Genomic DNA, 124,774 nt, shown 5'->3' with positions numbered 1-124,774 from the left:
ACATAATTAAACTGCGATTAAAGCATACAAGTCCCAGAATAATAGACACACCAAGCTAACTACTAGATACTCCTAGATTACTAGTAGAAATTAATTTAGAATTGATTCTCACCGGCGACGTACGGGCACTGCAGCTAGCTAGCTGGTTCCATGACGACGACGACGTCTGAGGCGAGAAACGACGACGGCGCCGCCGTCGGTTGCTGCCCCACCGCCACGGCGACCCTCGCGAGTTCTTCTTCTTCCCCGGCGCAGCTGCTAGTACTACCAGCAGAGATCCGTTGGTGGTGGCAGCTGGCGTGCTCCGTCGCCTCGGCGACGTCGGCGGCTCACCTGGACCGGATCTTTCACGCCTACTTCGGCGGCGCTCGCCGTCGTCGGCGAACGTATATATACACGTCGACGGAGCCAGAGATCGAGATATAGCTAGGGTTATATATATCGTCGTTGAGTCGATCGATCGATCGCCCCTCCGGCAGCTACAAGCCGTCATGCCCTTTGCCCTATAGCTAGAAGAAGAGAGATGTTACATTTTATGCAAGTTGTTGTACAACCACAATATGTAAGATAAGATGTAAAACATTTCTATTATTTAAAAAAACTTTGAGTAGTATTTTTATTTTTTTTTTATTTTTTGACTCATTAATTTTGTGTCTATTGGTAGATATATACCAAAGATATAAACCATTTTCATTATTAGAAAACACATCAAGTCTTTAATATTTGTTGAATATATAGGTCAGAAAAGCCAAACTACATGCTCCTTGCAGGCCTAGTAGTTCCCGGCCCATCCCAGGGCCTCAATCTTTCTATTAGGCCTAATATGTACTAGTACTTCGCAACTTACACCTTACACAGACCTCTAGTTATCGTTAGGAATAAGTTCACTGGCCGTCCTTTTACCCGAGTCTGTTGAGGTCCTATAACCGTAATACCATAAATGTATACCACTAAACTATATATAACCGTTCAAAAAAATCCCGATACAGTATAGATGCCTGGTTTCGCTGATGTAGCATCCTAATCAGCAAAATAATTAAAATCAATATGCGAGCCCCACATGTATGTGAGAGAAAATGGTATGGGCCCCACATTTCTCCTTTCTTTTCTTTTTCTCTTCTCTTCTCTCCTGATTCTCTCGATCTGGTGCAGCAGCAGAGGGGAAGAGAGGCGGCCGGTGGCGGAGCGGGGACGGCGGTGGTGGGAGAGGGAGAGAGGTGGCGGCCGGCGCGACTAATCTAGACTCTAGACTCGTGTAAAACTTGTCTGCATACGAGGTGCATGTATGATAAAGAATAAAATTTGCTAAGAAAAAGAGGCCAAAATGAAATTTTATTAACAGTGAAGGGGCTAATTGCATAAGTGTCCATAATAAACCCTTAATCTCTCTCCAAAACCCTCTCTCCCGCTAGCCAAAAAAAAAAAGAAGAAAAAGAAAATTCCTCTCCGATGGCCGGCGTTCCCCCGCCGCCGCGGCAGCTCGACGTGCGGCGCTTCGCGGCGGCTCGAGCCGGCGAGCTCCGTTCCCTCCACGAATCCGTATCCGCCCGCCTCGCCGGCCGCTTCACGCAGCCCCGCTCCGCGCGCCGCCGCACCACGGGCCACCTCCCCTCCAACAAGCGCCGCCGCCTCCGAAGCCGGGATGCCGAGGCGGCCGACGGTACGGAGGAGGAGGAGGGAAGGCCCTCGAGGAGGGTGAGGCGGCGGCGGGAGCTCGCGGGCAACCCCGCGGAGGGGTTCTCCGCCGCCGGCGACGGCGCGCGGCGGCTGCGCACGCACCTGTGGCACGCCAAGAGGTTCTCCATGGAGAGGCGGTGGGGATTCGTCTTGCCCATCGGTGCCCATGGGAGGTACGCCTCGAATCCTCAGTTTATCATTACAAGATCCTTGATAGTAGATGATAATCTGACCTGACTTTCATACGGAGAGGGGAAATAGTACAGCGTTACTGAATTTTCTGTGTTAAATTAACTTTACTGAATTTCTGTGTTAGATTGTATTTGATCTGAGTGTACTACAAGCTTGAAATGAGCTCACTGGGTTGTAATCATTGCATTGGCGGGGCTCATTTATACTAGAAGAAGTTCCCATCATTCCACTTCCTTCCCATTTTGTAATTTTTTTGGTGAGTTTGTATTCCACTAGCTCATCTCTAGTGAGAAAGGATTAAAGGCAAGAGTTATATGCTCGTTCTGGTTGTTCATAGTCCAACATGGGCACCACTGTTTAGGCAGTTCTAGAATTCTAGCAGAGCAAGTTAAACCGATTTGAAGGGCAATCAAATTATGAAAGCATTAAGCTAGTGTTCTTCATACCAACATTCGTCTTGTAAGTGCAATAAATTCTTAATCAGTTTCATCACCTTGAGGAGAGTGCAATAAATTCTTGTACAAAATGTAGAGGTTGATGTCTTACATGTAGTTTATCTTACGCTATCTTCATGACCTTCATGCTAAGGTTTATCATATATGTAAATTCAAATGAGTAATGCAGTTCACATTCTATCATGCAGAGGAAGGGGTTCAAGAACTGTTCTGAAGTGGCTCAAAAATGGAACAGTTGTTCATGATGCTAGCTACTTCACTCCAGTTGAGCTAGATGGTCCAGAGGTACAAGTTTCTCTATGTTCCTTTTTAGCCTTGCTTATCTCCTATTTCTTTTATACTTAAAGAAACTAATTATGTTGCTGGCTAACTGACGTAGGACTCCCTGTTATCCATTGTCAGAATGGTTCTGCATCCATCTCCTCAAGATAAAACTCCTGGCTTGAAGCATCTGCATGGTCAAGTTATGCGAGGTGTTTGCTATGAGAATGCTATGGTAGTTATACATTTACCACAGAAAGCATAGGTAGAGGATTGTTTGGAATGACAAATGTGACTTAATTGTATTTTCCAGCTTTGCCGTGTTGGGTGTCCTCACCTCGAAATTGTTGGGCCGGTGACATACATGTGGCGTCCATTTTTAAGGGAGGGTGGTGAATTGGAGACTGAAGATGTAGATTTGTCCAATTCTCAAATTATATCTGATGAAAGAAATTCTTTACGGCGCCAATTATGGATATGGATCCACCCTTCTGCTCTCAGTGAAGGGCTTGAAACATTAAGAGCCGCTTGTCATCAACAGGTTAGTCCTCTTTGTATTTTTTTTCTGCTACATGTAGCTTCCAGCTTTTGAGCTTTGAGATAAACATTTGTTTAGAAATATTGCTTCATTTGTTCGTCTATGTGCAGTAATGTCATTCTTACATTGCAGATGCAAGAATCTGGTGACACAATCAGTTGTTGCTCACTGGAGGGGAAAATGGCAAGATTAGAAGTCATGGGAAGCAATGCTATGCAATCTCTTAAGAGTATATTGAAGCCAGTTAGCAAGTAAGTTCATCTTTCCCTGAGAAAATTATAGTGGTCACTCCTGGCTGGAGAAAAAGATGATGTCGAGCTGTGCTAATTTATGTTTTTTCAATGAATGCAGTCCAAGTATATCCACCAAGCTAGTTAATAAAAATAATGTGACTACATCAACTGATCCTCTGTATTGCTCTACTGGCTCTCATCTTTTGAAAAGATCTGTTTTTGATAATGCTGACATTCTTCAGTCTGGTGCTATACTATCCATGATAGTCCATGACCCCAGAGATAATTCAGTCGAGGGAACAGATTCTTCTAAAACAGTTTCCCTGGACCAGAATAACCAACTCATGGAGGAATACCAAGTTCCAAATGCTGATGAGACACCATCAGGGATTGGGAATATTTTGTCATCGATATGGCTGAACCCAGGAAATCACGATTTGGCCCTTTCAGACTGTAGAGAATTGTGGGATTCCAGCCTTAAGATAAATCCTCCTGTGGATGAGAAAATTCTTTGTATGGAGAAACACCACAGACGTATGAAGTTTTTCTGCCTTGATTCTGGAAATGATCAAGGACAAACAAGTCAAGAGAAGGATTCCATTGGTCGATCCTGTCCTGTTATTCTTCTGAAACATGCAAAAGGCAGTCTGCTCTCTGTAGGGTAAGGCCCATTTTCTCAATCATGTTACATTTGCTGTCCTGCTCTTTTATGTTAGCTCTTATATGGTCCCATAATAGAAGTGCAACCATCATAAGTCTTAACATGAGAACTAGACCTACCTCAGTGTATCATGCTCATATTGGTTGAAGTTATTTTAGCTTTGGCTTCTTATAAAAAGTTTATTCAATATCTGTTATCACTAATTTTGCTTGATTATTTGTTGAACATTGGCTAACAATGATCTGTTTTCTTTCTGGTGCATTTGTGAATAATTTTTTACTGGCAATGATTTGTTTGAGAGGTTTGTGTGATAATATTCCTAAAAGCTAGGATTCTCTACATGCTATCGTTATGTCATCATCCTGATGTGCAGCTATCTTGTTTCATTTTTGTTGACTTCACAGGTGGTCTGTTATTCTACCTTTGAGTTGGGTAAAACCTTTCTGGTTTTATCTTGTATCTCATGGTGCACATGCTATTGGCTTAAGAGAGAGACGGTGGATAGCCTCAAAGGTATTGTTATTGATAAAAAGATAGAATGCGCCAGAAAACAAGCTAATGATGTAATCTTAGATCCTTGCAAATTTATTATGTTATTACTATTGGTGATTGGCCTCCTGGTGCAGTAGTATGTTTAACATTGCCATCTGTATTCATTCAATAGTATGAAATAGTTGATATAGTTAAAGTAACAGTAAGATTACAGCCTTGGGGAAGCTGAGGATTGTGCAGCTTTGATTTATGTTTTATTGTTAATTGTGAGAAGTTTGTTCTATAGCAATACACTGATCCCTCTATTTGCAGCTCAAGATGCCATGCTTCCCTTATGATTATCCAGACAGCAAAGCCTATTCATTATTTATGGCTGAAGAGGCTGCTGTTCTCGATAAAGCTACCAACTGCCGCCCTTCTTCCATGAGACCTCCAAGGGTTCCTGTACCACCTTTATGGCATTGTGTCATTGCTAATTTTCGTAAAGGAGATGGCATACTGAGCAATCTTGAAGATGACTTAAAGAGCGTCGCTACAGTATTATCTGAAAGTATCCCGGTAAATTCCAACTCTGGTGATGCAGAATCATCACCAACAAGTGCTCCTACATCCTTCCAACTACTTGTGCCAAGAACCATTCAAGTGTTGAGACAGTATGTGAAAAAAATTGATGAGAAGTATTTGAATTCATCTGACATGGAAGCAGTTACTGGCAAGTCCAGTCTAGTTTCTGGTGATAATGTGAAAACAGGATGCTCTATAAACAGATTATGTCTTGTAAGGGTGCTGATTAGAGCATTTAAGGAAGGTTCTTTTGAAGAGGGTGCTGTTGTTTGTGCCCCACTCCCATCAGACCTTTCAGCCTGGAACCGGAAGACCAGGTCAGTACTCACAATTTATTTCTTCAGCACCTCATGATGAGGGTATATTATTCATGTAGCTGTAAATTTTTTAGTTCACATGCAACTGAAGTGATACTTTACAACATTGGATCAATGTTGCTGTCCGATTGATTGTCATCTGATTTCTTAAGTTGATTCTGGCTTGAATCATTTTAGTTTTGTATCCCACTGCATTCTTCTGTATGAGATGAGTGCTGGGAAATATCAATTCAAGAAGCTCATCCCTGTTCACGCATCTAACAGATCAGAAGAGGAGGAAGAAGAATGTCTAGAAAAATGGGAACTCCAGCTCCCTCAATCCCATGTAAGTTCTTATTTCTCTTGGCTGGATCCTAGCACCAGCAATCTCCAGCTGCCAAACGGCGATTCTACACGAAAGGCATTCAGATGGCCGATAGGCTTCGTCACGACGGGTTTTGTCCATGGAAGGTAATCTTGCCTCACCCAGTCTCCCTCACTATATGCCAACGATGCAATACTGAGTAATAAACCTTAACTGAACAATCCGCTTTACATATTACAGTAGTGGGCAAGATGCTGTTGCAGTTGCCTTCTGCGAAGCAAAGCTTCTCGCGGTGTTGAGGCGGCAGCAATGGAGGACACATGAAAGTCTGAAGCGCAAAGACATCTGTGTCCTTGTAAGGAATGCAAGATCAGCGGCATACCGACGAGCACTCGCAACAATTGTCCTGGAGCAGCAAGAGGATGACCTTAAGTTTCTCTAGTCTGTAAACCTTAAGCTGCTTATTAGAATCTTTTACAGCTGTCTGATTCATGTTCGAGGAGTGAGAAGCAACAGGGTGGCAAACTTCCAACTCCCCAGTAAAATGTGAATCCTTTTTTATCCCTTCATAAATCAGTTGTCACATGGAGTCTGGGCCCACATGTCTGGTTGTGTCCTCTCCTTTCTTCACGGCAAATGCATGAAGGGGTGTTGGTTGCAACTTGCAAGTCACCGGCCAGCATTGCCCCCTATTTTGCCGGGAAAATTGTCTGGGAACAACCTGACCTCTCATTTCCCGCCAAATAAAGCCAGCCCTCTCCTTTCCCCTCCCTATTCAAATACATCTCCCTTACTTGCTTCCTCCCTTGCAGATTTTCAAACACCCCCCCCCCCCCTACCCAAAGATGTCTTCAAGGATCCCGACGAGGGCGAACCTCGCCCTCGCCGCCCTCCTCGTCCTCCTCACCGTCGCCGCCACCACCGTGCCCCTCGCATCAGCGAAGTGCACCGCGAAGAACAAACCCGAAGGCAAGGCGGAGAAACCCGGTGGCGCGGACGCGGGCTTGGGCTTGGCGGCGGCCCACATTTCACCAGAGAAGAATGCCGGGTTCACCAGCGGCTTAAACCACCGATGAGTTGAAGGACGCCTCCGATGAGGTCCTGTCTTCGCTCGTGGCGCCGCCGTCATCAGCCGATCGATAGGACGGCCTCCTAATTAAGCCTTGTATTCCTTCAGAAAACAAAAGCTGTTTTTTCTTTCTGTGTTTGATAAATTAGTTTTTACTAGGAAAAATGACTATGTGTTGTAACGGGTGAAGGTTATTTTAATCTTATTATTGTTATACGGTTTAGTTAACGGAATTCGCTTGGATATATATTTTTCTAGAAAATCATGAGCTACAATTAGAAGTCTGATCATCTCAAGTTAGTATGCGAGTTTTTTTAAAGAGATTTCTTATACGACTACTTTTGTATTTCCAAAAATGAACGAACTTAAAACCTGAGTCAAATACGGATCTGTATTTTTAAAAGCGAACGGACTTAAAACCGACTCATACAAGGATGACATATCAAAGTACTAGAAAAAACATCTTCAATTTTTATAATAGTAGAGATTTGGATATGCACCGTGCTGCATATCCAAAATTTATTTGTAGATGTGATACACATTTATAAAGAAATAATAAGAAGTAAATAACTCGATGGTTACTAAAATCAACTTCCATTGCTGCATAAATAATTTTTCTGGACGAGACCTTTTTAGGTTGCAGGTGCGTCATAACTGCTCTCACCTATAAAAAATTGCTCTCCAAGCATGTTAGGACCGCATGCAAAAATATCAATTTTCCTAAGCGAGCCTATTAACAAGTTCGCATGTGAAGAATAGTTTCCTAGCAAAAGATGGGAAGGATGTCGACGCAGCCGGGGCGTAGAGGAGATGGGGCGTCGCCTACAAGTTCACCATCTTCATCCGTAGTTGCGACGCTTGATCTGCGAGTGAATCATATATTTTGATGATATTGTCGGTCTTGGCCGCCGCCTCACTGCGCTTCGTGGAATCAGCGGGCGATGCCCAGTCCCGCGTCTTCCTTAGCCATCACTCTGTTTTTTCTTCTCTTCAACCTATTGCGCAACCTTGACCCCACATGGACTCCCGCCCCACCCTCGACCGCCGCCTGACCAAGCAGCGGCAGCGGAGCCTCGCCGTCGCGCGGCCGCCACCCGCCTTGACGCGATGAAGCGGGGCCGCGGCCACTGCCTCGCCAACGCGGTGAACACAAACGAGCAGGTACTAGCCTGTCGCTGCCGCCGCGAGTCTGGGCATAGAGCTCCCTTCGATCACCGCGGTCTGGCCGACTAGCCCCAGGAAGCCCTGAACTGCTATGCCCACGGTGTTCGCGCCGATCTTGGTGCACCATATATACCTGAGGAGGTAGCAGTGGAGGAGAAGCGACGGCAACCTGGCCACCGTGGTACCGTCCTCTCTCCATGTCCATGACTTCGCTAAGCTCGACCTGAGTGGGAGCGGCATGCCCACTGCCTGGTGCTGCCCCCGTAGCGGCCTCCACGAGCTTCCTCCTGCTCGGGTCGATCCCCAGCGCGGCCAAGTCCTCAATCATGAGCATCCTCCTAGTCCTCCCCACCGCGCCCCGTGGATCGAGGCTGTGCCACGCGGATGCACTCGCGGCCGCAGCCCGTGACCGGGGCGTGGAGGCGAGCACCACCACTACGAGGTGCTGCACGGCCACAAGCAGAAGAGGCCACTTTACGGCGGGAAGTGGGTCTACTGCCTGAGTAGATCGAAGCCACTTTTGGTCGCAAAATGGATGCCGCAAGACATAGTCATTAGTCATCTCCTCTTTGTTTTTTCCCTTTTTAAGGTTGCTTGTTTGTAAATCGTCATCAAACTTTCTAAAGTCTTAATATAAAAGATACACAATCCTTATGCGCAGTTGAAAAAAAGGTATGCGGGTTTCAGTCTAACTCTGAAATGCATTCAACTGTGTGATATTACCTTCCTGCAAGCGACTCTCAACAATAGAGGCAATTGACAACCTCATCGGCTCATCGCTTCCTACGATAAGTTAGTCAGGCTGCTCGTACACTGTCACTAGCAGCGACGCCACTGCCTACGTTGGTTGCCGCTGAAGTCTCAAGTTGGCAGGGATGCCTCTCGCCCACGTATCAGTTGCCTTTGACGTTGGCCATTGTATTCATTGCTGACTTTCGTGGCACCTTTGTGGCATTGTATCATTGCTAACTTTCGTAAAGGAGATGGCATAGTGAGCACTCTTGAAGTAGATGACTTAAAGAGCATCGCTACAGCATTATCTGAAAGTCTCCCAGTAAATTCCAACTCTGGTGATGCAGAATCATCGCCAATAGATGCTCCTACATCCTTCCAACTACTCGTGCCAAGAACCATCCATATGTTGAGACATCATGTGAAAGAATTTCATGAGAAGTATTTGGGTTCATCTGTCATGGAAGCAGTTACTGATAAGTCCAGTCTAGTTTCTGGTGATAATGTGAAAACAGGATGCTCTGTAAACAGATTATGTCTTGTAAGGGTGCTGATCAGAGCGTTTAAGGAAGGTTCTTTTGAAGAGGGTGCTGTTGTTTGTGCCCCACTCCCATCAGATCTTTCAGCCTGGAACCGGAAGACCAGATCAGTACTCACAATTTATTTCTTCAGCACCTCATGACGAGGGCATATTATTCATGTAGCTGTATATTTTTTGGTTCACATGCAAGTGATACTTTACAACATTGGATCAATGGTACTGTCCGATTGATTATCATCTAATTTCTTAAGTTGATTCTGGCTTTTAAGTTTTAAATATATTCATTTGCTAGATTCTGCTATTTGTTCGGATCATTTTTTTTTTCTGTATCCCACTGTATTCTTCTGTATGAGATGAGTGCTGGGAATATCAATTGACGAAGCTCATCCCTGTTTATGCATCTATCAGATCAGAAGAGTACGAAGAAGAATGTCTGGAAAAATGGGAACTCCAGCTCCCTCAATCCCATGTAACTTCCTATTTCTCTTGGCTGGATCCTAGCACCAGCAATCTTCAGCTGCCAAACGATGATTCTACACGAAAGGCGTTCAGATGGCCGATAGGCTTTGTCACGACGGGTGTTGCTGATTAATAAACCTTAATTGCAATCCGTTTTACATATTACAGTTGTGGGCAAGATGCTGTTGCAATTGCCTTGTGCGAAGCAAAGCTTCTCGCGGTGTTGAGGCGGCAGCAATGGACACATGAAAATCTGAAGCGCAAAGACATCTGTGTCCTTGTTAGGAATGCAAGATCAGCGGCATACCGACGAGCACTGGCAACAATTGTCCTGGAGCAGCAAGAGGATGACCTTAAGTTTCTCTAGTCTGTAAACCTTAAGTTGCTTAGTTTTCAATGTTGTAATCCTTTTTCTGAATCTTTTATAACTATCTGATTCATGTTTGAGGAGTGAGAAGCAACAATTGTGCATTTGCTCGAGTGGTAAAAATTCAACTTCCCAGTAAAATGTGAATCTTTTTCCCCTTTCATAAATCAGTTGTCACAGGCAGTCTGGGCCCACATGTCAATAGCACAATCAAATGGCAAAAGCAAAGATATACAAAGAGGGTGTATCTGTCTGTCTGTCTGTTCTGTTGTATCCTTTCTTCACGGCAAACGCATGATTTTTACAGAAGGGTGTTGGTTACAAGTCACTGGTCACCATTGCTCCCTATTTTGCCGGGAAAACGTCTGGGGAACAACTTGACCTCTCATTTCCCGCCAAATAAGGTCAGCCCTCTCCTTTCCCTCCCTATTCAAATACATCTCCTCACTTGCTTCCTCCCTTGCAGATTTTCAGACACCACCCTACCCCAAACATGTCTCCAAGGATCCCGACGAGGGCGAACCTCGCCCTCGCCGCCCTCCTCATCCTCCTCACCGTCGCCGCCACCACCGTGCCCCTCGCATCGGCGAAGTGCATCGCGAAGAACAAACCCGAAGGCGAGGAGGGGGAACCCGGTGGTGCGGGCGCGGGTGCGGCCCACGCTTCACCGGAGAAGAAACCCGGCTCCACCGGCGGCTTATCCACCATGTCCGTCGGTGAGAGCGTACCGGAGATCGAGAAGGACTCCTCCGATGATGGCGCCGCCGTGAATGAGAGCAAGAAGCCTAAATCCAGTGGCGGCTTGACTACCCTCTCTGTCGATGATAGTCAAGCAGAACCCGCGGACAGTATAGCAGAACCCATGGAAGATGGCACCGACGACGGCGAGGATGAGTCGGAGAAAAAGAAGAAGAAGAAGAAGAAGAAGAAATCCAAAAGCAAGAGCTCCGATGATGATGATGATGATGCCAAGAAGAAATCCAAGAAGAAATCGAAGAACTCGGACGACGATGAAGATGATAAGAAGAAATCCAAGAAGAAACCCAAGAACCCGGACGACGATGAAGATGACAAGAAGAAATCGAAAAAGAAGAGCTCCGATGAAGACAACGACGGTGCCAAGAAGAAGAAGAAGAAGAAATCCAAGGGCAAGAGCTCCGATGAGGAAGATGATGAAAAGCCCAAGAAGAAATCCAAAAGCAAGAGCAAATCCTCCTCCTCCGACGAAGAAGATGAGAAGAAATCAAAATCCGAGAGCCAAGCCGCCGCGGCGGCCAAACCACAGGAAGAAGACGAGGAAGGCGGCTCGGCATCGGCATCGACATCGGCGCCGAAGAATGAGCACCACTCGGGCACCATGTCGCTCCCGGACCCGGACATGATCGCGCAGCCGGTGATGCAGGCGCTGAACCCGGTGGTGAAGGCGCTGTGCGGCAAGACGGACCACGCCGACCTGTGCGAGTCCTCCATCGGGCAGCTGCCGCAGCAGCCGCCGGCGCAGCTGGACGACATCGGCGTCCTCAGGCTCTCCATGAACGCGCTGCGCGCCAAGGTGCAGGAGGCGATCAGCGTGGCGACGAACAGGATGGGGGCGGCCTCCGGGGACGAGGTGTCCAAGGACGCCATGGGCGACTGCCTCCAGATGTACGACGACATGAAATCCAACCTGGACTCGGCGGACGCGGCGCTCAAGAAGGGGGACAAGGACACGGCGCACACCATGCTCGACTCCGCGCGCACCGACGTCGACACCTGCGAGGACGGCTTCAGCGAGCGGGAGGGGCTCAAGCCGATCATGGGCGACCTCGACAAGATCCTCGCCGAGCTCTCCAGCAACACCATCGCCATTGCCTCCGCCATAATTGAGTGACTCATCTCATTTTCTCTCTGTCTTTCTCCCTCTGACCGTCTTGAACAAACAACTGAAGTGTATGTAGTATGTACCGAGTGTTTCAAAAGCTGAAACTGCATTATGTATCTGTACCATTATGATTGATTATTATGACTTGTGAAATTGTGAATTGTGATTATGACATCCATCCCCTTTTTTAATCTTGGGATTCTTGGTTAATCAGATTAGTTAACTTGTCAATGGGGAGGAATTTCCTATAGGCGCCAACATTAATCAGCAAACAAAGTTTCACACACACACAAAAATTTTGTTCAGAATTTGTTTCTTTCAACAGGGGAAAAAAACCCAGAATTTGCAGGGAAACTTTCGTTTGATTAATAATAAGAATGGAGAAGCTTTTTATCTGCATATTAAATTTCACATAATAAAAAAGTCGTTTTGATAAGTAAGAGTGGGGAAGCTTTATCAGCACAGGAAATTTCGCAAAAAAGAAGATTCAGAATTTTGCTGGCAAAGCTTTTATTTGATTAGTAGCAATGAGAGTGGAAAAAAAAGAAAAAAAAATAGGGGCATTCCGAGAATTGAACTCGGGACCTCTCGCACCCTAAGCGAGAATCATACCACTAGACCAAATGCCCTTGTTGATGAATTATTAATATAAACTGTACCAATTTATGTGTCCAATATATTTTGGTGTAATCAGAATTTGGAGATAGTCTCCTGTTTCTGCTTGTAATTGATTCTTCATTTCATAATCAGAAGAGGAGAGTGTGTTCTTGTTCTAAATCCCCCAGTCTGGATTTTCAAATAAGCTGCAGCATCTCAGACAATCAAAGAGGTAATTAAGTGGCTAAATGCTAATGTCATCAAGCATGGAAGAGTACTCAACTAACCCAAGTTACTGACAACATGACCTCATCTCACTGCAAACACGAACCTGGTACTGAACCTTTCGTTCAAATTCTGAATTTGGTGCGAGAATTGCGACCATAAGCAATCAAGCGATGCTACTACCGCCGATGCGCAGGCGGCAGCGCTGCATCGTCTTACTGAACTTGATGGTGTCCAAAGCCGACTTGACGGCGAGATTCCGAGCGACCATCTTGCTCCTCTTCCAGTGTCGTCCCTTGATCTTTGAGCTTCGCTCCGGTCCTTCTTTTTTACCACACGGTACTAGTACCTTGAGGTACTAAAATCCTGACCGTTGGTGATGGCAGATCTAACGGTGACGATTGCATGGTACCTCGAGGTACCAGCCTGGTCATGGGTTGGTTAGCGCAAGTGAGCCACGGTGGAAGGGTATAATCGTAATTTCGCGTATGGAGGGATGTTTGGATCGGTGCAAGGTTTGGCTGAGTTGGTGAAGCACGGCAGAGTAGCGAAACCCTAGGTGGCGGCGGCAGCATCCCGTTCGCGGTGGCAGCGGCGCATCCATAGCTGATGACGGCAGCATCCTGTTCACGGTGGCAGCGGCGCATCCATAGCTGTCGATGGCGGCATCCCGTTCGCGGCGGCGGCGGCAGCGGCGCATCCTTGGTACCTCACGATACTAGTACCACGCGGTACTAAAAGATGGACGGGAGAATTTCTTGATCTTTAGCCTTGGGGCACATTGACATGAATTCACACATGGGATGGGAATATGGGATACTACCCCATCGTCGTCTCTGGTCCGATCGGTGGATCAGCCAGCCTTCGAAAAACCTGTGAATTTTGATGGATCAGTGAATATTTTTGAGTGAAACAAGCGGGAAAAGATCGTTGTAAGTGTTACCTGCCAGCTAAACTCGTTCTTCTCATTTTTTTTAAAATTTTTTTATGACATGTAAATAACAAGGGGATGTCTCTTTAAGAGTTTAAAATCCAAAAAATTATCCAACAGAGCAACACAATTTTTTAAGGGATTTTTTTTAACAGAACAATAGAGTAGATCTGCCTTCATAAGTGCTTTTGTAACTGTTATTCCATCAATGAAAATGCAACCAACTTAACAAGTATGCATAAAATTTCAAGAGAACTTCCAATGGTCTTTCTATTGTAGTAGAGCATCAATTCAACATATATGTGAACAAAATACAAGATTATCCCCTCCTCCTTTTCCGGGCTTGGGACCGGCTATATCATTATGTTACACATAAGATGACATAGGCGGAGTTACCTACACCTACAAGGGGAAAAAAAGAAAAGAAAACCACACACACACACAATAATTCATGAATATCTTACAAGAGCTAAATAAAACACACCTTTTTTTTAACATTTTGGATCTTTTTTTCCTTTTTATAATTTTTTAATGATTTTTTGGGTTTTATTTTTTTTTGGTAATTTTCGTTTTTTTCCTATTTTTTTTAAATTTTTAAACCATCGATAGACTAGGTAAAGACAACAAAAAGCTAAGAAGTAGTGATTTGCATATTGCCCAATTCTCCAAGATTAACCACCTACAAAATAAACAAGTTGTATATATAGATAAGCAATTTGGTATTTAATAACTTAATCAGGGTAAATAATATGTAAGTGCGATCAGTTGTTCAGCAATCACATTTTTCTGGAATTGAATTTACCAGAGACTTGCATTAAAGACATTATAAGGAAAAACCGCATATGAACTACTACACATATATAGACATGTAGCCATGTAGGCAATGTCTGTTTATTTTGATAGATAGGAATATGAACAAGGATATTAATCAATTTGAACTAATACAAAGGAATTAATTGAGGTGGTTTATTTTTTTTTCACCAAATAAACCTTCTGAACCCTACCCTAGGAGAAGATATTGGGCAAACCCTTTAATGTTCAATATCATGTCCTATGCTGCAAGGAAAATCTGTAACGCGAGAGTTCACATGCAATTTAGTTGACATAACTACCATTTTTTTGAGATTTTTTCTTAACTATTTAGTTGACACGCAATAAACGAATGGACATCCACTCGAGTAACTAAAAAAGTTTTTCATACTATGAATGATGTAGTAGATATGAGTGTAAAATTTAGACCGATCAGTGTACATACCTTGTGCCATCGAATTATGTGGCTCTCGAAGCCACTCGTTGACCTCCCGCTCATCTCCATGGAGATGTCAGCATTGATCATGAAACCTTTGGACCCATAGCGGAGCCATCTTGTGCATATCCTCGTCCAACCATAGCTGCTTCAAACTGCCCAACTCCTGAACATGCCTCAGATTTGGGCAACAAGCTACATTCAGCTCTTTCACTTGGGGAAGGTTGGAGATACTCTCTAGGCCTTTGCATTTCACAACTTGAAGGGTGTTAGAGAGGAACAGGAGGCCCTCCAATGTCTTCAAGCTGTTTACTTCTTCTAAAAAGACCTTATGCAAGCTGGTGGCTTGCTGTCCAAGCTGTTGCGGCAGAGCTCTCAGCTTGGGGCAGTTCACAAGTTGCAACTGATTCAAGCAAGGCAGAAGACGCGGCGTTGGATACGGGGCTTCTTCCCTCTTTTGCTTCAAAGCAGCTCCATCCTCTTCCTCTTCCTCTTCTTCAGTAAAGGACCATTTCTCCCAGTTGGGCATTTCTTTAATGACCAACCTTTCGAGCTTGGGGAAAGCAACTACCTCTGTGGATGCAAGATTACTCACCCCACGGCCAACAAATTCAGGCCCAATCTTGGTAATACTGGTTGCTCCCATGATACTTAGATATTTCAAGCTAGGTAGTTGCCCCATTGGTGGAAGATGCACACCAATGTGGCAATCTATGAGTTTCAAGTATTCCAATGAAGACAAATGGGCAGTACCAAGCCAAGTGGGGAACCTAGAACCAAGGAAATCGAAAATACATAGTGTTAGAACCTCAATGGTTACTCTCATTGAGAAGAGGATGGCACAAGAGATGGGGCAATTTTCTGGTTTTCTCTCATTCACAAACACAAAGCCATACCTTCCCGAGGAAGGTTGGATACATATATATATAGCCATAGCTGGCTGCAAGCCTATTGCTGCACTCTTCTAGTCTAAAATTCGAAATTTGAAAGGGATGCTGTCCTAGAGGGCATCCCAACTGAATAAAGCATAAAGGGGGGCATAAAGGAGATGCTAACCGCTGCTGTCCTACTAACCGCAGCTGTCCTAGCAACTGAAAATATGCTAAAGGAGTAGATGCTGTCCTGAAAAAGGTGAAACTATCCAAAAGCAAAAGAAAGAATCACAAACAAGGACCACAAAGACTTATCCATCATTCTCCCCCTAAGTCTTGTGCGTCGTCTTGTGGGGAAGTTGGGCCATCCCAATCCTGGAGCAGAGCTCGAGGAACTTGATCCTCCCAAGAGGCTTGGTGAGCAAGTCCGCAAGCTGGTCCTTGGTGTTGATGTAGCTCGCCTTGATGCTCCCTTCCTCCAAGTAGCTTCGGATGAAGTGGTACCTCACCCGGATGTGCTTGCTCCGTTCGTGAAAAACGGGGTTCTTTGCCAGGGCCAGAGCGGACTTGCTGTCCACCCGGAGCTCTACCGCTCCAATGTCTCTGCCGAGGAGATCACCAAGCAGTCGAGCAAGCCAGAGCGCCTGGGTCGAAGCGGCGGATGCCGCCATGTACTTGGCCTCGCAGCTGGACAGGGCCACCACCTGCTGCTTGATCGACTGCCAGCTAACGAGGCACTCGCCGAGGAAGAAGAGAATCCCGCTCGTGCTCTTGCTGGTGTCGATGTCGCCGGCGTGGTCGCTGTCGCTGTACCCGACGAAGTGTGCCTTGCAAGGACACCTCGGGTAGTAGAGACCGTGGTCGAGAGTCCCCGCAACGTAGCGGATGATCCTCTTCACAGCCTGCTGGTGCTCCGTCGTCGGTCGCTGCATGAACCGACTGACGTAGCCGACGGAGAAGGCCAAGTCCGGCCGTGTGTGGGTGAGGTAGCGAAGACTCCCCACAAGACGCCGGTACTGTGTAGCATCCACCTCCTCCGTCGTGCTATCGCGGCTCAGCTTCAGTCTCTCCTCCATCGGAGTGAGAGCTGGGTTGCAATCGGTGAGCCCAGCTAGCTCAACGACGCGCTTGGCGTAGGCGGTCTGTCGAAGCGTGATCCCGGAGTCGTCCTGGTGCACTTCGATCCCCAGGTAGAAGGAGAGAGGCCCCAGATCACTCATCTGGAAGGTGGCCTTCATCTCCTCCTTGAACGCCGCCACCTCCGCATCCTTGGTGCCGGTGATCACCAAGTCATCGACGTAGACACCCACCAGCAAGGCATTTCCTCCATTGCCCCGCCGGTAGATGGCCGCCTCGTGTGGGCTTTGCTCGAAGCCCATCCCCTTGAGTGTGGAATCCAACTTGGCATTCCACGCCCTCGGTGCCTGCCGCAAGCCGTAGAGGGCCTTGTGCAGGCGTAGCACCTTGCCCTCCTTGCCGGGGAGCACGAATCCCGGAGGCTGGTGCACGTAGACCTCCTCCTTCAAGTCGCCGTTCAGAAACGCCGACTTGACATCCATGTGATGGACACCCCAGCCTTCCTGAGCAGCCAGCGCAAGGAGGAGTCGCACAGACTCCATCCGTGCCACGGGAGCGAAGGCATCGTCGTAGTCGATCCCCTCCTGCTGCACGAAACCGCGTGCCACCAAGCGAGCCTTGTGCTTGACGATGGCTCCGGCTTCATCCCTCTTCAGCTTGAACACCCACTTAAGGGTAATCGCGCGGTGACCACGAGGGAGGTCAGCAAGCTCCCAGGTGCGGTTCTCCTGAACCGCGTCCATCTCCGACTGCATCGCGGCACGCCATGCCGCGTGTTTCTCGGCCTCTGCGAAAGACCGAGGCTCACCGTCGTCGCACGCAAGGTGCAACTGCGCCTCCAGGTCGCGAGGCACCTGTCCCGGCACCGGCTGGTCGCTGAGAAGATCCTCCATCATACGGTACCGTAGCTGCTCGCCGTCGTGGTACGCGTCGATGCGCTCCCCGTCGTGGGAGAGCGGAGTAGCGAACTCCACCGGGCTGCGCTCAACACGAGCTGGCGTCGGAGTAGACGTGCCCGGAGGAGTGGCTGTTGGTGCTGGAGCGCGTGGGGTCACCGGCTGGGGCGGTGTCGGCGAAGAGCTCGTCGTAGTTGAAGTCGTGGTCCGAGGATGTGTTGGTGTCGAAGTCGGTGGAGGCTCGGGGACTGGGGTAGACACGCTCGGTGAAGAAGAGCTGCCTACTCCCCCAGCTCCCTCGAAGTGGACGTACTCGATGGTGAAGTCGTCGTACGTCGGAGTCGAACCATCGTCCACCGCCTTGTCCCATACCCACCCTCGCCCTTCGTCGAACACTACGTCGCGCGCCGTGCGCACACGCTATGTCTCTGGGTCGAGAATGCGGTAGGCCTTCGAGCCCTCCGCGTAGCCGATGAACACCCCTGGGGTGCTCCTGTCATCGAGCTTGCCGATGTGTCCAAGCTCCTTGGCGAACGCGAGGCAGCCGAAGGCCCGCAGGTGGGAGACCGCCGGCTTGCGCCCATGCCAAGCCTCGTACGGTGTCCTGCCATTGAGAGCCTTGGTAGGCGAGCGGTTGAGGATGTAGACGGCCGTCACCACCGCCTCTCCCCAGAAGATGGCCGGCATCCCCCTCTGCTTGAGGAGAGCCCGAGCCATCCCCACAACCGTCTGGTTGCGCCGCTCGACGACGCCGTTCTGCTGCGGGCTGTATGGCGCGGTGTAGTGGCGCTGAATGCCCTCATCAGCGCAGTACGACGCGAATTCAGCCGCCGTGAATTCGCCGCCGTTGTCGGTGCGCAGCACGCGCAGCTTGCGGCCACACTCCGACTCTGCAGCAGCCTGCGCGTGCCTAATGGCGTCCGCAGCCTCTCCCTTGCTGCCGAGGACCATCACCCACATGTAGCGGGAGAGGTCGTCGACGAGCAGCAGGAAGTAACGTCGTCCTCCTGGTGTGGCCGGTGTCACTGGGCCACACAAGTCCCCGTGCACGAGCTCGAGCCGTTCCTTGGCTCGGAAGCTCGTCTGCTGGGGAAAGGGGAGCCGCCGCTGCTTCGTCACCACGCAGACGTCGCAGAGCTGCTCCACGTGGTCAAGGCACGGCATGCCTCGCACCATCTCCTTGGCACTGAGCTGCTTCAGGGCCTCGAAGTGGAGGTGCCCGAAGCGCTCGTGCCACTGCCACGCCTCGTCGTCCCGACGAGCAGCGAGGCAAACTGGTTGTGCGACCTGCGCGCTGAGGATGTAGAGTCGATTAGTGCCTCTGGTTACCTTGGCAAGAAGGCGACGACGGCGATCCCAAATCCTCATGAGTCCGTCCTCGACCAACACGCGTGAGCTGTTCTCATCCAGCTGTCCCACGCTGATGATAGAATTCCTCAACGCGGGGATGTAGTAGACTCCGGTGAGCAGCCTGTGCTCACCGGACTTGGCGGTGAAGGTGACGGAGCCAACGCCCTTGATCTCCACGCCGGAGGCGTCCCCAAACTTGACAGAGCCTCGGACGCTGGAGTCGAACTCGGTGAAGAACTCCCGTCGGCCGGTCATGTGATGGGTGGCGCCGGTGTCGAGGTACCACCCATCAACCTTGTCGTTGCTGGAGCCGTTGCAGAGGGAGACGAGTACCTTCGGCTCATCGAGGTGGAGAAAAGCCGTTGCGGCCGGTGCCGCTGGAGGTAGCTCGATGCTTGCGTGAGCCAGGAGCAGAGCCGGTTCTTCCTCCTCCACCCGTGCAACGTGGGCCTGGCCGCGTCGTGGCTGGTGACAGTCTTTGGCCCAATGGCCAAGCTTGCCACAGTTGCGGCAGGCGTCGTCTCGTGCCGGCTTGTGGTTGCCGGCGGCGCCGCCTTGGGCGCCTCTGCGAGCACCACCCTCGGCGCGTCTTCGCGCCCACCGCAACTGGACACCTCCGCGCCCCTTGTGCGGCTTGCGGCCGCCTGTCGAGGGAGAAGACTCCCCCTTCCTCCCGTCGCTCTGAGAGGCCTCCCACTGTTCTCGAGTGAGATGGAGCTTCCCGCCGATGGTGATAGGCCCCGAGAGAGGCTGTGGCTCATCACCATCGACGACCTTGAGGCGACCTAACGCCTCCTCTATCGACATCGTGAAGAGGTCCAGCAGAGACTCGATCGAGCGAGCGATCTGCCTGTACTTCTCTGGGACGCAGCGAAAGAGCTTCTCGACAGCTCTCTCCTCGTCGTAGGTGTCGTCGCCGTACTGCACCATCTTCTGCAAAAGAGTGTTGAGACAGAGGGCAAAGTCATCAACATCCTCACCCGGCTTGAAGGCCAGGTTCTCCCACTCCTTGTGGAGTGCCTGCAGTGTGGACTTGCGGGCGCGGTCGCTGCCGATGCGTGCCGCAGCGATGGCGTCCCAGGCCTCCTTGGCAGTCCGCTTCTGGGAAAGCGAGAACTGCATCTCGGGCGGGACTGCAGCGATGAGGGCATCCAGTGCCCGCCGATCCTCATCGTAGTCGACGTCGCCGTACCGGACTGCCTCCCACATGTGCCGCACCTGGAGCCTCACCCTCATCACCGCGGCCTACTCGATGTAGTTGGTTTTGGTGAGGGTAGGCCACCCACCGCCGGGACCAAAGTCCCTGACCACCGTCTGGACGCCGTGGTGACCATGCCGCCGGTCAGGGGAGGGAGAGCCGCGCTGCCTACGAGGGCCGCGCGCGGGCTCCGGGCTGCCGCCGGCACGCCAGCGCCCGTCTAGGTTCCCGTCGGCGGGTGCGCGGTCCCTTGGACTGCCGCCGCCGCCGTGGGGGTGGGCTGCTGCCCACCGCTCTGCCCGCTCCCGCGCCCTTCCTCTTGCCAGCTCCTCAAGCTCCCTGTCGGCGGTGATGTCGCCGGCGATGGAGCCGTTGATGCTGCTGCGCAAGGTCTCAATCTCTACCTCCGCCGCACGTGCTGCATCTTCCGCCGCCTCTGCTTCCGCCTCCGCCCTGGCTGCTGCCAACTCCGCTGCCGCCAGTCTGGCCGCCCTCGCTGCTGCTGCAGCGGTCTGAGCCGTTGCTCGCCTGCGCTCTTCTGCTGCGGCGAGCTCGGCGTCCTGCTGACGCCGAGTGCTCGAGGCGACCGAACGCTGAGACCGAACGTCGGACATGGCGTGCCTCCGGGAGGCTGCTGCGTGGAGAGGGGGAAGGGAGAGGGGAAGGAGCAGCCGGTGCTGCTGCTGCTGCTGCTGTTGGCTGAGAGCTCAACCGAGCTTGGGAAGGGGTGGAACAGGAGATGTTTAGCCTACAGGAAAGTGTGGCTCTGATACCAAATGTTAGAACCTCAATGGTTACTCTCATTGAGAAGAGGATGGCACAAGAGATGGGGCAATTTTCTGGTTTTCTCTCATTCACAAACACAAAGCCATACCTTCCCGAGGAAGGTTGGATACATATATATATAGCCATAGCTGGCTGCAAGCCTATTGCTGCACTCTTCTAGTCTAAAATTCGAAATTTGAAAGGGATGCTGTCCTAGAGGGCATCCCAACTGAATAAAGCATAAAGGGGGGCATAAAGGAGATGCTAACCGCTGCTGTCCTACTAACCGCAGCTGTCCTAGCAACTGAAAATATGCTAAAGGAGTAGATGCTGTCCTGAAAAAGGTGAAACTATCCAAAAGCAAAAGAAAGAATCACAAACAAGGACCACAAAGACTTATCCATCACATAGTTCTTCTAAGTTATGTGGAGGCTTTAGTTGCTCAAAGATCTTCTCAGCATTGGTAACGCGTTCCTCGGAGTATGCTTCGTTAGTTGGTTCAATGAAGCTTAGATGTAGAGCTTTGAGATGCTTTTTGTCTGTTAACATAAATGAATCTGCACAGTTGCAAAGAGTACTTCTTTCTAGTTTTATCATATGAAGCCTTCTTAACTGTGAAAGATGAACCAGCTCCTCCAAGTTCCACCCATCTTGCATTTTAGCATTGTCAATTCCGCCACCAATAGGGAATCCTTCTAAATCATTGAGGAACTTCAATCCTCCTATCCCTTTTGGGACATGATTTATCGGCGTCTCATCGAGACCAAGCTGCCTTAAATTGCATAACTGAGTGGTTGCCAAAGGAAGGTGGTCTAAAGATTTACACCTTTGCAAGTTGAATATTTGAAGGTTTTGAAGGGAACCAATGGACTCCGGGAGACAAGATATGTTGGTTCCATCAAGACCAAGTAAACGTAGGTGGATTAAATTTCCAACATAATCTGGTATTGTTTGCACAAGTGAGTCGCTTAGATCCAAAACACGAAGATAACTTAATCTCATGAAAAATGTGTAATCAATTACCCGTGGCTGATAATTAGTTGTAAAAGTTCTCAACTTAATTTCCTCCTTACCCATACAAGGTATGACTACCATATCTTTCTCTGTGACAACTAACATACGCCGCAGGTTACATATAGTATTGTCTACCAAAGATTCTGGATCTCCAATATAACATTCTTCTCTTGATAAATAGCAAGCAAGTTGCCTTAACAGATCATGCATTTTGCACCTGCTCAGATCAAATCGTCCATCATCTGGTTGGAGGAGATTCCTATTTATTAGCTCATAGTAGTACTCTTCCGCTGTATCTTCTAGTAGTTGATCTTTGTGCCCTTCTACAAAACCTTTGGCAACCCACATCCTGATAAGCTCATCACGTTCAAAGACCCAGTCTTCATGAAATACAATACAATAAAGAAAACATTGCTTCAAATGCTGAGGTAAATCATCATAACTTACATATAGACCACCACATATTTCCTTAGGAAGCTTAATCATGGACCAAACATTTCTGGTTAAAATATTTCTCCATTCATTCTCTGTTTTATCTTTGCTTGCCAAAACTCCAGCAACAACCTTGATAGCAAGCGGGAGCCCACCACATTTCTGAACAATCTCAATCCCTATATCCCACAGATTTTGCACTTCTTTCTCTTCCTGAATGTTCATACTCTTCCAGAGAAGCTCCCAACCATTATCTAGTGACATCAGATTGACACGATGTGTTTGCTCAGCTCCAACTTCTCTAGTGACAGTACCATACCGAGTAGTTATCAGAATTATTCCTGAGGATGCAGCTTGTAGTGGAGTCCTTAGTAGATTGGTCCATACATCAGAATGACTTAGATCATCCAACACGAGGAAAAAACTCTTGTCTTTAATAGTTGATTCAAGCTTGCTTTGGAGCTGTTCAGCTGATTCATCTTGTGCGGAACAAACTTTCATGGCTTTAAGTAGTTGTCTCAAAAGGGAAACTGGGGAGTAGTCTTGAGAAACACAAATCCAAGCAAGTTGGTTGAACCTACCATGTAGTTTTTTGTCATTGTATACTTTCGGAGCTAGTGTTGTCTTTCCAATCCCTCCTGTTCCAACAATGGCGAGCTTGTAAGCCTTCTCTTCCTTGTGCGTAAGCACAAGGCTCACCAATTTTCCGCAAGCATGCACAATCTCCTTCCCCAAAGGTTGGTTTCAATAATGTGTGATGTTTTTTTCAGTTTTGACGTTGAACCTTTATTAGATGCCTGTGTATTCTCCAGTGTTGCAAATGTTTTATCATTTGCTATTTTCTCCAGTTTTCTGTTCAAGCTTCTGATTTTTTCACCAATCTCATGGTGAACCCGAATATTAGAAAAGCAAGAGAGTGGTGAAAATCCACAATATGTGGTTGACATTCTTGATGAACAAGAATGGTCATGTAATAGCTTGTTTCCTTCTAAACTAGCCAAATCGATAATATCATCAACATCATATATAGCATCTTTTAGTTGAGAAAGCCAATTGTGTATTGATGGGTCTTGTGTGCCCCTTCGATCAGCATCACCGAGGAAGCACCGTATTTGTTCCATTCTTTTGTGCAGTTCTATAAGTTTTTCTTTTACACCTAAAATTAGTATTGCCTCCTCAGTAATGATCTCTTGCAACTTCTTAGCACATGATCCAACCAAAGAACCCACTATGGTTGCCATAGAGAATGTAGTTGATGATGATGCACCAAAATTTCCAAGTAAATTAAATTACGCAGGAGAATAACACGTTCTGAAAACCGAGAAAAATTCAATCAATTCTGGAGTATATTTGTAACTGAGGAGCACATCTCTAGCTAGCATGTTGTTTTGCAATGTGTTTTGGGCAAGTAACTACTAGTATGCACTATTGTGTCCTTGTCATGATCCGAAATTTTATTCCTAGCCTTATGTGCTGCAAAAATTGTAATAATTGGCTATAGAAAAGGCTAGGATTCTAGGGTTTGTAATTTCGAAATTGGATTATTTGCTTGGGGGGGGGGGGACTGAAATTAATTCGGTAATTTCGGAAATTTTTGGCCAAAATTATTTGAAATTTTGACTGATTTTGAATAAAATTTGACCAAATTCACAAAAATTTGCAAAAAACCAAAAATTTCGGGCGAGATGTGAGCATGCCGGTTGGGGGCGAATTTACCGAACTTTTAAACCCTGTAGGATTCCCATGATCTAAAAACTAGTGTGCATAAAGAAGCTCAAGAACTGGAATAATTAATGGGGTTACCTTTCAATAGCCTCTTGGGTCAATGGACAATGAGGAAGAGGAAGTAACCAGCAACAAGTTGAGTGGTTTTGCACTTTTGCTCAAGTAGATGAAGAACAGCAACGGTGTCTGCTGCAGCGGAAGGTGACGACCGAGCGAGCCGGCTCAGAGTTTGCAAGGGAAGACCCACCAGACACCCCAGAGCGAGGCTCTTGGTGCGTGCAGCCACGACATCTCGGCAGCCATGAGGAAGAAGATGAGCAAGTTCAATTCCCTGGTGATTTCATGAATCGCGACGACTATAGATGGGCTGGCTAGCTCTTATGCAGTGGCAAAGAGTAGAATACTGATACTACACTAGTGATGTTGTTTGTTGGCATGTCACTAGCTTGTGTGACTTGTGTCCCATTGTGCATGTGGGAAAAGATGTGTGCTCTGTTGTCTGAATTACAAAAATATTTGGACTGAAATCCATTCTGTCATTTGTTAATCACTGTATGCTTTTATCTTTCAGAAATTATATATTGTTGGAGCACCATAGTGCTCCTATAAGAGAGTACACAAATCCCAAATGCATTTATTTATTTAAATTACAGCTCACTAGTCCTATTTTAAATGAAAGTAGAAACTCTAATGCCAATGGACCTAGCAGATTTAGTACGAATCTTTGTCTTGGCTTTTCATAGTATATCATACTCACCTATTGCCACGATTAGCTAGGGCATGACGATGTGATCAAATTACTTCAACATTCCATGATGTGAAACCTGATCGACTAGCACTTTGATATTTTTTTTAAAAAAAAAAGATGAAAAAGAAAGACGTACATAAATACACTAAAAGAGGTTTAGTCGATATGATCTTTAGTATACTCAGTGGTTCAATACGTTCTGTTAAGAGCCGTTGTTAACACGTGGACCGAAAATGCATTTTCAGGTTGCAACGAGTTTGTATGAACCTACGGGGTTGCACATTTAATTGGTTGGAACAAGATAATTAAATGGAGATCCAATAATGGTTCAATTTGAAAGAGGATCCAAGTTGGACTTCTAGGAGCACGAAGCAAGCGACGTCACACGTGGGAAACCCTAGCCACCACTCCTGATCACAAGCCAAACCCTAACCCTAGCCACGCACAGGTGCTAGCACAACCATGCATGCCATTCCTTTCCTGGATGCGCGGATACCGGTTGTCACGCCCGGAATTTCTATCCAAAATTCCAAACGCTTACATGTGCGCGAACCCTCGTCCAGGAATCAGCCGAGGCACACAATAACAAATTAATAATAGAGTACAATTATTACTCTAATTAATAAGCGAATAAAATGTCATTACAGAGGTAGATAGTTCCTCTCAATCAATAAAGATCTAAGCAGCGGAAAATAAGATAAATGGCGCAGACGATTCCACTCCACAGGCAGCTTGACCAGGGCTACACCTAATCCTCCACACCATCAGCATCACTGTAGAACTCCTCCTCTGATGAATGATTGCAAGGTGAGTATATGACATACTCAGCAAGCCACGCAGCAAATATGCAAGTGCACAGGATAACAAAGGATGGCATAATAGGGTTTCATTTGCATAAACAGCATTTAATAAACATTTCAGAATTTAGTAAAACAGTTGAGTAATAATTAAACAATATTATTCCAACGCTATACAACATACCCTGTTGCATAGGCCCAACCATTCTGAACAACCAATCCCGGCTGCACAGTTCTATCTCCAAACCAGGAATATACCATTCCAAACCAGGAGCTAATCAAATTATTACCAGTCATAGTATCTTTTATTATGATGAGAGGTATGAGACTAATCACGAAAGACATTGTTAAACCCGCCCATAACCGCGGGCACGGCTATTCGAATAGTTTTACTCTGACCAGAGGTGTACCACTGTACCCACAAGACACAGCCCCACGACATGTCACCATGCGCCTTGATACCACCACGGTACCTCAGAAAGGAGCTGTGACAGTACCCCTCGCACAACACAATCCACCACAGCGCACCGTTCCTGGATCATAATCACCCCCTTATAAACAAGGCATGGACTCCCCAGCGACCCCCGTGGGCTTATCTCCGCCACTTCTCAGTCTGGTGCCCCGCAATGAACCATGCTATACAAAAGGTAAAGCCGTTGCCCACGCTGGCTTGTGGTTGGCACGGTTAATGTTTCACAACCGAAACTCGTGAACCGGTCCTTAATTGTCATGAGCACGACCATCAAAACCATGTGCTCACAACCCACCATTAACAGGTTTTAGTAAGCAAATTAATTGATTAACCAATCATGATTAACCATCATGAGTTATCATTAAGCCATCATTGAATAATAGGGAGTCATAAGTTATCCCAATAGTGTGCTAATGTTTCTAAGCATGGCTAAGCAATCACATCTAATATCTAGCTGAACCAATATATAAAGCTCAACTAGTCAATTTATAAGAACCCAAGGTATCAAGGAATAAAGTAATCAAGAACAAAAGGGCTATAACAAACAATAGGTTAATTCCACCCAATGACATTCGAAAATAAATGCAATAGTTGAATAGAAACAATAGCTTTAAACGGGATCAACATGCTCAAAGGGGTTGTTTGGGATCTGTGTGACTTGCCTTGCTGGCCTTGGAACTCTTCAAATTCTTCTCCTACGAAAACGGACTCTCCGGAAACATCGGAATCTAAACAGAAAAGAGCAAAACACCAAAACAGCACATAAACAAGCATGAACAGTACATGTGGATATTTTTAACATGTAGATCTCAATTTTAGAAAAATTTAGAGACTTGAACCAACTAAATCCGAGCTAAGATGAATTAGTTATGAATTTTTAAAGATTAAATCGGATTAAAACACTTATATGGATTTTAATTGAATTATGACGCAATAATGAATTATTTTTGAAAAGGAAAAGAGGATTTATTGCGTCAGCGGCTAGGGTTAGCGGTGGACCGGGTGCACGGCGACGGTTCACGGGAACGGACGGCCGAGATCGATCCATCCAAAACGAACGGCCGAGATCGACCGGTCCACGGCCGGACCACGGCGGACGGCATCGATGACGTCGGCGATGACGTCATCTCCGGCGGCGACCGAACCGCGCGAGCTCGCCGGCGAACGACGGCGTGGCGGCGCGAACGGAAAGCCTCTAGGGGTAGCGGACGGCACGGCGAACTCACCGACGACCAAAGCGACGGCGGACGATGACCGGACGACGTCGGCGACGAGGAAGAAGCGGCGGCAACCTTCGGCTTGACGACGGCGACGGAGTTCCGGCGGTCGACAGCGACGACGGAGGGGCGGACGAGGACGGCGACGCGACGGCGACCACGACGGCGGCCTTCCCGAGCGACGGCGACGACTGGAGCGACGGCGGCGCACGGCTGGAGCGGCGGCGACGACGGCGGCGCGAGGACTCACGGCGCTAGGGCTCTACGGATGACGAGAGGCGAAGGCGAGGGTGGCGACGGGTAGCGGAGACACCGGGGATCCTTTTATAGGGGCAAGAACACGGCGGCGAAGGCCCACGGCGGCCGGCGACGAGAAGGAAAGTCTAGGGTTCGGAGGAGAGAGACCGATCCGATTCGAGATCGAATCCTCCGCTTTCCAAACGATTTTAGCCGAAGTTCCAAAAGGGAAAAGGTAGAGGAGATCGAGAAGATCATTTCCCCTCTATTGATTTCACCGGAAACGGAAAGGATCGGCCGGATTTGGAAAGAGACGGCGGCGGCGCGGCGCTAGGGTTTCGGGCGGCGGCGGCGCGAGGAAGACGACGAGTCTGACAGGCGGGCCCCACCTGTCAGCGGGCGGACGCGCGCGCGAGCGACGGCTGCGGCTGCGGACTGGGCCGACTTGGGCCGAGGAGGAGAGAGAGAAGGTTTTGGGCCGACTTTCGGCCCAAAGCCAAAAGAGACTTTTAAAAACCTTTTTCCATTTAAATTATTCATGAAATGCAATTCCATTTATTAAAAATACTTCCTTAGCTCAAATAAATCCCAGAAAAATCTAGGAATTATAGAATTAAGCAAAGTATTTAATAAAATTTTATCTAGCCCCATTTTATATTGGAATTTATTATTTAAAATTAGATCTTCTCTTCTAGGCTTTTAAAATCAATTCTAATAATTCCAATTAAACAACAATTTATATATTTGAAATTTTTAGGGTGTGACACCGGTGGAGGCGCTGCTGTGTTGCGGCACGGATCGGCTTGGGAACGTGAGGAGGAGATGCTCGTGCGAGGAGGAGACAATCAGGTTACTGCGGTCAACTACTTCCGCTACACCGACGTGTTCTACATTGGACCAGTCTGTTCCGACTCTTCTTCTGCTGGTCGTCACGTCGAGTGGTTACAATCCATTATCTCTTTCTTTGCATGGTTCCTGGTTTACGCGGTAGAAACTTTTGTTTTATGCCATTGTAGCCTACTCGTAACTCAATAGCTCGCATGACTCAGTAAAAATGGTTATTGACCTTATGGTTGCACGCGGAAATAAACGCGTTGTCTCATATTCAACATACTCCAGCTACATATGGCTACCATATGGGTACTATAAAAAATAAAGTGTGCAAGCGATTGCTGAAAAGAAAAGAAGGTGCACTTGAGAATGTATACTATCTAACAAACAAGTAGTTTTACCTGCCTCATCAAAAGTTAATGCACCATGATACATGAACATGTGTACTCGTTATGATATACTGTAATAAGTTAATAGCTATCTAAATTTCCATTTTAGTTATACTGATATGAGAGGCAATGGGTGGAAATATCACAAAACATGAACTCTCGATTGCTTCTTATAAACATAGCATCTATCTTTTTTTTATATAACTATATAACATCTATCCTAATCCTGAATCAATATACATATATATACTAAGCTAGGTTTCTGTTGCATAGTTGCAGGTTTTTGTTGCATTTTTTATTTGCATGTTGTTCAATGTTCATCTCGGTCAATGTACGGTATGCTACCATTTTTGTTGGTAATTTTTATGACGGAAATTAGTCATGCCTCTGCATTCCAATTTGTTGTCGTGTCATGTGTAATTGTGTGCTCATAACTTACTCTCTTTAAAAATCTGTTCAGTCTTCAAAAGAAGAAAAAGTGCTCTCTTTTCCGTGCATACGATGCTTGGCACTAGCTAACCCATCCATCTTTAGTTAATTTAAGACCTTGCATAGATTGACCCTACGACTGATCGGTCATCAAAACCTACCACCACCATTAACCTTTGCATTAACTAAGTAATTCTAAGAGCAGGTACAATAGCAGGCTATAAGCCAGCTATAAACATATTTTAAAAATGTAAAGGAAGAAAGAGAAGAGCAACGGGTTACAGATCTATAGATAGCTGCAGCACAGACTCTAAGACGTAATGTGTGTATGACATGTGAGACCAGATATTAATAGTATAGTAAGCAACTATTGTATGAATTGGCTATTACATTGGCTATAGATGATTTGGAGCTAGTAGTGGGCTATACTATTAAACTTGCTCTAATTAGGTTGCTGCTACCAAGACCTTCCCTCTCGTCTTCCTTCCATAGATCTCCACTCGGTATCCATGCGCGTTGTATCTCCTTCTTCGGTTCTTCCTCCGCGTCATCGTCGTCGTCATCTTCTTCGTCTTCCTCGCAACTATATAAGCTCGATATGGACACTGGCTGATCAAAAACCACAATTAATCAACTGATCAACAATCAACAAGCTCGTCGTACACATATACCTGAATTTCGTTCCAAAATGGCTCGACCCACCCACCCCATGGCGATGCGGCTGCTGAAGAACATCGGCCGGCGAGCTCCAGCATCCATGGCTTGTGTAAGCTCGGCCTTCTCCGCCGGTGGCTGCGGCCTGCAGATCTTGCCGGCGACGACGGCGGCGGGCGTGGCGTTCTCAGAGACCAGTAAGGGCTACTCTGAACTAAAGCAGATGTACGAAGCTTTTTGTTTCAATCCAGGGCTCTATGACAGGTATGTAATTACAACGAATAGTTGGGGCTCAGAATGTTTACAGAATCTTGGATTTTTAGCTAATGTTATGAACTGTGTGCAGTGATACTGGTTGTGATGAATATGTGAAGAGAATGCGAGCAATCGTCGAGTTAGTTTGTTGTCTTGAAAAAGAAGGGCAGGTATGTAGAGACATACTAAGTATATATTAGTATTGTTTCAGTAGTACACTGTATATATGCTAGTTATGAACAATTGGGCCTCTTGGATGAGATGAAAACAAAGACCAAAGAAATGTTTTAGTGCCTGCATTTGGCCTCTAATTTTTGTCTCACCCTAGCTAGGCCCCCAATTGTTTAGGACAGGCCCTAGTGCCGGTTGAGCTGCATTAGGGTGGTCCTCATACAATATATTGGTTTGACATGTCCTCTAGTAATCAGTTTTAAAACAATTATCATCTTAGTAGCAGAGTACAAACAATTAATTCTTAGTAATGACTTTTATCTATAATGCTCCCTGTAACAATATATCCATGGAAAACTAAGGGTTTATTTACAACATGATCATTTTCAAATAAATAAATATTTCGGAGACATTAATGATAATTCCATGTTGCCTGGTCAGGACTGTTCATCTTGCACCATTGAATGGGACAGCGAGAGGGACTTGCCGATTGTCCCGCGGTGGACACCGTCAGCCCGAGCCCGAACCATGACAGTCGGTGATCGCCATGCCCTGCTCGCCGCCGCCATTGTCGTCGCCGGCGCCGCTACCCTCGTCGCAGGCGCCGCTGTTGTTTCCCGTCAAAAATGAACATTTTTCACCTACGTACTTCAGTGAGTAAAAATGACATGGATGATGTATTCATTGATCAGTGTGTATTTAACTCTGTACTTGTATTTGTATCACCAAAGAATTAATTATTAGCGGTTCTTTTATCTGTTTGTTAAGGGTGAATTTGCATCTGCTGCCTACATGAATTTGGTACTGATGTAGCGTTCCATGGTACCTGTATAGTTTTCAACACTACGTGCAAAAGGAAAAAATGGATATGATAATTATGATAAACTGGACGTGATTCAGCATTGCTTTGCTTTGCTGCACTATTTATTTAGGGGAAGAATAACTGAACTTATTAGATGGACTTAAGAGTTATTGTTCATGAACCCAAAACAGTTCAGATGATAGTCCTGACACTATATAGAACTGAACTGAATAACTGAAGAGCACAAGAAATGAACGCAAAACTCGATTCTTACTTCAGAGTCCATGAGGGAGTTGAAGATTTGCTCATTTGAATAAACATGTAAACTACTAGATTGCAGGGTTAACAAAGTCATCAGTATTTTCCCCTCGTGATGGTGTCAAACTGGCTAGGTAAATTCATTAATTGGGACAAAATGCGGAAATGGGCCATAGGCTGTTAGGACTCAGAAATGAGGAGAGACAGAGAGTGAGATGTGCAGGCTTACATAGTTGAAGACCGCCACGTTCATCACAGGAACTGATGACAAGCATAGCAGCCAGCAACATAACAATAGGGGAACAACAAACCGAAGCAACACATAAAGTTCACAGCCTATTGTGTACCGAAGCAAGTGACACATCAGACAATGATTGTTGTAAGTTGTAACTCACATACATACTCCCTCCGTTTCTAAAACAATGTAGTTTTAGCTATCAAAGATAGATTAAGTAGGAGGCTAAAAGACCATTGTATTCTATTAATGAGGAGAAAAATCGAGAAGGAGGGAGAAAAATATAAAGTAGTATTAAAGAGATCTAGTGAACTTCACTGTAAAAATAATCTTTGTGGGATAAACTTATAGGCTAAAACTTAAAACTATTTTCTTTTAGATACGGAGGGATATGCACATTTCTTTCAGACTTGTTTTAGCATGGGGATGTTTTTATTGATTAGTAGGTATGTAACTGTACTTATATTTTGTCAATTCATTAGTTAGATCGGCCAAACCGACATAAAAATAGAACTTACCTTGATCTAGCCGTTATGATTTGATATTGTAGCAAAATTGTATCGAGTTGTTCAGGACTTCGGGCATATATGAGCTCAGAGACTCGAATGTCTCGTTGGACACCTTATCTGGGGTGCCCTGCCTCTTGTCATGTCTGGCACTGAATTTTCTTTACCTACTTGTCTATCTCAATTTGCAATGTAACTCTCAGATCTGGTGGTCTAGTCAAGCTTAGTTCAGAATCAGATGTGTCCAACAGAGCAATAAGACTGGATGAGTCTCCAGAAGTGTCTCCATAACTATTCCATCATTGAAAATGAAATTAATATGATAAAAGTACAAAAAAAAATCCCAATGATCCACTATGTAGCAGGAGAGCATCATTTCAACCAACATCTATACAACATTATACCCTCCTCCTTTTTCCGGGCTTGGGACCGGCTATATCATTTAGATAAACTTAAGATGACATAGGCGGAGTTACCTACACTCCTACAATAAAAAAAAATAAAAAGAAAAGAAACACACACATCTAAGAAAACATGACAATGTATTTTGCAAGAGCTAAAGAAAATATAACCTTTTTTTTTACATTTTTCCATTTTTCGATATTTTTGTTTTTTTAATTTTCATGTTTTTTTTTATATTTCAAAGACCAGTAGCTAGGTAAAGACAAAAATACAGATTACAGGTGACCGCAGCCTGGCCAAATCCTTCAAGATTAACCTACAACACAAATAAGCTCACACAAATTAATCATGGATGTATATACATAAGCAATTTGGTAATTAAATAACTTAATTAAGGAAAAGAAAATACAAGTGACATCCGTTTTGCAACAATCTATTTTCTGCAATTGAACTTACCAAACATCATACGTGCATTACAAAAAATATAAGGAAAAGACACATACGGACTATACATAGTCATGTCGCTCAGCAATATCCTCTGCTTATTTTCACAGATGTAATACGAACAAAAATATTAATCAATTTGAACCAATACAAAGACATTTAGGTGGATTTTGTTTTTCACCAAACAAAACTTAATTAGGAGCCCTACACTAGGAACAGATGTTGGGCACAACCCTCCATCTTCAATATCCTGCTCACAGGCTGCAAGGAATCTCTAAATCTGTAACATTGGGCCTGACCTATTTTTTGTCAAATCTAAAAAACTACTCTATAGGTCTAATGTCTTGCGAAAATTCATGTGTATTTGTGTTTTTATAAGATAGTGAATGCTAAATGTGCACATTGATATGACAAGAACACACTTGCAGACTTGAAGGCTAAATGCACGTGAGCTGGTCTTCATCATAGATAGCACATTTTTAGATAATGGATTAAATAAAACCCGGCCTCTCTGCATCCCCAAGGATGTACATAGCCAATCATAGCTAGCACATTCAAGAGCTGAATTAAGGAGTACTTATCTCTTGGTCTAACGAAGTCCATTATGTTTGGTTGTGCACTTATGTAGCTTGTATACCAAATGCTAAACCATTTATGTTGTCCCCAAGTCCTTGAATGGATATATGCATATGTGATATTACTACTGGCATATAGTGAATATAGCAATGCCATCATAGCATTGTTTGGTGACGATATAACCCATACAATTTTCTTTTGGAGTAGCAGGAATCTCTATCTCTGTCTGCAGTGCTAGGAACACTACTGCACATGATTATGCTGTAGTACATATAAGACAATACATTTATCTAGAATACACCGTATGTGCAGGATGCATGTTAATAAGATCATGAGAGGATAAAAGATATGGACAACTAACAAATTTGTCGATGTATATCCACCATTTTATGAAAATCTTGACCACGGTGAAATGGTTACATGCAGCAGTAATGAAATAAATACTAAATCATATAAGTGATTAAACAATCAGTCAATGCACACAACATGAACAACTAAGGAGACTATCAAATGCTAGAATAGATGCGTACAGCTGAAGAGCAGAGGAGCAGCATGAATGTACAACCCAAAGATTAGGAGTATATTCCAGTGAAAAATCCCAAGCAATTAGTGTGCATACCTTGCACCATCTAAATTAATTGGCTCTTAGAGCCACTCGTTGACCACCAGCTCATGCTCATCTCCATGGAGCTTGCAGCGTTGCTCCTGAAGCCCAGGGACCCACTGCTGAGAGATCTCGTGCATATCTTCATCCAGCCATAGCTGCTCCAAACCGCCCAACTCCTCAACATGCCTCAAATTCGGGCAACAATTTAAAAACAACTCTCTCACTTGGGGAAGGTTGGAGATCCTCTCCAGGTCTTCACATCTTTCAACTAAAAGTAAACCAGAGAGGAACGGGAGGTCCTCCACCGTCTTCAAGCAACTTGTGTATCTTATAAGGAGCTCCTTCAAGTTGGTCTGTCCAAGCTGTGGTGGGAGAGCCCTCAGCTTGGGGCAGTCCCAAAGATCCAACCTCCTCAAACAAGGCATCAGCCACGACGACCTTGGAGACAGGGCTACTTTCCCCTTTTGCTTCGAAGCAACAGTTCCATCCTCTCCCCCTTCCTTGGCTGCTGCAGCTGCTTCCTCCTCCTCCTGCACCTCTTCTTCTTCTTGTTGATCAACAAAGGACCACTCCTCCCAGTTGGGCATATCCTTGATGATCAACATTTCGAGCTTGGGGAAAGCAACTGCCTCTGTGGATATGAGATTACCTTCCCTGCAGCCAACGAATTCGGGTCCAATCTTGGTGATTGCACTTGCTCCAATAATTTTCAAGTAGTTCAAGTTTGGTAGCTGTCCGATTGGTGGAAGGTGCACACAGGATTTGCAATTTGCGAGGATCACGGATTTCACTGAAGGCAAATGGGTAGTACCAAGCCAGGTGGGGAATCTACAACCAAAGAAATTCCCAATAACAAGATCTCGTAAGTTGTGTGGAGGTGTTAGCATCTCGAAGATGTTCTCAACGTTGTTAGCATTTTCCTCTAAATATGCTTCATCTGTCTGTTCAGTGCACCATAGATTCAGAACTTTGAGATACTTTTTCTCTTTTAGCAGAAATGGGTCTACACCGCTGTGAGGAGTACCTCTTTCCAAGTTTATCATAATAAGCCGTCTCAACTTTGAAAGATCAGCCAACTCTTCCAAATTCCATCCATCTTGCATTTTAGCATTGTCACTTCCACCACTGACAGGGAATCCTTCTAAATCATTGAGAAATTTTAGTCTTCCTATCCCTTTTGGGACCTGATTTATTGGTGTCTCAACTATATCAAGCCGTCTTAAATTATATAACTGAGTGATTGCAGTAGGCAAACTGTGCAAAGATTTACACCTATGCAAGTGTAACATTTGGAGATTTTTTAGAGCACCAATAGACTCTGGAAGACAAGATATGCAGGTTCTATCAAGATCAAGTAAACGTAGATGAATTAAATATCCAATACAATCTGGTATTTTTTCCACAAGTAAGTCAGATAAATCCAAAACACGAAGATACATAAATCTCATAAAAATTGTGTTCTCAATTCCCACTGGATTTTGTTGGGTTCTAAAAGTTCTCAACTTAATCTCCTCCTTACCCATGCTAGGTATGACAACCATATCTTTCTCGGTGATAACTAAAATGCGTCACAGTTTACACATGTTATTATCTACCATTGATGTTGGATCTCCAATATAACATTCTTCTCTTGATATATAACAAGCAAGTTGCCTTAAGAGATCATGCATCTTGCATTGGCTCTTATCAAAAGATGTGTTAACTGGTTGGAGGAGATTCCTACTTATTAGCTCATAGTAGTATTCTTCTGCTGTATCTTCAAGTAATTGATCTTTGTGCACTTCTACAAAGCCTTCGGCAACCCACATCCTAATAAGGTAATCACGGTGAATGGTCCAGTCTTCAGGAAATACAATACAATAAAGAAAACATTGCTTTAAATGCTGTGGTAAATCATCATAGCTTAGATATAGAGCACCTCTTATTTCTTTAGGAAGTTTAGCCATGGACCAAACATTTTTATCTAAAATCCTTTTCCATTCGTTCTCTGTTTTATCTTTGCTTGCCAAAACTCTAGCAATAACCTTGATTGCAAGAGGTAGACCACCACATTTCTGAATAATCTTGATCCCTATGTCTCGCAGATTTTGCACTTCTTTTTCATCCTGAATGCTAATGCTCTTCCAGAGTAGCTCCCAACCATCAGCTGGCGACATTTGGTCAACACGATGCTGTTTCTCAACCCCAATTTCCCTAGCGACTATATCTTGCCGAGTAGTTATCAAAATTATTCCTGAGGTTGCAGCATACAGTGGAGTTCGTAGTAGATTGGTCCATACATCATGCTGCCATACATCGTCCAACACAAGGAAATAACTCTTATCTTTAATAGCCAATTCAAGCTTGCTTTGGAGCTCGCCAACTGATTCTTCCTGTCTGTGCTGAACCTCCATGGTTCTAAGTAGTTGTCTCAAAACAGAGGACGGGGAGTAGTCCTGAGAAACACAAATCCAAGCATGTTTGTTGAAGCTTCCTTTTAATTTCTGATCATTGAATAATTTCTGAGCAAGTGTTGTCTTTCCGATTCCCCCTGTTCCAACAATAGCAAGCTTGTAAGCCTTCTTTTCCTTGTGTGCAAGCACGTGGCACACCAAATTTCTAGAAACTTTTAATATCTCTTTCCCCACAAGGTTGGGTTCAACAATGTGAGATGTTTTTCTCAGTTCTGATGTTGAACCTTTATCAGCTGGTTGTGCATTCTTAACTGTTGCAAATATTTTATCCTTTTCTATTTCCGCTAATTTCCGGTTCAGGCTTCTAATTTTATCACCAATCTCATGGCGAACCTGAATATTGGAAAAGCAAGAGAGAGGTGAAAGCCCACCGCATGCAGTTGTTTTTCTTGGTGAAGAAGAATGGCCATTTAATAGCTTGCTTCCTTCAAAACTAGCCAAATCGATAATGTCATCAGCGTCATACATAGCATCTTTTAGCCAAGAAACCCAATTGTGTACTGCTGAGTCTTCCATGCCCCTTCGCTCAGCATCACTGATAAAGCACTGTATTTGTTTCATTCTTTTCTGCAGTTTTCTGAGTTCTTCTTCTACACCTAAAATTAGGATTGCCTCCTCTGTAATGATGCCTTGCAACTTGTTTACGCATGATCCAATCAAAGAACCCAATATGGTTGCCATAGAGAAACTCGTTGATGGTGATGCACCAAAATTTCTAAGTAAATTACTTATGAGAATTACACGATCTGAAAATGGACAAAAGTTCAATCAGTTTCAGAGTATCTGGAATAATGGGGTTACATTTCGGTAAGGTTTTTAATAAGTTGTTTTGCCATGAGTTTTGAGCCAGTTAGCATACTGAAGCTAAAGACCTGGAATAATGGGGTTATATTTCGGGTAAGCTTCTTGGGTTAAAGGTAAACGAGGAGAAAGAAGTAACCGGAAACAAGTTGAGGGGTTTTACTCAAGTATATTGCATGCAAATCTTACCTTATGGAGTGATAATTCAGCATGAAAAGACATAAGTCACGTAACAAGGATCAATAGTATAGTAGCATTCATCTTGCACAAGCTAGAAGTTTGCTCTGTCCCATCTACTTTAGATACTCGACAGACTCAGATTAGTGAAGATCAAAAGAAACTGAGTGGATACGCCAAGTGTAGAAAGGATTTCAGAACATTATGTGCCAGTCATCAAGAGAGAACCACTGATTGTGCTGCTACAACTGCAAAAAGGGGAGAGATGAAAATAAGAGGTGAAGTGTAGAACTTGAATGATTCAGAAGGTTAACTAGAAGGATCAATGGGATAATACCAAAAATACAAGTGGATATGTTGACATCCACCGACGGGAGAGTGTGTGCTACAAGGAGATATCAGTATATATGTGTTTATTCAGATGAAGCAGATTTTCCTTCCTAGCAGACCTCGTTTCAATCGATCACAGTGCAGACAGAAATAGACGCGACTGATCAAACACCGTGCCTGCAATCAAAACGAGCATTTACAGATTATCTCAAGGAAACAAAGGAAGTAAATTCAGCTATATGTCTTGAGCTTACCCACAGCTGGTAGAAATGCAGTACAAGAATGCCACACACACAACAGTGGAACAAAGCAACAGTACTGCAGGAGGGAGTGGTAAGACCTTGCATATATTGCATAGCTAGCTGAACATTCAGACTAGACAAGTGCTGAACCACTCTTTTCTTTTATCTTTCCCACGTTAATACCGCTGACCCAATTTTGAGTTATTGTCCACTTGTCTATGCTCCACAACCCAACGTTTTTGTGCATGTCCACTTGTCTAGTCGATGTGATTAGTTCACAGTTTACTTCCATGTGATTGATCTACAGTTTACTTCTACTCCCTCCGTCCAAAAAAAAGGCAAACCCTGGGTTTGCGTGTCCAACTTTGACTGTCCATCTTATATGAAATTTTTTTATAATTCGTATTTTCATTGTTGTAGATGATAAAACATGATTAATATTTTATGCGTGACTTGTCTTTTTAATTTTATTCATAATTTTTTCAAATAAGACAGACGGTCAAACGTTGGGCACGGAAACCAGGGTTTGTCTTTTTTTTTTTTGGACGGAGGGAGTATGTGATTACTTTACTGTTGGCTTCAAGATTCCATGATGTGGAACTAGTCAACTAGCTGCGCCCTTGAATTAGAAAAAAAAAACAGATAGAGAAGGAAGGACACACATGCTTCAGTTTTGTTTCCTCTCTGTCATGGGATTATGGCATCTCATACTCTTGTTGACAAAGTAAACATATACCAATTCATTTTTTTTATAATGGAATAAACATCCCGGCCTTTGCTCATCAGAGCTACAGCCAATTATTACAAAGTCTCACTCAAACAAAGAGCGTAGTACAAATAGAAATAAACACACCCAACAAAATAAAAAGAGCAAACCAAGATAAGGAGTACACATTTATTTAAGTCTGTTTGTGAATCTCCATCCATAGTTTGCAAAGAGTTGCATAATCGTTGTCTCAAGTTTACGACATGCAACCTTCATAAGCTCTCCATCATCTTCACACTTTTGCCCAAAACTGGAGCCAATATGTTGTCTTGAATATTACCTGCATATATGAGATAGATGGTGATTTATCAAAAACCATATCATTCCTACTCAAGCACAGAGCCCAACATATAGCAGATGCTCCTACAAGTATGAGTTTCCTCGTCTTCTTGTCTAACCCCCAAAAGCCAACCATCAAACATATTAGATACTTCATCCGTTTCACAATGTAAGTCATTCTAGCATTTACCATATTCATATTGATGTTAATAATTTTAGACATATATATCTATCTAGATTCATGAACATCAATATGAATATGGGAAATACTAAAATGACTTACATTGTGAAACGGAGGGAGTATATAATATGGCGGAGCTCCGGCGAGCGGCTGCCATGGCGGCCGGAAGCGACGTAGGCCCGTATTATATGGGCCATCAAGGGATTCCAGTTAATTTATGGGCCGGGACGATACTACGGGGACATGCGGCCCGTCAGCACAGGGCAGGAGCAAAGTGAGGCCCAAAGTGTATGGGCTGTCAAAGGGGGCGATATTTGGACTTTGGACCCTTTCACAGCCCATCGTGCCGCAAGTGAACTATTTTATGGGCCATCAAGGGGTTTGCGATTAACGTGTGGGCTCTAATTAATGGGCCGGGATATCTGAAGGACGCCTAAGCATTGGAGGATCATTTTTGAATAAGCCCTCGGATTATCTCGTATTGTCGTTGGAAAAAGGGCGCGTGGGTCGCTGACGGCGACGGCGGCGCTCCGGCGAGTGGCGAGGTTGATGGTGGAGAATGGAGCTGCCGTTGCTGCGGGCGAGCTCTCCGATGAGTCAGCGAGTGAGGTACATCGTGGAGCACCTGGTACGGCCGTCCAACCCCCCACCTCGGCGATGGCGCCGGGGAGCGGAGGCGGAGATGGAGAGCGGCGATGGCGCCTGATATGCCGACGGAGGAGAAGTTGGAGCGCTCCATGGGCCCCTTGGCCGCCACGGCGCCCGGGGTCAACGGCGCGGCCTCTTCCTCTTCCTCGAGTTCAACCCAGGTACGTGACGCCTCCCTCCCTTCCTCTCTTCTCGTCGCTGGATAGATGAATTTCGCCACAGCTTTGATTGCGTTGCGATGCATTTGTGATTCAGTTCAGGGGAAGGATAATTTCTACTTCAGTTGTTAATTACTTGGAACAGTTGAGATGAAACTAGAGCACTGAACTGAAATAACTGAACACAAAACTCGATTCTGATTTCAGAGTCCATAAGAGGGTTGATGATTTGGGAGTGAACTCTAAAGCATAGAAGAGTTTTCACCTCCACCAGCAACTCAATCTGCTGTTAATCGCAGTTGGCATTTGAAATTTTGCATTTACAATTTTAGCCATATTTATGTGTACAGAAACCATTTTGTGGCAAGAACTCGAGTTCTGAATCCTGTACAGGAGATGTAGCAGACAAGCCATTGCTATTAGAGCAGATTGCAATGGGAAAAATTAGGAAAACAGCTTACATGGAACATTAGGAAGGTTGAAGTATCCAAAAGGGATACTGGTCAGCATCCCCCTGCATAACACATGAATGCATCAAAACTACAGTTAATTCAACAATATGGAATAACAAGGGAAAAAGCTTGGGTATTGGTCATAATATCTCTCCTGATGACAGAGTAACAAGCTGTTCTGTTCAGTGTTTAAATGGAAAAGGATGGACCCGATAAAAAACGATGTTGGATAATGGAAGGACTGATTTTCTTTTCTGTTCATCAAGATATACATGGATTTTGTGGTCCTTAAGCATCATCTGGTGGAGGAAAAAGGGCCTTGCACGCAATCATTGCTGATGTGAAATTCAGTTAAGGTAGGCTGTAACCATCAGGGAGACTAAATTTGCTGAATATACACACAGTCAGTCTGGTACTCCTACCATCTACCCATTGATCCATTCATTGATTCCTGCTCAATATAAGGTTGATGTGCTGATAATGAGCTGCATGGAAGTTGCAGAACCTAATAGAAGATTACCGGAACAAACTAAAAGTACAGTTATGTAGTTCTTATACTGCCATTTCTTTGGGATTATTGTCATATCTGTAATATCCGATATTACAAAGTACTAGATCCTTTCATCCTCAAGACCGAGATCTAGTAAAGCAAAAGATATATATCTATGTACACAATAGCATGCCAAAAAATGGGCGCAATCTGAATCCAGAGTATATAAAATCACATACCTTGCATCAAACAACCGAAGTGTCCAAATAATTTTGGCATCCATACATTATCACTATGTCCAATTGTAGACATCAAGATCCTCTCCATGACATTGCCGGCACTGCTGTTGAAGCCCTTGCACCCACAATGTAGAGACCTCATGCATATCCTCATAAAGCCACAACTGCTCCAAAGTGCCCAACTCCTCAACAAGTCTCAAGTTTGGACAATCTTGCACGCGCAGCTCTCGCACTTGAGGAAGGTTAGAGACTTTCTCCAGGGCTTGACATGTCGCAATCAAAAGCGTCTCAGAGAGGAGGGGGAAGTTCTCCACCACCTTCAGGCTGCTTACCCATCTTAGCTCTATCTCCTTCAGACTGTTAATCTGTGCAAGCTGCCGTGGAAGAGCCTTCAGCTTTGGGCAGCCAGAAAGTTCCAACCTCCTCAAACGTGACAGTATCTGCATCCTTGGAGGTAAGGTTTTCTCTTTTGGCATTGCAGAATCTCCATCATCAACCCTTTCCTTAGCAGTTGACGTTGCTTCATCAATAAAGAACCACTCTTCCCAGTTGGGCATATCTCGTATGAGCAACTCTTCAAGCTTGGGGAAAGCAACTGTTCGTCCAAGATTACTCACCCTGCGGCCAGCAAATTCGGGTCCAATAATGGTAACTGCAGCTGCTCCCTCAATTTTTAGATATTTCAAATTGGGTAGCTGCCCAACTGGTGGAAGATGCATACAGAATTTGCACTTGAAGAGGTGCAAGGATTTTACATAAGCCAAATGGGTAGAATCTATCCAGAAGGGATACTGGCGACCGAAGAATTTAACAATAGCAAGATCTTCCTGGTTGCATGGCGGAATTAGCTGCTCAAAGATCTTCTCAATATTGCCGAAATCTTTTTCTGTGTATGGTTCATCTGTACGTTCAGTACACCATAGATACAAAAATTTCAGAAACCCTTTGTCTGTTAGCAGTGGGTAAGTAGTACTGTAAGCTGCTCTTTCCAATTTAATCATATGAAGCCGCCTTAGCTGGTAAAGATGAGCCAACTCTTCCAAGTTCCATCCATCTTGCATTTTAGTATTACTACTGCCACCATAGACTGGAAACCCTTCTACATCATTGAGAAATTCCAATTTGCCAATCCCTTTCGGAACTTGATCTAGCGGTGAATAATTGAGGCCAAGGCGCCTTAAATTGCACAGTTGGGTGATCGCTGAAGGAAGACTGTTCAATATTTGAAGATTTTTTAGGTTGCCAATAGACTCTGGAAGACAAGATACATTGGTACCATCAAGATCAAGCAAACGTAGATGGATCAAATTCCCGATGCAACGTGGGATGCTTGGTACAAATGAATCAGTCAAATCTAAGACGCGAAGATAAGGAAATCTCTTGAAAAATGAGTTATCAACTCTGAGTGTTTTCTCATAAGAAGTTCTCCAAGTCCTTACTTTACATTGCACCTTGTCCATGCTAGGTAACATTGCCATGTTCTTATCTGTGACGACTGAAACACGTCGAAGTTTAGACACAGTGTTACCTACCAATGATTCTGGGTTTCCAACAAAACTTTCTTCCCTTGACAAATAACAAGCAAGCTGCCTTAAAAGATCATGCATTTTGCAGCTGCTGTGGTCATAATATAAACCATCGGGTTGAAGAAGGTTCCGGTGGATCAGCTCATAGTAATACTCGTCTGCTGTTTCTTCTAGTAGTTGACCTCCGTGGTCCTCTATAAAGCCTTCAGCGATCCACATCCTTGTAAGATCATCACGGTAAATGTTTGCATCTTCAGGATATACACTACAATAAAGAAAGCATTGCTTCAAATGACGTGGTAACTCATCGTAACTCAGATATAAAGCACCTCTCAAATCATTAGGAAGGTTGTTCATGAACCAAGCATTTTTGCTCAATATTTTTTTCCATTCGTTCTCTGTTTGTTCTTTACTCGCTAACACTCTAGCAATAACCTTGATTGCAAGAGGAAGGCAACCACATTTGCGAACGATCTCAATCCCAACATCCTGCAGAGTTTGCAATTCTATGCTTTCACTGATATTCATGCTCTTCCAAAGTAGCTCCCATCCTACATCGGTTGACATCAAATCAACTCGATAAGTATGGTCCACTCCAATTTCTAAGGCAACAATATTATTTCTAGTTGTTATGAGAATTGTTCCCGTTTCGGCAGCATGCAATGGAATTCTTAATAAATTTTCCCATGCGTCAGATTGCCACATGTCATCCAACACAAGTAAAAAATTTGTCTCCTTAATTGCTATTTCAAGCTTGCTCTGGAGCTCTCCAATTGATTCATCTTGATCATGATGAACTTCCATAATTCGAAGAAGTTCTCTCAAAAGAGAAGCTTCAGAGTACACTTTGGAAACACAAACCCAGGCTTTTTTGTTGAAACTTCCTTTTATTTTTCTATCATTGTATATTTTCTGAGCTAATGTTGTCTTACCAACTCCCCCAGTCCCAACAATTGCAAGCTTATAAAGTTTTCTCCCCTTATGTTCAAGCACTAAATCTACCATTTTTCTGCAGGCATGTATGATCTCCTTGCCAACAATGTTGGGCTCAAGTAGGTGGGAACTTTTTCTCACTCTCAATACCGAACTGCTTCCAGTAGGAACCGTACTCTTGAGTGTCAAAAATACTCTGTCCTTCGAAATGTTTTCTATCTTCCTGTTGAGACTTCTAATCTTCACAGCAACCTCATGACTTGCTTGAACATTAGAAAAGCAAGTGGAAATTGACAGGCCAGTGCAAGCAATTGACTTCCTTGATGACGATGAAGGATGATCAGTTAGTAGAATGCTTCCCTTAAATCTAGCCAAGTCAATAATATCATCAACATCATATAGAACTTCTCTTAGCTGACCAAGCCAATTGTCAACTGCTGACTCTTCCATCCTCCTTGCCTCAGCATCACTAATACAACAATGTATGAGTTCAGTCTTCCGCTGCAACTCTGCGAGCTCTTCTTGTATCCCTAGAATAAGTATCACCTCTTCAGTAATAATCTCTTTCAACTTATTGGCACATGATCCAACCAAAGAATCTAATATGGTTGCCATAGGAAAAATCAGCAAGGGAGATCCACTTTTAACGTTTCAGAAAGTGACAGCATTGTAGGTTGGCAAGGAATGCACGATATCTGTTAGCATAATCTGAAAAATATATAATGTTCACTAAAACTTTTGTATTGATAAAATAGACATCCATGGGTATAACTACTGAATTGCCATTTATATTAATACAATAATTAGCTTATCATACTTAAACTAAAGTTCTAGGGACAAATCATGCACAGTATGAGGTACATAACCAACACTAAAAAGTATTACATTCTTATCATGTGAGGTATTCATAGAAGTATGTTTTTTTTTCTGTGTAGTGTAGTGTATCTACTCTTAAAATGGGACTACAACTAAAGAATGGTTTATCTTTTACAATTACATAATTGTATATAGGACTGGTGAGAATAAGACTAACTAATTAACAGCAAACAATACACAGTCTAACATACTAAAATGAACGGAAGAAGGCAATTATTTCATAAAATCATATTCGATACTAACCGCTGTAAATTTCATATAGTGCAGTGATCCCTCTACCCCTATTCGGTTGGTGTGCAAAGTTCCAATTCATCTTGGATGATGATATCATGGTGACTTGGCGAGGGCATCATGTGGATGGTAAAATCAGGGTCACTTGTCGAGGGCACTGGTGTCTATATCTGGACTGGCGAGGAACTCAAATTTTTCATTCATTTTACAGGTGAGAAATTATCAAGTGCCAGCAAAGGGGAGAAAGAAAAAAGGAGCTGGTCACCTGTTCACTGCAGTTTGGCATAGAACAGGTAGCAGAAACAAAGCAACAATTGAGTGTAAGAATTAGAAGCAGAACAAATTCCATGAGACTGAAGGTGGTGGAGACGCTGGCCTGAGTACAGCGAGCATCGCCACCTTAGTTGCAGTTGCTTCTGCCGACAAGCCCGCCATGGATGGATCAGGGCAAAGCTAGCACTGAGACCAGTGGTAAATTGAGGGAAGCCGATGGAGAACTTACGGAAACAAAAATTACACAACACTGAGAAGTAAAGTAGCAATACCAGACAAAGGGAGCAACTTATTATACCTTGTATGAAGCCATGAATTGAGCTTGCAGCAGCGATGCTCCTTCTCTATTCAATGAAATTGGCAGCTCGCCGGTTTGTTCAAAAAAAAAAAAAAGCTTGCAGCAGCGATGAGTTTCTGCTGCTACTATAGTACCATGTGCCTCGATCCTCTTGTTTCTTTTCTAGCATAAGAATATAAGTATGCTTATGTTACTTTCTGGTTGTGACGAGACAATGGCTTATTGTCCTCACACGATAGCTGCAGATATAGAAAATTAAGGTAGACTCGTATACGTCACTATTGCATCCTTGTCCCTAGACTGATTATTGGAATCTTGTGTGCTGCTTCAGAAGTTGGCCGTTCACTAACATCGGCCAGAAACCACATGACGATTTCCTTTCTAAGATTTCAGTTAAAGTTTGACTTTTCCTAAAAAAACGAGTTACAGGTCGACTATAGAACATTCTGAAAACTGAATCATTTTTAAACTGAATATAACCTTATATACCCGTTCTGAAGAGGTCAAATCAAGTTTAGAGCTACAAACTTTACAAGGGGCGGCACCACAGCTCCTCATGTTCTGGCTGTCCGGCTGTACCACTCCTTGAGCTGCTGGGCAGTGATCTCCATTTCGGGATATACAAAGAGAAAATTTTATTGATCAGTGTAGACGGTTTCTTCGAAATTTTGTTCTCATAAACCATGTTAATCCTTTTTTCCGTAGCATCCTGCATTCAGTACTCCCTCCGTCCTATTTTAAGTGCAGTTGTGAATTTATGTGTCCGTCATATTTGAATTTTTTTTATGATTAGTGTTTTTTTTATTAGATGATAACACATGAATAGTACTTTATGCGTGACTTATTTTTAAAATTTTTTTTATAAATTTTCCAAATAAGACTGATGTTCAAACGTTGTACATAGAAATCCGCAACTGCACTTAAAATGGGACGGAGCGAGTATAAAACTGAATTCTGTCATCTGAATAAATAAGTTGTGTGCAGAACAGCATAGCTTACAGAACATCGGCAAGCGTCTGACATGGGATCGTCAAGTTCAGTAAAGCATATTTGTAGAGTGCTTCTCAATCCCCAAATAGTGCTAGCCCAATCCATTGCAAAGGAGAACTAATCTGAATTTTAGTACATTTGTATATTTTAAGTCAAGGTCAGGACATAATCTGAATTTTTGAATTCTACAGACAAACAAACAAGAACAAACTGAACATTTAACAACTCAGTCTTCTTGGAAACCTTTCTTCCAGTTTGGACTTTACAATCCCTCTGCAAATTTCTCAGGTTTGCACCAGGTACTGTGGTACCTTGATGATATTATCTGATCTGAATCTGTGAATGCTACAGACAAACAAATTGGAACAGACTGACGAACTCATCCTCTATCGATTGGGATGCCTCTGCAAATTCGCACTTGGTACCCGCTGAACTTGTTCGATCTGAAAGAGGAGATGGAAAGACCCTAAGCCTGCAGAAGACTCGAAGAACCTACCCCAAGTCGTCGCCGTTCCTTTCCCTTCTCGTCGCTCAGGTTAGATGAAACGCCAAACACCGTTGATTGTTTTGTGCGTCACTCATGCATGGGAAGAATAATTTGTACCCGAAAATCGAAATGGTTGAGATGAAACTAGAGCACTGAACTAGTGAACTGAAATACTGAATAAGTGAAGAGTACAAGAATGAACACTAAGCTAGATTCCAATTTAATAGTCCATGAGAGGTTGAAGATTTGGGGAGTGAAGTTTTAAGCGTCAGAATTGAACGTCTATGAACATACTGTAGTGATCAAATGCCATCAGGTGAAACGTTGATAAGAGATAAGTGTGTGAAACTGGAAGTGCAATTAGAACTTCTGACAAGCCACACTGCTCTTCAGATACAATACAAGAGCCATATTACACCTCCATCAGCTACTCTCAACTGCTATTAATCTCTGATGGCCCTTATAATTTTACCTAGAATTATGTGTACACTGTACAGAAATCAGTTTGAGACAACATCTCGAGCTATGAATCAGGGAAGGCATTGCCAGTAGAACAGAATACAGTGTGAAAAATTAGGAAGGTTCAAGTATCGAAGAAGAGCACTGGTTAACATCCCCTGCAGACCATATGAAGGCATCAAAATTACGGTTAATTTGAAGAATTTAGTGGGACAGCTATGAGGAAAGCTAAGGCACTGGTCATCACATCTGTCCTGAACCAATTCTGATGACTCACAAGTTGTTCTGTTCAGTGTTTAAATGTAGAATGATGAATTCAATAAAAAAACAAAGGTGGATAACGGAGGGAAAGATTTTGTTTTCTGTTTCTGAAGATATACATGCATTTCGCAGCATGGTGGGGGAAAAAGAGCCTTGCAGACAATCATTACAGATGCAAAATTCAGTCAAGATGTGCTGTATCCAATCAGAGAGACTCAATATAGTCCATGACTCAATTTGCCTAACAGATACACTGTCAGTCTGGTACTCCTATCATCCCTCCATTCATTCCTGCTCCCATTACTTCACCAACTGTTTGAGCATATACAGTATCCTGTTCTACATGCAGTCAGTACCACATGTTGTGCAGTGTAGCCTCAGCTTCAAACCTACATCTACAGCTGCTGAATTCCATGAGCTGAAGCCATCCAGTTTGGTTCCACTTGAGTGGTGCATGCTTGCAAGTGGCCTTTTTGTGCTTATGGCCATGGACAGAAGTAATGCAGAACGGTGGATTCATACATGATGACATGAGGCAACACACTGCTACTAGGAACCTTGGGAAGTGGAATTGTGGAATCATCTCCATGTTTTCTGCAGTTTGGGTGCAAAATTTACAGTATTGAAGCATAAAATTATTTTTTTCGCCGGGAAGGCTGAAGGAGGCCAACCGAGTATATTAAGAAGGAGTAAAAGTTACAAGAAAAAACATCAAAATGCACCAAGGTGCATTGCCACACACCATGCGCTACCACCCAAGCACAAACCGCTGAGGGTGAAGCCTAGCACCAAACGACCCCCGCTAAGCGTGGCCGAACGCCGCTAGGCCTACGGCAACACCACACAGATGAGGCTCCGAAAACGATGACACCACGGTGGTCACGACATCCAAGGATGCCGCCTTCGCCCATCTAAAAAAGATGTGGTTTTCACCCAGAGAAGCTCGTCGAGCAAGGGAGAGGGTAACCCTTGACAACGCCCCAAGGAGGTTACGACGTCCGAAGGCGTAGCCGCTGCCGGCCCGGTGAACCACTGGACTAGGCTTTCGCCTGATACCCTACACCCTTGACTGCAGATCGCCGTCCACCAACTCAGAACCCCCACACAGACAGATGGCAGCACGCAGCATCCACCACACCGCACCGACGCCCCTCCGTCGGCTGACTTCATCGAACCACCACCCCTGAGAGCTGGCCTAGGACGCCTCCGTTCCACCACCTGCCGGCCGCCTCGCCAGTTTTGGCCGAAGGAGAACCCAGGACTAGGTGGCATTGCTTCGGCAGCCTGAGCTTCCCCCGATGACAAGTTGCCGCCTCAATCCAACCTAGAAACTCCCCACAAAGAAGGGGAGGAGCTCCAAAAAGGGCGAGGGTGCCGACCGGCAACGAGGAAGACGACCCACTGCCGCCAGCTCCCATTACACTGCCATCTGGGCTTGCACCGACGCCGGTGACGCTACTGCTACTCCGGCTCCGGCGCAACCCGTCGACGCCTCCGTCGTCCGGCTGCCGCGCCCTGCCGCCCACCTGGTCGCGAAGGGCACCGCGGTGGTACCCCGGAAGCGAGGCCTTGTCGGGCCGCCATGGGGGCATGCGGCCGCCCTGGGCTGCCGTGCTGCCGCCGCTCGGGCTGCCGCGCTGAGCCGCGGGCTGCCCCGAGCCGTCGCCGAGCTGCCGCTGCCGCTCCCAGCCATCGAGCCATGGCCGCCACGCCTGGGCTGCCACTCCGTCGCCGCTCCCAGCCGCCGCCGTCGTCGAGCCGCCGCCGCCGCCCCCCAGCCGCCGCGCTAGATCAGTGCGCGGGGTGGCCAGATCCAGCTTTGGCGGCCGCCTCCCCACACCATCCCGTCGTGACACCTCTGGCCGCGGTGAGGGTCTTTGTCGGCTGCACCCCGTCCACGTCGCGCCTGGGTGGGATACGCCAAGAAGAGGGAGAGCCTCGCCGCCGCCTTCCCTGCCTACCACCGGCTTTGCCGCCGGCGAGCTCCGGCGACGGCGAGGCAGCGGAGAGGGAGTGGAGGTGCGGGCGGTTAGGGTTTTTTCACCCCCCCGAGCCGCCTGCGCGAGAGCGACGCGGGGGAATCGGTCTTAAGCATAAAATTATTAACTTACATTGACATAGGACAACACTACCCAAGTACCTACCTTGCTTCTTTCGCTGTTGCAGACAAATAGTTGTTCAGCATTTTCAGTAGGAAGATCATATACTGATTTACAGAAGTGGCACCCTAGTAGTTTTCTTGCTTTGACATTACAACACTGCTCCATAAATACATAGTACCACTTGTAGTTTTCTTGGAGCTAACTTCTGTCCTTACTAGTGGATGGTGCCATAGTGGCATAGGAGAAGGGACCATTTACACGAACCAAGAATTGAAGTGAAACGGTACATGTAACATGTCCCAATAGCATCTGGGCTATGCTTTTGAAAGCCACTAAGTGAAAAGTGAAAGTAGAAGGAATTAGTTCACCATCAGTTGGTCACACATCATGAAAGTGAAAAAATAAAGAATAAGGAGTACTAATAGACATATCATCTTTCTGCCTGTGATTGTAATGAGGTTGCACAGTGCAGTAGAAATCACTAATGAAAATATCTCAGTATCTCAATTCTCAACTCTCAAACAGGGGACTGGGAGGAGAATGAATTGGTGCATGTGTTCAATTGCTTTTACTTGAAAACTGGATTGTAATGAGGTTGAGCTAAAATAGTTTAGAATCAAATTTGTCCAATAGAGCAGGCGAGCAGCAGAGTGGATGTGCCTCTAATAATTGAATATACAAATAACTTGACAAGAATGCAGCAAATTTCAAGAAAATTTTCAATGATCCACCTAGCAGCACAGCATCGTTTCACTAGACAAGTATATATACAAGATTATCCCCTCCTCCTTTTCCGGGCTTGGGACCGGCTATGTCATTAAAATCACACCTCAAGTGACATAGGCGGAGTTACCTACACAGCTACAAGAAGAAGAAGAAGAAGAAACACACACAAATCATAAAAAAAAAACATGAAATACATTTCATGAGGTAAAGCAAATGCCCCTGTTTTTTTTCTTTTTTTTTTGCTTTGTTTTACCTTTTTTTGGATTTTTCTTTTTCTTTCTTTTTTTTGGATTTCTTAAATCTTCCATAGATCGGTAACTAGGTAAAGATAACAAATAAATAAGAAAGTGCCTGCACTGCCCAAATCTTCGAGATTAGCAACCTACAAAATAAACAAGCACACACAAATTAAGCATCGCTATATATAAGCAATTTGGTACTTCAATAACTTAGTTAAGGAAAATAAAATACAAGTGTGATCAGTTTTTGCAACAATCATGTTTTCTGGAGTTAAACCTACCAGACATCAAGAAAAAAATAGTCTAAGAAAAAGCCACATATGAACTACACATAAGCATGTAGGCAGGGCAATGTACCCTGCTTATTTTTTTTTAGGGATATAACTAAAATATTAATCAATTGGAACAAATACAAAGGCATTTAGGCAGCTTTTATTTTTCAAACAAACCTTAGTGGCCTAGGAGCAGATGTTGGGTGCTGCCCCTTTTGTGTTCAATGTCCTGCTGCCAACAGGCTGCAGGCCAAAAATCTGTAGAATTGGGCGTTGTATCGCTTGCAAGTCTAAAATGACCGTTGTATAGGTCTAATATATTGCACAGTTGAAATATTTCATGAAAAATTGACATCTCTACTTGTTTTTACAAGATAATATGTGCTCCCTTCAATGTCTCCTATATACATGCATGATCTCGATACAAAACACATTTGGGTCATTGAGGGCTAAATGCAAGTAAACTGTTCTGCATCTGAACTAAATGATATTTATTTCTTGGCCCATATGTCTCCTTTACTTATGCAGTTTGTGTACCAAAGGTGAAAAAATGATTCTTCCTAACTACCTCAAGTCCTTCGATGGATATCCACCATTTTATGAAAACTAGGAAGGTAGCCCGCGCATTTGCGCAGGCATGTAAAGTAGGTTACGCTTGAGTAACTTGTAATGTGGAATATCAATCGGATGACACTTGCTATGCTTAAAAAGTACTATTTCTTTATAAATTTTCTTCATCGACATTGGTTAGATAATTTTTTACAAGATATTTGTAAGGTTTGAACTATATAATATTTAATTCATTACTATAAGCAACTATCAATGATCCTCTTTATTTTCTTGAAAGAGTGAGTCAATAAATACATAGGAGACATATATATTGTGCGCCTCGTTTCCCTATTATATATGTTATTTATGGTATTCTTTTAAAAAATACCTAGTCAACTTGAGTTCTAAATTTAAAGTTGGTAGTAGCATATAGAGTATATAACTTTTTAAGCAACTAAGTACTTCTATGTCCTGCTGCCTTAGTATGTCTTATATATACAATAATATATGAGAAACTTATAATTCCATGGTATAGGATAGATGGAAGGCCATTAATATCTAAGTACTTAAACATGGTTATGGCAATGGAACGTACAATGGCTGTTCCAATTTTCTATTTTTTACAAATTTATTAGATTCTCTCTAATTGATTTAATTCAATCCCTATTGACATTTTTTCTACTTTTCTATTTTATTTTAGACAAGTCTTATTTTAGGTTAAAAATATTGGCATTGTCATGAATTGTTGGTTTAATTATTTAATAGAGCAACAATTAGATAAGAGAGTAGGAAGGGGGAGGAATAGAGAGCGGAAACCGTGATCCAAGGTTGAAGGGGACGGGCAGTGTTGTGTGCATGTGCCGGGGAGGACAAGATTCGGGGTACTTTATTTTTCTATTTTTTTCTAAATAATTTAAGTAAACCGATGATCATATGTTTTTTTCTTATAGTTTGTAAGATTTTTTTGTAATTTTGATGATCGTTAAAATCATATATGAATGTCCCCTTTAATGGGTGAAGCCGACCATATCCGTCGAGGCTTTATTTATCCACTGCGTTTAAACATTGGTCCTGAGTCGACATAGTCTGACTCAAGAATGGTATTAACCAGTAATGCTTATTTTTTTATTGTGTAGATACAATATTCTCTTTTGAAAATAAGTGAGGTTGATAAAAAAATATAGCTAAACAGACAATCTTGGAGTACCATATCATTCTTTATATTTTGACTAAGATATATAGTTTAATATCCGGTTTGTTTTCATTCGTAATTACATGCGACATCTTTACCATATATGACGCATGTTTAATGCACATAATTGTTCATTTGTCACCAAACCAATTTCGCAAAGAAAAACCATATATGACGCCATAATTATCGTGATGGATTAAGGGGTTGTATTATAGCAAGGTCATTGCCTGGAAATTCCAAACAAATAGTTCTATTTTTTTTTTAAAAAAAAGAGAATCTTAATCTCACATAAATTAAAATTAAATCAAATCAAATTGTAAACACAATGTTGTTTCACTTTTTGTACATGTAGATTTGAATTAGTATTATATATTTGTCAAGCGAATTTAACACCAAGTTGATCCTTTTATCATGTGAAATTATTTTAAAAATATCATGATATTAATTATTATATGTTAGCTAAATTATTTGAAAAATAATTATGACATTACGTATTATATGTCGGCACCATGTCTCGCAATGAATTTAACAGTCCCATATACTATTATAAGTGATTTATTATAAGTGATTAGTATTTTATTTAATTAAGGAAATACAAAGGATTATAAGTTAGATATATATTTGAAAAACAATTTAAAAGATGAACATTTAAAGACAATTGAATTGATAATTTATATTAATCTAGTTTAACCATGTATATTTGTGGAGTAATAAATTTTATTTTATAATATAGGAAATCCTATTTTAAAGACCGTATTGTTCTTATAGTGTATATATGGTTTTTTTGGCTTTTTTTTTATCTTCTACGTATGTCCGTTTTTTCTTTCGAAGAGAACAGTACGTGAGGTTTATATCCGGTATGCACGTTAATTTTTCTGGTAAATAATCTCGATGAAGCTGCGACTTTTTTAATAGATCTAATCTAATGGTCTAAAATAACGGGTCCACCAATTTAAGTGAAAATCAACGGTTAGATTTAAAAGTGCCACGTGGCGAATTAGGAGCGTTTGTAGGAGTGCCACATGGCGGCTTATGAGTGTTTGTAGGAAGTTTCATGGAATTTTAGTATATAATAATAATAGATCCTGACCACAGTGAAATTGTTACATGCAACACTAATGAAAAAAAAACAAAATCATATAGGTCATTAAACAATCAGTCAATGCACACAACATGAACAACTAAGGAAACTATCAAACACTAGATTAGCTGCATACAACTGAAGAGCAGAGGGGCAGCATGAATGTACAACCCAATGATTAGTTTATTCCAGTGAAAAATACCAAGCAATTAGTGTACATACCTTGTGCCATCTAAATTAATTGGCTCTCAAAGCCACTCGTTGACCTCCAGCTCATGCTCATCTCCATGGAGCTGGCGGTGTTGCTGTTGAAGCCTTGGGACCCACAGCTGAGAGATCTCCTGCATATCCTTGTCCAGCCATAGCTGCTCCAAACTGCCCAACATCTCAACATGCCACAAATTCGGGCAACCACCTACAAGCAGCTCTCTCACTTGGGGAAGGTTGGAGACCCTCTCCAGGCCCTCACATCCACCAATTGAAAGGAAAGAGAGGAATGGGAGGTCCTCCACCGTCTTCAAGCAGCTTGCATGTCTTATAACGAGCCCCTTCAAGTTGGTGGCCTGCTGTCCAAGCAGTCGTGGGAGAGCCATCAGCTTGGGGCAGTCGTCAAGTTCCAACCTTGTCAAACAAGGCAGCAGCCACAATGACCTTGGAGTTGGAGATAGGGCTCCTTCCTCCTTCGAAGCACAAGTTCCATTCTCTCCCGCTTCCTTGGCTGCTGCAGATGCGTCCTCCTCCTGTGCCTCTTCTTCTTCTTCTTCTTCTTCTTCTTCTTCTTCTTCTTCTTCTTCTTCTTCTTCAACAAAGGACCACTCCTCCAAGTTGGGCATATCCTCAATGACCAACAATTCGAGCTTGGGGAAAGCAACTGCCTCTGTGGATCTGAGATTACCCTCCCAGCAGCCAACAAATTCGGGTCCAATATTGCTGATTGCACTTGCTCCTTCAATTCTCAAGTATTTCAAGTTTGGTAGCTGTCCGATTGATGGAAGATGCACACAAGATTTGCAATCTACGAGGATCACAGATTTCACTAAAGGCAAATGGGCAGTACCAAGCCAGGTGGGGAATCTACAACCAAAGAAATTCACAATAACAAGCTTTTCTAAGTTGTGCGGAGGTGTTAGCTTCTCAAAGATCTGCTCAATGTTGCTAACATTTTCCACTGAATATGATTCATCTGTTTGTTCAGTGCACTGTAGTTCCAGAACTTTGAGATGCTTTTTCTCTGCTAGCAGAAAAGGATCTGGACTGCTGCGTGGAGTACCTCTTTCCAATTTTATCATACCAAGCTTCCTCAACTGTGGAAGATAAGCCAACTCTTCCAAATTCCAGCCATCTTGCATTTTTGTATTGTCACTTCCACCACCGATAGGAAATCCTTCTAAATCATTGAGAAATTTCAGTCTTCCTATCCCTTTTGGGACTTGGTTTATTGGTGTATCAGTAAGACCAAGCCGCCTCAAATTGTACAGTTGAGTTGTTGCCAAAGGAAGGACGTGCAGATATTTACACCACTGCAAGTTCAATATGAGAAGGTTTTGAAGGGAACCAATGGACTCTGGGAGACAAGATATGTTGGTTCCATCAAGATTAAACATACGTAAATGGATTAAACTTCCAATATAATCTGGTATTGTTTGCACAAGTGAGTAACTTAGATCCAAAACACGAAGATGAGTTAATCTCATGAAAAATGTGTTATCAACTCCCTGTAGCTGATGATCAGTTGTAAAAGTTCTCAACTTAATTTCCTCCTTACCAGTGAAAGGTATGACCACCGTGTCTTTCTCTCCGACAACTAACATGCGTCGTATTTTACATATAGTATTGTCTACTAATGGTTTTAGATCTCCAATATAACATTCTTCCCTTGATAGATAACAAGCAAGTTGCCTTAAGAGATCATGCATTTTGCATCTGCTCTGATCAAAATATGTGTAAACTGGTTGCAGGAGATTCCTACTTATTAGTTCATAGTAGTATTCTTCTGCTGTATCTTCTAGTAATTGATCTTTGTGCACTTCTACAAAGCCTTCAGCAACCCACATCAAGATAAGCTCATCACGGTCCAAGGTCCAGTCTTCAGGAAATACAATACAATAAAGAAAACATTGCTTCAAATGCTGTGGTAAATCATCATAACTTAGATATAGTGCACCACTTATTTCCTTAGGGAGTTTAGCCATGGACCAAACGTTTTTAGCTAAAATCCTTTTCCATTCGTTCTCTGTTTTATCTTTGCTTGCCAATACTCGAGCAGTAACCTTGATTGCAAGGGGTAGCCCACCACATTTCTGAACAATCTCAATCCCTATGTCTCGCAGATTTTGCACTTCTTTCTCGTCCTGAATGTTCATGCTCTTCCAGAGTAGCTCCCAACCAACAGCTGGTGACATTAGGTCAACACGATGTGCTTCCTCAACCCCTATTTCCCTAGCGACAATATCTTGCCGAGTAGTTATCAAAATTATTCCTGAGGTTGCAGCATGCAATGGAGTTCGTAGTAGATTGGTCCATACATCGGAATGCCATAGATCATCCAACACAAGAAAAAAACTCTTGTCTTTAATAGCTAATTCAAGCTTGCTTTGGAGCTCTCCAGCTGATTCTTCTTGTGCATGTTGAACCTCCATTGTTCTAAGTAGTTGTTTCAAAACAGAGACTGGGGTGTAGTCCTGAGAAACACAAATCCAAGCATGTTTGTTGAAGGTTCCTTTTAATTTCTGATCATTGAATACTTTCTGAGCTAGTGTTGTCTTTCCAATTCCCCCTGTTCCAACAATAGCGAGCTTGTAGGCCTTGTCTTCCTTGTGTGCAACCACCAGGCTCACCAACTTTCTACAAGCATGCACTATTTCTTTCCCCACAAGGTTGGGTTCAACAATGTGAGATGTTTTTCTCAGTTCTGATGTTGAACCTTTATCAGCTGGTTGTGTATTCTCAAGTGTTGCAAATATTTTATCCTTTTCTATTTCAGCTAATTTTCGGTTCAGCGTTCTAATTTTATCACCAATCTCATGGCGAACCCGAATATTGGAAAAGCAAGAGAGAGGTGAAAGCGCACTGCTTGCAGTTCTTTTTCTAGGTGAAGAAGAATGGCCATTTAATAGCTTGTTTCCTTCAAAACTAGCCAAATCGATAATGTCATCGGCATCATACATAACATCTTTTAGCCGAGAAATCCAATTGTGTACCGCTGAGTCTTCCATGCCCCTTCGCTCAGCATCGTTGATAAAGCACTGTATTTGTTTCATTCTTTCCTGCAGTTTTCTGAGTTCTTCTTTTACACCTATAATTAGTATTGCCTCCTCTGTAATGATCCCTTGCAACTTGTTTACGCATGATCCAACCAAAGAACCCAGTATGGTTGCCATAGAGAAACTCGTTGATGGTGATGCTCCAAAAATTTCCAATTAAATTATTTATGACAATTACACGATCTGAAAATGGACAAAGTTCAATCAGTTTGAGAGTATCTTTGCAACTGAGGGGTACATCTCAGTAAAGGACTGGAATAATGGGGTTACATTTCGGTAAGTTTTTTGATAGGTTGTTTTGCCATGTGTATTGAGCAAGTTAGCATACTGAAGCTAAAGAACTGGAATAATGGGGTTACATTTCTTGAAACCTAAGCCAGCGGAGCTGGTTTTGTATTTAGAGAGGTAAGCACTGTACAGGAGTCACCAAAGGTGACAGGAGAAGAACAGGGGGGAGGTCAGCAGAAAGGAAAAAAAAAATTCGGTGAGTTTCTTGGGTTAAAGGTAAACGAGGAGAAAGAAGTAACCAGCAACAAGTTGAGGGGTTTTACTCAAGTATACTGCATGCAAATCTTACCTTATGGAGTGATAATTCAGCATGAGAAGACATAAGTCTGCACGTAACAAGGCTCAATAGCATTCATCTTGCACAAGCTGGAAGTTTGCTCTGACCCATCTACTTGGGATACTCGACAGACTCAGATTAGTGAAGATCAAAAGAAACTAAGTGGCTACGCCGAAGTGTAGAATGGATTTCAGAACATTATGAGGCAGTCATCAAGAGAGAACCGCTGACTGTGCTGCTACAACTGCAAAAAGGGGAGGGATGAAACTAAGAGGTGAAGTGTATGCACATTATACAGATGTAGAACTTGAATGATTCAGAAGGTTAACTAGAAGGATCAATGGGATAATACCAGAAATACAGATAAATGTGTTGACATCCATCGAAGAGAGAGCGTGTGCCGCAAGGAGAGATCACTATATATGTGTTTATTCAGATGAAGCAGATTTTCCCTTCCAAGTAGATGTCGTCCCAATCGATAAGAGAGCGCACGTAGAAATGGACGCAACTGTTCCTGATGAAACTCCGTTCCTGCAATCAAAATGAGCATTTACATATTAACTTAAGGAAAAAAAAGGAAGTAAATTCAGCTATATGTCTTGAGCTTATTACCCACAGCTGGTAGAAATGCAGTGTAAGAATGCCAGACAGTGAAACAAAGCAAGAGTGAAGGGGCAGTTTAGGAGAGGTGGTAAGGCCTTGCATATATGGCATAGATGAACATTCAGACTAGCTACACTCAACTATTCTGGGGCACTGATCAACAGATGCAATAGTATATTGCTACGATTAGCTGTTGCCTGGTGGTGTGATTAGTTTACGGTTTGCTTCGATGTGATTAGTTTACAGTTTACTTCAAGATTCCATGATGTGAAACCAGGTGCGTGCTTTGAATAGGAAAAACAAAAACAGGGAGCACACATGCTTGAGTTTTGCTTCCTCCGTCATGGGCTCAATGGCATCTCATACTCTTGTTTGTTGTCTTATCCTTCGACTTGACAAGTAAACATATACAAATTCATGGCATAATGCAAGCTCTACTGACTTTTACATTTAGGAAACAGTAGCTACTCTGCCTTTACATGTGACCCTCCATCTTTGAGACTTGGACCACAGCTGGGGTTGCAGCACATGAATAAGAGCGTCATGCCTTCCTCGCCCCCTCGCTGTGCCCTGCAGCAACAAAACCATTTTAGTAGCTTTCAGATTTCAGTAGTTGCTATGGAATTCTGAAGTCTGAACAAAGTAGTTGGTTTGGCTGGGATAATCCTGACGTCGGCCGGCGCCTGGGTGAACTCCCCAGCCGTGTGGCGCACCACATTATGGTACACGCAGTAGCTGTCAGCGACCTCCTGTGATTCAGGGACTTATCAAAGAATGATGACCATATCAAAGAAGGAACATATCTGATCTGAAACCATATGGCTCACTCTGTAGTCTATATGTGTTCAGTTACAGTGACAGAAGTACTGAACATAATTTTGTCTGCTCATCCAACTGGTGATTTCAACAGCAATTGATTCACTCCAAAGAAGACGATGCTCTGAACCAAGAGTTGAATTGAACGCAACAATCCTAGTTTCATGTACTCGTATCTGTACTGTATAACATCAATAGGTTCTGAAGCTTAAACGGCAGTACAGCAATCTCTGCATCACTGAACGCGACAGAACGACAAAGGAACACGAACCCAACTGCTATCGACCAAAATCTCTTCGTTCCAGCGATCCAATCTCTCTGCACCGTTCGATTATCTCGTATTGTCGTATTACAAGGGAGGAAGGGTTGGCGAGCCGCCGCCGCCGCCACCGCCGGCGATGGGGATAAGGGAACCGGGCGTTGCTGCCAGCGAGAGCTTCGACGAGCCATTGAGGTAATCCTCGAGCCCCTGGCGCGCGCGGCCGTTGAGCGAGCCACCGCCTCGGCGATGGCGCCGGAGACCGGAGGCGGAGCTGGAGGGCGGGTTGCGGCCGCAGGGAGCGGGAACGCCGGTGAGAGGTGGAGCTCCGTCGACGGCGTGGCCTCTCCCTCGTCTACGGGCTCAACCGAGGTAGGCGACACCTCCCTCCCTTTTTCCCGTATTTGTGGATGCGATTCAGGTTTGCTTTGCTTGAGAATTTAGGGGAAGAATGAATTGTGCTTGCTACATGGACTTTTCATTCATGAACTCAAAATAGTTGAGATGACAGTAGAAATGAACAGCATAGGAATAAACACAAAACCCGATTTTAATTTCAGAGTCCATGAGAGGGTCGAAAATTGGCGGAGTGAACTCTAAAGCATCAGAAGATAACATTTCTGAACATTACGATCAAATGCCATAAGGTGAAATACTGATTAGTATCTGAAACTGGGAGTAGCAATTTGAACTTTCGACAAAACTCAGCCTCCCACCACTGCAATGTTCACGTAGATACCCCAAATTACAACTCCATCGGCAACTACACATTCTGTTAATCACAGTTGGCATCTGAACTAAATAACTGAATAGAACCAGAAATGAACAGAAAACTATATTCTAATTTCAGAGTTCATGAGAGGGTCAAAAATTGGGGGAGCAAACTCTTAAGCATCCAAAATGAACAATCTCCGTCCCGACAAGGTTGGGTTCAACAATATGAGATGTTTTTCTTAGATCTGATGTCGAACCTTTATCATCACATGGCTGTGTATTCTCAAGTGTTGCAAATATTTTATCCTTTGCAATTTTCTCTATTTTTCTGTTGAGGCTTCTAATTTTATCACCAATCTCATGGCGGATCTGAATATTGGAAAAGCAAGAGAAAAGTGAAAGCCCATTGCATGCTGTAGATGTTCTTGGTGAAGAAGATTGGTCATGTAATACCTTGCTTCCTTCAAAACTAGCCAAATCAATAATGTCATCAGCATCATACATAGCATCTTTTAGCCGAGAAAGCTAATTGTGTATTGCTGAGTCATCCATGCCCCTATTCTCCGCATCACTGACAAAGCACCGTATTTGTTCCATTCTTTCCTGCAGTTCTCGGAGTTCATCTTTTACACCTAAAATTAGTATTGCCTCCTTAGTAATGATCTCTTGCAACTTCCTAGCGCATGACCCAATGAAAGAATCCAGAACGGTTGCCATAGACTCGTTGAAGGTGATGCGCAAAAATTTCCAAATTATCTTGAGAATAAAAGTCTGAAAATGGACAAAAGTTCAATCAATTTCGGAGTATCTGTTGTAACATATGAGCACATGTGTAGCAAGTTCTTGTGTATTGTGTAAGTTAACATATTAAATCTGAAAGAACTAGAACAATGGGATTACCTTTAGACAGCTTCTTGGGTCAACGGGCAACGACGAAGAAGAAATGGGCAACAAGTTGAGAGATTTTGCTTAAGCATGGAAGGCGAAGTGTTGCCGGGCGTGAGGCTGAAATGAGCCGGATCAACGTCTTCTGCTGGAGTACAAGAAGAAGATGACTGAGTGAGCCAACGTCTCAATCGACTCCAACCATGACAGGAAGCAGGAATTGAACAAGGGAAAGCAGAAGATATATTAAGTCCATATGGCAAAGAAGAAAGACTCACCCCAGTCCCCAGAGGCCTTAGGTGCGTACAGCCACAGCATCACCGGCTGCAAGGAAGACGATGAGCACGTTCCTGGTGATATACTGGACCTAGATTATGCAGTGGCAGAGAGGAGAAGACGGATATGAAATTGGTGCAGCTCGTTTAGTTTGGAGTATTCACAGCCTTTAGCAGTGCTGGACATGACAAAAGATGCTGTTAGGTGATATGCCCTGTCTGTCGCAGTGTGCATTAGGAGTTTGTTTTTCGCCAAATTGCAGAAAAGACAATTAATCGGTTTTGACATTCCAGAAGCCACCATTCCTCTATTGTCTATATAGGGTCTGCTACATAATTTTCTCCATCATGCTAATAAAAAGATTCCCATGTCTCATTAAAGAAAATATTAGGAGTGAAATCTGTTGTGTCATTTCTTGACATGACATGATGCTGGTACAAAGTTATCATTGTTTATATCTTTCTGAAAGTATTTTATTTTCATATGTCTGGCAAAAGTACGCTGGCCGATTATTAAGCGAGGAGAAGTTTTTAGTACATGTATACAGCAAGCATGGTTATTAAGACATCCCTAGCCGCAGCAACCTCCCCACAGAGCAACTTGCAGGAGGTCACCAGAATCTTTCCGAAATCTATCATATTATTAAAGAAATAGAAAAAGGAGCCTCCACGTTCACTCTCATGGCCTAGAAATTCTCACATTAATCAGAGAAAAAGAAAAAGCAGAGTCCATGTAGAAATACAATTTAGAAATAACTGAAATTCGGAATTAAAAAATAAGTAATATTAGAAGAGGAGACTAGAGTCTATATAGAAATATAATTTAGAAATAGTTGAAATTCGGAATTAAAAAATAAGGAATATTAGAAATGGAGTATAGAGTCCATATAGAAATACAATTAGGAAATAACTGAAATTCGGAATTAAAATAAGGAATATTGGAAGTAGAGTATAGAGTCCATATAGAAATACAATTAGGAAATAACTGAAATTCGGAATTAAAAATAAGGAATATTAGAAGTGGAGTATAGAGTCCATATAGAAATACAATTAGGAAATAACTGAAATTCGGAATTAAAAATAAGAAATATTGGAAGTAGAGTATAGAGTCCATATAGAAATACAATTAGGAAATAATACAATTTTGGAATTAAAAATAAGGAATATTAGAAGTAGAGTATAGAGTCCATATAGAAATACAATTAAGAAAAAAAATAGAAATTCGGAATTAAAAAAAGGAATATTAGAAGTTGATTATAGAGTCCATACTGGAATTTTAAACTAACTAAAATTTGGAATAAACAGAATAAAATTAAAAGTATAGTTTAGAGTCCGTATAAACATACAATTCACAAATAACTAAAATTTGAAATTAAGAAAAATATGGGAAGAAGAGTTTAAAGTCAATATAGGAATACAATTTAGAAGTAACTGAAATTCGAAATTAAAAATTAAAGAATATTGAAAGATGAGTTTAGAGTCCACATAGGAATACAATTAGAAATAATAAAAATTCAGAAATAAAAACAAATAATATTGGAAGAAGAGCATAGAGTCTATATAGAAATACAATTTACAGAAAAATTCGGAATTACCGCGTAATCTGCGCGGGCCACCATGCTAGTTATGATTGAAACAGAGTAGTGCATCTCATCTTCAAAGGATTTTGGGTGGCAACTGGCAACGCTCATCACCCCTAACTAGGGGTGAAAACGGTACGGAAACGGACGGAAACCATCTTTATCATTTTCGTTTTCATATTTTTTTCGGAATCGGAATCGGAAACCTCGGATATGAAAACGGAATCGAATATTATCGAAACCGAAAACGGAGCGAAAACGAACAGGCGCGAATATGGTAACGAAAATTTATCAGAATAAAAAAACCCCTCAAACTAATAAATCCAATTGAATAAATTATCTATGTTTGAAAGAGTAATGTTGTCGATAAATCCCAATGTAGGACAAAAAATATTCTTCTGTAATTTTAGATTTGCATAACAAATATTTTTTAAAAAAATAACAGCCAAACACCATGGTATTCACTATTTAGCGCTTAAAAAAAGAATCCAGGGTATTTCAGTCACAAAATTTCCGGTAATTCCGAGAAAATTTCCGGAAATTCCGAGAAAATTTCCGGAAAGTTTCCGACCGATTCCAAGTTCCAACGGAAACTGCTCTTATTATTTCCGATTCCGTTTCCGAGAAAATATTTCCGATTTCGTTTCCGTTTCCGAAAAATTCCGAAAAAATTCCGACCGACCGATTCCGTTTTCGAAAATAAGTCCGGAATCCGGAAAGTTTTCGTACCGTTTTCACCCCTACCCCTAACGCTGTCAACTTTTCCAGTTGAACACAATCCCAGTTTCATGTACTCGTATCTGTACTGTATAACATCAATAGGTTCTGAAGCTTAAACGGCAGTACGGCATCTCTGCATCATTGAACGCTACAGACCAACAGAGGAACACGAACTCAACTGCTATCGACCAAAATTTCTTCGCTCCAGCGATCCAAAACCACAGCCTCTCTCTGCACCGTTCGATCATATACAGGCGGCTGAGATTAGACGCGCCTCGGAATCCGTGGGCCGATTTTCGGTTAGGCCCTCGTATTATCTCGTATTGTCGTGTCGTTGTACAAGGGAGGAAGAGATGTCGAGACGCCGCGGCTGCCGCCGGCGATGAGGAGAAGGGAACCGGGCGTTGCCCCTGGCGCGGCCTCCCCACTGTAATGTTCACAAAGATACCCCGAATTATAACTCCATCTGCAACTACACATTCTGTTAATCACAGTTGGCATCTGAACCGAAACCGAAAATTATTTTTTTTGAGAATATGCAGAACTTGCGTTAGTTGCGTATCTTTTGTATTAACTCTGAACTCTGAATAAACTAGTTGGTTTGGTTGTGATCGATAATCCTGACCTGGAAGAAGACAGCTTCGCCGTGGCCGCAGGCGGCGCACCGGACGGACTTGGTGCGGGGCAGGGTGGGGTCGCCGGCGACGTCCTGGAGCACCTGGGTGAAATCCCCGGGCGGTGTGGTGCACCACGTTATGGTACGCGCAGTACCTCTACTGCCAGCTACCTCCTGTGATTCAGGGAATTGCAAGTTCAGTCAAGCAATGCAGTGACATTGCCATCCTAAACTGTTAGTACTTTTTAGCTCAAGAATGAACCTGAATCAACCAAACAAGGGCACTAGCTCCGTAGTAAGATCTAACTGATGTTGTGTTATGGCCTATATGACAGTGGTAACGCAGTTGTTTCTTTTACAGGAAAAAAAAAAGGCTAACAGTTGGAACCGATTTCTGGAACATGGCTGTGTCCTATCTGCTTCTTGCAGACCTTCCCTCTCCTCGCTGAATTGTACCTGTTTTTTTTTTCTAGAAGCTGCAGGCAACTGAGATGATCTCTCTCAAGAAGGCGATTAAAAGATGAGAAAGATCAAATCTTTGTAGTATCTCCAAGTGTCTGGAGAACAGAATCTCACCTGGCCTTCCTGACGCCAACCAGTTCTCTGCTTAGGCATGCATTTGCATTGTGAAAGAGCTGGTTGACAGAGACAACGGCAGAGGTTTCTATGAGAATTCGGGGCTTATTTCCAGTCCTGTTGCATACTTGGGATCAAAACTTTTAGCGTTGAATCCAATGGACAGGTTTCACGAGTAAACATACAGAAATATTTTCTCATCAAATATTGGAGTTTACAGGAGTAATTGTTTACAAGTATACTTGTTTTCATGCGTTTTTGTGTATCTGGCCAAACTTTGTACGTACTGCTAACAAACAGTGAATGATTTCCTTTGCCTAACTTGTGTCTCAATTCTCAACTCTCAAACAGCAGGATGCAAGGACTGAGAGGGGGATGAACTGGTGCATGTGTCTATCCCAATTGATTTTACTGGGAAACTACTTCACTGTGTTTGGTCCATATGTGGGGAGTACTGTTGTATCTTTTGATAATAGAATCAGATTTGTCCAACAGATACAGTTTGGCTGAAGTGCTGAACTGAATCTTGTCTGCACATCTATCTACAAGCTACTTGCATTTACCATTTAGAAAGCATATGGATTGCGACTTCAACGGGAAGCATTGATCTAACATTCTCCCAAACAGATATAGATTGATTCAGGTCTTGAGATGATGTGAATCACTGAACGCTACAGACCAACAAAGGAACACGAACTCAAGTGCTATCAACCAAAAAATCTCTTCGTTCCAGCGATCCAAAACCTCAACGTCTCTCTGCACCGCTCGATCTTATACAGGCGGCTGAGATTTAAGCACGCCTGTGAACCAGGGGTTTATTTTCGTATAGGCCCTCGAGTTATCTCGTATTGTTGTCGTTGCGAGCTTCAGCGAGAGGCGATGGGGATTGGGGAGAAGGGAACCGGGCGTTGCTGCGAGCGGGCGCTCCGACGAGCCAATGAGGACATCCTCGAGCCCCTGGCGCGTGCGGCCGTCGAGCGAGAGGGTGGAAGGCTAGTGCAAGAGAATTGTAAGCGACACCTCTCACTCCTCCCTTCCTTTTCCCGTTGCTGAGATGCGATTCAGTTTTGTTTTGCTTTCTGCTGCATTTTGTCATCCAGGGGAAGACAATTTTGTACCTGTTACATGAACTTGTTGCGATGACACTAAAAAGTACACTGAACTGAATGACTGAAGAGCTCTTGCAGTAATGAACGCAGCACGGCTGGATTCTAATTTCAGAGTCCATGACAGTGTTGAAAATTTGGGGAGTGAACTCCGAAGTATTAGGTGATAACATTCTCTGAGCATTATGATCAAATGCCATCAGCTGAAATGCTGCTAAGTATCTGAAACTGGAGGTAGGAACTTGAACTTCTGATGAACCGCAGCCTCCGCACCGCAATGTTCACAGTTCTCAATTCTCAAACAGGATGCAGGGAATGAGAGGAGGATGAACTAGTGAATGTATTCACCTCCATTGCTTTCACATGAAAACTGGTTTGCAACGAGGTCAAGCTAAAATAGTTTAGAAACAGATTTGTCCAATAGAGCAACAGAGTGGATGAGTCTCTAGAAGTGTTTTTCAGTAAACTATTCCGTCAATAAAAATGCAATTAACTTGACAAGAGTGCAGAAATTTTCAAGAGAACTTTCACTGCTCTAGATAGCAGCAGAGCATTGTTTCACTCAATGTCTATACACTATTACCTCCTCCTTTTTCCGGGTTTGGGACCGGCAATGCCATTAAAGATGCACACCCAAGAGGGCATAGGAGGAGTTACCTACACACCGGCAAGACAAAAAAAAAACACGCTTATTTTTTTTCATTTATGGATCTTTATCCCTTTTTTGACTTTTTTTTTTGTAATTTTCGTGTTCTCTTCACTCTTTTTTTTTTTGCATTTTTTAATCTTCCAAAGACCAGTAACTAGGTAAAGGTAAAAACAAGAAACAGATGAGAGGTGCAAAATTGTTTGATCCTACAGTAGAATTGTATGGGCACATCTGGGCTTTGAGACTTGAATGGGCCTATCTCGTTGCACACCTTGGCTAGGGTGCCCTGCCTCAGGTCATGGTTAGCATGGAATTTCCTTTACCTACTTGTCTATCTCAATTCGCTAGTCTCAGTCCTGGTGTTCTAGTCAAGCTTAAATAGTTCAGAATCAGATTTGTCCAAAAGAGCAATAGGAGTGGATGAGTCTCCAAAATCTGATACAAGTGCAGAAAAATCTCAATGATCTAGCAACGGAGCATCATTTCAACACACATATATACAAGATTATCCCCTCCTCCTTTTTCCGGGCTTGGGACCGGCTATGTCATTTAGTTACACCTAAGATGACATTGGCGGAGTTACCTACACACCTACAATAAAAAAAAAGCTAAAAAGAAAAGAAACACACACGCAAATCAAACGAAACATGATAATGTATTTTACAATAGCTAAAGAAAATACCTTTTTTTTAATTTTTTTTGACATTTTCCTTTTTTTTTATATTTTTGTTTTTATTTTTTATTTTGTTAAATTTTCAAAGACCAATAACTAGGTAAAGACAAAAATACATATTACAAGTGACCGCACAGCCCAAATTCTTCAAGATTAACAACCTACAAAACAAATAAGCACACACAAATTAATCATGGATGTATATACATAAGCATTTTGGTAATTTAATAACTTAATTAAGGAAAAGAAAATATAAGTGCCATCAGTTTTTCAACACTAATGTTTTCTGGAATTCAACTTACCAAACAATAGACGTGCATTACAAAAGGCATAAAGAAAAGACATATATGGACTATACATAGGCATGTTGATCGGCAATATCCTCTGCTTATTTTAACAAGTAGAATACGAACAAAAATATTAATCAATTTGAACCAATACAAAGACATTTCAGTGGCTATTTTTTTTCACCAAACAAACCTGAATTAGGAGCCCTACACTAGGAACAGATGTTGGGCACATCCCTTTCATCTCCAATAGCCTGCTCACAGGCTGCAGAGAATCTGTAACATTGGGCCAGACCTATTTTTATCATATCTAAAACAATACTCTATAGGCCTAATGTCTTGCAAAAAAATCATGTGTATATGTGTTCATACAAGATTGTGAATGCTAACTTCAATATCTTCTGCACACACGATCGACATAGGACACACTAGTGGAATCGAAGGCTAAATTGATCTTCATCATAGCTAGCACATTGAATAGTTGAATTAAGTGTTATACTTATATCTTGACCTAACAAAGCCCAGTATTTTTAGTCCTACACTTATGCAGCCTATTGTTGGTTGATTTTATCGGATGAGCCCACTAGTCCGATGTAAAGAGATAAGAAGAGAAATTAGTTTTTGTGATCGGTTAAAACTAATTTTGAGTATTAATAGGAGATAAGCTCCCGAGCCCCACCAGTGCTATAAATAGAAGAATCACAGAGAGGAAGGGGACGCTCTAATCTCTCGCCAAAATCCTAAACCCTAATTAGCCTCCGATCGGCAATTGCACTGGAAGGGGTTCGTGACGCTATCTCAGTCACCGGCGCCATCTAGCGAGAAGAAGAAAAGCAAGCTAAAAGAAGAAGAAAAGAAAGGAAGAAAACCGGAGAATCGATGGCTTCTGGTGCAGGTCAGTAGATTAGTTTGTAATTAAAGTAAAGGTGATTGCTTATTGGCTAAAGTAATAAGATCTTGTAATTTAGAACTCCAACATTGTGGTATCAGAGCTGATCTTTAGCCAATCAATCCCTAAACTAATCTCATCATCCCTGTGTAAAGCCATGAGTCTCGGCATATGTTGAATTAGGGTTCATACTTACTGTTTAATTCAAGTTTTCTACCTATCAGTAGAGATTAAGAGAAGAAAGGGGATTGGGATAAACAAGATTGAAACTCCCAATTTCCCCGTACTCAGAACCCTAAGCCGAAGGAAACTAAGAAGGGGATAAACTAGATTGAAATTCCACGAAATTGAGCAAAGGGATAAACTAGATTGAAATTCCCAAAATTAAGAGGGGATAAACGAGATTGAAACTCCCCAAACTCGAAATTTCGAGGAACCCTAATTCGAGGCTTACCGTTTTGGATGCCCTAAGTCCCGGCACCACGCCGGGAAGCGGCATGGCTGCCGCCGTCGCCGTCTGGGATTCATTTCGCCCGCAAGTGCCTCGGGGCCGTGCTTGCCTCCTCCTCCTCGCGGTCGTGCCGGTCGCCACCGTGCACGCGCCGCCTTGGAGCCTCCCCTACCGTTGCCGCCGAGTCGGGACGGGAAGCGACGGCTTGGCGCCACCCTGTGCCGCGCCCCCAGCCGCCGGACGGATACCCCGCCGCGCGCGCCTCGCCTCGCCGGACCGCTGTTGCGCCATCGTCGCCGGTCACTTGGCCGCCGCGATCGGGAAGAGAAAGGGGATCGGGGAGAGGAGAAATTTGGGGGCTAGGGTTTGCCCCTCCTCCCGTCGGCGCTTCATCCGGCGCGGATTTGATCCGAGCCGTCCAAAAGATCAGACGGCTCAGACTCGTCCCGCGTCGGGCCGCCGCCGCCACCGAATATTCAGCCCTTTGGGCCGCACTCAACCCACGTGCTTGCGCACGTAAACCGGGCCGGCTCAATTGTTGGGCCGGCGGTTCGGGTAGATGGGCCGCAACGCACCGCAAGCCCCAAGCGCTGCACGCGCGCAAAGACGAGCCGGCCCAAGTTTGGGCCGGTCTTCGGAAGACATGGGCCAAAAGCCTATTTTAATTAAATCCCGCCATTTTAATGCTTATGATATTCAGAAATTCGTTTATAAGCCTTCTTAGCCAAATAAAGTTGCTGAAAAAATTATTTTAGCCTCTAAATAAAATTATTTCTAGTTAAATGGAACCAACGGGAAGTTTGGCTAGAAAGAAGTCATGATATGGAATTATTTTTTGACCAACATCATTATGATTTCATTATTAAAATTATTATTTTTTCCTTTGATTATTTCTGCCCAACAGTGATATAATTAAGGAATAAATTTAATTATTTCATGGTTATTTCTGCCCAACGGTGATTGACTATGAAAATTCTAAAGTTTATTCGCATATAATTGATTAAGCCAACGTAAATCAATTATGTGCATTATTAATATATTAAATGTTTTATTTTCAGCATTGGGACAGCTTCAAACTATTGTTCCCCTTGATGGATCTAACTACACTGATTGGAAGAATACTGTGCTTTTAAACTTAGCCATGTTAGATTATGACTTGGCCTTAAGAGAGGACATTCCCGAGGAACCTCAAACAACCGAGGAACTCGACATGAATGAGGAAGATTATGAAAATGTTGAGTGGAATTACAAAGAGAAACTGGCTGCTTGGGAGAAGTCCAACAGGATGTCCCTGATGTACATTAAGAATCACATCGCTAAAGAAATTATTGGAGGAATCGTTGATTCCGACAATGCAAAGGCATACTTAGCCAATATTGAAGAGAATTTCAAATCCTCCTCTAAGACTTATGCTAGTACAATCATTAGCAAGATGATCACTAGCAGCTATAATGGCAAAGGAAGCGTTAGAAAGCACATCCTTGAGATGACTCATATGGCACATCAACTTAAGTCCATGGATATGGATGTTACTGAAGGTTTCTTAGTGCATTTCATTATGAGCTCTCTTGGTCCTGACTTTGGTCCCTTTAAGATTAATTATAATACTCAGAAAGAAAAGTGGACCATACAGGAGCTAATTCACATTCAGTGGAAGAGGAAGAGCGTCAGAGAGCTGAGAAACAAAAGCTTAAAGACCAACTCAACCTCGCTAATGCCAATAACAGAGGCAAAAGAAAGATGTATCAAGGAGAATCCTCTAACAGTAAGAAGAATAAGCAGGACCAATCTTAGAAGCATGGAGGGAATAACTCTACTGCTCAAACTTCAGCTGGTCCTCCTAAGAGTCCATATTGTCCTTTCTGTGACACTGATGGACATTGGCAAAGAAATTGCCCACGTTTCAAAGCGTGGCTAGCTAAGAAAGGTACAAACGAACTAAATGAGATATCTAATGTTAATGAATCTCTTTATACTGAATTTTCCCTTAATACTTGGTGGGTTGACTCAGGTGCCAGTGTGCACGTTTGTAACTCATTACAGGAATTCCGTACCGTGCGGAAGGTAGCAAGAGGGGAGCAAAGCCTAAGAGTAGCTGATGGAGCGGAGGTTGAAGTGAGGGCTGTTGGAGACCTCACACTTAGACTCCCTAGCGGCTGCAATTTAATTTTAAATAATGTCTTATTTGCTCCCTATATTAAGAGAAATCTTATTTTAGTTAGAGTCTTAGCAGAGACAGGTTATGACTGTCATTTTACCGAGAGAACATGTTATATTAAGTTTGATAATAAAGTTGTGGGTCTTGCCTTCGTGCGAGACAAACTCTATTTGCTCTCTTTGGATGACTATGTGCTGAATGTTATAATTCTTGTAATGATAAAGCTGAGACGTCATCGAAATTATGGCACTATCGTTTGGGCCACATTTCTAGGGGAGAATTGAACGTCTCATTAAAGAAGAAATACTCCTCCCCTTAGATTTTTCTGACGCAGATCATTGCGTAGATTGCATTAAGGGAAAATTCGCTAAGACAATTAAGAAAGGGGCCACTAGGAGCACAAGTCCACTAGAGATCATTCACACTGATATTTGTGGACCGTTCCCAGTGACATCTGTGGATGGTTTTGACTCGTTCATTACATTCACAGATGATTATTCCCGTTATGGCAAAATTTACCCCATTAATGATCGTTCTGAATCTCTTGAGAAATTTAAGATATTTAAGGCCGAAGTCGAAAATCAGCATAATGCCAAAATTAAAGTTGTGAGATCAGATCATGGTGGTGAATACTACGGGAAGCATGCTCCATTTGGGCAAATTCCTGGTCCATTTGCCTTATATCTCCAACAACATGGGATAGTTGCCCAATATTCCATGCCTGGAGAACCTTAGCAGAATGGAGTAGCAGAACGACGGAACCGCACACTGATGGATATGGTGCGCAGTATGCTAAGTCATTCTACTCTGTCAAATAAATTGTGGATTGAAGCATTAAAGACAGTTGCCCATATAATAAACAGAATTCCAAGCAAGTCGGTGCCTAAGACTCCTTATGAATTATGGACCGGAAGAAAGCCGACATTAAATTATTTACGCATATGGGGCTGTCGTGCAGAAGCCAGAATATTCAACCCACAATTGAAGAAACTAGACCCTAAGACTGTGAGCTGTCATTTCATCGGATATCCAGAAAGATCTAAGGGATACCGATTTTATTGTCCAGACCGTGTCACTAAATTTGTGGAGACTAGACACGCTGTCTTCTTAGAAAATAATGAAGCAGGGAGCTCACAAGCTAAGGAAATTGATCTTGACGAAATTCGGGCCAATGCCCCAATACTAGAAATCCAAGAAACTAATATTTCATTTATTCAGACTGAGCCACATAATGTAGTGCTGCCAACAATGGGTAATTCTGGACCCGCTGGCTCTACACCTAATGTTGAAGAAAGTGTTGATGGTAATAATGATGAAACTAATGAGCCTCAACAGAATTCCACAACACAAAATGAAGAACCTCCACAAGAAGATGCTCAACCGCATGTCAACAATGATGAAAATCAACAATTAAGAAGATCACAGCGGGCAAGGAAATCTGCCATTCCCGATTATTATGAAGTTTATATGAACGAAGATATAGGGAAGGTAGATGACCCCACCTCATTTAAAGAAGCCATAAGCAGTAAGAACTCATCCAAGTGGCTCCAAGCCATGGAAGATGAATTAAAATCAATGAACCAGAACAAAGTGTGGGATGTAGTAGAAGTTCCTGAAGGAGTCAAAACAGTAGGCTGTAAATGGGTCTACAAAACCAAGCTAGACTCTAAAGGGAACATCGAACGATTCAAAGCAAGACTTGTGGCTAGAGGGTTTTCGCAGAGAGAAAGAAATGATTATAATGATACATTTTCTCCTGTCTCTAAGAAAGACTCATTTAGAATTGTCATGGCTTTAGTAGCTCACTATGACTTAGAACTCCATCAGATGGATGTGAAGACTGCATTTCTAAATGGTGATTTAAATGAGAATGTCTACATGGCACAACCGGAAGGTTTTGTTGTGGAAGGAAAAGATCATTTAGCATGCAAACTAAAGAAATCCATTTATGGACTTAAGCAGGCATCCAGACAATGGTACATTAAATTCGATGAAGTAATCAAAAATTTTGGATTTAAGGAAAATGAGGTGGACAATTGCATTTATATGAAGAATAAAGGTGGGAAATTTATCATACTAGTACTCTATGTTGATGACATTCTATTAGCAAGCAGCGATAAGAATCTGCTGTGAGAAAGTAAAGACTTTTTGTCATCAAAATTTGATATGAAAGATCTCGGTGAGGCATCTTATGTCTTGGGCATTGAAATTCGCCGAGATAGGTCCAAAGGAGTACTAGGATTATCTCAAGAAGCATATATTTTCAGAGTGTTGGAAAGATATAATATGAGCAAATGCTCTACAACACCTGCTCCAATAATTAAAGGGGATAAATTTGGTTCATTCCAAAGCCCAAGAAATGAATTAGAGACTAAAGAAATGAAGACGGTACCGTATGCTTCACCTGTCGGAAGCTTAATGTATGCACAAGTCTGTACGCGACCAGATTTGGCATTCGTTACTGGGATGCTTGGTAGATTTTTATCTAATCTAGGATTGGACCACTAGAAAGGAGTTAAGAAAGTCTTGCGTTATTTACAAGGAACTAAGCATTACATGCTCACATATAAGAGGTCTGATAAGCTTGAGGTCTTAGGCTATTCAGACGCTGACTTCGTAGGGTGCTTAGACACTAAGAAATCCACTTCGGGTTATATCTTCACCCTGGCGAGGGGAGCTATTTCATGGAAAAGCTCCAAGCAGACGCTTACTGCATCGTCAACAATGCAGGCAGAATTTGTGGCATGTTATCATGCAATGGGGCAGGCTGTATGGCTTAAGAATTTCATCCCGAAATTAAGAGTGGTTGACAGCATAGCCAAACCACTAACAATATACTGCGATAATGAGGCTGCAGTATTCTATACGAGTAACAACAAGTCAAGTGAAGCTGCCAAACACATTGGCATTAAGTTTCATGTTGTGAAAGATAGAGTACAGGATCAAACAACTAAAGTTGAGTACATTAGTACTAAATTAATGCTCGCGGATCCGCTTACCAAAGGCTTACCTCCCAACTTATTTAAAGAACATGTAGCTGGCATGGGATTAAGCCATTGCTTTTGAATTTGATCCTAGGAATGGGGAGCATAAGCATCGATCAACACCCGCTAAGTAAAGTTGAGTTTATTTAAGTACTATAGTGAACTATAAGTCTTGTTGTCTTAATGACACTTAATGTTGTTATGACACATTGCTTTGGGGAGCTATGTTGCTTAGTGGACTCGTTAGTAAGTCTCAAAATCAAGGAGAGAATGTTGGTTGATTTTATCGGATGAGCCCACTAGTCCGATGTAAAGAGATAAGAAGAGAAATTAGTTTTTGTGATCAGTTAAAACTAATTTTGAGTATTAATAGGAGATAAGCTCCCGAGCCCCACCAGTGCTATAAATAGAAGAATCACAGAGAGGAAGGGGACGCTCTAATCTCTCGCCAAAATCCTAAACCCTAATTAGCCTCCGATCGGCAATCGCACTGGAAAGGGTTCGTGACGCTATCTTAGTCACCGGCGCCATCTAGCGAGAAGAAGAAAAGCAAGCTAAAAGAAGAAGAAGAAAAGAAAGGAAGAAAACCGGAAAATCAATGGCTTCTGGTGCAGGTCAGTAGATTAGTTTGTAATTAAAGTAAAGGTGATTGCTTATTGGCTAAAGTAATAAGATCCTGTAATTTAGAACTCCAACACCTATGAACCAAATGCTAAACATTTATGTTGGGACAAGTCCTTGGATGGATATATCCATCTACGATATTCCTATTGGCATATAGTGAATACCAATGTCATCATGGCATATTTTTGGTGATATAACCCATCAAATGTTAGAATAACTTCCACGATGGAAGTGCAGAGCAGGGGTATGAATGTACAACCCAATGAAGCATCAGATTTGGGTGGAAGATTCCAACGGATCAGTGTACATACCTCATACCTTTTAATAGGGAAACCACTCGTTAACTTCCAACTCATCTTCATGGTGCTGGTTGTGTTGCTCTCGAAGCCTAGGGACCCATAGAGAAGAGATCTCTTGCATATCCTCATAAAGCCACAGCTGCTCCAAACTGCCCAACTCCTCAACGCACCTCAAATTTGGGCAATCACGTGCATACATCACTCTCACATGGGGAAGGTTGGAGATTCTCTCTAAGTCTCCACACTCCTGAACGTGAATGGCATAAGAGAGGAACCAGAGATCCTCCACCGTCTTCAAGCTGCTTGCTCCACATATAAGGATCCCCTTCAAGTTGGTGGCCTGCTGTCCAAGCTGTGGTGGGAGAGCCCTCAGCTTGGGGCAGCCTATTAGATCCAACTTAGTCAAACAGGGCATCAGCCATGACAACCTTGGAAACAGGGCAGCAGCTCCATCATCTCCCCCTTCCTTAGCTGCTGTAGCTACTTCCTCCTCTTCTTGTTCAACAAACGACCACTCCTCCCAGTTGGGCATATCGTTGATGATCAACCATTCGAGCTTGGGGAAAGCAACTGCCTCTGTGCATCTGAGATTACCCACCCCACAACCAATAAATTCGGGTCCAATCTTGGTAATTTCTTTTGCTCCATCAATTCTCAAGTATTTCAAGTTGGGGAGCTGCCCCATTGGTGGAAGATGCATGCAGGATTTGCAATCTTCAAGGATCAGGAATTTCACTGAAGACAAATGGGTAGTCCCAAGCCAAGTGGGGAACCTCCGACCAAAGAATGCACCAATAAAAAGATCTTCTAAGTTGTGTGGTGGTGTTAGATGCTCAAAGATCTTCTCAACATTGCTGACATCTTCCTCTGAATATTCTTCATCTGTCTGTTCAGTGCAGGATAGCATGAGAACTTTCAGATGAATTTTGTCTGTTAGCAGCAATGACTCTGTTCCGCTGCATGGAGTTGCTCTTTCTAACTTGTCCAAGTAAAGCCGCCGCAACTGTGAAAGATGAGCCAACTCTTGCAAGTTCCATCCAACTTGCATTTTAGTATTGTTGCTTCCACAACCAATAGGAATTCCATTTAAATCATTGAGGAATTTCAGTCTTCCTATCCCATTTGGGACAAGATTTATTGGTGTCAATTCAAGACCAAGCCGCCTTAAATTACACAATTGAGTGGTTGCTAAAGGAAGGCTATGCAAAGATTCACACCTCTGCAAGTTCAATGTTTGAAGGTTTTGAAGGGAACCAATGGACTCCGGTAGACAAGATATGTTGGTTCCATCAAGATTAAGTAAACGTAGATGGATTAAATTTCCAACATAATCTGGTATTGTTTGCACAAGTGAGTCGCTTAGATCCAAAACACGAAGATAACTTAATCTCATGAAAAGTGTGTTATCAATTGCTCGTGGCTGTTTATCAGTTGTAAAAGTTCTCAACTTAATCTCCTCTTTACCCATGCTAGGTATGACTACCATATCTTTCTCGGTGATAACTAAAATGCGTCGCAGTTTATATATAGTATTGTCCACCAATGATGTTGGATCTCCAATATAACATTCTTCTCTTGATAGATAACAAGCAAGTTGCCTTAAGAGATCATGCATTTTGCATTTGCTCTGATCAAAATATGTGCCAACTGGTTGGAGGAGATTCCTATGTATTAGCTCATAGTAGTACTCTTCCGCTGTATCTTCTAGTAGTTGATCTTTTTGCACTTCTAGAAAACCTTCAGCAACCCACATCCTGATAAGGTCATCACGATCAAATACCCAGTCTTCAGGAAATACGATACAATAAAGAAAACATTGCTTCAAATGCTGTGGTAAATCGTCATAACTTAGATATAGGCCACCACTTATTTCCTTAGGAAGCTTAGTCATGGACCAAACATTTCTAGTTAAAATCTTTCTCCATTCGCTTTCTGTTTTATCTTTGCTTGCCATAACTCTAGCAACAACTTTGATAGCAAGAGGGAGCCCACCACATTTCTGAACAATCTCAATCCCTATATCCCACAAATTTTGCACTTCTTTCTCTTCCAGGATGTTCATGCTCTTCCATAGAAGCTCCCAACCAACATCAAGTGACATCAGGTCAACACGATGTATTAGCTCAACCCCGATTTCTAGAGCGACAGTATCATACCGAGTAGTTACTACAATTATTCCTGAGGATGCAGCATGCAGTGGAGTTCTTAGTAGATTTGTCCATACATCAGACTGCCATAGATCATCCAACACAATGAAAAAACTCTTGTTTTTAATGGCTAATGCAAGCTTGGTTTGGAGCTCTTCAAGTAGTTCATCTTGAGCATAATGAACCTCCATGGTTCGAAGTAGTTGTCTCAAAAGATGAACTGGGGAGTACTCCTTAGAAACACAAATCCAAGCACGTCTGCTGAAGCTATCTTTTAATTTCTGATCATTGTATACTTTCTGAGCTAAAGTTGTCTTTCCGATTCCCCCTGTTCCAACAATAGCGATCTTGTAAGCCTTACCTTCCTTGTGTGTAAGCACCAGGCTCACCAATTTTCTACAAGCATGTACTATCTCTTTCCCCACAATGTTGGGTTCGACAACGTTAGATCTTTTTCTCAGTTCTGATGTTGAACCTTTATCAGCTGGCTCTGTATTCCCAAGTGTCGCAAATATGTTATCCTTTTCAATTTTCTCTATTTTTTTGTTCAGGCTTCTAATTTTTTCACCAACCTCATGGCGAATCTGAATATTGGAAAAGCAAGAGAGAAGTGAAAGCCCACTGCACGCAGTTGTTTTTCTCGGTGGTGAAGAATGGCCATTTAATAGCTTGCTTCCTTCAAAACTAGCCAAATCAATAATGTCATCAGCGTCATACATAGCATCTTTTAGCCGAGAAATCCAATTGTGTATTGCTGAGTCATCCATGCCCCTATTCTCCGCATCACTGACAAAGCACCGTATTTGTTCCATTCTTTCCTGCAGTTCCCTGAGTTCTTCTTTTACACCTAAAATTAGTATTGCCTCCTCAGTAATGATCTCTTGCAACTTCTTGGCACATGATCCAATGAAAGAATCCAGTATGGTTGCCATAGAGAAAAGCGTTGAGGGTGATGCTCCAAAATATCCAAGTAAATCACGCAAGAGAGTAATACCGTCTGAAAATGGACAAAAGTTGAATTGGTTTCAGAGCATCTTTGTTGAGAAATTTTAGTCCTTGAGAGGTATTAAGAGGTACCAAAATATCCAAGTACTAAGAGGTACATGAGGCATAACCTGACATAGCATGTTTAAATGCGATACAATACAATAAAGAAAACATTGCTTTGGCACTGTTGTGTGTTTGAACATGAGGCATAACCTGACATAGCATGTTTAAATGGAAGCAAGCATCGTAAATGTATAGTTTAAATTGATGCTAACCTTGGGTGATATTTTAACCGGTCCTGTTTTTGAAACACAATATAAATCTATTGCTGTAAACAAAATATAACTTTCAACAAAATTAAGGTAGAAGTTTTTACGTGTTCGTTGGAATAAAGTGTAAATGTAGAAAAAAATCATATAATTAGGCCAATAATGTGTTATAAGAGCACAATGTAAATCTAGAGAAAGCTACGCAAAAGAGAACAACAAAGAACACAAATTAAATCTAGAGATAATGAACTAAGAACCTGTAACACTAGTGTCCGGTAAATGACTTAACTCCAATACAACGTAAATCTACAGGAAACCACGCAAAAGAGAAAATTAAACCGTGCAGATGTTAGCGCATACGGTTGTACCTATGCAGTACCTATTATAATTTAGGAGACAATTTTGCCCTTTTCTCTCTACAAGTAAAATTATGTTTTTACTCTTAGTACCGAAGTACCTATATCAATCTTAAATACTTTTAACATGATACCCGTGATTGAGGAGCATTGGATCTTTACCCTTTTAGGAATGCAAACACTACAAAACCTTCGGAATTTGGTACCTCCTAGTACTGGAGATACCGAGAGGCACCAAATTTTATACTAGAAAATATGGCACCTCCTAGTACCTCCTCAAGAACTATAAAATCACTCATCTTTGTTACAGAGCACATCTTTAGCTAGCTAGCATGTTATTTTGCAATCTGTCTTGAGAAAGTAAGCATATACTGATTACTGAAGCTGAAGAATTGAAATAATTAAGGGGGTTACCTTTCGGTGGCTTCTTGGATCAACAGGAAAACGAGAAAGAAGGAAGCGGCTCAAATTGTGGTGTTAATTTTGCTCAAGTTGACAAAACGAACTTGCTTGGCATGAGAGCTGAGGTGAGGCTGAGGTGAACCGGGTCGATGGGAATGGCAATGGAGTAGGCGGGTGTCTTTTGGAGCGCAAGATGACCACTGAGCGAGCCAACGTTTCGATTGGCTAGCTCCTAAGCTACCACAACAAGCAGAAAATTGTTCAAACCCTATGTTGTGAGGAAAGACTCAGTTGAGCCTGAGAGCAAGGCCTTTGATGCGTGCAGCTGAGGCATCGCTGGTCACAAGGAAGACAACGAGCAAGTTCCTTGTGAGGGGCTCTCTTATGCAGTGTTCAAATAATACAATGGCTCTCTTATCCATCTCACCGTTTATGTCCCACTGTGCATGAGTTTGTTTTCGAGTGTGCAAATTGCACGGGCAAGACAAGCCATCAAGGTTGATGTTTCAGCTACATATATAAATTTCTCCATCGTGCTACTAAAAAGATTCCCATGTCAGGGAAGATATTTGGAGTTTTGGACTGAAATTCATTCAAAGTACTCCACCCTAGTAAATAGAGAAAGCAAGGTCCAAATATTTCAACTTATGTAAATAAGAAAGAAAGAAAGAAAGAAAGAAAGAACTTGTGTCTAAATATCGTTGCTTTTTGCAAAAACCCAGGGAATGCAAATTGATTACCTGATTTCTGAAAGAAAAAAGTAAGAAAGAAAGAAAGGAAAATGGCCCTGATAAGGGAAAAGTAGGCAAGGTCTAGAAGCTGTGTTTGGAGAAAGAGTCTAAGCTAGGGCCCTGTAGTCTAGCTCAAACACAAGGATCATAACTTCAATTTGGACTTATTCTGGATACATGCAACATTAATTCATGGTCATGTGTTGGCTTGCTATGTTCAAAGCTAGACCATTTATTATTCCTTGTGAGGGCTATCACTAGAGTACTTGCGCTAGTTGGGATTCAATTTTTACATCTATTTTGGTGCATCCCATGAGGGATAACAACTCGGATTAGAAGCTACTCAGATGAGATACATTCAATTTATATCGCCTGGGAAATTTATCAGTTGGGAACATATTAATATGCGTGCTATACACGTCGTATTCTAAGGGTATCGGTAGGCGTATTTTGGGTCTAGGCCTAATATGTCTGCAGCCCATATTTTTAGGTGTGGCCAATTACATTCTTTTAGAGACTTAGGCATTTTTTTTTCTTAGGCAAAAGTGCACGTGGTCAAGTGCCCAATACATTAAAATCCTTTTATACCGCTGTTACTCAACTTTTTAGGAGTTGGTACAATGCATTTCAAAAGATGCCAAATAGTAAAGCTTTATATAGCTGTCCCGTTGACTTTTTTATATAAGTCAAGGCGTTGTTTGGGCTTATAAAGCAATTGATTGGATACAATATCGTTGCTTTTTACCACGTAAGTGTGCATTTTCATTGACCAATATTATGGCTTAGGCTGATTATATATTTCGGTCATTTTCCAAGCGGTTGATAAATCCTTTATGAGTTTTTTTACTCAGATTTTACACTACATATGTCGTATATTTCTAGGTGTGGTGAAACCATGTGACTTTTATAGGGATTTAAGCACATTTGTTAAAGTAGTGTGTGCATGGTGTATGCCCGATACTTTGAAAATTTCTTTATTCACAGCATACAAGCTTCTTTATAGATGTTTTTCTATGTGAATTTTCAAAGATGTAGTCGACTTTAGGTTGCACGCATCATATTTTATAAAGAAGTCGGTATATCACTCGGATCATGTTATTCGGGGATTCACACCGCATATGCTATATATTAAGTCACTTGGTTGAGTATAATTATCAAAACCACTCGGTTGGTTGAATTTTTTATTACTTGACTATATGCTTAGTTTGTTCAACTAACCACATAGTCGGGGGCTACACATAATTAAGTGCATCTAGTCGATGCACCTAAGTATATATTATTTTTAAATTTCTTCAGCCTTTCACAGCCTTATGATTTGGTAAATGCACTCTGGAGACTAAGGCATAGATGATTGAAGCACTCGGGCTTTTTGAGATTTGACTTGGAAGAAGATTATCTCATCGACTGTGAAGGTCTCAGGGGCTACTGTGAAGATTATGGGTACCACATACCCACATGGATGGGCTATTCGACTGGTTACAGGGGATAGATCAGGTATATAGGATATGTATAAGACTAGGACTCGGGTATTACGTTTACATTTGTATCAAGGAACGACATGTAGTCCTGGTTTGTTAAGATTGTAGATTAGATATAGGAAACTTAAACCGTATGAGGATAAGTTTCTATCTTGTAAATTCAAACAAAAAGTCTTTGGTGCTGTGGGACAGAGTGTGTCAGCCAAAGGATAAAGGTGGCTTGGGAGTAATTGATCTCAGATCCAAAAGAACGCCCTTCTCTTGAAAAAATTGCATAAATTATATAATAGGTTACCAATTCCCTGGGTTAATTTGATTTGGAATACTTACTACAGCTCAAAAGTGCCACATGCTGTCTCCCCTAAAGGATCCTTTTGGTGGAGAGATGTTCTGCAATTTGTGGGTATCTTTAAGGGAATTTCAACCTGTAATGTTGGGGATGGTAAATCCTGTTTGTTTTGGGAGGATCTGTGGAATAATAAGGTCAGATCATCTGTCTTTCCTAGGATTCACTCTTTTTCCAGGGATGCCAATATCTCAGTTCATATGTTATCCTTAAAGGATCTTTCAGAACTTTTTGTCCTGCCACTGTTTGAGCAAGCCCTTCAGGAATATATGATAATTTCAACTTTTGATCCTATGGATCAGCTCAATGATGAGAAGGATAGTTGGACTTATGCTTGGGTAATGGTATTTTCTCCTCTCAGAAGATTTATGCTATGAATTTTTCGCAGATTCAGGTGCCGGCTTATATCAATTGGATTTGGAAGAGCAAGTGTGTTTCTGTTAACCACTAAATTTGGTAATCCAAGGATCGGATGTAAAGGAGGAATCGAGATGGAAATCGAGATAGAGATTGCCCCGGAAACATAGTGAAGATCGGCTAAAGTCCGAATCAGCTACGACTAAGATCGGCAGAGTTCGAGTCAGACAAGGTTAGCCGATGGAGCCGAATCCGACAATATGATACATCATATGTTGTCGGGTTAGGTTGATGTGCTTTATGATGATTGCCACACATGGATAGAGTCATGAGAAGGCAATTGTATCTATTAATTAGGATATTTTATGTAATTTCCTTAGAGATATGTTTGGGCAAAAGTCTGCCGCAAAGACTTATGGTATCTTAGAGTTTGTTAGAGATAATAGTCGTGTCCGATATGGACATATCTTGTAATTCTCGGGTATAAATAGACCCGAGCCCCATGTAATCGAATTAACACACGTTCAATACAATCTCGGCGCATCGCCACCCTTTTTACTTTCGTTTTGTTTTGACGAGTTCTTGCTTTCGGTTGAGCTGCATCGGTTTCGATCTTCAACAAGAGGTAAAACTTGTTATGGCGGCTTGCGTTCTCGGGATTAGTGCTTCCATCTTTATGAAACTCTAATCTTGTTTATGTAATTCGTCAAGTTATCATATATCTTATATAATCTCTGGCAATATCGTTATCTAACCTACAATCGGCTAACATCTGACGGCAGAAGGCAGCCGATTAGGATAAATATCGAGGTTAGCTTAGATTATATAAGGTATCCACCACTTTATGACACATCCAACGACTTGATTGTCTAGATATTGTCTTTCTTTTCATACTTATAGTTGCATCAGTTGAGTTTGATCTTATGAGTCGTGATTAGAATCTTAATCTCTAGCCTGTCTTTGGTTGCCGATTAGGGTAGTATCGGAGTTTTAGCCGATCTTACCTGATTTAACTACATTTATTTCATATGCTTGATTGACATGTTAAATCTGCCATTTATGTTAAGATCTTACCGCAGTTAAGTATATTAGGCTTTTGTTTAGTATATTCTACTTGCTTTAACATCTTAGTATAGAGTGGTATCGGAGTATTAGCCGATACATGCTAGATCTATCCGATCGGCTATACTATGAATATATATAGTCTCATTATTAACATATATTTCGTTCTAAGTGATTTATACTGTCTTGGCATGGCGTCCGATCTATCCCAATCACTTGATTTAAGTATATATTGATATAAGGACTATATACCGTTAATATCTACAGCCGATCGAGTAGATTTAGTTCTTTCTTACTTATTAATGACTGTCGATCGATACATATATGACATCGGCTCAAAAATAAATGATATGTCATCGGCACCTAGCCGATCGGCTATCGTTTATGGATTTAACAGCGATTTCTTTGTCTTTGTTTCTTGTTGATTACAGTAATCAACTGGCACGCTCACACACCCAGAGGCAAGTTTTGGACCTGCACTGGAGTTAAGCAGATCTCCCAGGCCTCGTGTTTTCGCATCAACAGTTTCCAAGGTCAAAGTTTTTGGTTGGCTTCTTTTAATAGATCGCTTAAACACTTATGATATGCTGGACAGAAGGCGTTGTTCCCCTGAAAATGCTTCTTTGAGCTGTGTCTTGTGTTCTACAGGAATGAGAGAAACAACCTTGCATCCCTTCTTTCAGTGTCCTTTCAGTTCTGAATGTTGAGCTCAATTTGGTGTGATTTGGGATTTATCCCTTAGTTTTGGTGAAATGTTGTTTGCTACCAAGAATTGTTATATGTCTTCACACTGTGTTGAGAAGGTGCGCTATGTTGCTTGGAATATTTGGAAGCAAATGAATTGTTTAATTTTTAATAATGTTGCCCGTTCAGTTTCCTTTTGGAGAGCTCTCTTTAAGACTAATCTCTCCCTATTAGTCCATAGGCTTAATATTTTAGAGAGAGATTCTCTTAATTTGTGGATTAATTTGTTGTAATTTGAACCTTTTGTTTCGTTTAATATATTAACTGTGGGGGCTTCCCCTACAGTGTTTCCCCTCAAAAAAGTTTCTATCTTGTAACCCTGTCACCCAACCTATATAAGGCGAGCAGGGAGGCCCCTCCAAGGGCATGAACACAGAGATTCGCAACCCGATCGTCAGATCTATACTACACCCGGCGGATTCAAATCCCTAAACAGGAGTAAGGTATTACCTCTCATTGAGAGGGCCTGAACCTGTATAAATCCTTATCTCTGGATCCATTCACTTTTAGGTCTCGTGTGCTACCCCGTTTATATTGCCAAAATATAGTTTCGACAGTGATTGAGGGGCGTTGGATCTTTACCCTTTTTGGAATGCAAACACCGTAAAACATTCAGAATTGGTACCTTCTAGTACTGGAGGTATCGAGAGGTACCAAATTTTACACTAGAAAATATGGTACCTCCTCAAGGACTATAAAATCACTCATCTTTTTTACAGAGCACATCTTTAGCTAGCTAGCATGTTATTTTGCAATCTGTCTTGAGAAAGTAAGCATATACTGATTACTGAAGCTGAAGAATTGAAATAATTAAGGGGGTTACCTTTCGGTGGCTTCTTGGATCAACGGGAAAACGAGAAAGAAGGAAGCGGCTCAAATTGTGGTGTTAATTTTGCTCAAGTTGACAAAACGAACTTGCTTGGCATGAGAACTGAGGTGAACCGGGTCGATGGGAATGGCAATGGAGTAGGCGGGTGTCTTTTGGAGCGCAAGATGACCACTGAGCGAGCCAACGTTTCGATTGGCTAGCTCCTAAGCTACCACAACAAGCAGAAAATTGTTCAAACCCTATGTTGTGAGGAAAGACTCAGCTGAGCCTGAGAGCAAGGCCTTTGATGCGTGCAGCTGAGGCATCGCTGGTCACAAGGAAGACAACGAGCAAGTTCCTTGTGAGGGGCTCTCTTATGCAGTGTTCAAATAGTACAATGGCTCTCTTATCCATCTCACCGTTTATGTCCCACTGTGCATGAGTTTGTTTTCCAGTGTGCAAATTGCACGGGCAAGACAAGCCATCGAGGTTGATGTTTCAGCTACATATATAAATTTCTCCATCGTGCTACTAAAAAGATTCCCATGTCAGGGAAGATATTTGGAGTTTTGGACTGAAATTCATTCAGAGTACTCCACCCTAGTAAATAGACATCCATGGGTATAACTACTGAATTGCCATTTATATTAATACAATAATTAGCTTATCATACTTAAACTAAAGTTCTAGGGACAAATCATGCACAGTATGAGGTACATAACCAACACTAAAAAGTATTACTACATTCTTATCATGTGAGGTATTCATAGAAGTATGTTTTTTTTTCTGTGTAGTGTAGTGTATCTACTCTTAATATGGGACTACAACTAAAGAATGGTTCATCTTTTACAATTACATAATTGTATATAGGACTGGTGAGAATAAGACTAACTAATTAACAGCAAACAATACACAGTCTAACATATTAAAATGAACGGAAGAAGGCAATTATTTCATAAAATAATATTTGATACTAACCACTGTAAATTTCATATAGTGCAGTGATCCCTCTACCCCTATTCAGTTGGTATGCAAAGTTCCTATTTATCTTGGATGATGATATCATGGTGACTTGAGGAGCACATATCTAGCTAGTATGTTATTTTGCATGTGTTTTGCCACAAGACCATACTGGATCACTGAATCTGAAAAAATGAAATAATGAGGTTACCTTTTTCTATAGCTTCTTGGGTAAACGGGCAACCAGAAAGAAATATCTGGCAACAAAGTTGAGGGGTTTTACTCAAGTACAGAAGGCGAACTTGCTCAGCATGAAAGGCAAGACCGGAGTGATCCTAGATCAATGGGAACAGCAGCGGCATGGGGCGCGTCTGCTGCATCGCAAGACGACATTTCCATCAGACCCAACAACCAAGGCAAGCACATGCTATGTTGCGAGGAATTGAAAGAAAGACTCACCCCAGAGCGAGGCCTTTGGTGCGTGCAGCCATGGCAAGCCGGCAAATCGATCGCCTATTGCGAGGAAGATGACGAGCAAGTTCCCCGGTGATTGCGTGGATCATCCAGATGGGCTGGCTCTTATGCAGTGACAAAGAGTGGAAGACAAGAGATATTGCTGTTAGGTGGTATGTCCATTTAGCTTTTCTGTATGTGTCCCAGTGTGGATGTGAAAAGAACAGATTCCAGTGTCCACTTATTCTGAAACGATAAGAACATCTTGACTTGCTGACTTGTATTGGGCAAAATGCAAGAAAGGATTTACGGATGGCTGGGCTGATCACCACTAACAGTAACGCTGTCAACTTATCTGGTTCAGCTTCACCAAGATCAATTGCTCACCATTCATTGTCTAGAAAAATGATCGATTCTCACCATTGGGTTGTTTTCTGGCCTTCTGTCCATCACCGTATTCTCCTCTGAACTGACTGGTTTGAACGTTATTTTCACGGTTGTTCTATCTTTTCGGAATGAAATAATATTACCTTTTTTCAACTTGTGCACTCATGCACAATTGCACACAACATATTGCTGCACTTGTAGTCCTCTCCTCTGCCAGCGGAATTGCAGGGCAGCCGCAGCTTTCTAGCCAAGAGATGTTCAGAACTGCAATTATATGCTTCAACAGATTGAACATGAATATTTGCCTACATCTACATGAATTTGGTCTTGAGTTAAATATGCAAGAACATCAAAGAGCAACCAACAATGTCGAAACTAATAACCGAATGAGAAGATTCAGATATTCATTATTGTCCATTGATTTAAGATCACCACCTTCCTCCTTGGGTGCTACTATTTCCAGGTTTTGTTGGATCAACAGTGCCTTTGTTATATAACATCATGCATATATATTGTGCGATTCTGACCGGCTGATTAGTGATTAGTAGTATTTGTTTGTAACGATGTTATTCTTTCATTTGTTGGCTCAACCAGATCCATGGGTACTTTTATGTTGAAAACATCTACATAGACGATGCTTATGAGCAATCCAGAAAACAAAAGGTCTATTTTGCATTCGGGGAAGTCATAGTCAAGTAGCGTAGCACTGTGCCCGTAAAAAATCGAGTCTCACTCTGGTGCTTTCTACTTGTAGTAGAAATTAATCCGAACCGTTAATCGTATTTAATCGTAGGGTTGAGATCTAATTCTACTCCCACCATATTTTATAGGAGTAGAAATGTGGAGGGGTATATTTGTCCAAGGTGATAATTCGAGTATGGGTATTATCGTAATTTGTCTTTATCTAACTCTTCACTCTCTCTCTATCCTAATCGACGATGCCATTCCCCATCATCCCTCTCCGTAGCCAGTTCCCCTCCCTCGCTGCCTCCATCACCGTCCATCTCCCTCGCCACCTCCGTCGCCTCCAGCGCCATCGGCATCTCCTTCCCCTCCAGCGCCATCGCCTCCCCCGGCCTCGTTGCCTTCTCCGCCTCCTCCGTCGCTGTCCGTCTTCCCCGTCCGTGTCGCCTTCTCCGCCCCCCTCCGTGTCGCCTTCTCTGCCCCCCTCCGTCGCTGTCTGCCTCCCCCACCCTCGCCGCCTCCGTCGCCATCCGTATCCCCTCGCCCGCGTCGCTTTCTCCGCCCCCCTCCGTCGCCGTCCGACTCCCCCGCCCTCGCCGCCTTCTCCACTCCCTCCATCGCCGTCTGTCTTCTGGCTTATTTATGCTCAAGCGTATGGAGCACTGGAATGGGGATCTGCTGGACAAAGGTTTTACATAGGAACAAATTGATGGGTTTAGAAGGAAGCGACAGTGGCAGTCTGATAGTTCACTCTTGTCAATGATATAAGATGACAGATGAGTAGTTAGACATTTAGATGATTTTAATCAAACTCTGGTATGGGATGTTTTTAATGAGTAGTTAGACTTATTTTTTTTATTGTTCTTATTTATGACAATTGCAATCAACATACTGTTGCACATAAAGCTCTGATGCCCATCCAACCTGGTCTGGTCCTGTGATATGTCGAGGCAGAAAAGATGTTCTTGAGATATGTCAGAATATTTGTCCAAGGCAATCAGGCCAAACAGAACTGAGGGCAGAAATAATCTTCTGTTATTTGTCAAACAGCAGAGTTCTGGAGATAGGACAAAATCAGAAATCACCATGGATATATTTTCCTGGTCCATAAAGCAAAGCTACAGAATGGGGATTTCAGACCTTCAATGATCATCATGTCAGTGTCATCTGACTCTCAGGAATTGGCAAAGAGCCATTCATGGATGGAGCAACACAGGAGTAGCTATGGCGTCGTACTCGCGACAGGAACAGATCAATCACACGAGTTAATTTAAAAGGAGAGGTTACATCGTTTTAAAATTATTCGCAACAATTCGTTGACAAAAAGAATTTTGTAGAACCAAGGCTAATCACTAGCAGGCTATTACATTGTAGGACCCCCAAGCCATGTACAAAAAGAATCTGGCTAGGTCTTTTGTTGTCCTGTCAGCAATTGAATCTGTACATGCTGTTGTATAGGTTAGTGACTTGAGAGATTCAAGTGCCCCATATGTTGAATATGTAGGAAGATCTAGACTTGGCAAAACATCCCGAAAAAATATTTGATGTATTGCAGCTGTATCTTGATCATTCTCGTGTGTAGAACAGCACATAAGCAGCAGGTGTCTTTATACTGTCTTCAGTTCTAGGTCTCACGCACTCGTCATCAAACTTGTACCATCCCTTCCCTTCTTCATGCTGCAGAAACCAACCAGCCTTGCTCATTATCAAGACATTGAAAAAGATAGTCTCAAGCTTATTTCTTGTGAATTGGGTGTACGAGAACCTTTTGAGATGAATGACCAGAACTTCCGGTAGCCTCCACAGATCTAATTTCTTCATCGCTTGTTGATGCTTTTTGCAGCATGGGCAGTACCTGAATGCAAAGCAGAGGAAAAAGTGGTCATCAGTTATGCGGCGATGCGGTGCCTGCGAGTCGGGAGCTTTTGTGTCGGACCTGATGCTGGCAGAGCCGCCGGCCCGCGCCGACGGCAATTTTCGCCGCGCCGCCGCCTTCGATGACTGATGCGGACGCCTGCGTCAGGGGCTGGGGGGGGGGGGGGGGGGGAGGGGGGCTTCGGGGTCGGCAAGCCGCCGGTGGAGTAGATAGGAGGGCGGAGTGGCGACGGAGGTGGGGGCCGGAGGAGGAAGTTCGCCGGCGATCCTGATCCGGAGCCGACAGCGATTTTCGCCGCGCCGCCGCCTGCGATGACCGAAGCGGTGCCTGCGTCGGGGGCGCAGGGGCGCGGGCGATATGCGTTTCGACGGACCTAAGGCGAAAAGATGAGAAAAAGAAATAATCCCAAGCCAAAATTACCTCTAAGCTGTATTAAAAGATTACTAATCTACCTTTTAAAATAAAGGGCCGAGATTAATTTTACTTGTAGTAGAATACTGCAAGTAGAATGCACCGGAGGGTTGCCCTAAAAAATCAGTCCATGCACAATTCACAGGTTTCCAAATCTTAGATAGCTATGAGCACACATTAAGCATGTCAAAAATCAAATCCATGGGCACCTAGGTTAAAAACTTTTTAAGAAAATATTTTTTATAAAAGAAATACTTTCTCATGCGTGCAGATGCAGTAATACTAATAGAATCCGTAAGTAAAAGTCTGAACTTTCAGATGCAGACAAGCAGTGAGTAGCAGTGACTGAAACTTGCATGTATTATTCATGTTGTGTGTTCAGGCAGAGTTGGGGATGCTCGATCGTGCGCGCCCGCACATGGCGGTCCGGCCGGGCTCGCAGCGAACATGGCGGTGTGGTGGGCAGGGGTTCGCCGTCTCAGACGAGGAAAGCGACGGCGGCGGGCGGCCGGCGACGGCGAGGGCTTGGCGAGCGGCCGCCCGGGGAGATCGTGGGCTGCTACGGCCGGATGCAACGTTTGGCCCATATTGTATGGCCCATCAAGGGGATTCGCTGTGAATAAGTTCACTTTGGTTCCCTCTATTTGTCGCCTAGTCTGATTTTCATCCCTTAATTGCAAAAGTGGGTACGACAGGTCCCCCAACTTACGAACTGTTTAAATAAGGTCCCTCGGTAGTATTTGACCCCGGTTTTGGCTGAGGTGGCACCTACATGGCTAATTTGACTCGATCTTCATCTGACGTGGCATTGACGTGGCGCTTACATGGCAATTCGATCCAAAAAACAATAAAACCTATGAGACCCACATGTCGGTTTCACACACACAATAATAAAAAAATGGTGGGGCCCACGTGGACCCCACCTATCATCCTCACTACCCCTTCTCTCTATCCTCTCTCTCCTTCTTCTCTCTATCCCTCCCTCTCTCTCTCCCTTGAGAATGGCGAGCGGCAGCGGGCGGCGCAGAGGGGCGGCGATGGAGCTGAGAGGCGGCATGCAGCTCATGCAGCATGGCGGCGGCGTCCGGGACAATGCGTGGTTGGTCGGCGGCGGCGGTGGCGGCCCCTTCATCGTCGCCAACAAGGGGCTCGAGGTCGGCGCCCCACACGCTCGTGCAGAGGTCGTGCACGCAGCGTTCGTGCGGTCCTGCGAACGCACCGGGCGCCGCGTGCAGGTACTTGCCCTTGAGCCACTTCAGCTTGTAGTACACCTTGGCTTGGTCAATGTGCGGGGAGAGGCAGCCCCTGATGGAGTCAAAGAGCGCGCCCATGTCCGGGAGGCGTGGGACATGGACGAGCGCGCGCGGAAGGTGGCGGCGCCGGCGAGGAGCACGACCTCGTCGGCGTTGCCCCAGAGCTTCTAAATGGCACCCCCGTGCTGCCCCTCGGCAGCGGGCGCGGTCACCTCGGCGGGGTCCATGAACCGCGCTGCCTGCTCCAATGTAATATCCTCAAATTTTAATCTAAAATTTGACTGCATCATGCTGGCTTTTGACTTGAATTAATCTTAATTTAGCAAAATCAAAATCCTTTTTAATCTTCATTTTTGGTTCAAGTATTACCCCTTTAAAATTCCTTTAAACCTACCCTATACCATCGTACCCAAAAATATTCTAATTACTCCCCTACCCTAAACTCTAGTGAGTTTAGCAAATTTCTTTCAAAATTTTAAATCTAGAAACCTTCTTTAAATTACCCTTATATTTGTGAGACTTAGTTATAGTAAAAAACCCTAGCAAAAACCCTTCAAAAACCCCAAGAGAAATTCTTTTCTCCTTAGGCAAATTTGTCAAATTTCTGAATTTCACTGTTCATTGCACATGAGCTGCTCGATGAAATGCCTAGTCCGGCCCTAGCAGCCCAGCATCCACCAAAATATTTGCAAAGTCTAGAATTGATCCTTGGGGGACCACACCCATCCAAAACCGTGGCCTTTCTTTGCCTTTCCACCCCTTGCCACGCTGCCTTGGTGCCCTGCGCGTCGCGCCGCAGCAGCCGCCGCGTGTCGGCTCCACGACCGCCCGCGCGTGCCCGGCCGCCTTGGCGCGCCATCCATCTGTCCGGTGCGCCTCAACCAACCGTCGTCGCACCAATCTTGTCAAGACAAATCCGGGACGGCCACCGCCACAGCTCGCCGCCGTCTGCCGCCATGCGCGCCCACCCGATGTCGACGCCGAAGCTGACTTCGGCTCTACCGAGGATGAAACCCTCCAAATTCGCCGCTCATTTAAACACAAAAGGTGTAAGTAACTTTCCCTCTCTCAACTCGAACCGAACGCCGCCGAACCAGCTATTTTACCCCTCGCCGCCGCCGCGCGTCGAGCCCGGGAGGACGCCAGCTCACCGCCGCTCGTCTTCACCCCCGGTTAAACCCAACCGTCGTCGGTAAATATCTGAACATGATCTCCCGCCACTCAATTTGCTCTTCCCTTCCCTCTCACAGCCTTTGCCATCCCTGCACCCCTTAACTCCAAGCTCATCCATGGCGGCATTGGTTTAGGGAAAATGAAGAGTTTGCTTTAGGGATTACTTTCAATTTGTCAACATTGATGTGCTTAAGGGCTTTAATAGAAAAATCAACCTCAGCAGAATTATTTCCCAAAGAGACCCCAATACGGTTTAAAGACGAACAAAAACTAAGTTGAGAAGCGGAACAAGAACTTGTAAAAGGCTCATTAGGTGTACCTTGAGGGGAAGCCAACAAGGCCAGCCTTGCCCCATAAGGGGCAAATTGATCATCCAGATTGATGGCTGCTTTCCTCTTCATCGCTTTCAACAGAGAGTCATCATCGGCCGAAGCGATGCCGAGGGCTGTCTCGGAGTTGGAACGATCACTGCGGCGTATTGGTGTCATGTGCGGCGCAAGCCCGACAGCCACTGCTTCATTGCTGCCGGTCACTGGATAGTGCGAACCAGTGTGTCCCGAAGACTTAAGAAGCATTGCCGCGGTCATCTCCTTTTCAGGCTGCGCCGACAAAACCATATCACCATCCGCTACCGTCACCACTTGCTCGTCAGCCACCTGCTCGCTGCCCGATATCTTCTTGTCGACCAAATTCGGCTTTGTCAGCCAGACAGTCGCCCATCCTGCAGCTTGTGCGTGCTCCCAAACAGGGGACTGGGAGGAGAATGAATTGGTGCATGTGTTCAATTGCTTTTACTTGAAAACTGGATTGTAATGAGGTTGACCTAAAATAGTTTAGAATCAAATTTGTCCAATAGAGCAGGCGAGCAGCAGAGTGGATGTGCCTCTAATAATTGAATAGACAAGAATGCAGCAAATTTCAAGAAAATTTTCAATGATCCACCTAGCAGCACAGCATCGTTTCACTAGACAAGTATATATACAAGATTATCCCCTCCTCCTTTTCCGGGCTTGGGACCGGCTATGTCATTAAAATCACACCTCAAGTGACATAGGCGGAGTTACCTACACACCTACGAGAAGAAGAAGAAGAAGAAGAAGAAGAAACACACAAATCATAAAAAAAAAACATGAAATACATTTCATGAGGTAAAGCAAATGCCCGCTTTTTTTTTCTTTTTTTTTGCTTAGTTTTACCTTTTTTTTATTTTTATTTTTCTTTCTTTTTTTTTTTGGATTTCTTAAATCTTCCATAGATCAGTAACTAGGTAAAGATAACAAACAAATAAGAAAGTGCCTGCACTGCCCAAATCTTCGAGATTAGCAACCTACAAAATAAACAAGCACACACAAATTAAGCATCGCTATATATAAGCAATTTGGTACTTCAATAACTTAGTTAAGGAAAATAAAATACAAGGTTGATCAGTTTTTGCAAAAAAAAAACAAGTTTTCTGGAGTTAAACCTACTAGACACAAGAAAAAAAAAGTCTAAGAAAAAGCCACATATGAACTACACATAAGCATGTAGGTAGGGCAATATACCCCGTTTATTTTATTTCTTAGGGATATAACTAAAATATTAATCAATTGGAACAAATACAAAGGCATTTAGGCAGCTTTTTATTTTCCAAACAAACCTTAGTGGCCTAGGAGCAGATGTTGGGCGCTGCCCCTTTTGTGTTCAATGTCCTGCTGCCAACAGGCTGCAGGCCGAAAATCTGTAGAATTGGGCGTTGTATCGCTTGCAAGTCTAAAATGACCGTTGTATATGCCTAATATATTGCACAGTTGAAATATTTCATGAAAAATTGACGTCTCTACTTGTTTTTACAAGATAATATGTGCTCCCTTCAATGTCTCCTTTGTACATGCATAATCTCGATACAAAACACACTTGGGTCATTGAGGGCTGAATGCAAGTAAACTGTTCTGCATCTGAACTAAATGATATTTATTTCTTGGCCCATATATCTCCTTTACTTATGCAGTTTGTGTACCAAAGGTGAAAAAATGATTCTCCCTAACTACCTCAAGTCCTTGGATGGATATCCATCATTTTATGAAAATCTTGACCACACTGAAATGGTTACATGCAGCACTAGTGAAAAAAAACAAAATCATATAGGTCATTAAACAATCAGTCAATGCACACAACATGAACAACTAAGGAAACTATCAAACGCTAGATTAGCTGCATACAACTGAAGAACAGAGGGGCAGGATGAACGTACAACCCAATGATTAGTTTATTCCAGTTGAAAAATCCCAAGCAATTAGTGTACATACCTTGTGCCATCTAAATTAATTGAGTCTCAGAGCCACTCGATGGCCTCCAGCTCATGCTCATCTCCATGGAGCTGGCGGTGTTGCTCCAGAAGCCTTGGGACCCACAGTGAAGAGATCTCCAGCATACCTTCATCCAGCCATAGCTCCTCCAAACCACCCAACTCCTCGACATGCCTCAAATTCGGGCATTCATTTACAAACAGCTCTCTCACTTGGGGAAGGTTGGAGACCCTCTCCAGTCCTTCACATCCATCAACTCGAAGGTAACCAGAGAGGAACGGGAGGTCCTCCACCGTCTTCAAGCATCTTGCGTCTCTTATAAAGAGTCTCTTCAAGTTGGTGGCCTGCTGTCCAAGCTGTGGTGGGAGAGCCCTCAGCTTGGGGCAGCCCAAAAGTTGCAACTCCTCCAGACAAGGCAGCAGCCACGACGACCTTGGAGTTGGAGACGGGGCTTCCTCCCCCTTTTGCTTCGAAGCAGCAATTCCATCCTCTCCCCCTTCCTTGGCTGCTGCAGATGCTTCCTCCTCCTGCACCTCTTCTTCTTCTTCTTCTTCTTCAACAAAGGACCACTCCTCCCAGTTGGGCATATTGTTGATGATCAACACTTCGAGCTTAGGGAAAGCAACTGCCTCTGTGGATCTGAGATTGCCCTCCCAGCAGCCAACGAATTCGGGTCCAATCTTGGTGATTGCACTTGCTCCAACAATTTTCAGGTATTTCAAGTTTGGTAGCTGTCCGATTGGTGGAAGCTGCAAGCAGGATTTGCAATCTATGAGTTTCAAATATGTCAGTGAAGATAATTGGGAAGTACTAAGCCAGGTGGGGAACTTTCGCCCAAAGAATGATTCAATCATAAGATCTTCTAAATTGCGTGGAGGAGTTAACTGCTCAAAGATCATCTCAACATTGCCAATGCCTTCCTCTGAATATGCTTCATCAGTCGGTGCAGTGCAGCATAGATTTAGTTTTTTCAAATGCTTTTTGTCAGTTAGCAACAATGCATCTGTACTGCTCCTAGGAGTTGCTCTTTCCAATTTGTTCAAGTCAAGCCGGCGTAACTGTGAAAGATGAGATAACTCCTGCAAGTTCCATCCGTCTTGCATTTTAGTATTGTCACTTCCACCACCAATAGGAAATCCTTCTAAATCATTGAGGAATTGTAGTCTTCCTATCCCTCTTGGAACCTTATTTATTGATGTAAAATCAATACCAAGCCGCCTTAAATTGCATAACCGAGTGATTGCACTAGGCAAACTGTGCAAAGATTTACACCTCTGTAAGTGTAACATCTGGAGATTTTTTAGAGCACCAATAGACTCTGGAACACTGGATATGAGGGTTCCATCAAGATCAAGTAAACGTAGATGAATTAAATTTCCAAGACAATCTGGTATTTTTTCCACAAGTAAGTCAGTCAGATCCAAAACACGAAGATACACAAATCTCATGAAAAATGTCTTCTCAATTCCCAGTGGGTTTTGTTGGGTTCTAAAAGTTCTCAACTTAATCTCCTCCTTACCCATGCTAGGTATGACAACCATATCTTTCTCGGTGACAACTAAAATGCGTCGCAGTTTACACATGTTATTATCCACCAATGATGTTGGATCTCCAATATAACATTCTTCTCTTGATATATAACAAGCAAGTTGCCTTAAGAGATCATGCATTTTGCATATACTCTGATCAAAAGATGTGTCAACTGGTTGGAGGAGATTTCTATTTATTAGCTCATAGTAGTATTCTTCTGCTGTATCTTCTAGTAATCGATCTTTGTGCACTTCTACAAAGCCTTCGGCAACCCACATCCTGATAAGGTAATCACGGTGAATGGTCCAGTCTTCAGGATATACAATACAATAAAGAAAGCATTGCTTTAAATGCTGTGGTAAATCATCATAGCTCAGATACAGAGCACCTCTTATTTCCTTAGGAAGTTTAGCCATGGACCAAATGTTATTAGCTAAAATCCTTCTCCATTCGTTCTCCGTTTTATCTTTGCTTGCTAAAACTCTAGCAATAACCTTGATTGCAAGAGGTAGCCCACCACATTTCTGAACAATCTCAATCCCTGTGTCTCGCAGATTTTGCACTTCTTTCTCGTCCTCAATGTTAATGCTCTTCCAGAGTAGCTCCCAACCAACAGCTGGTGACATTAAGTCGACACAATGGGGTTCCTCAACCCCAATTTCTCTAGCGACAATATCTTGCCGAGTAGTTATCAAAATTATTCCTGAGGTTGCAGCATATAGTGGAATTCGTAGTAGATTGGTCCATACATCAGACTGCCATACATCATCCAACACAAGAAAATAACTCTTGTCTTTAATGGCCGATTCAATCTTGCTTTATAGCTCGCCAACTGATTCTTCTTGTTTGTATTGAACGTCGATGGTTCTAAGTAGTTGTCCCAAAACAGAGGCTGGGGAGTAGTCCTGAGAAACACAGATCCATGCATGTTTGTCGAAGCTTCGTTTTAATTTCTGATCATTGAATACTTTCTGAGCAAGTGTTGTCTTTCCGATTCCCCCTGTTCCAATAATAGCAAGCTTGTAAGCCTTCTTTTCCTTGTGTGTAAGCACCTGGCTCACCAATTTTCTAGAAGCGTGTAATATCTCTTTCCCCACAAGGTTGGGTTCAACAATTTGAGAACTTTTTCTCAATTCTGATGTTGAAACTGTATGAGATGACTGTGTATTCTCAAGTGTTGCAAATATTTTATCCTTTGCTATTTCCTCTAATTTTCGGTTCAGGCTTCTAATTTTATCACCAATCTCATGGCGAACCCGAATATTGGAAAAGCATGAGAGAGGTGAAAGCCCACCGCATGCAGTTGTTTTTCTTGGTGAAGAAGAATGGCCATTTAATAGCTTGCTTCCTTCAAAACTAGCCAAATCGATAATGTCATCAGCGTCATACATAGCATCTTTTAGCCAAGAAACCCAATTGTGTACTGCTGAGTCTTCCATGCCCCTTCGCTCAGCATCACTGATAAAGCACTGTATTTGTTTCATTCTTTTCTGCAGTTTTCTGAGTTCTTCTTCTACACCTAAAATTAGGATTGCCTCCTCTGTAATGATGCCTTGCAACTTGTTTACGCATGATCCAATCAAAGAACCCAATATGGTTGCCATAGAGAAACTCGTTGATGGTGATGCACCAAAATTTCTAAGTAAATTACTTATGAGAATTACACGATCTGAAAATGGACAAAAGTTCAATCAGTTTCAGAGTATCTGGAATAATGGGGTTACATTTCGGTAAGGTTTTTAATAAGTTGTTTTGCCATGAGTTTTGAGCCAGTTAGCATACTGAAGCTAAAGACCTGGAATAATGGGGTTACATTTCGGGTAAGCTTCTTGGGTTAAAGGTAAACGAGGAGAAAGAAGTAACCGGAAACAAGTTGAGGGGTTTTACTCAAGTATATTGCATGCAAATCTTACCTTATGGAGTGATAATTCAGCATGAAAAGACATAAGTCACGTAACAGAAGTTTGCTCTGTCCCATCTGCTTTAGATACTCGACAGACTCAGATTAGTGAAGATCAAAAGAAACTGAGTGGATACGCCAAGTGTAGAAAGGATTTCAGAACATTATAAGCCAGTCATCAAGAGAGAACCACTGATTGTGCTGCTACAACTGCAGAAAGGGGAGAGATGAAAATAACAGGTGAAGTGTATAGTATGCTAATTATACCGATGTAGAACTTGAATGATTCAGAAGGTTAACTAGAAGGATCAATGGGATAATACCAAAAATACAGGTGATGTGTTGACATCCACCGACGGGAGAGTGTCTGCTACAAGGAGATATCAGTATATATGTGTTTATTCAGATGAAGCAGATTTTCCTTCCTAGCAGACCTCGTCTCAATCGATCACAGTGCAGACAGAAATAGACGCGACTGATCCTGATCAAACACCGTGCCTGCAATCAAAACGAGCATTTACAGATTATCTTAAGGAAACAAAGGAAGTAAATTCAGCTATATGTCTTGAGCTTACCCACAGCTGGTAGAAATGCAGTACAAGAATGCCACACACACAACAGTGGAACAAAGCAACAGTACTGCAGGAGGGAGTGGTAAGACCTTGCATATATTGCATAGCTAGCTGAACATTCAGACTAGACAAGTGCTGAACCACTCTTTTCTTTTATCTTTCCCACGTTAATACCGCTGACCCAATTTTGAGTTATTGTCCACTTGTCTATGCTCCACAACCCAACGTTTTTGTGCATGTCCACTTGTCTAGTCGATGTGATTAGTTCACAGTTTACTTCCATGTGATTGATCTACAGTTTACTTCTACTCCCTCCGTCCCAAAAAAAGACAAACCCTGGGTTTGCGTGTCCAACTTTGACTGTTCATCTTATATGAAATTTTTTTATAATTCGTATTTTCATTGTTGTAGATGATAAAACATGATTAATATTTTATGCGTGACTTGTCTTTTTAATTTTATTCATAATTTTTTCAAATAAGACAGACGGTCAAACGTTGGACACGGAAACCAGGGTTTGTCTTTTTTTTTTTTTTTGGACGGAGAGAGTATGTGATTACTTTACTGTTGGCTTCAAGATTCCATGATGTGGAACTAGTCAACTAGCTGCGCCCTTGAATTAGAAAAAAAAAACAGATAGAGAAGGAAGGACACACATGCTTCAGTTTTGTTTCCTCTCTGTCATGGGATTATGGCATCTCATACTCTTGTTGACAAAGTAAACATATACCAATTCATTTTTTTTGATAATGGAATAAACATCCCGGCCTTTGCTCATCAGAGCTACAGCCAATTATTACAAAGTCTCACTCAAACAAAGGGCGTAGTACAAATAGAAATAAACACACCCAACAAAATAAAAAGAGCAAACCAAGATAAGGAGTACACATTTATTTAAGTCTGTTTGTGAATCTCCATCCATAGTTTGCAAAGAGTTGCATAACCGTTGTCTCAAGTTTACGACATGCAACCTTTATAAGCTCTCCATCATCTTCACACTTTTACAGCTACGCCCAAAACCGGAGCCAATATGTTGTCTTGAATATTACCTGCATATATGAGATAGATGGTGATTTATCAAAAACCATATCATTCCTACTCAACCACAGAGCCCAACATATAGCAGATGCTGCTACAAGTATGAGTTTCCTCGTCTTCTTGTCTAACCCCCAAAAGCCAACCATCAAACATATTAGATACTTCATCCGTTTCACAATGTAAATCATTCTAGCATTTTCCACATTTATATTGATGTTAATAATTTTAGACATATATCTATCTAGATTCATTAACATCAATATAAATGTGGGAAATGTTAGAATGACTTATATTATGAAACGGAGGGAGTATATAATATCGCGGAGCTCCGGCGAGCGGCTGCCATGGCGGCCGGAAGCAACGTAGGCCCGTATTATATGGGCCATCAAGGCATTCCAGTTAATTTATGGGCCGGGACGATACTACGGGGACATGCGGCCCGTCAGCACAGGGCAGGAGCAAAGTGAGGCCCAAAGTGTATGGGCTGTCAAAGGGGGCGATATTTGGACTTTGGACCCTTTCACAGCCCATCGTGCTGCAAGTGAACTATTTTATGGGCCATCAAGGGGTTTGCGATTAACGTGTGGGCTCTAATTAATGGGCCGGGATATCTGAAGGACGCCTAAGCATTGGAGGATCATTTTCGAATAAGCCCTCGGATTATCTCGTATTGTCGTTGGAAAAAGGGCGCGTGGGCCGCCGACGGCGACGGCGGCGCTCCGGCGAGTGGCGAGGTTGATGGTGGAGAATGGAGCTGCCGTTGCTGCGGGCGAGCTCTCCGATGAGTCAGCGAGTGAGGTACATCGTGGAGCACCTGGTACGGCCGTCCAACCCCCCACCTCGGCGATGGCGCCGGGGAGCGGAGGCGGAGATGGAGGCGGAGATGGAGAGCGGAGGCGGAGATGGAGAGCGGCGATGGCGCCTGATATGCCGACGGAGGAGAAGTTGGAGCGCTCCATGGGCCCCTTGGCCGCCACGGCGCCCGGGGTCAACGGCGCGGCCTCTTCCTCTTCCTCGAGTTCAACCCAGGTACGTGACGCCTCCCTCCCTTCCTCTCTTCTCGTCGCTGGATAGATGAATTTCGCCACAGCTTTGATTGCGTTGCGATGCATTTGCGATTCAGTTCAGGGGAAGGATAATTTCTACTTCAGTTGTTAATTACCCGGAACAGATGATATGAAACTAGAGCACTGAACTGAAATAACTGGACACAAAACTCGATTCTGATTTCAGAGTCCATAAGAGGGTTGATGATTTGGGAGTGAACTCTAAAGCATAGAAGAGTTTTCACCTCCACCAGCAACTCAATCTGCTGTTAATCGCAGTTGGCATTTGAAATTTTGCATTTACAATTTTAGCCATATTTATGTGTACAGAAACCATTTTGTGGCAAGAACTCGAGTTCTGAATCCTGTACAGGAGATGTAGCAGACAAGCCATTGCTATTAGAGCAGATTGCAATGGGAAAAATTAGGAAAACAGCTTACATGGAACATTAGGAAGGTTGAAGTATCCAAAAGGGATACTGGTCAGCATCCCCCTGCATAACACATGAATGCATCAAAACTACAGTTAATTCAACAATATGGAATAACAAGGGAAAAAGCTTGGGTATTGGTCATAATATCTCTCCTGATGACAGAGTAACAAGCTGTTCTGTTCAGTGTTTAAATGGAAAAGGATGGACCCGATAAAAAACGATGTTGGATAATGGAAGGACTGATTTTCTTTTCTGTTCATCAAGATATACATGGATTTTGTGGTCCTTAAGCATCATCTGGTGGAGGAAAAAGGGCCTTGCACGCAATCATTGCTGATGTGAAATTCAGTTAAGGTAGGCTGTAACCATCAGGGAGACTAAATTTGCTGAATATACACACAGTCAGTCTGGTACTCCTACCATCTACCCATTGATCCATTCATTGATTCCTGCTCAATATAAGGTTGATGTGCTGATAATGAGCTGCATGGAAGTTGCAGAACCTAATAGAAGATTACCGGAACAAACTAAAAGTACAGTTATGTAGTTCTTATACTGCCATTTCTTTGGGATTATTGTCATATCTGTAATATCCGATATTACAAAGTACTAGATCCTTTCATCCTCAAGACCGAGATCTAGTAAAGCAAAAGATATATATCTATGTACACAATAGCATGCCAAAAAATGGGCGCAATCTGAATCCAGAGTATATAAAATCACATACCTTGCATCAAACAACCGAAGTGTCCAAATAATTTTGGCATCCATACATTATCACTATGTCCAATTGTAGACATCAAGATCCTCTCCATGACATTGCCGGCACTGCTGTTGAAGCCCTTGCACCCACAATGTAGAGACCTCATGCATATCCTCATAAAGCCACAACTGCTCCAAAGTGCCCAACTCCTCAACAAGTCTCAAGTTTGGACAATCTTGCACGCGCAGCTCTCGCACTTGAGGAAGGTTAGAGACTTTCTCCAGGGCTTGACATGTCGCAATCAAAAGCGTCTCAGAGAGGAGGGGGAAGTTCTCCACCACCTTCAGGCTGCTTACCCATCTTAGCTCTATCTCCTTCAGACTGTTAATCTGTGCAAGCTGCCGTGGAAGAGCCTTCAGCTTTGGGCAGCCAGAAAGTTCCAACCTCCTCAACCGTGACAGTATCTGCATCCTTGGAGGTAAGGTTTTCTCTTTTGGCATTGCAGAATCTCCATCATCAACCCTTTCCTTAGCAGTTGACGTTGCTTCATCAATAAAGAACCACTCTTCCCAGTTGGGCATATCTCGTATGAGCAACTCTTCAAGCTTGGGGAAAGCAACTGTTCGTCCAAGATTACTCACCCTGCGGCCAGCAAATTCGGGTCCAATAATGGTAACTGCAGCTGCTCCCTCAATTTTTAGATATTTCAAATTGGGTAGCTGCCCAACTGGTGGAAGATGCATACAGAATTTGCACTTGAAGAGGTGCAAGGATTTTACATAAGCCAAATGGGTAGAATCTATCCAGAAGGGATACTGGCGACCGAAGAATTTAACAATAGCAAGATCTTCCTGGTTGCATGGCGGAATTAGCTGCTCAAAGATCTTCTCAATATTGCCGAAATCTTTTTCTGTGTATGGTTCATCTGTACGTTCAGTACACCATAGATACAAAAATTTCAGAAACCCTTTGTCTGTTAGCAGTGGGTAAGTAGTACTGTAAGCTGCTCTTTCCAATTTAATCATATGAAGCCGCCTTAGCTGGTAAAGATGAGCCAACTCTTCCAAGTTCCATCCATCTTGCATTTTAGTATTACTACTGCCACCATAGACTGGAAACCCTTCTACATCATTGAGAAATTCCAATTTGCCAATCCCTTTCGGAACTTGATCTATCGGTGAATAATTGAGGCCAAGGCGCCTTAAATTGCACAGTTGGGTGATCGCTGAAGGAAGACTGTTCAATATTTGAAGATTTTTTAGGTTGCCAATAGACTCTGGAAGACAAGATACATTGGTACCATCAAGATCAAGCAAACGTAGATGGATCAAATTCCCGATGCAACGTGGGATGCTTGGTACAAATGAATCAGTCAAATCTAAGACGCGAAGATAAGGAAATCTCTTGAAAAATGAGTTATCAACTCTGAGTGTTTTCTCATAAGAAGTTTTCCAAGTCCTTACTTTACATTGCACCTTGTCCATGCTAGGTAACATTGCCATGTTCTTATCTGTGACGACTGAAACACGTCGAAGTTTAGACACAGTGTTACCTACCAATGATTCTGGGTTTCCAACAAAACTTTCTTCCCTTGACAAATAACAAGCAAGCTGCCTTAAAAGATCATGCATTTTGCAGCTGCTGTGGTCATAATATAAACCATCGGGTTGAAGAAGGTTCCGGTGGATCAGCTCATAGTAATACTCGTCTGCTGTTTCTTCTAGTAGTTGACCTCCGTGGTCCTCTATAAAGCCTTCAGCGATCCACATCCTTGTAAGATCATCACGGTAAATGTTTGCATCTTCAGGATATACACTACAATAAAGAAAGCATTGCTTCAAATGACGTGGTAACTCATCGTAACTCAGATATAAAGCACCTCTCAAATCATTAGGAAGGTTGTTCATGAACCAAGCATTTTTGCTCAATATTTTTTTCCATTCGTTCTCTGTTTGTTCTTTACTCGCTAACACTCTAGCAATAACCTTGATTGCAAGAGGAAGGCAACCACATTTGCGAACGATCTCAATCCCAACATCCTGCAGAGTTTGCAATTCTATGCTTTCACTGATATTCATGCTCTTCCAAAGTAGCTCCCATCCTACATCGGTTGACATCAAATCAACTCGATAAGTATGGTCCACTCCAATTTCTAAGGCAACAATATTATTTCTAGTTGTTATGAGAATTGTTCCCGTTTCGGCAGCATGCAATGGAATTCTTAATAAATTTTCCCATGCGTCAGATTGCCACATGTCATCCAACACAAGTAAAAAATTTGTCTCCTTAATTGCTATTTCAAGCTTGCTCTGGAGCTCTCCAATTGATTCATCTTGATCATGATGAACTTCCATAATTCGAAGAAGTTCTCTCAAAAGAGAAGCTTCAGAGTACACTTTGGAAACACAAACCCAGGCTTTTTTGTTGAAACTTCCTTTTATTTTTCTATCATTGTATATTTTCTGAGCTAATGTTGTCTTACCAACTCCCCCAGTCCCAACAATTGCAAGCTTATAAAGTTTTCTCCCCTTATGTTCAAGCACTAAATCTACCATTTTTCTGCAGGCATGTATGATCTCCTTGCCAACAATGTTGGGCTCAAGTAGGTGGGAACTTTTTCTCACTCTCAATACCGAACTGCTTCCAGTAGGAACCGTACTCTTGAGTGTCAAAAATACTCTGTCCTTCGAAATGTTTTCTATCTTCCTGTTGAGACTTCTAATCTTCACAGCAACCTCATGACTTGCTTGAACATTAGAAAAGCAAGTGGAAATTGACAGGCCAGTGCAAGCAATTGACTTCCTTGATGACGATGAAGGATGATCAGTTAGTAGAATGCTTCCCTTAAATCTAGCCAAGTCAATAATATCATCAACATCATATAGAACTTCTCTTAGCTGACCAAGCCAATTGTCAACTGCTGACTCTTCCATCCTCCTTGCCTCAGCATCACTAATACAACAATGTATGAGTTCAGTCTTCCGCTGCAACTCTGCGAGCTCTTCTTGTATCCCTAGAATAAGTATCACCTCTTCAGTAATAATCTCTTTCAACTTATTGGCACATGATCCAACCAAAGAATCTAATATGGTTGCCATAGGAAAAATCAGCAAGGGAGATCCACTTTTAACGTTTCAGAAAGTGACAGCATTGTAGGTTGGCAAGGAATGCACGATATCTGTTAGCATGATCTGAAAAATATATAATGTTCACTAAAACTTTTGTATTGATAAAATAGACATCCATGGGTATAACTACTGAATTGCCATTTATATTAATACAATAATTAGCTTATCATACTTAAACTAAAGTTCTAGGGACAAATCATGCACAGTATGAGGTACATAACCAACACTAAAAAGTATTACTACATTCTTATCATGTGAGGTATTCATAGAAGTATGTTTTTTTTTTCTGTGTAGTGTAGTGTATCTACTCTTAAAATGGGACTACAACTAAAGAATGGTGCATCTTTTACAATTACATAATTGTATATAGGACTGGTGAGAATAAGACTAACTAATTAACAGCAAACAATACTCACATGTTCACTTCAGTTTGGCATAAAACGGTAGCAGAAACAAAGCAACAATTGGAGTGTAAGAATTAGAAGCAGAACAAATTCTATGAGACTGAAGGTGGTGGAGACGCTGGCCTGAGTACAGCGAGCATCGCCACCTTTGTTGCAGTTGCTTCTGCCGGCAAGCCCGCCATGGATGGATCAGGGCAAAGCTAGCACTGAGACCAGTGGTAAATTGAGGGAAGCCGGTGGAGAACTTACGGAAACAAAAATTACACAACACAGAGAAGTAAAGTAGCAATACCAGACAAAGGGAGCAACTTATTATACCTTGTATGAAGCCATGAATTGAGCTTGCAGCAGCGATGCTCCTTCTCTATTCAATGAAATTGGCAGCTTGCCGGTTTGTTCAAAAAAAAAAAAAAAAGCTTGCAGCAGCGATGAGTTTCTGCTGCTACTATAGTACCATGTGCCTCGATCCTCTTGTTTCTTTTCTAGCATAAGAATATAAGTATGCTTATGTTACTTTCTGGTTGTGACGAGACAATGGCTTATTGTCCTCACACGATAGCTGCAGATATAGAAAATTAAGGTAGACTCGTATACGTTACTATTGCATCCTTGTCCCTAGACTGATTACTGGAATCTTATGTGCTGGTTCAGAAGTTGACCGTTCACTAACATCGGCCAGAAACCACATGACGATTCCCTTTCTAAGATTTCAGTTAAAGTTTGACCTTTCCTAAAAAAACGAGTTACAGGTCGACTATAGAACATTCTGAAAACTGAATCATTTTTAAACTGAATATAACCTTATATACCCGTTCTGAAAAGGTCAAATCAAGTTTAGAACTACAAACTTTACTAAGGGGCGGCACCACAGCTCCTCATGTTCTGGCTGTCCGGCTGTAGCACTCCTTGAGCTGCTGGGCAGTGATCTCCATTTCGGGATATACAAAGAGAAAATTTTATTGATCAGTGTAGACGGTTTCTTCGAAATTTTGTTCTCATAAACCATGTTAATCCTTGTTTCCGTAGCATCCTGCATTCAGTACTACCTCCATCTTATTTTAAGTGCAGTTGTGGATTTGTGTGTCCGTCTTATTTGAATTTTTTTATGAGTAGTGTTTTTATTATTATTAGATGACAAAACATGAATAGTACTTTATGAGTGAATTATTTTTAAATTTTTCAAATAAGACAGATGGTCAAACATTGTACACGGAAATCCACAACTGCACTTAAAATGGGACAGAGTATTTTTTTAGATAATGGAAGCTTTATTAAGACTCAGTTAAATACACCATAAATGGGACAGAGTATAAAACTGAATTCTGTCATCTGAATAAATAAGTTATGTGCAGAACACCATAGCTTACAAAACATCGGCAAGCGTCTGACATGGGATCGTCAAGTTCAGTAAAGTATATTTGTAGAGTGCTTCTCAATCCCCAAATAGTGCTAGCCCAATCCATTGCAAAGGAGAACACTACGTTAGTACATTTTAAGTCAAGCTCAGGACATAATCTGAATTTTTGAATGCTACAGACAAACAAACAAGCACAAACTGAACATTTAACAACTCAGTCTTCTTGGAAACCTTTCTTCCAGTTTGGACTTTACGATCCCTCTGCAAATTTTTCAGGTTTGCTGGGTGGACATCTTGAAGGGAATGGCGGCAGAGGCGACACTCTGGCGTCAAGCGAACTCAGCCGTCCCTGCTCTGATCTTCAGAAGAGATTTCGGTAGCCAAAACAGACCGCGAGACATAGGCCTTTGATTTTGTGCTTTGTATCCTGTCTCAGTCCCCTGCTGTTGTTCATTTCATTGTAAATAACTCATATTTCTCTTAATGGAAAAAATGCGCTCCTTGCGTATTCCCAAAAAAATTTCTCAGGTTTGCACCAGGTACTGTGGTACCTTGAAGATATTATCTGATCTGAATCTGTGAATGCTACAGACAAACAAATTGGAACAGACTGACGAACTCATCCTCTATCGATTGGGATGCCTCTGCAAATTCGCACTTGGTACCCGCTGAACTTGTTCGATCTGAAAGAGGAGATGGAAAGACCCTAAGCCCGCAGAAGACTCGAAGAACCTACCCCAAGTCGTCGCCGTTCCTTCGCTTCTCGTCGCTCAGGTTAGATGAAATTCGCCAAACACCGTTGATTGTTTTATGCGCCAGTCATGCATGGGAAGAATAATTTGTACCCGAAAATCGAAATGGTTGAGATGAAACTAGAGCACTGAACTAGTGAACTGAAATACTGAATAAGTGAAGAGTACAAGAATGAACACTAAGCTAGATTCCAATTTAATAGTCCATGAGAGGTTGAAGATTTGGGGAGTGAAGTTTTAAGCGTCAGAATTGAACGTCTATGAACATACTGTAGTGATCAAATGCCATCAGGTAAAACGTTGATAAGAGATAAGTGAGTGAAACTGGAAGTGCAATTAGAACTTCTGACAAGCCACACTGCTCTTCAGATACAATACAAGAGCCATATTACACCTCCATCAGCTACTCTCAACTGCTATTAATCTCTGATGGCCCTTATAATTTTACCTAGAATTATGTGTACACTGTATAGAAATCAGTTTGAGACAACAACTCGAGCTATGAATCAGGGAAGGCATTGCTAGTAGAACAGAATACAGTGTGAAAAATTAGGAAGGTTCAAGTATCGAAGAAGAGCACTGGTTAACATCCCCTGCAGACCATATGAAGGCATCAAAATTACGGTTAAATTGAAGAATTTAGTGGGACAGCTATGAGGAAAGCTAAGGCACTGGTCATCACATCTGTCCTGAACCAATTCTGATGACTCACAAGTTGTTCTGTTCAGTGTTTAAATGTAGAATGATGAATTCAATAAAAAAACAAAGGTGGATAACGGAGGGAAAGATTTTGTTTTCTGTTTCTGAAGATATACATGCATTTCGCAGCATGGTGGGGGAGAAAAAGCCTTGCAGACAATCATTACAGATGCAAAATTCAGTCAAGATGTGCTGTATCTAATCAGAGAGACTCAATATAGTCCATGACTCAATTTGCCTAACAGATACACTGTCAGTCTGGTACTCCTATCATCCCTCCATTCATTCCTGCTCCCATTACTTCACCAACTGTTTGAGCATATACAGTATCCTGTTCTACATGCAGTCAGTACCACATGTTGTGCAGTGTAGCCTCAGCTTCAAACCTACATCTACAGCTGCTGAATTCCATGAGCTGAAGCCATCCAGTTTGGTTCCACTTGAGTGGTGCATGCTTGCAAGTGGCCTTTTTGTGCTTATGGCCATGGACAGAAGTAATGCAGAACGGTGGATTCATACATGATGACATGAGGCAACACACTGCTACTAGGAACCTTGGGAAGTGGAATTGTGGAATCATCTCCATGTTTTCTGCAGTTTGGGTGCAAAATTTACAGGATTGAAGCATAAAATTATTTTTTTCGCCGGGAAGGCTGAAGGAGGCCAACCGAGTATATTAAGAAGGAGTAAAAGTTACAAGAAAAAACATCAAAATGCACCAAGGTGCATTGCCATACACCACGCGCTACCACCCAAGCACAAACCGCTAGGGTGAAGCCTAGCACCAAACGACCCCCGCTAAGCGTGGCCGAACGCCGCTAGGCCTACGGCAACACCACACAGACGAGGCTCCGAAAACAATGCCACCACGGTGCTCACGACATCCAAGGATACCGCCATCGCCCATCTAAAAAAGATGTGGTTTTCACTCAGAGAAGCTCGTCGAGCAAAGGAGAGGGTAACCCTCGACAACGCCCCAAGGAGGTTACGACGCCCGAAGACGTAGCCACTGCCAGCCCGGTGAACCACTGGACTAGGCTTTCGCTTGATACCCTACACCCTTGACTGCGGATCGCCGTCCACCAACTTAGAACCCCCACACAGACAGATGGCAGCACGCAGCATCCACCACACCGCACCGACGCCCCTACGTCGGCTGACTTCATCGAACCACCACCCCTGAGAGCTAGCCTAGGACGCCTCCGTTCCACCACCCACCGGCCGCCTCGCCAGTTTTGGCCGAAGGAGAACCCAGGACTAGGTGGCATTGCTTCGGCAGCCTGAGCTTCCCCCGCTTACGAGCTGCCGCCTCAATCCAACCTAGAAACTCCCCGCAAAGAAGGGGAGGAGCTCCAGGAAGGGCGAGGGTGCCGACCGGCAACGAGGAAGACGACCCACTGCCGCCAGCTCCCTTTACACTGCCATCTAGGCTTGCACCGACACCGGTGACGCTACTGCTACTCTGGCTCTGGCGCAACCCGTCAACGCCTCCGTCGTCCAACTACCGCGCCCTGCCGCCCACCTGATCGCGAAGGGCACCGCGGCGGCACCCCGGAAGCGAGGACTTGCAGGGCCGCCATGGGGGCATGCGGCCGCCCTGGGCTGTCGCCCTGCCGTTGCACGGGCTGCCGCGCCGAGCTGCGGGCTGCCGTGCCGCCGCCGCTCGGGCAGCCGCGCCGAGCCGCCGGCCGCCCCGCGCCGCCGCCGAGCTGCCGCTGCCGCTCCCAGCCGTCGAGCCGCGGCCGCCACGCCTGGGCTGCCGCGCCGTCGCCGCTCCCAGCCGCCGCCGCCGCCCCCCAGCCGCCGCGCGCCGCCGCGCTAGATCCGTGCGCGGGGTGGCCAGATCCAGCCTTGGCGACCGCCTCCCCACACCATCCCACCGTCACACCTCTGGCCGCGGTGAGGGTCTTCGTCGGCTGCGCCCCGTCCACGTCGCGCCGGGGTGGGATACGCCAAGAAGAGGGAGAGCCTCGCCGCCGCCTTCCCTGCTTGCCGCCGGCGAGCTCCGGCGACGGCGAGGCAACGGAGAGGAAGTGGAGGTGCTGGCGGCTAGGGTTTTTTCGCCCCCCGAGCCGCCCGCGCGAGAGCGACGCGGGGGAATCGGTCTTAAGCATAAAATTATTAACTTGCATTGACATAGGACAACACTACCCAAGTACCTACCTTGCTTCTTTCGCTGTTGCAGACAAATAGTTGTTCAGCATTTTCAGTAGGAAGATCAATACTGATTTACAGAAGTGGCACCCTAGTAGTTTTCTTGCTTTGACATTACAACACTGCTCCATAAATACATAGTACCACTTGTAGTTTTCTTGGAGCTAACTTCTGTCCTTACTAGTGGATGGTGCCATAGTGGCATAGGAGAAGGGACCATTTACACGAACCAAGAATTGAAGTGAAACGGTACATGTAACATGTCCCAATAGCATCTGGGCTATGCTTTTGAAAGCCACTAAGTGAAAAGTGAAAGTAGAAGGAATTAGTTCACCATCAGTTGGTCACACATCATGAAAGTGAAAAAATAAAGAATAACGAGTACTAATAGACATATCATCTTTCTGCCTGTGATTGTAATGAGGTTGCACAGTGCAGTAGATATCACTAATGAAAATATCTCAGTATCTCAATTCTCAACTCTCAAACAGGGTACTGGGAGGAGAATGAATTGGTGCATGTGTTCAATTGCTTTTACTTGAAAACTGGATTGTAATGAGGTTGAGCTAAAATAGTTTAGAATCAAATTTGTCCAATAGAGCAGGCGAGCAGCAGAGTGGATGTGCCTCTAATAATTGAATATACAAATAACTTGACAAGAATGCAGCAAATTTCAAGAAAATTTTCAATGATCCACCTAGCAGCACAGCATCGTTTCACTAGATAAGTATATATACAAGATTATCCCCTCCTCCTTTTCCGGGCTTGGGACCGGCTATGTCATTAAAATCACACCTAAAGTGACATAGGCGGAGTTACCTACACAGCTACAAGAAGAAGAAGAAGAAGAAACACACACAAATCATAAAAAAAAAACATGAAATACATTTCATGAGGTAAAGCAAATACCCCTGTTTTTTTTCTTTTTTTTTTGCTTAGTTTTCCCTTTTTTTGGATTTTTCTTTTTCTTTCTTTTTTTTGGATTTCTTAAATCTTCCATAGATCGGTAACTAGGTAAAGATAACAAATAAATAAGAAAGTGCCTGCACTGCCCAAATCTTCGAGATTAGCAACCTACAATATAAACAAGCACACACAAATTAAGCATCGCTATATATAAGCAATTTGGTACTTCAATAACTTAGTTAAGGAAAATAAAATACAAGTGTGGTCAGTTTTTGCAACAATCATGTTTTCTGGAGTTAAACCTACCAGACATCAAGAAAAAAAATAGTCTAAGAAAAAGCCACATATGAACTACACATAAGCATGTAGGCAGGGCAATGTACCCTGCTTATTTTTTTTTTTGTTAGGGATATAACTAAAATATTAATCAATTGGAACAAATACAAAGGCATTTAGGCAGCTTTTATTTTCCAAACAAACCTTAGTGGCCTAGGAGCAGATGTTGGGCGCTGCCCCTTTTGTGTTCAATGTCCTGCTGCCAACAGGCTGCAGGCCGAAAATCTATAGAATTGGGCGTTGTATCGCTTGCAAGTCTAAAATGACCGTTGTATATGCCTAATATTTTGCACAGTTGAAATATTTCATGAAAAATTGATGTCTCTACTTGTTTTTACAAGATAATATGTGCTCCCTTCAATGTCTCCTATGTACATGCATAGTCTCGATACAAAACACACTTGGGTCATTGAGGGCTAAATGCAAGTAAACTGTTCTGCATCTGAACTAAATGATATTTATTTGTTGGCCCATATATCTCCTTTACTTATGCAGTTTGTGTACCAAAGGTGAAAAAATGATTCTCCCTAACTACCTCAAGTCCTTGGATGGATATCCATCATTTTATGAAAATCTTGACCATACTGAAATGGTTACATGCAGCACTAATGAAAAAAAAAACAAAATCATATAGGTCATTAAACAATCAGTCAATGCACACAACATGAACAACTAAGGAAACTATCAAACGCTAGATTAGCTGCATACAACTGAAGAGCAGAGGGGCAGGATGAATGTACAACCCAATGATTAGTTTATTCCAGTTGAAAAATCCCAAGCAATTAGTGTACATACCTTGTGCCATCTAAATTAATTGAGTCTCAGAGCCACTCGATGACCTCCAGCTCATGCTCATCTCCATGGAGCTGGCGGTGCTGCTCCTGAAGCCCAGGGACCCACAGCTGAGAGATCTCCTGCATATCCTCGTCCAGCCATAGCTGCTCCAAACCGCCCAACTCCTCAACATGCCTCAAATTCAGGCAATGATTTACAAATAGCTCTCTCACTTGGGGAAGGTTGGAGACCCTCTCCAGTCCTTCACATCCTTCAACTTGAAGGAAACCAGAGAGGAATGGGAGGTCCTCCACCGTCTTCAAGCATTTTGCCTCTCTTATAAAGAGCTCCTTCAAGTTGGTGGCCTGCTGTCCAAGCTGTGGTGGGAGACCCCTCAGCTTGGGGCAGCCCATAAGTTCCAACTCATTCAAACAAGGCAGCAGCCACGACGACCTTGGAGTTGGAGACGGGGCTTCCTCCCCCTTTTGCTTCGAAGCAGCAGTTCCATCCTCTCCCCCTTCCTGGGCTGCTGCAGCTGCTTCCTCCTCCTGCACTTCTTCTTCTTCAACAAAGGACCACTCCTCCCACTTGGGCATATCCTTGATGACCAACCATTCGAGCTTGGGGAAAGCAACTGCCTCTGTGGATCTGAGATTACCCTCCCAGCAGCCAACAAATTCGGGTCCAATCTTGGTGATTGCACTTGCTCCCTTAATTTTCAGGTATTTCAAGTTTGGTAGCTGTCCGATTGGTGGAAGCTGCAAGCAGGATTTGCAATCTGAAAGGATCATGATTTTCACTGAAGGCAAACGGGTAATACCAAGCCAGGTGGGGAACCTTCGCCCAAAGAATGATACAATCATAAGATCTTCTAAATTGCGTGGAGGAGTTAACTGCTCAAAGATCATCTCAACATTGCTAATGCCTTTCTCTGAATATTCTTCATCAGTGGGTTTGGTGCAGCATAGATTTAGTTCTTTCAGATGCTTTTTGTCAGTTAGCAACAATGCATCTGTACTGCTCCAAGGAGTTGCTCTTTCCAATTTGTTCAAGTCAAGCCGGCGCAACTATGAAAGATGAGCTAACTCCTGCAAGTTCCATCCGTCTTGCATTTTAGTATTGTCACTTCCACCACCGATAGGAAATCCATCTAAATCATTGAGAAATTTCAGTCTTCCTATCCCTTTTGGAACCTGGTTTATTGGAGTACCAGCAAGACCAAGCCGCCTTAAGTTGCATAACTGAGTGGTTGCCAAAGGAAGGCTGTGTAAATATTTACACCTCTTCAAGTTCAACATTAGAAGGTTTTGAAGGGAACCAATGGACTCTGGGAAACAAGATATGTTGGTTCCATCAAGATCAAACAAACGTAAATGTATTAAATTTCCAATATAATCTGGTATTGTTTGCACAAGTGAGTCACTTAGATCCAAAACACGAAGATAACTTAATCTCATGAAAAATGTGTTATCAACTCCCTGTAACTTATGATCAGTTGTAAAAGTTCTCAACTTAATTTCCTCCTTACCTGTGCAAGGTATGACCACCGTGTCTTTCTCTCCGACAACTAACATGCGTCGCAGTTTACATATAGTATTGTCTACTAATGGTTTTAGATCTCCAATATAACATTCTTCCCTTGATAGATAACAAGCAAGTTGCCTTATGAGATCATGCATTTTGCATATACTCTGATCAAAAGATGTGTCAACTGGTTGGAGGAGATTCCTACTTATTAGCTCATAGTAGTATTCTTTTGCTGTATCTTCTAGTAGTTGATCTTTGTGCACTTCTACAAAACCTTCAGCAACCCACATCATGATAAGCTCATCACGTCTCAAGAACCAGTCTTCAGGAAATAAGATACAATAAAGAAAACATTGCTTCAAATGCTGTGGTAAATCATCATAACTTAGATATAGAGCACCACTTATTTCCTTAGGGAGTTTTGCCCTGGACCAAACGTTTTTAGCTAAAATCGTATTCCATTCGTTCTCTGTTTTATCTTTGCTTGCCAAAACTCTAGCAGTAACCTTGATTGCAAGAGGTAGCCCACCACATTTCTGAACAATCTCAATCCCTATGTCTCGCAGATTTTTCACTTCTTTCTCGTCCTGAATGTTCATGCTTTTCCAGAGTAGCTCCCAACCAACAGCTGGTGACATTAGGTCAACACGATGTGCTTCCTCAACCCCAATTTCCCTAGCGACAGTATCTTGCCGAGTAGTTATCAAAATTATTCCTGAGGTTGCAGCATGCAATGGAGTTCGTAGTACATTGGTCCATACATCGGAATGCCATAGATCATCCAACACAAGGAAAAAACCCTTGTCTTTAATAGCTGATTCAAGCTTGCTTTGGAGCTCTCCAACTGATTCTTCTTGTTTGTGTTGAATCTCCATGGTTCTAAGTAGTTGTTTCAAAACAGAGACTGGGGTGTAGTCCTGAGAAACACAAATCCAAGCATGTTTGTTGAAGGTTCCTTTTAATTTCTGATCATTGAATACTTTCTGAGCTAGTGTTGTCTTTCCAACTCCCCCTGTTCCAACAATAGCGAGCTTATAGGCCTTCTCTTCCTTGTGTGCAACCACCAGGCTCACCAATTTTCTACAGGCATGCACTATCTCTTTGCCCACAAGGTTGGGTTCAACAATGTGAGATGTTTTTCTCAGTTCTGATGTTGAACCTTTATCAGCTGGCTGTGTATTCTCAAGTGTTGCAAATATTCTATCCTTTGCTATTTCCTCTAATTTCTTGTTTAGGCTTCTAATTTTATCACCAATCTCATGGCGAACTGGAATATTGGAAAAGCAAGAGAGAAGTGAAAGCCCACTGCATGCAGTTGATTTTCTTGGTGAACAAGAATGATCATTCAATCGCTTCCTTCCTTCAAAACTAGCCAAATCGATAATGTCATCAGCATCATACATAGCATCTTTTAGCCGAGAAATCCAATTGTGTACTGCTGAGTCTTCCATGCCCCTTCGCTCAGCATCACTGATAAAACATTGTATTTGTTTCATTCTATTCTGTAGTTTTCTGAGTTCTTCTTCTACACCTAAAATTAATATTGCCTCCTCTGTAATGATCCCTTGCAACTTGTTTACGCATGATCCAATCAAAGAGCCCATTATGGTTGCCATGGAGAAACTTGTTGATGGTGATCCACCAAAATTTCCAAGTAAATTACTTATAAGAATTACACGATCTGAAAATGAACAAAAGTTCAATCAGTTTCAGGGTATCTTTGTAATAGAGGGGCACATCTCGGTAAAGGACTGAAATAATGGTGTTACATTTCGGTAAGTTTTTTAATAAGTTTTTTTTGCCATGTGTTATGAGCAAGTTAGCGTACTGAAGCTAAAAAACTGGAATAATGGGGTTACATTTCGGTGAGCTTCTTGGGTTAAAGGTAAACGAGGAGAAAGAAGTAACCGGCAACAAGTTGAAGGGTTTTACTCAAGTATATATATTGCATGCAAACCTTTTTTTTTTTCAACAATCAGCAGCAGACAGCGTGATGATTTATTGAATAGAGTAGGAAAAAATTACAAGACTAGTGCCCTGGAAGGTAGTAGCTAGGAAAAATATAAAAAAAAAATCCCACCACTACCACCACGCACCGACAGCGCCTACACACAGCAAGGGGAAGGCTAGCACCGACTAACCGCCGCTAGACCAATAAGGAAGCTACAGCCGAGACCGCCCAAAACCAAGCCCTAACAACCGGCCACCAAACTCAGCTCTATCCATGTTTTTTTGGATTGAGGGGGACCACTCTCCCCCCAAAGGCCCGCCAAACTTGCATAAGCTAGGGTGCTGCAGCAAGAGGACAAGGCATCTAGAGCGAGCATACACCAACTGCTGGAGATAAGTTTTGGCAAGAGGGCTTCCTAGGCGGCGTCTCCAAGAAGAAGAGCGACGATGAGCACCGTCGCCGCTGTCAGTCGAGGTCTCAAGGAGAAACAAGATAAGGTTTTCACCTAGCATCCCTACCAGAGGGAGAGGACAGCTCGACAACGCCCCCAAGAGGGAATCCAGTCAACCGTCCCCGTACTGACCCACAAGTAGTGCTTCAATGCTCCGCCACCGGCCAAACCTCCATCGGCGCGTGGAGACCGCTACGCCGAGCAGCCTCACACAAACGTTGGCTGTACCTCCCCATCACGCCAGCCGTGCCTACACGCATCGCGACGGCCTCCCGCCGCCAGCGGTCGCACCACCATGCGGCGTTGCGGCCTCCCGCCATTGCCGGCCGTGCCTCCATGCGACGTTGCGGCCTCCCACCATTGCCAGCCGCGCCTCCATGCGTCACGACAGCCTTCCGCTACCGCCAACCGTTCCTCCACGTGCTATGCCGATCTCCACGCTGCCGGTTGCGCCTCCAGGCTCCATACCAGCCTCCCGCCACCGCCGACTGCGCCTCCACGCGTAGCGCCGGCCTCTCTCGCCAACGGCCACACCTCCTCACGCCACGTTGGGCTGCCCACGGTTGCCATCTCACTGTTGTCCTGTCATCGCCAACCGCGCTGGTTGACACCTCCACAGTCGTGTGTCGCGTCATCTCCATGGCCGCGTGCCACCATACCATTTCCCCAGCCTCACTCCTCTTCGCCACACACTCCGTCATCCGCTCCCCTTCTCAACCCTGGCGGAAGAGCCGCCAGGACGCCGGATCTGGCCGGGAAGGGATGGATCTAGCCGTCGCCACGACCCGCCCTGCTCCGTGGTCGTCGCTCGACCGCTGCAGCCACTGCCCTCCCGTGCGGTGCCGCCGCCCCGCTACCGAAGCTGCCGGCGTCATCTGCGCCGGCCCCCAGGTGTCGTCCGCTGTATGTAGCCGCGACAAGGCCAGCCGCGCCAAGGCCGCCTCCTCCTGCCGCCTATTGCGTCGGCTGCCCAACCCCAGCCAGATCTAGCCGCGGGGACACCGGATATGGTCGGGGAAGCACCGGATCCGCCGCCTCCATGCTAGAGATTGCCGATGGCTTCTGAATCTCCGCATCTTCACCCCCAGGCGGAGACAAAGCATTGTCAGGTTTTGGCCCCGCCGCCACCATCCCAGCCTGCCACTCGGTTTTCTAGGAGGCGAGCACCAGCAGCGGAGAGGTGGAGAGGAGGGTGGGAATAGCGGTGGGCGGTGGCTGGCGGCTAGGGTTTTGCCCGGAGCCGCCGTGTGTGGGCATCACGGAGTGCAAAGCTATTGCTTGCAAATCTTACCTTATGGAGTGATAGTTCAGCATGAAAAGACGTATGTTAATGTTACGTAACAAGGGTCAATAGTATAGTAGCATTCATCTTGCACAGGCTAGAAGTTTGCTCTGACCCATCTACTTGGGATACTCGGCAGACGCAGATTAGCTAGTGAAGATCAAAAGCAACTGAGTTGATACGCCAGTGTAGAATGTATTTCAGAATATTTTTTGCAATAACGACATTCCACATCTCTATCTATAAGTGAAAAATTAATCTCAAAACTTGATTAGGATGAGCCACGTCATCTCACAGTTATGAAAATATCACCAAAAGAAGAGTAGAACACTTGAACTAGATGTAAATCTCTTACCTTACAGAGCGATCATTCAGCATGAAAAGAACATACGGCATATGTATCAACAATCAATAGTATAGCAGCTATCATCTTGCACAAGCAGCCATTTGCTCCAATGACCAACATATCTACTTAAATTCTTGCCAGATTGATATTAATAGAGACCAAAAGCAACTGATTGGATAAGCCAAAGTACAGAACGGCTCTGTAGAAGAACACTACGACGATCCGGTCATCAGGAGAGAACCCAGACTGCAGTGCTACAACTGCAAGAAAAGGGAGAGAAGAAATTATAAGAAGCAGTAAGATGTATGCACATTATGTAAATGCATGTCGAACTAGAATGATTGAGAAAGTTAACTAGAAAACTCAATCGGATAGTACCAGATTTACAGGTACATGTGTTGGCATGCAGTATATATATATGGGCTTACTCAGATGAATCATGAAGGAGGTCTTCCATCCTAGTAGATCTCATCTCAATCAATCAGAATTCAGAAGGCAGACAGAAAGGGGAGCTGCTGATCCTTCAGAATCATCATGACTACAGTCCAAATAAGCAATTGCATATTAGCTTAAATGGAAAACAAAGGAAACAAGTTCATATGTCTTGAGCTTACCCACGGCTGGGTAGGAATGGAGTATAATGCTGCACACTGGAATAAAGCAACGCTACAATGAGTGGTTTAGGACACCTTGAATCCATATATATAGCTGAACATTTTCAGATTAAACAACCGTGGGACCATTCTTCTTTTCTCTTTACCATGGTACTACTATCTAAAAAAAATTGAAAATATTTTTTTTTATCACCGATTTCACAGCAATATGCATGTTTAGAAGGAATTAGCATAAATATACTTTTGTCGTGGAAAGGGATGCACGGTGATTAAGCAAACTCGTGATGGTTTCATGATGTCATCCCAAGTTCGCACGGTGAGTGCGGACTTTGCAAAAAGAAAAGCGAACTTGCAGCGAGTTTGCATACCTATGGTGTGAACTCGTGACGAGTTGGCGAGTTCGCTCCTGCGGAGTGAACTTGCACGCACGGTGTTTCACTTTAATCAATTAATTACTCACTCCGTCCTCCGTCCAAAATTATATGGCATCCTTTTCTTTAGAAAAATTAAACTCGGTAAATTTTGACCAATTAATAGTCATACTAACTATATCTATACAAAGTATTATTATGCATGTTATATTATTAGATTTATATTTAATTTCAAAGTATTTTTATGTTATACTAATTTTATATTCATCATTGAAGACCATGTAAAAGAATATATGTAGTATAATTTAGGACGAAGAGGGTAATTAATTAGCTTCATTAGTAATTAATTAATTATTGACTAATTAATGCTCCAACGAAATTAATTAACTAACACAGGCTTTTTTTTTAGGATTAGGTTTATTGGCTTAGACTTTTAAGTTAGCTTATTGGCTCACATGATTTATAAGCCGATGGATTTAATGTCCTAAGTTTAGTGGTGGAGTTATACATCTACCTCACATAAGGAAAAAAAAGCTTCTCCAACCTAACTTTTGGCTTAATAGTGTTAGAGTGGCTTATGACTAAAAAAGCCAAACAAATAAATTGCATGTTTATTTAGGCTTAGATTTTTCAATTTATAAGTAATAAATTGCATGTTTATTTAGGCTTAGATTTTTCAATTTATAAGTTGACTTATAAGCCTAATAAAAGAGGGCCTAACCCGTTGATTAAGCTGCCAGCCTCGCGCGGCAGCGAGTTTGCAACCTTATAGCAAGACGTTTTTTTTTTTTTTGCCGATTCTTTTTAAACATGTATATTCCTATAAAACAGGTGAAAAATATTCTTTGTCAAATTATTTTCCCTACCATCTCTGATCTAATTAATTTCAATTCATTGCTCACTTTTCTATATATATGCTCTAGTATAACTAACATTCTGTGTATAAAATATCTTTAATCTGTAATATAGAAAATAACAACAAGCAAGTAATTTTGTAAGAAAATTTTAATTTTAAAATAGCTAATTCACACAGTACCTTGTGAACACGTGTTGTAGTAGCTAATTTTGTTGTAGTAACACCATGGGAACACGTGTCATATACTTTGCCCTTTGACGAACGTGAGGTTGGTTACAATGCAAATGCTGAGGCTCTTGAGAGTGTACTTAAATAACAATAATGAAGAAACAACCCACGAGCCAAAACAAGAAAAAAAATATATATTTGAGAAAGCCAGTCGCAAATTCTTTTATGGCTTCCGATGTTATGTCTTTACCGCTCATGTAGTCCTACTTTAAAGTAAGAGTAAATTTCATGTAATTACATGTATTTCGATCAACTACACAAAACTATATATATTTAAGATGTTATATCACAAAATTATAGATTTAGCACTAAATTTATCATAATACTTCATATTTAATACCAAGTATTGTTAAACTACATTATTTAATATTGCACTTATTAACACAAAACTATAGATTTTAGAGTTTAAATCCTAGCACCATTGTTATGTTGGAGCTTTAAAGATTATAGTTTTGTGACTATATTGATTCTAAACTTATAGTTTTATAATAGTTTGTTATAGATTTGTGACAGCTCATCTTAATTTTGTAGCTTTGTGATAAATTTGATATTAAATATGTAGATTTGTACCATATGCACCAGGTTAAATATGTAGTTTTGTGATAGTTCGGTTATAGTATTTGTAGTTTCATGAAATTTACTCAAAGAACAAAGTAGGAATTCTAATGCTAGTAGACCCAACAGATTAGTATGAATCTTTTCGCATGAAACACAGCATTTAGCAGTTTAAAAAGCGTGCCACGAATATCTAAAAGTTTATCACGATTCGAACAGGGCCTTGCGAAAACTTTCTATATGAAAGTTGTTCTAAAATATCAGATTAATCTATTTTTCAAGTTTGTAATAATTAAAACTTAATTAATCACATGCTATTACCACCTCGCTTTGCGTGAAACACTTAATCTTCATTTTCAGGAGATTCAAACACTACCTTTGTGTGTTGCTCTTCATAGCTATATTATACTCAGGTATTGCTACGATTAGCTAGCGCGTGGCTAACGAGCTCGACTCGTAAAAACTCGTTAAGTTAACGAACTAGTTTGGCTCGACTAGTTAACATAACGAGTTAAAAATGTAACTCGACTCAACTCATTAAAAAGTCCGAGGTGACTCATTAAACTCATTACACCGAAATACATGGTTTAAAATTCATATGAATATAATTTGTGATTCTGTGACCAAAGATTATGATTGACATGCTATGTATCATAACTCACAAGATTGTGCTACAATGTATAATTATGAGTTTACGACTTTTACACCTACAAAATATGAACAATTAACTCTATCTTAATACATCATGAGCTCAACGAGCTAACCGAGCAACTCATGAGCTAGCTCGAGTTGGCTCATTAAGCATACAAGTAAAAGTTCAAACTCAACTCGACTCATTAACTGCTCGAGTCGAGCCGAGTTTTACACGAGTTGAGCTAGCTCATGAGTTTCGAGTTTTATTTCCACCTAGCGCCTGGTATGTGATTATAATTAGTGTAAGTGTAAAGATTATATTCCATGATGTTAAAGCAGGCGCGCACTTTGATTAAAAAAGAAAAAGAAAGAGCCAAAGAGGTTTACATGATTAAGTCTTGTTTTCTCCATCATGGAATCATACTACTACTACTTTATATGCTAGTAGCAGAGAAGAACAATGATCATAGTCACTCCTTCACACTGTTGGCACGGCCGCATGCAAAGATAGGTATCTTCGTAGACCTTTTCACATATGCGGGTGGGTTAACCGTATGTGAAAATGTGTTTCGGCCGTCTGCAAAAATATTTTCTGTAGTAGTGTTTGGTTGCGATCGAAAATCCTGACCTGGAAGATAACAGCTTTACCGTGGGCGCAGACGGCACACCGACGGACTTAGTGCGGGGTAAGGTCAGGTCGTTGGCGATGTCATGGACCACCTGGGTAAACTGTATGGTGCACCACCACTACTACACAATTCTTAATGGGGGACGGCACATAGATGCTCGTAGTAGTGAGATACTCCGATCCTATTGCCATACAAAACCGTGAAATAAAACAATCCTGAAGATATACATCTGTAATGGATACAAAACTGTGAAATAAAACAACCCTGTCCTCTATCAGCTGTCCCTGCGATTCAGAAACAATTTAGCTCAAGAATGAACCTGAAACCACTTAACTAGTTATAGGGGTTAATTAAACAAGAGATAATCTATTTATGCCCCTAAGTTTAGTAGTTTAATGATTTACCATCAACTTATCACTTTCTATAGTATGCCACTCAGTTTATCAATTTTTTTTACAATATAACACCAGGGATGGATACTTTTCAAAAAAATAAAATCCTAAAATGCCCTTTCAAGCCATACACGGGTTGCCAATTGATCGACTCATTAGAAGTTTTGCAAAAATATGGAAGTTTTTTGTAGCCTCCTTACACAATATAGAAGTTATTTGTGTGTATATTTTAAGATTTTCTTTCATATTTTTTTTAAATATTTTGTTGTGGCATACGAAAGAGGAATTACATACATAAACATCACCGGATTAGAAAGATAGTTTTGTGTAGCGTATCAAATATGATTTACATAGAAGAAAATCAACGCAAGAGTATTCTATTAACAAATAAAATATAGATTATATTTTCAAAACAATTAATACATGCAAATCGAAAATATTAAAATATACACACTTCGTATCACGTAAGAAGTTATGTAAAAATTTTCATATTTTTTCGATACTCGTAGTATGTACTTTTAGGTTATGTCTTGAATGGCATTTTAGGTACTCTTTTGAAAAAGTATCCACCTCAATGGCAAATTTGTAAAAAAATTTGATAAAGTCGATGAAATATTATAGAGAAGACAATCGATGGTAAATCCTTGAATTGGAGTAAACTGAGGGAGATAGAATATATTCTCTCATTAAACAATGTAATGGGATAACAAGGAGAAAAGTTAGGGCACTCTCATAGCTTTTCCCTAAACCAGTCCTCATGACAGCGGACAGGCTGTTGTTTTCAGTGTTTAAATGGAAAAGGATGAATTCAATGTAATAAACAAAGCTGGATTTACTTTTCTCTTCCTCAAGATATACATGGGTTCCATCCCACCTAAGCAGCGGCTGATGGAGAAAGAGTCTTGGACACAATCGTTGCCCATGCCAACCATTAACATAAGTATTGATTGTCACTACAAGGAGTATTACAGTTAAAATTAACATGTGCTGCTAAACCGGATGATCCTGTTTTGGTATCCGAAAAGAGAGTCTGTGTTCTTAACGAATTTGTCATGAATTCGACTTGTACAAGAGCTAAGCTCTGTCCACCCACCCTATAAATATGAAAGGGTCACAGCCGATTGAGGGGAACTCAGATTTACCTTGTCGAGCTACCTGATCTGAATCTTGAATGATATTGACAAACAGAACAACAAATACCTGACAAACTTCATCATCCTTTATCCATCGAGGATTCCTGTTTCTAGTTGAGATTCCTCTGCAAATTTGAATTCCGTACCCGCTCAACTTGTCTGATCTGAAACAGGAAACGGAAAGACCCAAAGCTCACCGAAGAATCGAAGAATCGACGGGATCCAAGTCGTCGCCGGAGTGGAGCGCCATGGCTGGTCGGGATGCGCCGGCGAGCTGCTACCATGGCGGCGAATTCTCATCCGGGAGCGGCGTGAGGCCCATATTGTATAGGCCCATCAAGCGGTTGGAATTAATTTGTGGGCTGCCACATGCCAGAAGCAAATTTGGCCCATATTGTATGGACCGTCAAGGGAAGATTTGGGGCTGACATGTGGGCCGTAATTAATGGGCTTGGGCCGTACTGCGGCAACGTTCTAGCCAACATAGGCCGTAGGAAAAGTCCACTGGGCCTCCTTTATAAAAACTAGGCCGAATCTCATTCATACTGGATAGTACGCCTCCCCCAACTATTGAAACCGGTGTAATTTGACTCCCTTAGTGGTTTCGGAGGGTGGTTTCACTGATGTGATGCTTTGACCCAATCCAACCGGCTGACTCAGCATGTGGGACCCACATGTCTTGGTCACATTTTCTTCATTCTTTTTCCCACGGTCTCACAGCGAGTCGGTGACGCAGATGGGGATGAACGGAGGCGCGGTACAAAGAGGAGCGACAACTGGGTGGCACCGATGGATAGCGACGACGTAGCCTCAAGGGACGCTGTGTCGGCCTCCTGCTCATCTTCGTGTAGGGGAGAGGGGAGAGGAGGCGACAACAAAGCAAAAGCAGCGGTCGTTGTCGCGAATCCACGATTTACAGACCTCCCCGTGTAACGTCCTGCCTCTCCCAGGGCGGGCCCGCTTACATCTGGAGGCGGCAACAAAGCAAGGCCGGGCCCGCTTACATCTGGAGGCGGCAACAAAGCAAGGCCGGGCAAAAGCAGCGGTTGTTGTCGCGAATCCACGATTTACATACCTCCCCGTGTAACGTCCCGCATCTCCCAGACCAGGCCCGCTTACATCTGGCAGCTTTTATAGGCCATAGACTACCTCCCCGTGTAACTTCCCGCATCTCCCAGGCCAGGCCCGCTTACATCTGGCAGCTCTTATAGGCCATAGGGCATCTCGAAATTGCTCCGAGCCAAGCACGCTTAACCTCAGAGTTCTTTTGAGATCGGCTTCCGGAAAAGAAGTTGCAACTTGTTGATATGAGTATTCTATTAACCCTATTAAGCTCTAGGCCGGGATGTCACACCCCGGATGTCGTTGAGACTGGGGCGGAGGGAGGCGACATCGACATCCAGAGGTGGAGAGGCCGACTCCTCTCTCTCGAGTGGTGGAGTTGGAGGGGTGGCCCAGCGACGCGAAGAGGAGCTAGTCGGCGGTGGCCCAGACCATCGGACGGGGACAGGGCCACCCTGGAGCATAGATCTAGGAGGTGCTCCTCATCCCGCTGAGTCGAAGTCGATAGGGGTGGACGGGCGGTGGAGGTTGCGGAAGCCGGCGGGGGAGACGACGTGTTCAAGGCAGCGCGCGTCTTTTCTTCTCTCACCATAGACATCTTCCCCCTTCCATTCCATCCCCGGGTCCCGCAACCCATGTCGGATCGAGCTCGAGCTTCTCTGCTGCCATCGGCTGACACCCAACTCCGCACGCTGGTGACTCTGTCCTCCCGCCTTCCACGCCATGCTCTTAATCGCCGCGGGTGCCTCGGCGACTAGCTCCATGATTGCAGTGGCCATAGCCATGCTACTCTTGCGCGCGGGAAGTTTCGGTGGTGGACTTGGTGACGGGGGCTCGTCGCGACTGTTGCTGCATCGTCGTTGCCGCGCAGAGCATCGTGCATGAACGCCA

General features: G+C 43.2%; 11 protein-coding genes, 1 long non-coding RNA gene, 1 other non-coding gene and 3 pseudogenes across 21 annotated transcripts; 6 read left to right on the top strand and 10 right to left on the bottom strand.

Moving 5' to 3' along the window:
- Positions 1-1,422: 1,422 nt before the first annotated feature.
- Positions 1,423-6,515, top strand: LOC127755102 (ribonucleases P/MRP protein subunit POP1). 2 transcript variants are annotated; one of them, XM_052280742.1, is made up of 10 exons: positions 1,423-1,850; positions 2,513-2,609; positions 2,704-2,820; positions 2,899-3,126; positions 3,256-3,374; positions 3,475-4,017; positions 4,422-4,530; positions 4,822-5,390; positions 5,655-5,840; positions 5,935-6,515. In XM_052280742.1, exons 1-10 carry the CDS (start codon positions 1,450-1,452, stop codon positions 6,134-6,136), a joined length of 2,571 nt encoding a protein of 856 aa, XP_052136702.1. In that variant the 5' UTR covers positions 1,423-1,449; the 3' UTR covers positions 6,137-6,515. The 2 variants fall into 2 exon arrangements, with proteins under 2 accessions (XP_052136702.1, XP_052136703.1); XM_052280743.1 differs by having other exon boundaries at positions 1,832-1,850; positions 2,727-2,820.
- Positions 6,516-10,480: 3,965 nt separating this feature from the next.
- LOC127755103 (uncharacterized) lies at positions 10,481-12,047 on the top strand. The gene has a single exon (XM_052280744.1). It carries the CDS (start codon positions 10,520-10,522, stop codon positions 11,894-11,896), a length of 1,377 nt encoding a protein of 458 aa, XP_052136704.1. The 5' UTR covers positions 10,481-10,519; the 3' UTR covers positions 11,897-12,047.
- A 397-nt stretch (positions 12,048-12,444) lies between these two features.
- TRNAP-AGG (transfer RNA proline (anticodon AGG)) lies at positions 12,445-12,516 on the bottom strand. Its single transcript has one exon. It is a non-coding gene; the product is annotated as a tRNA-Pro (tRNA).
- Positions 12,517-29,976: 17,460 nt separating this feature from the next.
- On the top strand, positions 29,977-31,162 carry LOC127755646 (uncharacterized). Its single transcript, XM_052281341.1, has 3 exons — positions 29,977-30,253; positions 30,336-30,414; positions 30,857-31,162. Exons 1-3 carry the CDS (start codon positions 30,024-30,026, stop codon positions 31,043-31,045), a joined length of 498 nt encoding a protein of 165 aa, XP_052137301.1. The 5' UTR covers positions 29,977-30,023; the 3' UTR covers positions 31,046-31,162.
- A 4,529-nt stretch (positions 31,163-35,691) lies between these two features.
- Positions 35,692-37,579, bottom strand: LOC127754200 (putative disease resistance protein RGA1). Its single transcript, XM_052279689.1, has one exon. The coding sequence runs from the start codon at positions 37,377-37,379 to the stop codon at positions 35,814-35,816; it is 1,566 nt and encodes a 521-aa protein (XP_052135649.1). The 5' UTR covers positions 37,380-37,579; the 3' UTR covers positions 35,692-35,813.
- A 1,530-nt stretch (positions 37,580-39,109) lies between these two features.
- Positions 39,110-44,817, bottom strand: LOC127754100 (putative disease resistance protein RGA3). The gene is made up of 2 exons (XM_052279562.1): positions 40,742-44,817; positions 39,110-39,294 (listed from the first exon to the last, which is right to left on the bottom strand). The coding sequence occupies exon 1, from the start codon at positions 44,533-44,535 to the stop codon at positions 41,515-41,517; it is 3,021 nt and encodes a 1,006-aa protein (XP_052135522.1). The 5' UTR covers positions 44,536-44,817; the 3' UTR covers positions 39,110-39,294; positions 40,742-41,514.
- Positions 39,963-45,869, top strand: LOC127754120 (uncharacterized). 2 transcript variants are annotated; one of them, XR_008012769.1, is made up of 4 exons: positions 39,963-40,283; positions 44,003-44,043; positions 45,064-45,156; positions 45,239-45,869. XR_008012769.1 is itself a non-coding variant. In XM_052279588.1 (4 exons), exons 1-4 carry the CDS (start codon positions 40,170-40,172, stop codon positions 45,313-45,315), a joined length of 330 nt encoding a protein of 109 aa, XP_052135548.1. In that variant the 5' UTR covers positions 39,963-40,169; the 3' UTR covers positions 45,316-45,869. The 2 variants fall into 2 exon arrangements, 1 of the variants encoding a protein (XP_052135548.1); XM_052279588.1 differs by having other exon boundaries at positions 45,059-45,156.
- Positions 45,870-50,768: 4,899 nt separating this feature from the next.
- LOC127754094 (putative disease resistance protein RGA4) lies at positions 50,769-57,336 on the bottom strand. Its single transcript, XM_052279560.1, has 2 exons — positions 54,179-57,336; positions 50,769-51,005 (listed from the first exon to the last, which is right to left on the bottom strand). Exon 1 carries the CDS (start codon positions 57,334-57,336, stop codon positions 54,205-54,207), a length of 3,132 nt encoding a protein of 1,043 aa, XP_052135520.1. The 3' UTR covers positions 50,769-51,005; positions 54,179-54,204.
- A 2,675-nt stretch (positions 57,337-60,011) lies between these two features.
- On the bottom strand, positions 60,012-61,455 carry LOC127754122 (putative disease resistance protein At1g50180; annotated as a pseudogene).
- A 5,549-nt stretch (positions 61,456-67,004) lies between these two features.
- LOC127754092 (putative disease resistance protein RGA3) lies at positions 67,005-86,185 on the bottom strand. Of its 6 annotated transcripts, none has more exons than XM_052279555.1 (3): positions 85,614-85,769; positions 74,961-78,092; positions 67,005-67,417 (listed from the first exon to the last, which is right to left on the bottom strand). In XM_052279555.1, the coding sequence occupies exons 1-2, from the start codon at positions 85,699-85,701 to the stop codon at positions 74,971-74,973; spliced, it is 3,210 nt and encodes a 1,069-aa protein (XP_052135515.1). In that variant the 5' UTR covers positions 85,702-85,769; the 3' UTR covers positions 67,005-67,417; positions 74,961-74,970. The 6 variants fall into 6 exon arrangements, 5 of the variants coding, with proteins under 5 accessions (XP_052135515.1, XP_052135516.1, XP_052135517.1 ...); XM_052279556.1 differs by having other exon boundaries at positions 74,968-78,092; XM_052279557.1 differs by lacking the exons at positions 67,005-67,417; positions 85,614-85,769 and adding exons at positions 85,807-85,966; positions 86,055-86,185 and having other exon boundaries at positions 74,708-78,092.
- On the top strand, positions 68,212-71,670 carry LOC127754110 (uncharacterized). Its single transcript, XM_052279574.1, has 3 exons — positions 68,212-68,438; positions 69,942-70,810; positions 70,927-71,670. Exons 1-2 carry the CDS (start codon positions 68,423-68,425, stop codon positions 70,799-70,801), a joined length of 876 nt encoding a protein of 291 aa, XP_052135534.1. The 5' UTR covers positions 68,212-68,422; the 3' UTR covers positions 70,802-70,810; positions 70,927-71,670.
- Positions 86,186-88,330: 2,145 nt separating the features above from the next.
- Positions 88,331-89,150, bottom strand: LOC127754123 (uncharacterized). The gene is made up of 3 exons (XR_008012770.1): positions 89,056-89,150; positions 88,885-88,974; positions 88,331-88,796 (listed from the first exon to the last, which is right to left on the bottom strand). It is a non-coding gene; the product is annotated as an uncharacterized LOC127754123 (long non-coding RNA).
- Positions 89,151-92,997: 3,847 nt separating this feature from the next.
- Positions 92,998-97,457, bottom strand: LOC127754095 (putative disease resistance protein RGA1; annotated as a pseudogene).
- A 1,475-nt stretch (positions 97,458-98,932) lies between these two features.
- On the bottom strand, positions 98,933-104,441 carry LOC127754099 (putative disease resistance protein RGA3). The gene is made up of 2 exons (XM_052279561.1): positions 100,648-104,441; positions 98,933-99,171 (listed from the first exon to the last, which is right to left on the bottom strand). Exon 1 carries the CDS (start codon positions 104,439-104,441, stop codon positions 101,421-101,423), a length of 3,021 nt encoding a protein of 1,006 aa, XP_052135521.1. The 3' UTR covers positions 98,933-99,171; positions 100,648-101,420.
- Positions 99,812-106,742, top strand: LOC127754118 (uncharacterized). Of its 2 annotated transcripts, XM_052279585.1 has the most exons (3): positions 99,812-100,189; positions 103,909-103,949; positions 106,509-106,742. In XM_052279585.1, the coding sequence occupies exons 1-3, from the start codon at positions 99,899-99,901 to the stop codon at positions 106,528-106,530; spliced, it is 354 nt and encodes a 117-aa protein (XP_052135545.1). In that variant the 5' UTR covers positions 99,812-99,898; the 3' UTR covers positions 106,531-106,742. The 2 variants fall into 2 exon arrangements, with proteins under 2 accessions (XP_052135545.1, XP_052135544.1); XM_052279584.1 differs by lacking the exon at positions 103,909-103,949.
- Positions 106,743-110,338: 3,596 nt separating this feature from the next.
- Positions 110,339-118,070, bottom strand: LOC127754096 (putative disease resistance protein RGA4; annotated as a pseudogene).
- Between the last annotated feature and the right edge of the window lie 6,704 nt (positions 118,071-124,774).

This window comes from Oryza glaberrima, chromosome 11 (genome assembly GCF_000147395.1).
Source record: "Oryza glaberrima chromosome 11, OglaRS2, whole genome shotgun sequence".
Lineage (NCBI taxonomy): Eukaryota > Viridiplantae > Streptophyta > Magnoliopsida > Poales > Poaceae > Oryza > Oryza glaberrima.
This window is presented reverse-complemented; position numbering and strand designations above follow the sequence as displayed.

Coding starts and splice junctions, on each gene's coding strand:
- LOC127755102 (XM_052280742.1), top strand. CDS start 1,450: ATGGCCGGCGTTCCCCCGCCGCCGCGGCAGCTCGACGTGCGGCGCTTC. Junction 3,127..3,255: donor GAGCCGCTTGTCATCAACAG/GTTAGTCCTCTT, acceptor CTTACATTGCAG/ATGCAAGAATCTGGTGACAC. Junction 4,531..4,821: donor GACGGTGGATAGCCTCAAAG/GTATTGTTATTG, acceptor CTCTATTTGCAG/CTCAAGATGCCATGCTTCCC.
- LOC127755103 (XM_052280744.1), top strand. CDS start 10,520: ATGTCTCCAAGGATCCCGACGAGGGCGAACCTCGCCCTCGCCGCCCTC.
- LOC127755646 (XM_052281341.1), top strand. CDS start 30,024: ATGGCTCGACCCACCCACCCCATGGCGATGCGGCTGCTGAAGAACATC. Junction 30,254..30,335: donor AATCCAGGGCTCTATGACAG/GTATGTAATTAC, acceptor AACTGTGTGCAG/TGATACTGGTTGTGATGAAT. Junction 30,415..30,856: donor GTCTTGAAAAAGAAGGGCAG/GTATGTAGAGAC, acceptor TTGCCTGGTCAG/GACTGTTCATCTTGCACCAT.
- LOC127754200 (XM_052279689.1), bottom strand. CDS start 37,379: ATGGCAACCATATTGGGTTCTTTGATTGGATCATGCGTAAACAAGTTG.
- LOC127754120 (XM_052279588.1), top strand. CDS start 40,170: ATGGCGCCTGATATGCCGACGGAGGAGAAGTTGGAGCGCTCCATGGGC. Junction 40,284..44,002: donor CTTCCTCGAGTTCAACCCAG/GTACGTGACGCC, acceptor ATTTTTCTGCAG/GCATGTATGATCTCCTTGCC. Junction 44,044..45,058: donor ACAATGTTGGGCTCAAGTAG/GTGGGAACTTTT, acceptor AATTTCATATAG/TGCAGTGATCCCTCTACCCC.
- LOC127754100 (XM_052279562.1), bottom strand. CDS start 44,535: ATGGCAACCATATTAGATTCTTTGGTTGGATCATGTGCCAATAAGTTG.
- LOC127754094 (XM_052279560.1), bottom strand. CDS start 57,336: ATGGCAACCATACTGGGTTCTTTGGTTGGATCATGCGTAAACAAGTTG.
- LOC127754092 (XM_052279555.1), bottom strand. CDS start 85,701: ATGATATCATCATCCAAGATAAATAGGAACTTTGCATACCAACTGAAT. Junction 78,093..85,613: donor ACTATATGAAATTTACAGTG/GTTAGTATCAAA, acceptor GTCCATTTTCAG/ACGGTATTACTCTCTTGCGT.
- LOC127754118 (XM_052279584.1), top strand. CDS start 99,899: ATGGTGGAGAATGGAGCTGCCGTTGCTGCGGGCGAGCTCTCCGATGAG. Junction 100,190..106,508: donor CTTCCTCGAGTTCAACCCAG/GTACGTGACGCC, acceptor CAAATTTTTCAG/GTTTGCTGGGTGGACATCTT.
- LOC127754099 (XM_052279561.1), bottom strand. CDS start 104,441: ATGGCAACCATATTAGATTCTTTGGTTGGATCATGTGCCAATAAGTTG.